At 40.0% G+C, this 144179-nt stretch overlaps 2 protein-coding genes across 3 annotated transcripts; one reads left to right on the top strand and one right to left on the bottom strand.

Annotated features, from left to right (window-relative positions):
• Positions 1 to 45264: 45264 nt before the first annotated feature.
• On the bottom strand, positions 45265 to 111882 carry exoc5 (exocyst complex component 5). The gene is made up of 18 exons (XM_067991564.1): positions 111669 to 111882; positions 106897 to 106991; positions 92006 to 92153; positions 78904 to 79098; positions 75689 to 75753; positions 75121 to 75149; positions 74569 to 74678; positions 67540 to 67584; positions 67221 to 67361; positions 66311 to 66393; positions 62268 to 62477; positions 58166 to 58313; positions 57812 to 57920; positions 55449 to 55569; positions 54632 to 54718; positions 51962 to 52070; positions 49649 to 49864; positions 45265 to 46699 (listed from the first exon to the last, which is right to left on the bottom strand). Exons 1-18 carry the CDS (start codon positions 111693 to 111695, stop codon positions 46511 to 46513), a joined length of 2127 nt encoding a protein of 708 aa, XP_067847665.1. The 5' UTR covers positions 111696 to 111882; the 3' UTR covers positions 45265 to 46510.
• Positions 111883 to 112011: 129 nt separating this feature from the next.
• On the top strand, positions 112012 to 142403 carry ap5m1 (adaptor related protein complex 5 subunit mu 1). Of its 2 annotated transcripts, XM_067991566.1 has the most exons (9): positions 112012 to 112174; positions 123171 to 123834; positions 124737 to 124964; positions 128280 to 128419; positions 130407 to 130492; positions 131952 to 132079; positions 137254 to 137350; positions 138058 to 138185; positions 142280 to 142403. In XM_067991566.1, exons 1-8 carry the CDS (start codon positions 112107 to 112109, stop codon positions 138153 to 138155), a joined length of 1509 nt encoding a protein of 502 aa, XP_067847667.1. In that variant the 5' UTR covers positions 112012 to 112106; the 3' UTR covers positions 138156 to 138185; positions 142280 to 142403. The 2 variants fall into 2 exon arrangements, with proteins under 2 accessions (XP_067847667.1, XP_067847666.1); XM_067991565.1 differs by lacking the exon at positions 142280 to 142403 and having other exon boundaries at positions 138058 to 138351.
• The last annotated feature ends 1776 nt before the right edge of the window (positions 142404 to 144179 follow it).

The raw sequence follows: 144179 nt of genomic DNA, 5'->3' as shown, positions 1-144179 counted from the left end.
ACGAATCTGATGCAACAAGAAACTAGTTGCACCTCTCATTTCATATTCTTAGATATACGTTCAGTGACCTTTGCAATTAGAATACCAGAAAGGTAATCCAGTAGCATCATGGCTGACTGCTTAATACCAATCAACGCGCAAGAGATTCAAGTCTCAGGAGTGCCTGTCGACTGAATTTGTTTGTTTAATGCAGCTGGAACAAGTTTGATCAGGACTCAACCAGGCTGCTGAGAGTCCCCCTGACAATGCAGCACCTTGACTGTGGGGTGGGGGAGGGATTTTTAAAAAAAAACTCCCTCTATTTACTAGTCACAGAATTTCACTGATACTGATTTATCATCCTTGATTTCAAATCCCTTCAAATTTTGAACTGTCCAATTCCACCAATTGTAGAAGACAGTCTGAGAGGAGCAAAGGAAACAAAATATAGGGATGAAAATTAAGTTCCTATTTGAATTGGTGAGATGGTAAAAGCTCCAGTCCAAACAGACTGTTCTATAAAGTTGAAATAAGAACGCTTGAATAGCATTACTGTAGCACGAACAAGGTCTGATTAAAATGCAAAATGTTCACCCTGTGATTCCATGCAAATGCAGTAACGTGGTCTTTGAGCACTTACTGCAAATACCTGCAAAAGGGCTGTTTCCATTGTATTAATTTAACATTGCACAGAATGCACATGGTATGCTGAGAATGTTAATTTGTGAAATTTTGAAAATACCAAACTAATGAGAAGATTACAGCGGGATTCTTTGTTACATTAAAAAGACATTTAGCATTCCAGAAAACTCCATATGAATAAATGAATGCTGACCCATACAGCAGGTTTTCAATGCACACAGCTTAAAATTCAATAGCCACTTTGTCGAGGCATCCAAAATTTAAAGTTAATTAATAAGCTTGCTTCTGGTTTCCATAGATCCCTTTCAAATGCAAGTACCATAATAGACGAACAGTAACTTATGCAAAGTTCTTATTAAGCAGCCCCTTCAGTGGTCACAGGGATTGAAAGGGGAGATTAAAAGCATATGCTGTGTCTGCCATTTATATTATCCTTTTGCCAATTTTATTATAAACTTTCATTTCTATATCTGTAAAAACTCTGTTTAACTGCTTTAAGAAACCCAAATGTAAAATCAAAGGGCATTAAATAGATGAGTATTTTTTCATTTTTTTTGAACACTTGTTGGTTATAAAAATATTAGAGATGGGAAAAGTGACCGTTTGAATGGACGGGGCAGTTGGAGGCAGGAGGTCATGTGATGAAACCTCCAGGAATTTGTCCATCAAGAGTTGGCAACCCTATCTCTGTTCCAGTTCATTAATTTCTACCGTCTTCCAATTAATTCTAGCAACAGTATCATTAATACCATCCATGCCACCAATAGGAAGATCAGGGAAAATTGTTTCCAGACCACAACGGATCAGAAAAGACAACTATACTTGAAGAGCTGGAAGAGCAGCAACTACCAAAAATAACATTTAAGTGATACTTAAGTGGGGCCAATGTGGACGTGCACAATCCTGACATAAATTAACATAATATACAGCAATGGACAATCAGCAGTGCACTAACGTTACCTGGAGGCAAAACACCAATAACAGTGACAATAAGAGAATTGTAGAAAGATGGCAGTAATGATAGAGTGCTCATTGTCAAGGAGATTTTTGGATTAATCAAAGAATAACATGGCTTTTGGAGATTATTATGGTAATTACTAACCCAAAGGTTAGTTAAACCAATAATAAGCAACTCTGAGCTAGTAATGACGATAACGCAGAAACAAAATTGTGCTACTCCTATAATCAGGGTGAGGTTTTAGGTGGTGCACTCTTTTGTAGTACTTAACTTGTTAATGGTTCTGTTTCTTGAACTTATCATTGTTCCTTTCAAACCCCCAGAGGCCAAATGATGAAGAAACACCATCTTCATGAAAAAGGTGCATGTATATTAGTAAACAAACAAAAAATTACCAATGTAATGAACATTGGAATACATCATCACATCACATTCACATAATGTTACTGAGATAAAGATTATCCATTGTTTTCTGCTCCTTCTCCCTTTCCAAACAAGAAGAGTTTGCCAAACACTTTTACATGAAAACAGTGCCCCTTTAAATCATGAAGAACTATAACACATGCACTGATGTGTAGCTTTCTGACTGGTTAGCAATCAAAATCAAATTTCAATTGTTAAATGCATTATAGCAATGGATTTTTTTTTTGGATTAACTAGACAAATCATCAGTTAGCCACACAGACAAGTGTGGTTTTATCCCTGGTTAAAAAAAAAAACACTATTTTTGACAACATCTTTTTTAAACAAACAACAACTTGCATTTGTATAGCACCTTTAAGGTAGGAAAACGTTCCAAGGCGCTTCACAGGAGTGCAAGAATACAAAAACTGACACTGACCCAAAGAAGGAAATATTAGGACAGGTGACTAAAAGCTTGGTCAAAGAAGTGAATTTTAGGGATGGTCTGAAAGGAGGAGAGAGAGGTGGAGAGACAGAGGGGTTCAGGGAGGGAATTCCAGAGCTTAGGGCCTAGACAGCTGAAGGCACAGCCGCCAATGTTGGGACGAAGGAAATCAGGGATGTGCAGAGTCCAGGGTTGATGGAACATAGAGTTCTTGGTGGATTGTAGGGCTGGAGGAGGTTACAGAGATCGGGAGGAGCGAGGCCATGGAGGGATTTGAACACAAGGATGAGAATTTTAAAATTGTTGCGTTGGAGGACTGGGAGGCAATGTAGGTCAGCGACTACAGGGGTGATGGGTGAACGGGACTTGGTGCGAGTTAGGATATGGGCAGTGTCGAAAACTTAATTACCTATTATATACAATGCATTAACTCCAAACACTTATTTTCAGACAAGTAAGAATTTATTAAAAGAAACTTGTATACAAGGGAAGCTGTGCTCTGAACAATGGTCAGAACAACCTCTTCACTGAACAAAGGAAACAGTTCACATTTATACAGTTTAATTAGTAATGTCTACCTGTCATAGAATATGAGCGTACATGTACATTCTTTATTGGTTCAAGTGGTTAGTCAATCAAAATAGGGAACCCACCCTCTGGTTCCTCATGACTGCCTCGTGATTTTTTTAAACACTGTCTGGGAAAGTATTTTTCCTTAATAAACAGTTTTTCTTATCAGTGGGTCTGTAACTAGTCTCAAGGCTATATGGTCATTCATTTCTGTTAGTCAGACAGTTATCAATATAAGCGAACAATAGCTCTTCTGTATGTCTTTGGTGAGAACTAAAACATAAGCTTTCTATTATATTCAGCTGGTCAGTTAACATGGTCAGCTTATCCATCATGCATTTCTTCTTTTTTTTGGTTTTAAGGGTATTAGGTACCATATTAGAAGGTTAATATGGTCAGGCCTCTCTTTATAATTTACGTGTATTAGAAAGTTAATATGATCAGGCATCTCTTTATGGTTTTCCACAGCAGCAGAGTTGGATGAGCTCAAGTTTCTGGAGGGTGGAAGATGGGAGACCAGGCAGGACAGCATTGGAATAGTCAAGCCTAGAGGTAACAAAGGCATGGATGAGGGTTTCAGCAACAGACAAGCTGAGGCAGAAGCAGAGACGGGTGATGTTACGGAGGTGGAAGTAGGCAGTCTTTGTGATGGAGAGGATATGGGGTCAGAAGCTCAGCTCAGGATCAAAAAGGGTGCGGAGGTTGTGAGCATTCTAGTTCAGCCTGAGACAGTGGCCGGGGAGGGGGTGGCATTGGTGGCGAGGAAACGGAGTTTGTGGTGAGGGCTGAAGTCAATGGCTTTGGTCTTCCCATTGTTTAATTGGAGGAAATTACAGCTCATCTAGGACTGGTTACAGTCTGACATCACAAAGGCAGTGGAGGGGTCGAGAGAGGAGGTGGTGAGGTAGAGCTGGATGTCTTAAGCATACCTGTGGAACCTGACATTATTAGTTTGAATAATATTACCGAAGGGCAGCACGTAGATGAAAAATAGTAGAGGGTCAAGGATAGGCCCTTGAGGGACCTCAGAGGTAATGGTGCGGGAAGAGGAGCTATAGTAGGAGATTCTCTAACTACGACTGGATAGGTAAGATTGTTATTGCTTTTTTAAAAATTTTACCCTATTGGCAAATAGTTTTTAATTTTAAGCTCAAAATTTGAAAAGAAAACATCAAAGAGTAATTATTGTAGGAGGGAAAGGAGCACCTTCAGAGGAATATTCAAATCTTCAAGATCCCAGAATAAACATTAGAAATGCTAATATGGGACAGCTCCAGTGGTGAAGATATTTCAAGACATTAGTGACTTATCTTTCCATGCAATCAGTGAATATTTCTTACTCCTCTAGGCAGGACACTGTGTTCACTTACTTAGGTCATCTATACTGTCATGACAACTTTCTTCTAAAATAATGAACAGAAGGCAGTAGAAATTGGTTATCGTCCTTTATCAGACATCCTTGGGGTGCAGGGTGTTTGTCCCCCCCCTCCCCATCACAGATGCCAGTTCACTCCACAGGACATTAAAATGCAGCCAAGTGCACTGGACACAGCAAAGGATATGAACCCAATGACAAATCAGTCATGGATCAATATCCCTGCTATAGTGCTGAAGACCCATGCACCAGAACTAGCTGCTCCTCTAGCTAAACTATTCCAGTACAGGGATGACACTAATATCTAACCAACAGTGTGGAAAATTGTCCAGGTATGTCCTGTTCACAAAAAACAGGATAAATCTAACTCAGTCAATTATCATCTTACCAGCTTCCTCCCAATCAGTAAAGTAATTGAAGGAATCATCAAAATTGCCATCAAGTGACATCTACTCACTGATGCTCAGTTCAGGTTCTTCCAGAATCACTTGGTTCCAGAGCTCATCACAGCCTTGATTCAGACATTGGCACAAGATTTGAACCCTAGAAAATAGGTGACAGTAGCCGCCCTCAGCATCAGGAAAGCATTTGACTAAACATAGCACCAAGGCACATGAGCAAAACTGAAGTCATTGGGGGTCAAAGGGAAACCTCTTCATTGGCTGGAGTTGTAGGTGGAGTCATAGCTGACACAAAGGAAGAAGGTTGTGATTGTTGGAGACCAATCATCACAAACCCAGGACATCACTGCAGGAGTTCTCATCATTTGCCTGGATGAGTGCAGCTCCAACAAGAAGCTTGACACCATCCAGGACAGTACAAGGACTGGTGCCCCCATCACTGAACTCAATATCCACCCCCTCCATTACCAGTGCACAATGATTGCAGTATGTACTACAGCAACCAACCAAGATTACTTCAACAGTACCTCCCTCCCCTGCGACTGATACTACTGAGAAGGACAAGAGCAGCAGTGTTGTGGGAACACCATCACCTCCAAGTTCGCCTCCAAGTCACACACCATCCTAACTTGGACATATATTGTTGTTCCTTCATCATAGCTGAGTCAATATCTTGGAATTTGCCACCTAACACCATTTCAGGAGCATCACCACCACAAGCACTGCAACTATTCAAGGAGAAAGCCCACTACAACCATCTCAAGGCACACAGGGCTGGGTAATAAATGTGGCCTTGCCAGTGTTACCCAAAACCCAAGAATAAATTTTACAAAGTCTCCATGTGATAATTCTGATTTAAACCAGACCATATGTTAGTAATTAATAAATTCAGTTAACTTGTGTTGTAGAACTTATCATCCAGCAATATCAATAGTAATCCCGGTCAGTCAGATTGCAGATATTTAGTGGTTATTCCATGTGTGGTATTTTTTTATCTGGTAATATCTAGCCATATTCAGATATAGTGGCTAGGCACAAAGCTGATATTGATGTCCTAATGGACAATCTAATTACTCTACATCATTAAAATGTAATGAATGTGTTATTCCAAAAATAAAGTGGGATAGTTATAAACCAAGAAGACAGAGAGAGAACATTCTAAAGGGTTGTGGTATATAATTTTGTGAGTATGAGATCAAAGAATAATATCTATTTGATAGAACATATCAAACTGTTCAATAGGTGTGAAGAATTTATATGTGGGAATGAAAACTTTTGAACCCTTTTAAAACGAGCATAACCGAATTAATACTATATCCAAAAAGTACCTACCTCCAAACTTCCTTCTGTTAGGAAGAACTTGCATTTATAGAACATCTGTTGCATCTTCAGGGTGTCCCAAAGGGCTTCACAACCAAAGAATTACTTTTAAAGTGCAATCTTTGTTATGTAGGTAACTTGCACATAGCAAGGTCCCGCAGAAAGCAGTGAGAGAAATGACCAGTTAATCTGTTTTAGTGGAGGGCTAAATGTTGGCCAAAACACCAGGAGAACACCCTGCCCCCCTATTAATAATGGCATGGGATCTTTTGCATCCACCAGAACAGGCAAATGGGACCTCATTTTAACATCTCATCCAAAAGATGGCAACTTCAACAATACAGCACTCCATCAATGCTGCACTGAAATGTCAGCCAAAATTGTGTGTTCAAATCCTGATGTGGGGCTTAAACCTACATCCTTTAGACTTGGAGGTGAGCGTTCTACCACTGACCCAAACTGACACATTGGATTTGAATGCCAGCCTTTTTAAACTGTTAACATCAAGATGCAATGGCATTATTTCCTTTAAGAACAATATACAATGGGGTATAAAATCCAATCACAGGGTAAATTTTTTAAGTTAGTAGACTGACCAACTACTGCTATCATACAACATAGATTCCTGCATATTCCTGCTTTTTTTTAAAAAAGCATTGACAAAAAATCCCGAGTTAGACCAGTTACCAGCCACTGTTACATTAAAACAACCATTTTCATCACTATTTTATCACAAGTTAATATTTTGCTTCAGCGGACCCAAAATAAAATCCCTACCTCCAACAAAAAGTGAGAAGTCAGTGAAATCAATAAAAATCAGCAACAGATACATGCCTTGTTTACCCAAGCACATTGTAATTCCACATTTGTAATTCCACACACAAGTTGCCACAATAGTGGTTTCTTTACACAAAAACAGATTTCATTTTATGTACTTTACTGGCAGGACTATCTGAGCAATATCCACCAACAAACTAAAAGCAAACCAACATAATTATGAAATGACACACAATCAATAAAAGGATCCAGCCCGTCAACTACATAACGCTAAAGCTTGAAAATTGCTGTTTTCTGTTGTAAGGAATATGTCAACATTCAGACAAAGACAAATAAGACAATTCTCTGCAATTTTCCATGAAGGGCATACTGTACAGATGAAGTAAAGTGAAAAGTAAGCACGAGATATATTATGTTTACATATAGTACACACAGATAGGATTGTTTATTTCAAAATCAAAAGCACAATAATTTCTTCCCTAGTATTCACTGAGATGTGTAGCCGTGTTATCTACAATTACAGATGCCTTGTCAGAAAGCCCTGAGGAATCAGAGTAATTATCTCGTTATTTATAGAAATTACATTGGATATTGATATTTGTCATCCAGATTCTGAATTTTTTTATGATGATTTTCCTGACAAATGTTGCCAAGTGTTCATGTATGCTGATTAAGGAGGTAAACTAGGATTTTTCTTCATGCCTCCAAAGGACATAACATTTTATAAATCCAAATACTGATCCCAATAATGCAATCCAATGAACAAGCCCCATTAGACTGCTGGGAACACAGATGCATTTCCCACCACAGTGCTAGGGAATACTGACATATACTTACCAACACCTTTTTTCCTGCCCAAACAGGCTGCCTGTACCACCAAACTAACAGATAGCATTGACCTATTTGTACCACTAGAATTATATTCTATCAGTAGAGCACCAGTAGTTAGAAAGATTATTTTTAAAGGGATTGGATGCACACTCCACCCCTCGCTCAAAAAAGGCTCACTTACCAGAAAATAGCTTCCTCCTGTTTTTGCTTCTAGATAATTCATAGGGCAACTGAGGGAACAGCATGTTTATGCAAAATAGCTGAGAGACAGCTATTCCCCAGAAAGTTGCTCGAGAGGAATAGGAAATACTACAATTACCCAGAGGGCAGCAAATTACAACCATGAACAGGGGCAAGGCACAGGTCCAGTATACTGTTAAATCGGCTTCAAATCTGCTAGACCTTCATGCATAATTTTATAGCCTCCGATTTCAGCAGCACAGCTTAGACACGAGTGTACCCTTTAGTTGTGTTTATTGAAAATGACAACCACAAAATAAAAGTGAAGCTTATGGATTGATGCAATCTATACACAAAAATTTCATGCTAGATATCATCTAAAGAAGCAGATGGTAGCTAACTGGAGAAGCTTGGAGTAGATATGAGGATAACAATTGTAAAAGAGGCATTTAAGAACATGAAGAACTTTCTGTGCAGCCATGAAACAAGCTGGTGCTAAGAATGTGGTGCCGGTGCGATGGAACTTGCTAGCAATCTAAGAGGGCACTACAACATATATGTACAAAGCATATTAAAATATTGACTCCTTCAAATTAAATCTTGGACTCCTTAAAATTGTACAAAGGAGTCCGAATAGATTTCCAAGTCAAGAAATGACTGACACAATCTGATTTTTTTCTCACTTCCAGGAGCTGATTGGTTGCCTCTCTCAGATCTTTATACTGATCCCCCTGATTCAGGCAGAATCTATCTTTTACATCCCAGAAGTGCTGCCAGGACTTTCAGAATTTTGAATATCCCTCAAATTTAAAAAGGAGCCATCATTCACATACAACCTAAACCGGTCAGATGTTTATTTTCTTTGCTTTGTATATCTTTAGTGGTCAGATTTATTTCTGTGACAAATACAAGTCATTGATATATGATTTTAAAAGCATACAGTTTATCAAAATGCCCCACTGAGAATAACATTGCTGCCTACATCGACTGTTTTTCTTATGTAAATATTGGGAATGTACATCTCCCCATTTACTCAAGACTCTTTGCTACTTTTTCTAGCAAGAAATCTGTAGGGATTTTACAGCCTGTCTTCAGCAATGATACAAATTCAGAATGAAATTGCACTGGCACATGCACGTTGGACCCGAATGGCCCCCTCCTGCGTTGTACCTGTACCCACTACAAATGTTGTCCTATAAGTATCAGATAAGTTCAGGAAATCACATTGAGCCTGATTTCCAAGATCAGCTTGGCTGCAGCCTGAACAGTATTTCCTTTCTGGGTCAGGCTGGGGGCAAGTTCTTGCATTAAATTATATTATCCCTCATTCTTGATATTTTGAATTAAGGATAGCATAATCTTGCTAGCAGGTATCAGGCACACACTTGCATTTTTCTGGAATTAGTGTGAAGACAGTGAAAATAACAACTCTACAGCAGACCACACTGAAGTCTTGACTTAATAGATCATGGAGCTTCTGCTTTTGATAGCACTTCTGTTGAAAGCTGTCCGAGTGGAAGAGCTACCTTTTAGAGATGATAGAAATCTGATGAAAAGTGATGGGTCCCAGGAGCATTTTCCTATTTCCATTAAATTAATTACATTCTCTTCATTTCTTTCAGTATGAGGCACTTCAGCTTATAACACTCCTGCTCTTCAATTGAGGGGAAAGCAATCTTACAAATCACCTTAAGTCATTCTACATCTAAAGTGAGTAAAACCGTTTCTCCACAATGCAGCTTCACACAGTTCCAAAAAACTGGAAAGAGGATTCAGTTTGTAACTAAATTATCTTTTGTTAAGTGCACCTGAATTTTCCTTTAATAGAATTGATAGAGACAATGCAAGTGTTCAGGTGCGACAGTTTTCCTATAACATTACTGTACTTACTCCATTTTCTGTCTTCTTTCAAGGGTTAAGAAGGACAGGAGTGAGCCAGAAAATGGGAAGGGGGAAGGGACGCTCCACTCTGCTGCCTTGGCTACAGCACTGCTTAAGAATATTCAATTTTCCTAAAAGCTTAGAATGTGGAATGTATTTCAGATGTGTGGCAGTCACATTCGTTCTTTGCCCAGACAAGTTATTGAGTATTTAAACACAATGGTCTTTTGTTTGGTCACACTGCCCATAGTGCTCACCAATCAATGTTTCTATATATTCAGCACCTAGCCTAGCTTGTCTTAAACCAACAGATTAGCTTTTATTACAAAATAACAGCAGCATTGAACCACATAATTAAACAGCAGCACTGTAGATGTATCATCATAAATTGCACAGGACTTATTAGCTTTTATGTTAAGCTGTGTTTATAGGACATCTTCAAACTGGAACCTGTAGCAAAAAAACTTTTCCAGCTTGTGCCTGGTGCATGCCTGACATGACCATAAGCATGGGAATGTGTCCAATATGTCCATAAGACAAATTGTCTCATGTCCATGGGGCACAAAGCATTTGCCCCCTAATTAGGTTGTCTTCTTCACCACCCCCACCCCCCCTGTATTTTAGTGAGTCCTCTCATGGTGAAATTTACTCTGATATCTCACTCTCCTCATCCATCATTTTACTTACAAACTGCCTTTATACCACATGTCCCCATCACAGGCCTGCCTTTCTCTCTCAAGTGTCTTGGGCTTGCCTTCTCCTCTGTTACTGGAGTTTGGATATTTCAGCTGTGCCCATCTTCTCTAGTGTTCTTTACTGGTCCAAGCATTTGTAACCTCAATGATTTTTTGGGCCCACATGTGCACATGACCTCAGAGACGGTCAATATCAATGCACATTAATATCAGGTGACATCTGGCCCAAGTAAATGACATGCAATAAGAACGAAGAGAGAGAGAAAAAAAGCTGTCAAAGATGGGAAAGGTACAAATAATAGCAAGACAAACAATAACAGCGATATCAGAGACTGTAAAGGAAGCATGGTATGAACGAGATGTGAGAGATAAAGAAAGTGAAGTGTAGTCACTGTTGCTATACTGGCAAACATGGCAGCCAATTTGCACATAGTAAGGTCCCACAAAAGGCAATGCTACTGGTTTGTATTGAAGTCAATGGAAATAAAAATCAGGAGAGATGTAAAACAGACTGCCAATTCGCTATCACCCATCTTACACTTTCGCACAACGTCAAAATCTATCCCAATATATCTATTCCCTTGGAGATCTTAGATATTTCATTAAGGTCACCTATAACCTACCTTTTTAAAAATATGTACACCAATGATATGTTACTTCATCTTTCCATCACCAGTATTGACTCCAAAGCTTTTTGCTTTTTCCCGTCTGCCTGCCTGTCTGTCATCAACTCCTTTATGAGTCAAATTCTGTTCAGTTCAGAGTCAACAAAATTGAAGCCATATTTTGTTGCCAATGCTTACATACTACTGGGTCCAACTCCATCAATCTTCAGGGTTGTCCTCCAAGGCTGAATCCAGAAGTGAAGGATCTTAGCGTACTGTTTGACCCCGAGTTAAGCTTCGAACCCCACATCCAGTCTATTGTCAAGACTGTTATATTCGATCTCTAAACATTGCTGTTTATGGTGCTATTGAAATCCTAATTTATACGTTCATTATCTCAAGATTCAGCTTTTCCAACACTGTTCTCACTGGCCTCCCAGCCTTCATGAATTTCAGCTAATTCACTACTTCACAGCTCGCATCCTCTCGCACAAAATCCCACATATTTTAAACACCCATCCTTGCCAAGCTCCCCTGGCTGGCTGCATCCAAGTGAATCAACTTCAGCATCCTTACCCTTGCCTTCAAATTTCTCCCCGTCCCCACTCCGTTCTGCCTGAGGGATCTGCTCTAGCCACATATCTATATTGAAATTCAGTAGGGACAAGTGTGAGATGGTGCATTTTGATAGGAAGAATAAGGAGGCCACATACTGCTTGAATAATAAGAGCTGGAATAGGATAGAGGAGCAAAGGGATCTAGGGATACAGGTACACAAATCACGAAAAGTAGTGACACAGGTTAATAAGGCCATTAAAAAGGCAAATCAAGCACTCGGGTTCATTTCTAGAGGGATAGAATTGAAACGCAAAGAAGTTATGTTAACTTGTACAGAACCTTGGTTAGACCACACTTAGAGTATTGTGCACAGTTCTGGTCTCCATATTATAGAAAGGATGTAGAAGCACTGGAGAAGGTGCAAAAAAGATTCACAAGGCTGATACCAGAACTAAGAGGATATACTTATCAGGAAAGGTTGAACAGGCTAGGGCTCTTTTCTCTAGAAAAGAGCAGGCTGAGGGGTGACCTGATAGAGGTCTTTAAGATAATGAAAGGGTTTGATAGAGTAGACATAGAGAAAATGTTTCCACTTGTGGGGGAGTCCAAAACTAGAGGTCATAAATATAAGATAGTCACTAATAAATCCAATAGGGAATTCACGAGAAACTTCTTTACCCAGAGTGGTAAGAATGTAGAACGTGCTACCACAAGGAGTAGTTGAGGCAAATAGCATAGATAAGCACAAGGGAGAAAGGAATAGAAGGGTAAGCTGATAGGGGTAGATGAAGTAGGGAGGGAGGAGGCTTGTGCGGTGCATAAACATCGGCATAGACCAGTTGGGCCGAATGTAACTCAATGTAACACCTTCTGTTCTTCTAACACCAGATTACAGCTTTCTCACTGCTCCACCGTCAGAGCTGACCTTTCAAACGCCTTGCCACACCCTCTGGAATTCTCTCCCAATAACACTTCACCTTGCTATCTCCCTCCCTGCCTTCAAAAATCTCCTGAAAACCCTTCTCTTCGATCATGTCTTCACTTTCCCCATATTTATCCCTCCTTTTTCTCCTCTGTTTCCACCTGATTGCATTAAGTGTCCGAAAGCATTTTCTTTTACATGGAGTAGCATGCTTTACAATTAAAGTAATGGCCATTATTACATGTGCAATGAAACAAATTGTAACTTTTTAAATCATATCATGGGGATGAATTTGCTACATTTTCATCTACCTCATCTTCCCGTTTTCCTCTTCAATTTTCTCCCATCCTCTTCTGAGTCCTACAGGTACCAGTCATTTTGCTAGTAACTTGTGAGAAGCCGTTCTTGATGCAATTGTCTGGACAGTGAGTACTGGCAGGCTATTTAACCACTGAGGACGTGACTGCTGATCCTGTCATCTCCTAACAACCAGATATGTGTACTGTACAGCTGCTCGTCTGCCTCTTAAATGGACTTTTGGTACATTTTATCAGCTGATGTAAAATTATATATTTCTTTGTCTTGGACAAAATATGGAAGGAAGGAACAAAATTACAGTTAACTATGGGGTAGTATCCTTCGTATGTCAGTAAGTATGTCACATTATTCTTTAGGTTACATATACTGTTAGTCCCGTGTTATGTTAACCTTTACTTTTTCATTATTACTGCTGGTGTGTGCAAGAACAGTGGTGAATCTATAATAATCTGTTCAGTTTATCGGACTTTCTTGTTTACACAGAAAAAATATCTGTAGAGTAGGGAAAACAAACATTTTTTTTTAATCTTTGCTGAAAATGAACCGTTGACAACACTGATATCTGTCACAGTAATGCAGAAGTGAATATTATCAACAATTTTGTGTTTACAGTAATGCTAATCCTAACCACCTGCTCAAATATTACCAGTAACAATTTTATCATATTTATAATGCATCAGTGCTTTCAATCCAGAATCTTTGCCTTTCATATGCACAGCTGCTTCAGTGAGTGCTTTTATCGTCTGCATATAAAAGACAAGCCTGTTTCTATATATGTTGCACTACTTTATATTTATTAATAGTTACAACTGAATTGATACTTTGAAAAGCAAGTAAAAGAAACAATTCCAGTTAGATGCACCTTATCAGGTCGTCAAAATGTCTCAAAGCATTTCATACCATTAATTACTTCTGAGCTGCAGTAACTGTTATGTAGCCAGTCATTCTCTATGAGCAATACCCCATGGATGGTAATGACTTTAATGGTTAATCTATGTTTTTTTTTCCCCATAGCTTTGGTTAAGGGAAGAATTTTAGGTCAGTTGGTAGGAACAGTGTTTAGGACCATTACACTTATAAATTATTTGGATTTGGGTGTAGCAGGGACAATATAAATATTTGCAGATGACACACAAATATGGAGCATGAAGAGGACTGTAAGTGACTTCAGGAGGACATAGACAGGTTAGTAAATTGAACAGAAGATAGCAGTTGAAATTTAATGCAGAAAAACATGAAGTGATATATTTTGGAAAGAAGAACAAGGAGGTTGTCAACATTGAATAATAAAACTTTGAAAGGAGTAGAGCAGCAGAGACACTTAAGGGTTCAGATACACAAATTGTTAAAAGTAGGACAAGTTAACAAAGCTCCTATAAAAAATATAGAATCCTAGGTTTTATATATAGGGTTATCCAGCACAAAAGCAAAGAGGCAATGCTAAATCTATTCAAATCATTGGTTAGAATTCAGTTACAATATCGTGTACAACTTTGGGCATCTTACTTTAAGAAGGATGTCAACACCATAGAGAGGGCACAGAAGAGATTCACTGTGATATCAGATACGAGAGGCTTTTGTTATGATGAGAGACTAGAGAAACTGGGGATTTTTTCAGTAAAAGATTAAGAGGAGATCTGATAGATGTGTTCAAAATTATGAGGGGTTTGATAAAGTAAATCAGGAAAAATTATTTCCATTTATCAGTGAGCTGGTAATCAAAGAACATAAATTTAAGATAATCACCAAAAGAACTGTGAGGTTAGGGGCATTTTTTTTATATGCACAGAATTGTTAGGACAAGGAATGCCTTATTAGAAACAGTGGTGGGAATAGAATTCATAATAGTCTTTTAAAAGCAAGTGGATAAATATTTGAAAAAATAATTTAAAAGGTGTGAGGAAAGGGGAGAGGAATAGGATAAACTTTCACAGCGCTGATGCAGGCACAATGGGCTGAATGGCCTCCTTCTGTGATTCACTCTCACCTGAGTCCAATGTTTCTTTGTAGTTCAACTGAGCTGTTGTATGCTGAGGTTACTAAAGATGTAACTACAGTACCTCCTCAAACCTACCAGTCAATGGTAATAGTTGGACGTGAGCATTCTTGTCATTTGTGAATAGATTTGGATTAGATGGATGTGTCTAAATTTGGATCTAAATGAACCATTAATCTTCTCCCTGCCATAGGTTAATTGAATACTGTCTAAATAAATGATAAACTGCAAACAGATTTAAGTGTAAAGTAATCTGACTAATGGGAACCAAGATACAAAACTGTACAAGGCAATTACACTTTTTGAGTTTCACATAGGGTTAGAATGAGAGACACATGCATTTTGAAGAGTTTAACAGTTAGTTAATTCTAATTGCACTTCAGTGAAAACATGATTTGAAGAGTTGTGATTTCCGCAGTAAAGATAGCATCAATATTGCTCATTGCTTACAGTTGTCTTCCTCAGCACTCTTCAGAACTGGATTATCCAATATTTTATTCAGGCCTCTTATTGATGTTCTTACTGTTAATAAATGTATTCTTCTGTACATCATGGCTTTTAGAGAATGTCAAAATATCAGGATGTGAAAGATCTTTAGTGTGATCATTATCACCATATTAATATTGCAGTTAATATGTGCATGCTTATTACAAGTAATGTGATTAATTTAATATCTGGCACCACACAAAAGAACATTAGATTGGACACACTGGGAAGATTAACACCCAAAGTCATGCTCATGACTATTAGCACTAAAAATTATAGCTTACTGTAGTCCTGTTTATGTTCGTAGACTAACAAAATACATCAAAAACAGAATGTTACACAGGTACATCAAATACAGCTCAAAACATGGAGAAAGTGTTATTTTCTGTACCCATAATGTTTGATTTATTTTTAAAAGATCACAGGGATATTTTTTGCCTTGATAAACGTCTGGAGGTAGCCCAGTGTATATGGGTGATGAAGATGCAGTCTGATTTGACTGTACATGTGGATCAGATTGTAAAGAGATGCAAACATCTCTTTCATTGCTCTGTATAGCCTCCTCAGACTTGAAAATACACATATTGCTGAATATAATGCTGCATCTGGAGCACGTATGGGGGGGGAACAGTTTGTGCAAGCAGTAGATATGCATGGTTGGAGCAGCTTGTGCTGTCTTTATCCTGTCTTCACAGGACCAGGTCTGGAGTGCTGCTTTCTGTCTGATAGGCTGATGCAGCGAACATATGAGCATGTTTGGCAATGCTCCCAGATCTTGATTCAGTGTTTCCTGCTAGCTTACTGTTTATCCCGTTATGCCCTTGATCATTTTCCTTTATATATCCATTAACAAAAATGCACTGAGAAATATGAAAACAATTACATTGCTTGGGCATTTTGCTGGATAGTAAAACATAACAGTCTCTTAAATTATGTTTATTTGAGTGGCACATGTTACCTGTGGTGGCAAAGTAAATTCTGAAAATACAGCCAGCCATTTTGAAATTAGACAGAGAGCAAGAGCCCCAGATGTTGTTGATGCAGCAGCTTTGCTGTTTTCTTCCCCATGAACAACTCATATTATCCTGTAAAATATAGAAATCCCTGTGTATATGGGAGCACTGGGCTACATCTGCACGCAGCATTATCAACAACTACTTAATAACTGGTGGATGCACACATACAAAATGGAGAGTTGACGACTGCAACTATTGCTTCCTTTATTATCCTCCTCAATCTCTCTGCAGCTTTCAACACAGTTCATCACTCTATCCTCCTCCACTGCCTTGCCTGTGTGCTCCATCTGCAAGGCAGTGCTCCTTCACGGTTCCATTCCTACCTGTCGCAACATAGTCAGTACGCCACCTCTAATAGCTTCTCCTTCTGCAGTCAGCTCTGTCACATTCCAAGGCTCCAACCTTGGCTCCCCTCCTACCCTTCATTTACATGCTGCCCCTCAGTGATGTTATCGAAAATACATGGGCAGCTTTCATATGTACATTGATAAGACAATTTTACTTTTGTGTCACCACCCTTGACTCAGTGTCTGCTACAGTGCTGTCCAACTGCTCTATCTGATATTAAGTCATGAATGGGAGAAAGTTCTGGCTCATCCAACATTAGCAAGCCACCCTGTGTGGCTCCTACCAGAAATTGCGCTCCTTAGATGCCACTTCTATCCCCTTTTTGGCTACTTGTTCAGGTTGAACATAATAGTGCACAAACTTGGTGTCCTGTTCCTTGGTGATATCTAATCCAACATCAAGATTGGGTGATGTTGCAAATACACATTTGCAACATCACCCAATTAGTATATTCATCCAAACACTAGAGGGGGAACTGGAAGTTTTCTGTTGGAACAAGGGCCATTCAATGATTGGTTGTTTATTTGCAGTGAAATCCTTGTTTTACTTGTAACAACCAGTGTTTATAAAGCCAAATGGCTTTTTGGCAATAAAGGTGATACAAGAATATTAATGAGAGGTTCGTGGATAATTGAGAGAATTAAGGATCAGTTCATAAGTAATAAATAAGATAAAATAACTCCTATATGTAATGCCTCTAGTAATCATAGTCAAGCCAAAAAATCCTACATATACATGCTAACAGCATTGCTGGATTCTGTTTTTATAAAGACAAACTTATATCTTACCTCCCACATCCTCACCATTCCCTAACTCCTCCCCACACCCCCCCTCCCCCTGTCCATCCCCTCGCTATTGAAACCCTGCAGCATGCCTTCATCACTGCTAGGCTTGCTTACTTCCATATCCTCCTGCCAGCCTCGAGTCCTACTTTATTAGAACTCTAACTTGTCCAAAACTCTGCCACTCCGATACTAAGCCTTGTATTTCGAACACCCTTGTTCTCGTCAATCTCCATTGGTTCTCTTTTCCCCAGCACATCGACTTTAAAATCCTCATTTTTAAATCTCTCAGTGGCTTTGCTTCTCCCTGCATTAGCAATTTTCTCCAACCCTATATCTGAACACACACCCTCTGCTCTTCCAACTCTGACCCACTATGCGTTCCACTACTTGATTCTAAGTGGTTGTCACACCACTATGAAATTCTCTTTCCAAACACCTCCACTTTGCTACCTCTATTCCTACCATCAAAAAACTCCTCAAAACCCACTTGTTGATTGTGCCTTCCCTCTTTCCCCGGTGTAGGGCCTTAGTACATTTTGTTAGGTGAAAGGTACCACAAAAATGCAAGTTGTCACTGTTAGTTCAGTAAAAATACTGGGAATTCTGCTAAATGTGTTAAAATGTTAATTTTAATACAACATAACTAACATAAATTAACAAGTACTATGACACCATCTTTCAGAACTAGTGTATGAAGAAACCAGATTATAGATAGGGACAGTGTTTTCTGTAATTTCTCTATCAGAGAGGAAACCATAAACAGTACGTAATGTGCAGGTCCAGTGTGCTTACTCTAAATTAATTTTTAAACCATCATGCAACATGATGTAATTGTAAGCCAATCAAAACAAAGACTCCACCATGGGCACCATATACAGTATTGATTATGTTAATGATTTTATGGCTTTTTCCTTCAACTAATTAAATTCTTCCAACTGACAAACATACAGTCTAGATTTGAGTCAAATGATCATCCTGCAATAAACAAATTATTCTATTCTCAGTTAAGTGCCCTTACATGTCCTCAGAAGCCAGGAATTTAAGAGGAAATTGGAAATGCTCTCATAAGGATTGGCAAGATTGCTCTGTGCACGGTCACCCTAAGGAAACAGGAAGCTGAATTTTCTGGAACTTGTCGGCTGTCACAATAAGCAAAATGAAAACAGTAATACATTGGGATTGGAGTCAGGATGAATTTGGATGAACATTCAATGTATGAACCTTTAAAAGCTACTTGAAATCAGCAGTGTACATGAAATCATCAGTCAAAAATTACCAAGTTAACTCTTCTAATGTAAAATTCAATGCAATATGTTGTCAGACTATCTTCATTATACACTTGGCAACACACACTTTGGTATGCTAATAATCAGCAAGGCCTGCAGTCTTAGTATTTAATCAGGACCTGAAATGCATCGAGAGCTCAGTCATGTATTCCTAATTTTATCACTCGAGCCTCTCGCAGATGCAAAATCTTTTATGAAAATACATATGTATTCAGAGGGATTTGGGTGTCCTTGTACACGAATCACAGAAAGTTAACATGCAGGTACGGCAAGCAATCAGGAAGGCCAATGGTATGTTCGCCTTTATTGCAAGGGGGTTGGAGTATAAGAGTAAGGAGGTCTTGCTGGAATTATACAGGGCTCTGATAAGACCACACCTGGAGTACTCTACCTGAAGAAGGATATACTTGCCTTAGAGGGGGTGCAACGAAGGTTCACTAGATTGATTCCTGGGATGAAAGAGTTATCCAATGAGGAGAGATTGAGCCTATATTCTCCGGAGTTTAGAAGAATGAGAGGTGATCTCATTGAAAAGCATAAAATTCTTAGAGGGCTTGACAGGGTAGATGCTGAGAGGCTGTTTCCCCTGGCTGGAGAGTCTAGAACTAGGGGTCATAGCCTCAAGGTAAGGAGTCGGCCACTTCGGACCAAGATGAGGAAATATTTCTTCACTCAGGGATATGAATCTTTGGAATTCTCAGTGGTTGAGTATCTCCAGTGGTTGAATATACTCAACCACTGAGCTGTGGCTGCTCAGTCACCGAGTACATTCAAGGCTGAGATCGATAGATTTTTGGACACTAAGGGAATCAAGCGATATGGGGATATGGGATAGGGCGGGAAAGTGGAGCTGAGGTAGAAAATCAGCCATGATCTTATGGAATGGCGGAGCAGGCTCCAGGGGCCGTATTGCCTACTCCTGCTCATTTTTCTTATGTTTTTAAACAGCTGCCCTTTAAGGAATAAATCTACAGAGAGGTTATGTGACTATCATAGCTAGCCCACAGACAAATGCTAGCGAAGTCACTGCATTCCTGTAGGTACTTAAAGGTAACCAGTGTTCTCTTGCACTGATGTTAAGCTTTCATCCCAAAGACCATGTACACCTTTGGAGGGTTAACATGAAGTCCCAGACCAGCAATTAGTGTTAATGTGACCTGTGCAAATTTTAAATGCATGGGGCAGCCTTGACCAGTACTTTTTTTTAAAAAAGATAATAATGTGTTACTCTTTGTAAAATTACACTAACCAATGAACTAATTGTACCCACCTTAATTATCTGAAACTATCTTTTAAGCTATTACAATTGTTCACTGTTCAACTGTCAAACTCCTGTGAAATGCAAGGGGAATGGAAATTTACAATCTGTCTACACAAACTCTACAGGAAACTTCAGGAATAATCTGTGAGTTTTATATGTCTCTTTAATTTCCTGTAGACAACACATTTGCGATCTGAAGACTTGTTGCATAGAATTGGGTGATTTGCATTCAGCGTAGCTAGTAGAAGCTAATACATGTCTAAAATATAGATTAAATGTGGGAATCAGACTGGAAACCTCACTATTTAACGGGGTAAATACATGCATCAAGATCAGCATTATAAAGGAACATGCACTTCATGAAAATGAAATGAACATTTTTGTCACAAAACTTCTATGCTCTCACTGTAAGAGGTAATAAAATAAATAAACTTGCATTTATTTGCTCCTTTCACAACCTCAGGATACCCCAGAGCACTTTACAGCCAATGAAGTACTTTTGAAGTGTGGTGACTGTTTTAATGCAGGAAATGCAGAAGCCAATTTGCACACAGCAAGGTCCCACAAACAGCAATGAGATATTCTGTTTTAGTGATGTTGGTTGAGGGATAAATATTTGGTATACCTCTGAACGCCATTGTCCAGTGATTCACCGGTACTGAGTTGCTTCAGCTATTTGTCTTTAATTGCTTAATATTCCCATTAATCTTGTTAAGAGTTTTCACTGCAGTTATGATAGCCTTGGCTCTGGAGAGTTGTTTCCTTTTGTGTATCCGAATACGGACATATAATAAAATCTATATACCTTTATCAGTTCTTTACGTACTGATATTGCTCCTAAAATCTTGAACTCCACTCCAGTATTCACTTGGTCCTGAATGGAAGCTCAATTATGCCAACACACTATTATTAATTTATTATGCAGCTCCATTGAGTTAAGTTGACATAACTCAAAACACCTCCTGTTAGAGAAATCTTTAATACCATAATAACCATTTTCTACAAAGACATGATTGTTCAACTGTTTTTAACAAGAAATTTAGAGCATACCAGAACATCATTGGGTAGAAACTGGTATGCATTGCAACCATTTTTCAGGCATAAAATGGGCGCAAAGCATAGCAACTTAGCAGTGGGATGGCCTGCATTCTGGGCGGACAACTAAAACAGGCATTATGCTCCTAGAATATGTAAATTAGAGACCTAATACCTGTTAAAGGACCAATTTGACAAATTAGTCACCACATGAGCAGGGCAGATGTTAGATTTGCCCTGTTCAGGATTCTTCAGCAGCCAAAGATAACGGAGAATGCTGTTGAGCTCTCCGTTATTTCGGGTGCGATTTCGGCCCCATTGTTGTTAAAGACATATGCATAAAACACACTGCTCCCAGAGAAATGTTTGAGTATACAGCGAGTAAAGGCAGAAGAAGTGAAAATAGCATGGTCATGCAACTCACATGATAGCAGAGAGAATGTACTGCAGGAAGAAATTTCCACACACCAAATCACCCTGTCGCAATCCATACTGCTTATATTTAAAGGCAAAACTTAGTGCAACAGGTGGCCGAAACCTCTCACGGGATATGAGGAACAAGACAACAGAACAGTAGGTGCTGGGAATCCTGTGGAAGCCCTAGATTGTAGATTTTGGAAAGCTGCTCAGGCCATTTGATATATATCATGTTTACCATATCTTCTATGATTTCCATGTTATATTGGAGTACTGTGCACAGTTCGGGTCTCCATATTATAAAAGGGATATAGAGGCATTGGAGATGGTGCAAAAAAGATTCACAAAGATGATACCAGAACTGAAGACATAATCAGGAAAGGCTGAACAGGCTGGGGCCCTTTTCTCTAGAAAAAACACTGGGGTTGACCTGACAGACGTGTTTAAGATAATGAAAGGGTTTGATAGTGTAGATGTAAAGAAATTGTTTCCACTTGTGCGGAGTCCAAAACTAGAGGTCATAAATAAAACACAGTCACCAATGGGCCAACTGTAGCACCAAGGAGCCCTAGTAAAATTGAAGTCAATGGGAATCAGGGGGAAAACGCTCCAGTGGCTGGAGTCATACCTAGCGCAAAGGAAGATGGTAGTGGTTGTTGGAGGCCAATTATCTCAGCCCCAGGACATTGCTTCAGGAGTTCCTCAGGGCAGTGTCCTAGGCCCAATCATCTTCAGCTGCTTCATCAATGACCTTCCCTCCATCATAAGGTCAGAAATGGGGATGTTCGCTGACGATTGCACAGTGTTCAGTTCCATTCACAACTCAGATAATGAAGCAGTCCATGCCCGCATGCAGCAAAACCTGGACAACATCCAGGCTTGGGCTCATAAGTGGCAAGTAACATTCGCGCCAGACAAGTGCCAGGCAATGACCATCTCCAAGAGAGAGTCTAACCTCCTCCCCTTGACATTCAACGGCATTACCATCGCCGAATCCCCCACCATCACCATCCAGGGGGTCACCATTGGCCAGAAACTTAACTGGACCAGCCACATAAATACTATGGCTACAAGAGCAGGTCAGAGGCTGGGTATTCTGTGATGAGTGACTCACCTCCTGACTCCCCAAAGCCTTTCCACCATCTACAAGGCACAAGTCAGGAGTGTGATGGAATACTCTCCACTTGCCTAGATGAGTGCAGCTCCAACAACACTCAAGAAGCTCGACACCATCCAGGACAAAGCAGCCCGCCTGATTGACACCCCATCCACCACCGGCGCACCGTGGCTGCAGTACTATCCACAGGATGCACTGCAGTAACTCGCCAAGGCTTCTTCGACAGCACCTCCCAAACCAGTGAACTCTACCACCTAGAAGGACAAGGGCAGCAGGCACATGGGAACACCACCATCTGCACATTCCCCTTCAAGTCACACACCATCCCGACTTGGAAATATATCACCGTTCCTTCATCGTTGCTGGGTCAAAATCCTGGAACTCCCTTCCTAACAGCACTGTGGGAGAACCTTCACCACACCGACTGCAGCGGATCAAGGCGGTGGCTCGCCAGCACCTTCTCAAGGGCAATTAGGGATGGGCAACAAATGCTGGCCTTGCTAGCGATGCCCACATCCCATAAACAAATTTTAAAAAATGAATAAATCCAATAGGGAATTCAGGAGAAACTTCTTTACCCAGAGTGGTAAGAACGTGGAATATACTACCACAAGGAGTAGTCGAGGCAAATAACAGATGCATTTAAAAGGAAGCTAGATAAGGACATGAGGGAGAAAGGAATAGAGGGGTATGCTGATAGGGTTAGATGAAGAGGGGTAGGAGGACGCTTGTGTGGAGCATAAACACCGGCATCGACCTGTTGGGCTGAATGGCCTATTTCTGTGCTGTAGACTCAATGTTTCCATACACACAGATTCTGCATAAGTGCACTATAGTGTGCGGAAAAAGTATTGTGCAGAATCTTATCAAATGTCTACAGGAAGTCCATAGACAACATCCAGATACCCCCCCCATCTACCATGCTAGTGACCGCCACAAAAAATTTAACTAGATTATTAAGACATCTAGATTATTAAGCCTCTTCACAAATTCATGCCGACTCTCTTTGATCAACTCATACTTGTCCAAGTACTCAGTCACTCTCTGATAAGATTCCAGTAACTTTCCCACAATTGATGTTAAACTTGCTGATCTGTTGTTACCTGGTTTTTCCCTCCCTGCCTTCTAAAATAATGGAGTGACATTTGCAATTTTCCAATCCATAGGCACAATTCCTAAATCTAGAGAGCTTTGGAAAATTATGACTAACACATCTGCAATTTCCTAACCTATTTACTTTAATACCCTAGGGTGGAAACCATCAGTTCCTGGAAATTTGTCTATCTTAAGTCCCATTATTTTCTCCATTACCATTTATATTAAATGTAATAAGTTCCTCCCCTTGTCCTCTTCCTCCACTGTGAAAGCGGTACAAAGTACTCATTTAACAAATCTCCTATTTTCTTATTCTCGCTTGCATCTGTCTTTAGTAGGCCCATATTCCCCTTTAGCACACTCAATATATTTATAAAAAAACTTTTGCTGTTAGCTTTAATATCCCTTGTACATTTTTTTCACATTCCTTTTTTGCACCTCATTATTTTCTTTTTATCCCTTTGTTGCTTTCTATAGCTCTTTGCCCACTCAGGGACAGGGACTCGATAAAATTAATAAGTAAAGCAACAGTAATGAAGAAAATAATAGCACTAAAGAGTGACAAATCCCCAGGACCAGATGGTTTCCATCCCAAGGTTTTAAAGGAAGTAGGTGAGCACATTGCAGATGCCCTAACTATAATCTTTCAAAGTTCTCTAGATTCAGGAACTGTCACTCTAGATTGGAAAATTGCACGTCACTCTGCTTTTTAAGAAAGGAGAGGGAAACCAGGGAATTATAGACCAGTTAGCCTAACATCTGTTGTGGGGAAAATGCTGGCGTCTATAATTAAGGATAGGGTGACTGAACACTGAGAATTTTCAGGGAATCAGAGAGCCAGCATGGATTTGTGAAAGGTAGGTCATGCCTGACAAACCTGACTGAATTTTTTGAAGAGGTGACTAAAGTAATGGACAAGGGAATGTCAATGGATGTTATTTATTTGGACTTCCAGAAGGCATTTGATAAGGTCCCACATAAAAGACTGTTAGCTAAGATAGAAGCCCATGGAATCGAGGGAAAAGTACAGACTTGGTTAGGAATTTGACTGAGTGAAAGGCGACACAGAGTAGGGATAATGGGAAGATACTCACATTGGCAGGGTGACTAGTGGAGTCCCGCAGGGATCTGTCTTGGGGCCTCAATTATTCACAATATTTATTAACGACTTAGATGAAGGCATAGAAAGTCTCATATCTAAGTTTGCCGATGACACAAAGATTGGTGGCATTACAAGCAGTGTAGATGAAAGCATAAAATTACAAAGCGATATTGATAGGTGAATGGGCAAAACTGTGGCAAATGGAATTCAATGTAGACAAATGTGAGGTCATCCACTTTGGATCAAAAAAGGATAGAGCAGGGTACTTTCTAAATGGTAAAAAGTTAAAAACAGTGGATGTCCAAAGAGACCTAGGGATTTAGGTACATAGATCATTGAAGTGTCATGAACAGGTGCACAAAATAATCAATAAGGCTAATGGAATGCTGGCCTTTATATCTAGAGGACTAGAGTACAAAGGGGCAGAAGTTATGCTGCAGCTATACAAAACCCTGGTTAGACTGCACCTGGAGTACTGTGAGCAGTTCTGGGCACCGCACCTTCGGAAGGACATATTGGCCTTGGAGGGAGTGCAGCGTAGGTTTACTAGAATGATACCCGGACTTCGAGGGTTAAGTTACAAGGAGAGATTACACAAATTGGGGTTGTATTCTCTGGAGTTTCGAAGGTTAAGGGGTGATCTGATCGAAGTTTATTAGATATTAAGGGGAACAGATAGGGTGGATAGAGAGAAGCTATTTCCGCTGGTTGGGGATTTTAGGAGTAGGGGGCACAGTCTAAAAATTAGAGCCAGACCTTTCAGGAGCGAGATTAGAAAACATTTCTACACACAAAAGGATGGTAGAAGTTTGGATCTCTCTTCCGCAAACGGCAATTGATACTAGCTCAATTGCTAAATTTAAATCTGAGATAGATAGCTTTTTGGCAAAGGTATTAACGGATAGGGGCCAAAGGCAGGTATATGGAGTTAGATCACAGATCAGCCATGATCTTATCAAATGTTGGAGCAGGCACGAGGGGCTGAATGGCCTACTCCTGTTCCTATGTTCCTAGATTTCCACTTTCCCTCGCATTTCTATAAGCCTTACTGCCTCTTACCACATTTGTTGACCATGGTTGCTTTACTGCATTAACATTCTGCACCATGGAGAGGTGGACTGGGGGTTCACACCAACAATTACCCAGATGCCAAGTTCTTGCTCTCAGCTATGTGCCAGCATTGGAAGGGTCCAAGTGGAGTCCAAATACTTATCCAGTGGGAGTGTGCGAGTCATCCCAGAGCCACAACTAGTTTCAATGTGGCAGATTATTTGCTGTTCAGCCTTGGATGGTGTATACACAGAGATCAAGAGCAGGGAAAGGGAGAAAAATACATTTTTTGTAATAAGTCTCAATGACAGTATAAAATAACAAACAGAATCAAATTATCTAACTCTATTATCTAAATTGTAAGTATATGGAGACAATGAAAAGTAATTTTTCAATTAATTTTTGATCAGAGGAAACCTACTATAAGCAAAAAACTGAAGTGATTTAAGATCAGAAATATTTCCATGTAATGCCAAAAGATCTCAGGTGGGTCAGAAACAGCAAGTGTTTTCTCTTCTTACCATGTTTCCTCGTAATCTGTAATTACTTCATTATAATTATTTTCACGTAAACTAAAGATCAACAAAAGTGCAGTTTGGCAATGTAGATGTAAATTGAGGTGTTACAGTAATACAGCAGAATAAGCCTTCACTATGGCCTTATGTTCAATAACTTTTTTTAAGCAAGTACTCCCTTTTATATATATATTTTAAAAATGGGGTTCCAATATTTTTTTAAAAACTCCCTGTAGTTGGTGGCCTTCCGATCTGGGCTAAGATCTTCTTAGCATTTATAAGATTGGATGAAGAAAACTTAAATTTCTTCATTCAGCCCCAGCTCCCTGCCTCTTTGCTCCCTTATTGTTTTTAGTGGAGCAGTGCTAGGGCTGAGCTTAAGCAAAGAAACACCAAGTGCTTGCCCCTATCAAGAGACTAGTTACCTTGTGGCAATTTTTAATGAGTGCCAGCTTGACTTGGATGGCAGCACTCACTTCTAAGTCAGGCGACTGTGGGTTCAAAGCCCACTCCAGGATTTGAGCATGTAATCTAGCCTCACACTTCAGTGCAGTATCAAGGGAATGCTTCATTGTTGAAGGTACCATCCTTCAGATGAAAGTTTGAACCAAAGTCCCTGGTACTATGCGAAAAAAAAGCAGGTCTCTTCTTTTGCCATCATTCCTCCCTCACCAATAACATTAACTAGTCATTCATCTCATTGCTGCTTGTGGGATCTTCGCATCCACAAATTGTTGTTTGTACCCACAAAACAACAGTACTGCACACTTCAAAGTAACTCCTAGTTGAAGCATTTTGCGGACATGACTGAAGACATGATAAGCAGCTATGTAAATGCAAGTCTTTTTCAAAACATGGTGTGCAGTGTAATGCTGCAATATGGATCATGCCTACAATTTCCCCTCCGTGTACTGTTCTCAGGCTTAACTGTGTTGTAATGGGTATGGCCAGATTCCAGAGGCCAGACACTTTCCCTACATGTAGAGACAGCAAATCAGATGGGGAAGACACCCATGAATGACCTTCATGTAAATCTTTATGTTCACAGCAGCGTGGTGGAGGCAGGGAGCAGTCCACTTTCCCACTTTCTCAGCTTTGCATGGTGCAAATACTTGTTCTTTTATTAATTGGACACTATGGAGGGAGCTTCAAATTCATAGCAAAGCAATTCTAAGGATTTATCCCAGCTTATTGCGTTAAAGACAATATGCAGTCATTGAGGTGTACAATCATAAAGAACTGGAGAGAAACATTCAAGTGTTTTTACTGTCAGGTAAGGTGTCCAAGTGTTGCAACAGGCAGTTTGAGGATGACTTAGTGGGGAGAAAGAAAAGAAAATAGCAGTGGTTGTGTGCAGGATGTCAGTTTTACTTGTAGAAAGCATGGTAGGCTTAATCACAACAACTTGCATTTACGTAACATCTTTAACATAGTGAGCATCCCTAGACACTCCACAGAAAAACAAACAAGTAGCAGAACAAACAGCATTAGGAGACATGACTGAAGGCATTGTTGAGGACCTGGGTTTTCTAGAGGTTTCTGAAGTTGGGCAGAGAGGTAGCAAAGTTGAAGGGTACTTAGCAATGTAGCATTGCATTTACAAAACAAAGCTAAAAACTTCTAATGTTAGAATATCAGCACTGGTTGAAATGCACTGATAAAGATAAATTTAAAATAATTTTTTTTATTTTGAGATTTTGCATTATTTCTGATTTCTTCTAGGTACCTGGTAAATAAAAAGTTATGCAATGCATTTCACAAACTGCAGCGTTTTATGTGTACATAGTTATAACATAAGTGACAACAGAACCAATGATTCTCATTAACATGCACAGTGATGAGTTGCAAATGAATGAACAGCTGAAATACCATCTGAAACAGTAAGGCAAGGGAACAGAGGTTCATATTTTCCTGTTGGTAAAAAAAAGAGGGAAATGTCCATTTTTGACCAACTAATGAAAAAAACACATCCAATCAAAACCAGCTCTAACAGCGATTCTTTAACACTTCTCAAGCAGTTGACGAACAAATTAACAGTTATAAAATGTCATAAACTTTGTTAATACATCAGTGGATACGTAATAGTTGCACTAAATCGCTCAACAAAAATTGAGAAAAATCATAATTTACCCTCATGTCCCTACATGTCATAAACAATGAGAAAGAAACATGAATTTCACTACCTCAGTTAACTGCATGTTCTCTGTAAGGTGATGGTAAATCTCCCCTCAATTTTATACAGACAATAATAATCCCCTCCAGCCAAGAAAATTATTTTTTCCTATTGAGACAACCTGAAAAGTTTTGACTGATCACCCTTTTACTTACAGAAGCCTTTACCCTGTGTGAATAATTTTGCTATTCTTTGAATTTACCTTTTCCTGTGTTTCGTTAGTACAGTCAAAGGAAGGAACAAACAACAAACTTGCATTTATATAGTGCCTTTCATGATCTCAGGACGTCCCAAAGTGCAATGAAGTACTTTTGAAGTGTTGTCACTGTTATAATGTAGGAAATGCGGCAACCAATTTGTGCACAGCAAAGTCCCACAGGTACCAATGAGATAATGACCAGATAATCGGTTTTAAATATTGGCCAGGCACAGGGGAGAACTCCCCTGCACTTCTGCGCAACAGTGCCACCCGAGGAGGCAAATGGGGCCTCAGTTTAATGTCCCATCTGAAAGACAGCACCTCCGACAGTGCAGCGCCCCCTTACTACTCCACTGAATTGCCAGCCTAAATTATGTGCTTAAGTCTCTGGAGTAGGACTTGAACCCACAACCATGTGACTCAGAGGCGAGAATGCTACCACTGAGCCAAGGCCAACACCCTAATACTGATAGGATTGTCACTGCTGAGGTGTTACTTTTGAATTTCACTCGTTATTAACCTCACCGACATCAATTCTGACCTAGTGTAAGATTTTCACTTTTCATGTCAAACAGCTGGGGAATATTGCACAAGTTCCTCTTAGTAGTCTTAACAAGCAAGATTTTGCTTTTATCCAAAATTTTCATTAACATTCATTAATCTCGGGAGGCACATGAATCCTCAGATCATCACTAAACATGGATGAAGAGCCCATTGGTGTCTTCTACAGATTTTACATCTCTACCTTTTACTCACATCTAATTTTTTCTTAAAATTGTCAAGACAAAAAAATGGCCCTGAAAGATATCAAGTCACTTGTGTAACAATGTGACAAATTTCCAAAGTAATGTTAATCCAAACATTTGTCCAGCTATAGAATCCAAAAAATTTTCTGCGGCCTGTGAGTAAAACAGCATTGCTTCTGTATGATGTTACCAAATAATTTCCTGAAGGCAGGCATCAGAAAACTAGTGTGAAGCTGCTAGGTCAGAAAAACTGATCAGCAAAGGTGTCGTGAGCACTAATATCCATAAAAGTCAAATAGATTTTCAGAATGTAAATATTTGCAGTTTTCCAAAAAGCAGTCTCATCAGGCTGCCTCTCACCATTCATTTCATTTCTATTTATCTTTTTCCATTTTAATCCACCTCTGTTCAGGTTCCCAAATCTCTCCAGTGAATCTGTGATCAGCTTTTATGAAGCAGCGAGTCAAATTCCTGTAAAAAAATGAAAGAAAACACCTTTGCCTACAAATAACATTACGATGACAGACTTCAAATTGGTATGGATTTTGGAAAGAAAACTTGAACTGAATAAACTAAATTGTGAGGAAAAATAGGGTTATTCAATTTACATAATCAATCACTCCATCCCCTCAATCTTTCTGGTTTCTCTCTTCTGTATCCTCTCAATAGCTGCAATATCCTTTTTTGTACTGTGGCAACCAGAACTGTACACAGCATTCTAAGTGCAGTTGCATCAACGATTTATAAAGTGGCAGGATTACCTCACTATTTTGGTTCAATGTTGACCATTTAATACATCCCAACCTCTGATTTGCTTTACCACCAGGCATAGTTGCGATAGCTTCAATTTATTGTCAATCAAGACCCCCTGATCTCTTTCATTTTCCATACACGTTATTTTCTTTCTATTTAAGTAATAGTCCCTTCCTGGATCTTTGGTCCCCATGTGAACAGGTCAAAACTCCTTTCAGCAGAAAAGGCTTTAAGTGCTGTTGTAACATTCTCAGAAGATTAAGCAAATTGTTTCCTCTGCAAAATATATTTTTATTCCCTACTAATGCATTCAGATTTTCTATGTGAATTACAGGAAACAAATAACATTTATTCTATTCCTCGACCAGTTTTCCTCTCTGAATTATACAGACCTTTAAAGAAATTTATTAACTGTGATTAATACAAGTCAAACTCAACTACATTAATTAGTGAGTTAATCCTTGAAGGGCTGCAGTAACTTTTCTGAACAATTTACAAAATAATGCAGATTACAATTTTCCATTTCCTGTAGAGTATGCTATAAATAGACTGGCTTCTTTGTTCTTAATACGTTCTATAACTTTCAGTATTATATTATTGGAGACACTATACCTGTCTCTTTTCCCCTTGTATACATCAGTCACATCTGTCAGGTGACCTTTTTAGTGTTTTCAGAGCAAACCATTGAGCAAAAGGAAGACACAGGCCTAGAAATTCTGTTGCCGCAATCGTTTTTCAGACATTAAATGTGCGCCTAAGGTCCAACATGGCAGGTGATGCTCATGTGCCAGAAGTGCGCAACCCACAATATTGGATCGGGCTGCTCCCTGGACAAAAAACTGAAACTTTACTTCAACAACTCACTTCAGTTATGAACAATTAACTGGAATAATTAAGACTCACTCTTGTGCGACCTCCTAATGGCGGTCTTGTGTGCTCAATTACCTATCCTAGTGCTCACGAGGTGTTTCCTCTGTGGCAACAGTTTGAGGGGTGCAGGATCCAGCTACAGGATTTTGGTGTGGGCCAAGGGAGTCTGGCCCAGCTGGCTGTGTGGCACTGACAGGGCAGTGGCAGTGTGTGGTGGGGGAGCAGGCATATCCTGAGAGAGGACAGCAGGTGCCTCTCCCACGGAGCCAATGCCACTCGCCTAGGGCCGTGCCTCAGCATTGTGACGGCTCTGCTCCAGAGCAGAATGCAGAAGTGATGTAACTTTCTGGAGGCCCCAGTCAATGTTGACCTCCAGAACCACGATGGCAGCAGTATGAGCTGTCACCATAGGCTCCATCATAGTGGGCCCCACTGTCATGTTCAGTCACTTGTGAGCTGCAGGTATGGTGTGCAAGATGTGAGAAGTGAAGGTTGCAATGATGCTGAGAGCAAGTTGCAGAGTGCGTGAGTAGGAGGAGAAGCAGGTGGAGTGAAGTGTGGTGCAGTGATTGTAGGAGTGAAGGGAAGTGAGGGAGGGGAGTATTGAGAGTAGTGGGACTGCAGGTGTTCCAGGTGTGAGGAAAGACTAGTTGAGCTGAGAGTTGTGATTCTTACCTTGACAATTCTACTGAGGTCATTGAACTTCTTTCAGCATTGCAGCCATGTCCAGGGAGCTCATCTCCTCGCATTGACCTCCTCAGCCACCTCTTCCTACTGGCGACGGAGGTGTTGGTGGTGGGCTTTCTGCTTCGGGGGCGGGGGGAAAAGAAAAGAGAAACAGGATCTTCCTCCTGGACCAGCGTCTCCATAGAACCACAGAATCCAAAGCAGCATCAGCGAACCTTGGGGCCAAATCTACAGGTCTTGCAGCCATTTTTCTGTTTGGAAGCAGTCCCCCTACCCGTCTACAGCCACAGTGCACTCACCTTTAAAGGGTGCTGGCTGCCTTTAGGTGGCATCAAAGACTCCTGGCTGCCTTTAGGTGGCATCAAAGACTCCTGATTTCCCGCCCACCCCCATACAGGCACACACCCAATAAGCAGCTGGCTGCACACCTAACCCATAATAATGAGATTCGCACATGAACAGGCATGTGCAATGCCTGCTCTGCTCCGTGTCCTCATTTTCAGGCCACGGGATCTGGAGAGGTAAGACTGAACTTATGAAAGTTAAGTTCAATATTCACTGTAGGAGATTAATCCAGTTACCAAGGAGATGATTAGAATTTTATGGAACCAGAGATTAGCAAAGAAATGGTTAATAAGACGCTTGGGCAAGTGGAGATTTTTATTTTTGGTGATTTATTTGCACATCAAGGTGAAGAATGAAACCATATTTCTCTGGCAACCAGCGTCATCAGGCATCTCAGGTCAGTTACACCAGAATTCCCTCTGCTCTGTTCCAACAATGTAGTTAATTATCAACCTTAAAGCAAAGCTCCTTAATGTACCAATGTGATTTTTTCCACTTCCAATGCCAGCCTCTGGCAGCTACTCTTCATCAGAACCTAGATAGTAATGATGGGCATAACAGCTAAATCTATCCTTGCCTGATACCTACACACATGCAATTCCAACATGGATGGTGATCAAAAGTGGGAACAATGGACATTTTTTTTTTAAAACCTTTCCTAGGCCAAGGACACTGGGGCCAATTGTACCAGCAGCAGGGCTGCACACTTGAGATCAATCAGATTAAACCAAGGAGTTATCAAAAGTGTATTACAGAGAGGAAGGTCAGTCATTCAGAATAAGGAACAGTATACTTCTTGAAGGAAACATTCTGGTTTAGAAATCAATGACTTAAGGGAATGACCACATAGGAAGTAACAGTTAGAAATATTTTAATTTTTTTTCAGGTTCAGCATTATAAGGTGAAGCATGTCTGAACTTCAATGCAATTGTAAGGCTATAACTTTTAAGTGAAAACACACAGCTACTCGCATAAATCCAGTATTAATCCATTTGGAAAATATATTCTGTATTATGAATTTTGGCAGCAATGCTTGATGACATGCACTATGGCTAAAACTGATTTGTTGCTGGAGCTACGTTAACATGATCGTTAAAACTGAACTTCAGTTTTCAGAGATCCTTCACGGATTCTGATTAAGGTATAAAGCCCATTATTGTCAACTAATATTTGAGGCAGTACAATCCATGCTTTTATACCAATGCAGACTTAGTCAGCAACCCTATTAAAATCAATATTGCTGTTTACACTGTCCATACTGAAACCAGGATGATGTAACTAGTAGCACTGGTAAAATGTAGAGTTGATTTTTTAAATTGACTATTCTAAAATTTTTGCAGCAGCCTTCAATCATGAAGCTAAATTTTCTTTTAAATATAGCTTTGTGACCCATTTGAAAACAACGAAATTACAGACCAAAATGTTATGTCTAAATCAGTTAAATGGATTTCCAAGCTGGTGTTCACTGAGTTCCAGGGATGCGAATTAAACCAGATCCTGTCTACGTTGGAAATGATCAAGAAATTAATTTTTAATCATTTTTGTTTACATTTTGTTGTATTATTTTTGTGCTCATCACAGGAGGCCCGAGGAGCGGCTACATAAGGAGCACGAGAGAACCGGCAGAGCATTGTGGGAGGCCTGAAGAGCGGCTACATAAGGAGCGCGAGAGAACTAGCAGAGCATCGTGGGGGAGGCCTGAAGAGCAGCTACATAAGGAGCACAAGAGAACCAGCAGCAACAGAGCATCGAGAGGCGATGAGTCTGAAAAAAGACAGAAAATCAAAAAGTGTCGTCACAACACAAGGAGGAGCAGCAGGGGTAAGTTAGTGTAAGTATTTAGTTTATTGGTTAGTGTTTTTCGTGGTTAATGTTTTTTTTTTAAAGTGGTTAGTGTTTTAGTGTTAGCTAAACAGTTAAATAGCTTTAAAGTTAAACCAACAGTTTTAAATTCCTGTAGCTAACATGGCAGGACAGCTGGGGCCTGTCGCATACACATCCTGTGCCATGAGGGAACTCCCAGAACACTGTCCTGGCAGTTACCACATATGCAGGAAGTGCCACCAACTGCTCAAGCTCAGAGTTTTTGAGCTGAAGGGACGGCTGGCGTCACTACAGTGAATACGGGAAGCTGAGAGTTTTGTGGATGGCATGTTTTAGGAGGTGGTCATTCCGCAGCTACAGAGAGTTCAGGAGGAGAGGCAGCGGGTGACCACCAGGCAGACTAAAAGACAAAGGGAGGCAAGTACAGGAATCCCCTGGGAGTGTGGCACTCACAAACCGGTATTCAGTGTTGAATACCAGTAAGGGCAATGACACTTCGGGGGAGAGCAGTCAGATGCAAATCCATGGCACTGTGGGAAACTTGGCTGCACGAGGTGGGCACAAACAAAAAAAGAGTAGAAATGCAGTTATTGTAGGGGATTCGATTGTCAGGGGGATAGACAGGCATTTCTGTAACCACAGACTTGAGTCCCGAGTGGTGGGTTACCTCCCTGATGCCATGGCAAAGGATATCACTGAACGAGTGCAGGACATTCTGAAGGGGAAGGCGAACAGCCAGAGGTCGTGGTCCATATTGGAACCAATGACATAGGTAGGAAAAGGGTTCAGGTCCTACAGGCAGAGTTTTAGGAGCTAGAAAAAAAAATTAAAGAGCAGGACCCCGAAGGTAGTAATCTCTGGATTATTCCCAGTGCTACGTGCTAGTGAGTACAGAAACAGGAAGATAGTGCAGGCTGGAGAAGTAGTGCAGGGGGAAGGGCTTCAGATTCCTGAGGCATTGGGACCAGTTCCCGGGCAGGAGGAGACCTGTACAAGCTGGACAGGTTGCACCTGAACAGGCCTGGGACCAATATCCTCACGGGGAGGTTAACTAGTGCTGTGGGAGAGAGTTTAAACAAATTTAGCAGGGGGAGGGGAACCAGGACGTAGCAGAGAGGAGAGATAAGGTGCATAGAAAACTAGGAGGGACAAAAGCAACAGAATAGTTCAGAAAGAGCAAGAATTAGATGGAGGAAAAAAAGCAAAGCAGACTAGCATGGTGTTGGAATGCATGTGTGTTAACGCGAGGAGTGTTACAAATAAGGTCGTTGAGCTGCAGGCACAAGTTGCCACATGATGATATAGTGGCTGTAACGGAGAAATGGGCAGGAATGGAAACTAAACATTCCTGGCTATAATGTATTCAGGAGGGACAGGTAAGGAAAAAAGATTGGGGTTGGGGGTGGGGGTGGGGGGGGGGCGGTGCAGTGTGGTGGCAGTATTGATCAATATTACAGTTCTACAGAGGGATAATATGCTAGAGGGTTCAGAGACTGAATCTATTTGGTTAGAGTTAAGGAACAGGAAAGGAGCTGGGTGTTTACCATAGATGCCCAAATATGAGAAGATGGAGGAGCAAATTTGTAGGAAAATTTCAGATAAATGTAGGGGACTTCCAATTACCCTAATATAGACTTGGAAAAAAAGTGTAAAGGGCAAGGAGAATGAAGAATTCCTAAAATGTATACAAGAGAACTTTCTTAATCAGTATGTTTCTAGCCCGAGGAAGCAAACAGTGCTGCATTTAGTTCTAGGAAATTAAGTAGGGCAAGTGGGGTGTGTTTCAGTGGGAAAACATCTGGGTAATAATGATTATAATATAATTAGGTTTAGTTATGGAAAGGGACAAAGAAAAATCAAAGGTGAAAATACCCAACTGAAATAAAGTGACTTGAGAAGGGATCTAGCACAGGTTGGAAACAAAGATTGGCCAAGGAAACAGTAAATGAGCAATGGCAGGCCTTCAAGGCACAGATAGTTAGAGTATAAACCAAGCATATTCCCATAACAAAAGATAGGGCATCCAAAGCCAGAGCTCCCTGGATGACAAAGGAAAGAGAGGTTAAAATAAAACAGAAAAAGGAGGTTTATGACAAATGTCAGGTACAGAAAACAGTAGAAAACAAGGTTGAATAGAGTGTGCAGGGGGAAATTGAAAAACGATGTAAGGGCAGAGAGAGACAAAGAGACAAGATTAGCGGGTAACATAAAAGGGAACCCAATAATCTTTTTATAAACATATAAAAAGTAAAAGGATAGCTAAAGGAATGGTGGGACTGATTAGGGACAAAGAAGGAAATTTTCTTGTGGAGGCAGAGGACATGACAGATACTGAATGAGTACTTTGCATCTGTCTTCACAAGAGGATGAAGTTAATAAAGTTAAAAGGAGGGAGTAGAGATATTAGATAGGATAAAAATAGATAGAAGGGAAGTGCTAAATAGGTTGGCAACATTCAACAAGTCACCTGGTCCAGATGAGATGTATCCTAGGTTGCTGGGGGAAGCAAGGCTGGAGATAGCAGAAGCTCTGACCACAATCTTTCAATTCTACTTGGATATGGGAGTGGTGTTAGAGGACTGGTGGGTTGCAAATGTTACACCCCTATTCAAAAAAGGAGAGAGGGATAAACCCGGTAAGTACAGGACAGCCAGTCTAACGTCAGTGGTGGGAAAACTACTAGAGACCGTTGTCAAGTACAAAATTAATTCTCACGTGGAGAAGTATGGGTTAATAAGGACAGCCAGCATGATTTTTTTAAAGGCAAATCATGTCTGACTAACCTGATTGAGTTCTTTGATGAAGTATCAGAGAGGGCTGATGAAGGTAGTACGGTAGATGTTGTATGTATGGACTTTCAAGAAGCATTTGATAAAGTACCACATAACAGACTTGTTTGGAAAACAGAAGCACATGGTATTAAAGAAATGGTGGTAACTTGGGTACATAATTGGCTAAGAGATAGGAGGCAGAGAGTAGTGGTGAACAGATGTTTCTCTGACTGGAGAGAAGTATGCAGTGGGGTTCCCCATGGGTCAGTATTAAGAGTATTGCTTTTCTTGTTATATATAAATGACCTGGACTTGGGTATAGGGAGTACAGTTTCGAAGTTTGCAGATAATACAAAACTTGGCAACATAGTAAATAGTGAGGAGAATTGTTGCAGACTTCAGGAGGACGTAGACAGGCTGGTGAAATGGGCAGACATATGGCAGATGCAAATTAATGCTAAGTGTGAAGTGATGCATTTTGGGAGGAACAACATGGAGAGGCAAAATAATCTAAATGGTACAGTTTTGAGGGGCGTGCAGAGCAGAGGGACAAGGGGCTGCATATTCACAAATCTTTGACGATGGCAGGGCAAGTTGATAAGGCGGTTACGAAAGTGTATTTGGCTTTGTAAATAGGGGCATTGAATACAAAGACAAGGAAGTCATGCTAAACCTTCACAAATCACTGGATAGGCCTCAGCTGAGGTATTCTGTACAACTCAGGACACCACACGTCAGGAAGGATGTCAAGGCCTTGGAGAGGGTACAGAGGAGGTTTACCAGGATGATACTAGGAATGAGGAACTTCAGTTATGTGGAGAGATTGGAGAAGCAGGGATTGTTCTCCTTAGAGCAAAGAAGGGAAACCTAATAGAGGTATTCAAAATTATGAGGGGTTTTGATAGAGCAAGTTGGGAGAAACTGTTTCCTCTGGCAAGTGGGTCGGTAACCAGAGGGCGTAGATTTAAAATAATTGGCAAAAGAACTAGAAGGAGAAATGAGAATTTTTTTTCACACAGAGCATTGTAAAGATCTGGCAGGCTCTACCTGAAAATGTGGTGGAAGCAGATTACATAGGAACTTTCAAAAGGCAATTGGACATGGACTTGGAGGACAAATTTGAAGGGTTATGGGGAAAAAGCTGGGGTGTGAGACTAAATTGGACAGCTCTTAAGAGCCGGCAGAGGTACGACGGGCCGAATGGCCTCTTTCTATGTTGTAAGATTCTATGATTCATGAAGGCGAGGGATGTCAAGGCAATAAACTTAACATTTTTCAACACTTGCAATCTGCATCAATACTCTCGAGGGCAGGAACATAAAGCTCCTTGTGCTCTGCCTCAATATTTCTTAACAACTCACTTCAGAAGAGAACTTCCAACACCAATATCCTCATGGCCTTTCATCCCATCACCCTTTGCTGGATTTGAATCTGGGTCCTAAAGGTAAAAGGACAATGTATTAATTCCACAAGGCCTCCAAGCTCACTTCAAAGTGTATATATTTAACATACCAAAGAAAGAAGTTTAGTAAAGTTTGCTGGCAGTCATATCCCTCCCCTTCCCGTAGAATCATCTAAATTTATAGCACAGGTCATGACCATTTAGTCATCCTGTCTGTGCCAGTTCTTTGCTGAAGAAATCCAAAATGAATCCCATTGCCCTGCTCTCTCCCCATATCCCTGTATCATCATCTGCTTTTCCCAGTCGAGTAGCCTTCTGACGCTCAGTGTGAAAGTTCACGTATCAATAATTAGGTACTAAAAAATGTTCAAGTGACAGTCACTAGACTTTTATTAATTAGATAACATCACATCAGGAACTGACCAAAAAAACATGGAACACCTAATGGCCAAGAAGATGTCAGAAAAGTCTGCTTTAAGATTTAATATTTTGATTGTAGCATGACGAAACCTATTTAGATTTTTTTTTAAAATCAGTTATTAAAATCTAGATAGGACATTAAGATAATAAAGTTGCATAAATTCCAAAAGATGATCCAACTTCCATTTAGAAAGTCAATTTATAATTAAGTATAGCAAATTATTACAAACTAGCTGTTTAAAATTATACTGGAGGGGAAAATCAGGGAATTTGTCAGTATCTTAGATACATTTTAGAATTGCGGAATTTACACCAAGGCCACCAGAAAATATACGTATCCTGTCAGACTGATATTAAATATCTGCTGAGAGAATTAGATAGATCTAAATGATACATTTTTCATAACACTTTTCATGTATTATCTGATAGTCAATGAAATCTAAATGTATTCCTGCAGTCCTTTCGTTAAACAATTTATTTAAACATTAGTTCAGTCCTTTTATGAAACAATTTATTTAAGCATTAATTCAGATACATGCACACAATTTTAGAAAACGCTTACTGGGTCCTTCTTTAACAACTGTGACAACCATTACATTTTACATTTCACTTTGAAGTTCTAATTACAAGGAGGTTAAACATATCTCTTCAGAGAATGTCCTATTTTACTTCAATTTCTTGTTTCCACGTGCTTCAAATAACAAAGATTACAGCCAATTTGAAAATAACTGGTAGCAGATATGGCTACTTAGGGTTTGAGATTAAAAGTTAAAATTTTAAATGGTCAAAAGCCAACCACCAAATGGCAGCATCTATTCAAATGATTGCAATAGAAAGACTTCTTTTTCAGCTAATTTGTTTTCAGGGTACAGTGTTAATTGTACTGTTCATACTACAGCTTTGGTGTAACACCATAGCTGTCATTTGATAAGCTATGAAAGCTGGAATAGCTTTTAATCATGTACATCATACACCTGCTATAGTAGTTACAAACAAGCCACACACGATAACAGCAATTTACCCATTGTGCCAATTTTTGGATTAAATATTAGCAGAGATTTCAAGAAGAGAAATTTCAATGAAGAACTTATTTTTGTTGAAAAATGTGCAGAGAAACTGCCTGTAGTTATCAAAACATGCCATCTATAGGTATGAAGTGAAATTACAGTATTGGCAGTGGAAGATGTTTAGGAAACTGCGTGAGCATAATTTGGTGTTCTTAATTCCTTCGTGATCAACCTTGGGGCTCTGTATACTGATGCATGTATTCATAAACATTATTAATCTATTGATAGTTAATTCTCATCAATAATGTTAACTTTATTCATGCTTTCAATTTTTGGCAGCAGTAAAATATGTAAATATATTTCATAAGTAACCAGCTTGATTTTTATATACATTACAAAATGGATCTTATGCCGGTAAGCCACCTTAATTGGGTAGGAATCATTTGTATACACAAAATGAATGATTCCTTTAAGAACTGAAAATACTGTACAAAATTGATGATCCCCCAATTTTACCCAAAAAGAGACAGAATGAAAGCAAAAGTCTCTCCATTTCTTGGTAGCTCTAATTTCTCTCTAATGCAAAAGATGGGCAATCCAGATATTTTCACTGTTGAGCTGACCCAAGCCAGAGACCCAACAGGCATCTGACATACCTCTGTCCAAAGCCAAACTGAATGAGAATTACTGTACCCCAAAAGAGAAATTTGATAGAACGTCATTATTCTATACATTATGCATTCACCAGATTTACCTAAACATTAGTTAACAGAATATACACTGATCAACTTGCTAAAACTCAGGGCAGTATGTGAAGTTATTAAGATTTCCCTCAGTAATATGGCAAATCTAATGCAATACTTTTATTGCCACTAGAGGTCTATCAAATTTCATAAATGTAAGGGAAAAAAAACTTATTGAAGAATTGAGCACTTAACCAAATGGCTAGCAACAAATTCTAAAGTCTAGAATTGCCCATCATTTTTTTTTTAAGTTGAATGATTTTTGTTAGTGATCTATAAGACTGTCAGATGAAAGGCGCATGGCTAAAACTGGCTTTGTTTGATTTGTGGAAAATAGCCATTGTTTTTTGTTTTGCGCGATATCGATCATACATTTGTCCAGACTCACATGGCATAAAAGGTATACCCTCAGGTGGCCATCCCATTTCTTTGGGATCAAAAGGTAGAGAGGAACCACCTTTCCAACAATATAGCGGTCTAAAGGTACAGATTTGAAATTCAAAAAGTTAAGAGCACAGTAACCAGAGGTGAAGGGAAAAGATGATACATGGACCAGAATGACCAGTAAAATCTGTTACAATCTACATACTTTACTCCTCCAGGACAGGAATGAAAGATAATATCTAAATGCCAAAGCAAAATTAAGTAAAGTTGTGTCAAATCTTCTTTACCAACAATATCAAAGAAGTACTGTTTTATAAAAGTGTGCAATTACTCAGGATAATAATCCATTTAGATATCTGACATACAAACTATTCTCAACTGGCCCAAATAAAATCTAATACTCTAATAAGTGTTCAACAAGGCTGAGCAATGAAAGTTTTATGTCCTGAAAAATTAGTGTACAGATACAGTTGATATGCAAGTGTGCTGGGCATAGTTTGAAGACAGGGTGCCCAAGTCTTTAGTAAAAAGACATAGCATCTTCTCATGTGGGTGAGGGGCTGCATTTAAAGAAGTGACTATAATCCCCAAGTCAAATGAAATTCCAACCCAACTTGGGTAGGAATTTTGGATGAGAGCACAAGTCATTGTTATCTTCATGCCTTAGGAGACAGAGTTGTTCAACCACAAAATCATGGAACACAGATTTACTTGGCTGAGACAAAGGCAGCGCAGAGCAAATCTTTTAGGGTGCCAGTTTTAGATCAAAAGCAACCATGGACTCAAAAAGGATACAAGAGCTTATGGAGTGTCAGTCTTAGGTCTCATGTCAAAAACAGCAGCAGCTCTGATGTGCTATGTAAACTTAAAAGATCAGACAGTAACTGCCCTAGTTATCCTTTATCTGGAGGGAAGTAAAGGGCACGAATAGCTACCACATTGCAATGGAGACCAGCTTCTTTCTCCTATCCTATGTTACAAGGCCTGCTGGATAGGAGCTAATTCTTAAATTTCTAATGGAGGCAACATAGTGCAAATCTCTTCCACTCCATTATAGGAGCCTTTCAGTGATAAAATCCACTCTGTGAATTCTCCAGATTAGGGAGATCCAAATGGACAGAGCTGTGCAAGTTAGGCAACCGTCCTACAATCCAATTCTCTTAAAGCATAGCTGGGTTAGCTAATGAAGGATTGTACACATGTAACCCTTTGAGGTGCTGCCATTCTAGATATTGCTAAAGAATGAGTACAGTGGACAAGTAGAATTGTATCTCCATGTACCTTGAACAGTTGTTTATCACTTAAAACTGTAGACATTTTCTGGTAGCACATTAGTGATTCAAGTATATGTGGAATTTTGCAGCACACAAGAAACTATCCCCTTAGTCCCATTACTCTTCCTTTTCCCCAGATCCTTTTAAATGTTCCAAATTATTTATCCACTTCCCTTACAAAAGCGATTAAGGATTCTGCTTCCATTACTGCTTCTGGCAGGGAATTCCATGTCCTAACAATGCTCTACCTAAAAAATAATTCCATAACCTCTCCCTCCATTTTTAAATTTTGGGCCCTCTTATAACGGACATCTGAGGCTCACAGCCTCAGATCAATTCTTGGAGCTTACTTCTTGTATAGTTGTGAGCCCTGAACATCTCTTCGAGTTGGGCAAGTTTTAGAACAAAAAAAACCCGACCTAATCCCTCTTGCTCTTCTGAATAAAATGAAGCAATAACTTGCATTTATTTAGCAACTTTAACATAGAAAAATATTCCCAAGCGATTCACAAAGGCATAACCAAAAAATTGGAAAATGAGCCAAAGAAGGAGCTTGGTGAAAGAGGTGGGTTTTAAGGATGTTGTTAAAGAAGCATAAGGAGGGGAAGTTTCAGGTGGGAATTCCAGAACACTCAAGGCATGGGTGCCAATGGTGGGGCAAACAGGGAGGTGGGAGGCTGGTGAAGAGATGAACAAGAGACCAGAATTAAAGAAACAGAGCGCTCAGGGGAGAAGGGTTTATAGGGCTGGAGGAAGTTACACCGATAGGGAGGGGTCAGGCCATGAAGGGAGCCAAGCTAAATCAGTGAGGAAAGGAGTGATGGGCGAGCAGGACTTTGTGTGGGATAGGATAAAGGCAGCAGAGTTTTGGAATAGCTAAAGTTTACAGAGGATAAAGGATAGGAGGCTGGCCAGGAGAGCATTAGAATAGTCAAGTCTGGAGGTGAAAAAGGCGTGGATGAGGGTTTCAGTGTCAGATGGGCTGGGATATGGCAAAGATGCGCAACGTTACGGAGATGGAAGTGATGGTCTTCGTGATGGAGGGAATATGAGGTTGGTAGCTCAGCTTGGGGTCAAAGAGGATGCCATGGTTACAGTCTTGTTCAGCTGAGACAGTGGCCAAGACGACAAGGGTAGGGTTGCTGTGGCGGGGTCCAAAGACAATGGCTTTGGTCTTCCCAATGTTTATCCAGAGGAAATTCACAGCTAGTTGTCAGAGAAACAATCTGACAGCAGAGAGCTGGTGGAGGGTCAAGAGAGGAGGAGGAGAGTTCGAGCAGGATGTTGTCAGTGTACATGTGGAAGCTAACCCCATGTCCGAGAAGGATGCTGCCAAAGGACAGCAAGCAGATGAGGAAGAGGAGGAAGCCAAGGACAGATCCTAGTGGGCTCCGGTGGTAAATGGTACGAGGGCCACAAGACAGTGAGAAGGCATAAAATTCTTCTCCAAACCTTCTGGTAATTTCTGGATAGCATGAGCGTGGTGTAAACATCCTACATCCTCTAGTGGCATGCACTGGTGAAAACAATTAATGGTACAATACAAAGTCAGAAGCAACTCCACTAAAGCCAACGTCATTATTTGTCATACTTGCCCTAACGCAGTGATGGAATCTCAGTGACTAGTAAATATAGGTGCAAAAGAAAGACTTGCAATTGTATAGCGCCTTATTGCACCGCTTGAGAAATCCCTAAAACACTCCACATACAATAAATTATTTTAACATAGTTATGTAGGCAGGAATCAAGAGAGGCAAAATTTATTTGTCTCAAAAGCTGAAAACAAGCCATTTGTACAACACAATCTGCCACCAGAATTAATTCACACACTACACCTTTATTTAAAAAGAGAAAATTATGGAGTTATCCTAGGAAATTCAGCCCAAAATTTGATGGGCCATGGAAAATTTACCTTCTACTCGAGGTACAACTTGATTGCAGTCAAGATTTTTGGATTCCCTATCAAAAGATATTAAATTTTTCAACAATTCTGATGCTGAACAAAGCCTAATAAAAAAAATCAGCGCTGATAGTGATCTATGAACTTTATAGCCTGCATAAGAGCAAGGAGGACCCTGATTAAGTGAGCTGAATCTAGACAATAATGCTTTCTTTCTCAAAAGCCCTTTAATTGTTGGATCAGATAATGAAGCCAAGCTTCACAAAATGACTAAGGATGATCCTAGAGGAATCCATCTCTCTGCCTTTCAAAGTTGTACTCATTATTTATCCCCAAGGGCAAAAGGCCTAGGGTGGATTGAACACCAATGTATCAGTTTCCAACAGAAAGACCACATTGACAGTTTACCTTGGTAACAAGCCCAAGGGGCTGGGTTGCGAGAAGATGGAATTGTGGCTCCTACTGCCCCTCAGGAAAGGAGAAGTTAGGTATGCAAGGCAAAACCCAGATGGCTAGGAGAGACAGAGATGCTATTGCAAGTGCTGACTTGTTATTTGTTATTAAATACATATTTATATGCATAATTGTGCTTGGAATTTTGTCTGCACGTTGAAGATCAGGCTATCTAGGTTTATCTGAGATCTTCACACCTCATTGCCTAAAGCTTTCTGACCCCTCGTACCAGCACACAGCTTTAGCTAAGGGTTCTTTGAGATCAACTGAGCTTATCCTAGTTTAGCCTAGATTCAAATCTTGAGTGGAAGTCCAACGTTCTATAGTGTACTTCTGTTAATTCAGTCTTTTTGCTTGAAAAAAATTGAATTATCTAGTAGATCAAATTAAGCAATTTTAATAAAACAGCAGAGGTGATTTCAATTCAGAGTCAACAACTTTGAGTTAAGAGTAGACTGTACTGCTAGAACTACTACATGGCCCATTGAGAGTCAAAGATGGTATTAGGGATAAGTTTCCAGCCTGCATTGCATTACTAACTAGCTCCACGATGCCTACTGCAAAGAGGTTTGCAATGGAAGTCTAATATGGAGGAATACAAATATATTGCATTCAAGTAGTTCAAAAATGCTCATCTGGTATCAGAAAACTCAGACAGTAATGCACCTCTGTGGGTTTACCTTTCCTTCTTCTCGTTTATCAATTTCCTGGCCTTGCACTTAATATTAAACCTTTAACCACAGAAGGAGGCTTACGAGTTATATATGAAAAATAATGACTCTTGACCAAATCATATGGCAACTGGTGTTTCACGTAAAAAAATTGTGCTCACCACTCAAGAGTATTTAAATCTCACAACAGCAACTTCTCTTTCCCCATGTATGCATAACACAGTATCTGGGGTTATTGACAATAGTAAAGAAATAAAGAGAAATGCTTCACTACTTTGTAAATGGGGGTATTTGCAATTTAATGATGAGGAAGCAGTGTTTACAATTTTACCATCAGTGGAAGAATTCTGCAGTTTTCCACCACTTAATGTTTCCAACCTTTTACTCTTTATACTCAAGAAATACTGCACAGCATGCATGCACGCACAGAAAATAATTACAGCTAACACAACCTTTCAGTAATAATGCAAATTCATATTATAGAATGTCAAAAAGGAACAGTACAAAATGTAAAAATTACTGACCAATTCTGTTTGTAGCACTGCCACTCACACTGATGACCAAAACTTGTTCAGAGAACAGTTAAATGATCTACAAAGTAAATTGAGTTTGTTGAAATTACTGATGTTTATTTTTATGGCAAATAAGATTAAAACTCGCTCTAACTTTGAGAAACAGAAAAGCATTCCCCCATAACTTGCAAGAGCAATGACTTTCAGAATGCTCAATTCTTCATTCTCCTTTAGTGGTTTTACGTTATTGCCCATAGTGGAGAACAGTAACCTCAACATCAGAGATGGCAAAGATAGTATGTATTTACTAGAGCACTACCTGCAGTAGCTCATTAATACTAAAGTTGCTAAGTTAACTTACATAGGAATGGCATAACTGTGCTGCATAGCATCCCTCAACACCCTCACCCCATTTCCAGATCAACAAAGTATCCCATGAAGCAATAACTATGCTCCATATGCAGAGGCACCTGCTGTAGCTGTTTAATCAAAGACCTGTATAAACAAATATACTCCTATTAATATAGTGTTACATCTGTGTACAGCAAGAGCAAGTGAATCCATTATACCTGGATAAAACACTGTACATTTTCTTCAAACATGTTTTTATAGAACTGAGCTTTAAACTTAATATTCAGTGCTTCAACAACCTCCCTGATTGTATTTAATTATGAACATGAATTTTGTAACATATGCAAAACTTGAGTAATGTTAGTAGCTTCTGATAAGTTCAGCTCCAGGTAATTTATTGTTAGAGCATAAATTGTGCAAAAATATTACTTGTGTTTAGCTTGGATTAAATCAGCCTCTGTTTTTCAATGAAACAGTTCAATAATGACTGCCTTTTAGTGAAGTCACAAATATCCCATCAATTATATTTTTAAATGGCTATGTAACAGGGGTTGGAATGCCCTATACTTAAAGCTTCCAAAGCTCCAAACAGCCTAAGCCCAAAAAGTCCAGAACTCAAGCACTGACGCTATATTCTGATTTCAAAAATCAAGGATTTCAGCTGAAGTGACGACCAAGACGCGCTGATCTGTAGTCGGACCGTAACTGCACAAAGGCATGAAGGATGTTCTTGTCAAGATTAGTCAGTTGCTCTCCAGAACAGACCTGCTTAAGGTTGTCAGGTGCTACTACCAGAAGATTACAGAGTGCATGTAGCGTGTCAAAAAGTTGCAACACCAAGGGGATCTGTAAGGAAAGGCAGAAAGTTCAAATGAAGCAAGAGTTGCAGTGATTCTACAAAGAACAAATTGCACTGTTAGAAAATAAAACACTTTTGTAACCTGAAGAATGCAGGAGGCTTGTACCAAATAGGAGGAACAGAAGTTTTGGTAGGAAACTTGTTTTTTTTTCTTCAAAAAAGGTACACACTATCTTGAATCATTTGCTGGGAAATATAAATTTGTCTAGATTAGTTGATGATTAAGTGCGACTGAGAAACACGGACAGAGGAGTGTGACAGAAAACATGTGGTGACGTGCGCTATATGCAAGATTTTTTTTATTACAAATTAACACAGCAGTGGATCTGCCATAGTAATTGTTATCATTGGAGGATATGCAGTTTATAATGGCAAAAGCATTATACTATGTAACACAGCGTGTATTATTCTGCTAATGAACTGGTAGGTGTAAGTGCACTGCATTCTTGAGATGAATGCTTGGATAGATTACAGGTCAAACTGGGATTCATTTTTTTTTTAAAGTCTAATTTTTAAGAAGTAGTGTCAAAAGTTACTCACTTTATTTGTTTGATCAGGAAACTAGGTACAGAAATGCCCTGGTCAGTTTCAGTTTTTCATCTATAACAAAGTGTAATGTCTGGAGTGACGATGTACCATTTTTGAAAAACTGGTTCATTAAGAACATGCAAATGAAAAATGTTTACAAAAAAAAAAATCAATTTTAAAGAACTTCAGTAGCCAAGTTGTTAAGATACAATTTTAAGTAGGCTCAAAAAACAAAATAGAAACTGAATTGAAATAAAATGTATTTTTTTGGAGGCAAAAAGAACAGAAAAAAAAATTATAGAAATGCTTATAAGTCAGGTGCGGAGGGATAACAGGATTAACTTAGTGGTCAAAGCTCTTCACATAGTTACATTTTTTACAGGCATTAGGGTACAAAAATGTTGAACCTTTATAAAAATTGGTTCAGCCACAGTTGGAGTATTGTGTCCAATTCTGGGCACCGCAGTTTAGGAAGGATGCGGAGGCCATAGAGAGAGTGCAGAAAAGATTTACTAGAATGGATCCAGGGATGAGGGACTTCAGTTACATGGATAGACTGGAGAAGATGGGGCTGTTCTCCTTGGAGCAGAGAAGGTTAAGAGGAGATTTGATCGAAGTGTTCAAAAGCATGAAGGTTTTACATAAAGTAAAGAGAAACTGTTCCCATTGGCAGAAAGGTCGAGAACCAGAGGACACAGATTTAAGGTGATTGGCAAAAGAGCCAAAGGCAACATGAGGAAAGTCTTTTTTATGTAGAGAGTAGTTATGATCTGGAATGTGCTGCCTGAAAGGGTGGTGGAAGCAGATTCAACCATGGCTTTGAAACAGGAATTGGATAAATACTTGAAGGGAAAAAAATTAGAGCTGCGGAGGAATGGGATTAACTAGATTGCTCTTACAAAGAGCCGGCATGGCCTTGATGGGTCGGATGGCTCCCTTCTTTGCTATAACCATTCTATGAATCTATGATATTCATGAGGCCAATGAGTGCAATTCACATCAAGGTTCAGTGTTAGGCAGAGGCAGTTTTATATATTAAAAGTCAGGTTAGTTATCGCAAGCTTAAGTGTTTATGAAATAAAAACCAAGTTTAAAAAAAAATGGAAAAAAAAGTCAGAAATAGTTTGCTATTTTGGAATTTCACAGCAAGCAGATTAGGATACAAATTAATACAAATGGGTTTACAATAAATAATGTGAACAAATGCTGCTTTATTTGAATAAACAACAAAAAAAACTGCAAATGCTGGAAATCTGAAACAAAAACAGAAAATGGTAGAAGCACTGAGCGGGTCGGTCAGTATCCATTGAGAACACAAGACAAGTTAACATTTCAGCTGTACACCCTTCATCAGAACTGGCAGTTCTGTGAAGAGTTGTTACCATAAATGTTAATTTGTCTATTCTCTCCACAGATGTTGACTGACCTAGTGAGTACATCCAGCATTTTCTGCTGTTTTATTTGACTAAGTTACATGTCAAGCCAAAGCTCGTAAACCTTAGAATAACAGCCATTAGCTTTTCAGCAAATCTATACTTCCATAACTACACAGCATTTTATTTTCCTCAGCTGTACTACAATGGATACAAATGCACCATAATTAGAACAAAATAAAGCATTTAAATTCTTTTGATCCAATAATTCAAATTTCCATATATAATTCTTTCTTGTTCTTAGTAAGTCTCTAGCATTAAACTGAAATGTAAGACCATCTGGTGATACAAGCACAGAGATGCATCAATTAATTTACTGAAAATGGGACAGGCCTGCCTGATCCTCAATTCTGAATGTGGATTTGCTGAATACGTCTGCATGGTTGCATTTAACTACTCTACTTAAATGATTTTCCACTATGATTTCTAACATGCAAGCAAACAGGTGTTTGGATTAAAGGCTTTATGGGTAAACCAAAATTTTAGGTGCTAATTTCTTTACTCTTAACTGCATTACATTACTCCTGACAAAATTAAAATGACCCATACTGAAAATGTTACATTGTAAAAGACAATAGGATGGCACTAACTACAAAATCATACAGTAATGAAAATTCTTATACAATTAATAGAAAATACATCTGCATAAATAAGGGAAAGTTAAGGCTTTTCAAAACAAACACTCAGATGGCTAAAGTGGAGTTTATTATTGGAAGCAGCTTTTCTATTGAATTTGCATTTTTGGGGGGATTATGTCAAAAGTAAATTGGAAAGAACTGGATACGTTTTAAGGAAAATAGTTTTTTAAAAAACCTCTAGTCACGATAGTTATGGTATTGTATGCAACCTAATTATTTTTAATTTGAACTCTTATTCAAAGAAAATATTACATAATCAGCAAAAAGGCAGCACAAAACACTAACAGTACAAAGGCACATTAAGTCAATAGGTTAATATTAGGACTGTATACAACACCTTAAATTCTTTGGCACACTTCCGATATTCAGCTACATCACAGATAGCCAGCATGCCACCCATTGAACTGTACGTATACTGCTGAAGGTGCTCATGAATTAGACGATGGAAGCGGACTCCAAATTCTGTTAGAACAGTATCCACATTCTTCCCATCCATCGAATTTCGATTTTTTTCTACTTGCTTTCTAACATAGCCACAGACTTTGACACAAGCCTGCCCAAAAAGGTCATAGAAAGTGAAATTAATAGTTTGTTAGTGTATTCTATCAAGTACAGTGAAAATGGAATAGTACATTCTATGCTAAGTACAGTTGCTTCAAAACTGTATGCTGACAAAACATTTAATTCTATTTGTAACGGTTTCAAGGTTGGTAAATAATAATGGATGAACTTTTAACTTGTAATGACTTTCTTTTATCTGTAACTCCTAAAAATCATTAATGAGCCAAATCAAGCTTTCATTTTTAAACCAAAATTTATGTACGTCTATATTTAGTTTGCAAACATTCCACCTTGAGTAGGTAAGCACATAACACTCATGTACAAAACATTCATCCCAAATTAACAGACTCAAGGAGCTGGTTTGCAATCAGACTCCTACTGAGATTATAACTTAATGTGTTTCTAAAGCAACTGCTTCTATATAAGCAGCAAATTGAATGCAGGCCCAAGCGAAACATCACCATTTCTGTCTGAGGATCACTGCATAAAATACAGACTGAGGTAATTGCTGTTAACATCATTACTATACTCTAGACCAAAACTTGACATGTCAATCTATTATCCCAGCTAGCTGCATTTGCCAAGATTTTTTTTCTAATATAAATGTATGTGACCCTCAGGGGTCCTAACTGTAAAAAATGCATTTGTGTTATATGTTCAACCAGCCCAGTATGAAATTTGTGCATTTTGCAAATTCCAAATGTCCCACAATTTCCAGATTTGAGTTTAAACTGTGAGCAAGTGATGACTCATAAGATTAGACCAAATGGCTTCCCTCTAGGGGAAAAAGGGAAGTAGTGGCTACTTCAAAACCATGGAAGATAAGATTCTGCAGCATTAATGAAATTGAACATGAGGGGTAAAAATCAGGTTGCTCAAACTAAGCACATTAGGGCTTGACATTCAAAACCCAGAGTTTCCGCAGATGATCTGCCAAAGTTATGCCAGAAGATCAGACAAATCCCCAAAGAAATTAATGGTATAGAAAATGCAGCTCTTCCCATCTCATCATCCAAGAGGTTTCATGCCATCTACCTAGGTTGCATTCGAACCCCAATGCCAGAAATGAAAGCAATGTCCTAACTCTACGAGCCAATTACAGCTTACCACATTAAACTCCTCCAACCATCCCATACTACAGAGGGCAGCAGGCTGTTAAAAGGTATGCAGAGGAAAAAGCTAGCTAGTTCTGCTAAGTCCAGTGTCCCTAGACATGAGCCACAGACACTGGAATTTATAGAAAAGCCCCACTCCTTATTGATAATTTATATCAAAATTTAATCTCTCCAGATATTGTAAGGACTGTACAATTAATAATGTCTCCTTAAACATAAGCTATGCAACAAATTGACATCAACTCAATCTACCAAGTGTAGAGTGCCCTCAACTGAGCATGGATCTTCGGTTTCACTTTTGCCTGAGTCAGAAGATTAGGTTTCAAGCTCCATTCCAGGAATTGAGCATGTAATGTAGACTTACTTCAGTTCAGTACCAAGGGAGAGCTACAATGTTGGAGGTGCCATCTTTTAGATGCGACACTAAACTGAAGCATGTTGAGGTAACTAAGAGGTTCTATGGCAGTCTTCAATAAGCAGGAAGTTCTCCAAGTGGTGCAGCCAACATTTCTCCCCCAACCATTAAAAAGCAGATGAACTGACCATTCATATGTTGTTTGTAGGATCTTCCGGCGTACAAATTGGCTGCCGTGTTTTCTTACATAACAGTGACTGCACTTCAAAAAGTAATTTATTGGATGTGAAGTGCTTTGGAATGTCCAGAGGATGTGACAACACACTATATAAATGCAAATTCTTTTTACCTCACCATAAAATTCAGAAAGTGAAGTTAAAAAAAAGGCTAAAAAAAACAATTTGCAATACAGATTCAGACTGAAAGCAGCAGCCATGGAGGTAACAGATTGTAAATTCCTGATCAGTAATTCCACCCTAAAAACTTTCAGCACAATCATGTGGCACGGTAATTTGGCAGGATTAAATGTAACATACAACATTTTATTTGTACAATAAAATTCTGAGATGGTTTTCTGTGATATGTTCTAAAAACTGTACAGTGGTTTGTGAATACATACATTAGTATATTGAATTAGTACATTGTTTTCATCCTCCGGTTTGAAGTCTGTCTTTTTCTGTTCAACACCCAGGATGTGCTTCATATGTCCAATCATGCAATTCAATGTCCTTCACAGAACAAAATGAGTACTTTTAACGTGAGATAGAGCAGTTACTTTATTCTATGTTGGTACAGGACTAGACAATTTTTAAAAATGCAATGAAGGAATAGAATATCACAATATTATAAATAGAGTGTAATTTTCAATATAAATTGTACAAAAAGGGTAACTTTTGAAATAAATATTTTAAAACCTTAAAATGTTTGTTACTCAAGATTTCTACAGTAACAACTCATAAGATCTTACAGGAATGGTACCAGGGATGAGTAGGGATCAGTGCTAGGAACGTTGCTCTTTACTATTTTTACTAATGATCTAGATCTAGGTGTTGGGGGCACTGTCTGCAAGCTTGCATTCAATACTAATATTTGTGTGAGTGTCAGGACTACATACGATGCTCGACTGCTTCAGGCGGATCTTGATGCATTGGGGGACTGGGCTCCTGAATGGCAAACTATATTTAAATTGGAAAAGGGCAGGGCTATGCACGCGGGCAGGATGAATGCCGCAATCTTCAGGGAAAACCATTAAAGCAGGTAAATGCCGATTCGCTGAATTCTTTCAAGCGAGAGCTGGATCTGCTTCTGGCTGGGGCGGAGGTCACCTCGTGCATAAGGTAGGTACTGAAGAGCATGATCAGCGCTAGAGTGATCTCTTGGACTAGTTTTGATCGCCCAAGGGGGTCGGAGAGGAATTTCCGAAATTTGTTTCTCCAAAATGGGTATTCTGCGGCAAGTGACTCACCTCCTGACACCCCAAAGCCTTTCCACCATCTACAAGGCACAAGTCAGGAGTGTGATGTGATACTCTCCACTTGCCTGGACGAGTGCAGCTCCAACAACACTCAAGAAACTCGACACTATCCAGGACAAAGCAGCCCGCTTGATTGGCACTCCATCCACCACCCTAAACATTCACTCCCTCCACCACCGGCGCACTGTGGCTGCAGTGTGTACCATCCACAGGATGCATTGCAGCAACTTGCCCAGGCTTCTTCGACAGCACCTCCCAAACCCACGACCTCTACCACCTAGAAGGACAAGGGCAGCAGGCACATGGGAACAATACCACCTGCACGTTCTCCTCCAAGTCACACACCATCCCAATATGGAAATATATCACTGTTCCTTCATCATCGCTGGGTCAAAATCCTGGAACTCCCTACCTAACAGCACTGTGGGAGAACCTTCACCACATGGACGACAGCGGTTCAAAGAAAGCGGCTCACCACCATCTTCTCAAGGGCAATTAGGGATGGGCAATAAATGCTGGCCTTGCCAGCGACGCCCACATCCCATGAACGAATAAAAAAAAATTGACCTGGGTTTTTAAATCTGTTTTTTTTGCTACTCCCAGGAGATCACATGGTTTTAGGTGGGGTGGACAGTGTATATATTGTGATGCAAAAAGTATTATAATTGTGTGGGACGGGCTAGATGGACCAAGAGAGTCTTTTCCTATCAGTCAGTGTTCTTATGTTCATATGAGGGGCTTGAGTTATGTGGAGAGACCACAGAAGCAGAGATTGTTGTAGAGCAGAGAAGGTTAAGGGGAGATTTAATGGAGATGTTCAAAATTATGATAGATTTTGATAGTTTCTCCTTATTTATTCTGTTTCCACTAGCAGGTGGGTCAATAACCAGAGGACACAGATTTAAGAAAATTGGAAAAGAACCAGTGGCAAGATGAGGAGAATTTTTTTCCCCCCCACAGGAAGTTATGATCTGGAATGCACTGCCTATAAGGGTGGTGGAAGCAGATTAAATATTAACTTTCTATAGGGAATTGGATATACACTTGAAAAGGAAAACTTGCAGGATTATGAGGAAAGAGCGGGGAGTGCAACTAATTGGATAGCTGTTCCCAAGAGCCGGCACAGGCATGATGGGCCGAATGACCACCTTCTGTGCTGTACAATTCTATGATTAAACAACTCTAAATTTACAAAACTGAACTAAGCCACTGTATCTAATTTGGGAGACAGTGTCATTGTAGTCTCAGAGTCAAAAGGCCTTGACATTAGGCCCTAACTCAAAAATAATTTGCTCATTTAATGACAGACATTTGCAAAAACGAATAAAAAAAAACTGGTGCAAATTAAACAAATGCTAAAAGAAATCTTCAGCTTTCACCTAGTACATTAATTACCATTGTGTTTGCCCATACAAATGTGAAATGCACAGTAGTCAACCCTATTAGTGCCACCAGAGATTTTTCAGATAGAAAGTTAGATATCACAGAACCTTCAAAGTCGTCTTTAAATTAAAACTCATTTACATTATAAATGAAAATGTACTCAAAATTTCCAATTACCAAAACTTTAGAATCTCCCATTCATTTGTTTAAAAGGCTTTCTACAGTACAAAAAAGATTTTATGGGAGAAAAATGTTTATTTTGCTTAAGGATTAAGCAGCTTAAAGATAACACTGTTTAGTTAATGGCTATATCTAACAGATGTACGACGGATGATTGACCAAACGATAATGAGATGCAGTATAGACAAATGAAAAACTGAGGGGTTTAATGACATCCCTGAAATGAGCAAGTTGTGATGAATTTATATTTACCTGTCAATGCCTGTATCCAATTTAACTTCCATCTGTTCAATCACCTCTTTCTTCTTCTGCAGGCACTCAGTCAGTTTAGGAGAAGAGCTGCAGGTACAATTGTTAAACCAAACATTAATTTAATTTGCTGCTCAGATTGTGAATGAGGGTAACCCCTTAGAGATAGAAGTGAGATTCTGAGAGAGAAGCCTTTTACATTTGGACAAGGTGTTTTTTGCAACTTTTTTTTTCAAAAAAAATCTCAGAATTTTTGAAGCCAACAAAAATCAGATTATTTTCACAATGGGCATTAAGGATATTTTGGACAACTGAACTATATGAAGATTTGTTTTGGATCCATATAACAAAAAGTGTTCTCAGCGTAAGGTCACAATCAGAGTTATTGGTTTACAAATAATTAACATTGTAAATGCACTTTAGAATCAGGTCCCAGTTTTCCTGACTGGCACGCAGAATTCAGAATTTGCTGGGAAGATATGCACCATATTGTTTTATTTCATGTTGCAAAATCTTTCTCTTCACTTTAATACTCCGGCCACATTTGGTTTTCACATTATACTCTCCAAATTGTTGGAAAAGCGATCTCCATTAGAAATTGTTCACCATTCCTAGAACTTTGTTGCTTATAAACACTGAAGATGCAGCACGCTCATGATTGTGCAAATACTCCACATTAAGCATACATGGGGGAGGCACCCAGAAAAGTTAAGATGCATTATATTTTCTAATTCTCACTCTAATAAATGAGCTCCATATGATTATTAGCATAATAGTGATCAGTTAAAAATGTTCTAGTCAATTAACAAAATTCTCTCACCTTATCAGTGGCATGAGGTGATCATTAAACTGTTTGTCAAACAAATGAAAAATGGTATTTGCCTGTTGTACAACATCTAAAAAGTAAAGAATTGCATTCCTGGAATCTGTAGATGGAATTGCTGAGGAAAAAAGACAAGTTGTCTCAGATTTCAATCATGATAGAGGACCAATTATTAGTAGAACACGGTTAATTAATAAAGCGGATACGCGATATTTAATCAACTGGTTCACAGAAGCAGACTAATGTGGTACCCAAATTCAAGGAGAGAGTGATAAAAGATACAGGTAACTACAGATTCATTATTTTATGGAGAATTGAAATGAGACCAATGAAATCAATCAGTAAACTGCAGTCAACATGGTTTCTGAAAGGGAAGCTCCTGCCTCAACAATCTCGATTTCGCCGAAGAAGAGACAACTCAAGTGGAATGGGGAAAGCCCTATGACATGGTTCACCACAACTTCCAAAAGGCTTTTGAAAAGTTCCAAATTAAAGGCTATTGGTTACAGTCAAAGTTGTGGGAATTCAGAGTAAATCTTGTGTATGGCTAAGAAATTAGCTGGAGGGTAGAAAACGTGGGTACTTTTTTTTTAAAAAGAGTAGTTATGTCAGAATTAGTGGCGGGGGGGGGGGGGGGTGGCGCGGAGAACTCAATAGGGTACCAAGAAACAAAAGGAGTCGCTCAAGTGGTGGAAGCAGTGGAGGTTAGAGCCACAAAGCTGATCATTAGTATGAAGAACCTTAATTATGGGAAAAGACTGGAGAGAAGAGACTTGGGGTGTGCATCTTGGAAAGGAGGCATTTGAGAGGCGTTTTATAGAGTATGTAAGACAGTCAAGGGAAATGAAAAGGTAAATCCAGAATATTACTTCAAATTAAATTGTAGAGTCCCAGGTTCTAATTATTAAAAAGAAAATTAAACACATCAGGAAATTCTTCTTCATACAAAGTAATCAACATATTGAATGGACCTCCGAATAGAGAGACGGAGGTGCAAACCCGGAAATCATTTTAGAAACTGTGCTGCATTGGGTGGATCGTAGGGATTTTCTCGATAAATGAACTAAGATGGGTGGAATGGCCTTGCTTATCCATAACTCCCTTCTGATCTTGTGTATTCAAACTTGAACTCCATTAAATTAGACTTAATTTACAACAGAGCTACTTGAAAATATATACAATAACTTGGATTTATATAGCACCTTTAACATAGAAAAACCTCCCAAGGCACTTCATACATGTGTAAGGAAAATGGACACTGAGCCAAAGAAGAGATTAAGACGGAATGACCAAAAGCTTGCTCAAAGGGATGGGTTTTAAGAAAGGCCTTAAAAGGAGGTAACAAAGGCATGGACAAGGGTTTCAGCAGCAAATTAGCTGAAGTAGGGACAGAGGTGGGTGATATCACAGAGATGGAATTAGTCAGTCCCTGTGCGTGATTGGATATGGGTTCAAACAGGATGCTGAGGTCGCCAACAGTCTACTTCATTCTGAAAGTGGCCAGGGAAGCAGATGGAGTTGATGGCGAATGTACAGAGTTTGTGGCAGGAGCTAAAGACAATGGCTTCAGTCCTCAGTATTTAATGGGAGGAAGTTATGGTTCATCTGATACTGCATCTCAGACAAGCAGTCTGACAACACAGAGGCAGTTAAAGGGGTTGAGAGATGGTGGAGAGTTAGAGCAGGGTGTTATCAATGTACATGTGGAAGCTGACCCCGTGGCTTCAGATGGTGTCGCCAAGGGGCGGCATATAGATGAGAGGAACGGGACCATGGATAGTTCCTTGAAGAGTCCCGGGAGAAGCCATTGTTAGAAATGCTCTAGCTAAGATCAGATAAGCAAGGCCAAGTTAAGAGGAGTCCCACCAAGATCAACAATAGGGGAAGGGTGTTGGAGGAAGATCATGTGATCAAGGGCTGAAGGCTGCAGAGAGGTCAAGGAGGATGAGGAGGGACAATGGCACCACCATTACAATGAACCTCATTTGCAACTTTGGTTAGGGCCATTTCAGTGTTGTCAGAGGGACAGAAACTTGATTGGAGGGATTCAAACAGGGAAGTACAGGAGAGGTGGAAGATGGCAAGATGTTCAAGGACTGGGAGAGAAAAGGGAAGTTGGAGATTGAATGGTAGTTAATGAGGGCAGAGGGGTGAATGGTGGGCTTTTTGATGAGGCGGCAACGATGTTGGTTTTGAAAGGGAGGTGGACAGCACCTGAGGAGCACGAACCACTTACAAGATCAGCTAAAATGGGGGCTAAGAAGGGAAGTTGGGTGATCAGTAGTTTAATGAAAATACAAAATTTAAACTCATTCACAGAGAAACTACCATACAATGAACATTCCAATAATGGGAATTACCTGCAAGTCCAATCTCTAGGGCATAGTCAATATGCTCAACGCACAAATACTCCACAAGAATAGTAAATATTCGAAAAGCATTCTTTGGTAAATCAGAAGGGTCAGACAGCTATAAATAAAAAGAAAGATTAAGTAAAAGTGGGCACTGCTTAATGATCATATTGAGCTGGCACAAAGAAAAACTTCTCCAAAATAACTGGATACTCTACCAAAAGCAAAATACTGCAGATGCTGGAAATCTGAAATAACTACAATTTGTGGTCTACTTGAGGAAAACCACTGCACAATTCCAATCTCAAAAATACAGTACAATGATACGAAATGAACTTCAGGCATGTTTTATAACATTCTTACCCTATGACACCTCTCAAAGGCCTGTCTGGTCTCCTGCAAAAGATTGACAACGACCTCCTGTGACAGGAAGGTCTCACCATGTGTGTCAATACTTGGCCCCAGTGGTAAGTTGGTACGTTGGCGAATTCGCTCTTTTAGATCCTGAATCCTACAAAATGCACATTCATTATTTCACAAAATAGTTCACAATTTAGGAGTACAAAGATTTACAACTACTTATTTATATAAAACCACAAGCATTTATAAAAGTATACTATTAGCAAAACCAAATTAGCCGAGATCACATAATATTAAGTCGCCTATTGTTATAGCCCACATATTATACTGGCGCCAGACCCGACTGTGCTTGGTATGTTTTGTACACATTTGAATTTGCGTATTATTATAGCCATAACCGAAGTTGTTCTTTTTTTAGTAAGTCTCCCTCTGTGGGTTCACTGCTTCAGTTCCAATTCCCTGAAGGTATACTGGGTAAAGGCAAATTGTTGTTTAGCCCTCTGTTGGCATGTATATATAACTCTCTCTCTCTCTCTCTCTCTCTGTCGGTGTGTAGCCCGCCGATGTTTTCACTGCTTGTACAAATTTTAACAACCGCAGAATGACCTGTCTGAATAGTTTGTGCATAATTACTCCATCTTCTTACAAGGGCGGGGCTTCCTATCAGGGGAGGTTATGACAGTACAACATTTTGGCACCCATAGCGGCGGTTATTTTTGTGAAAATGGAATCAAGTAAAAATAAAACACAGATCAAAGAGTCAAAGTCACAGAAATAGCAAAAAAAAAGTGTCACTCAGGCAGCCATTAGAAAATCTACAAAGAACAATGAGATTCTGCCTTGAAATGGGTCAGAAGCGGAGATTTCAGAAGTGTCATGAAACAGTTACGCACTTCTAAACTCGAGGACATTGGTGCAGAACTTCTTGAATGGTTTACGGCAGCGTGCGATAAAAATCACCCCAGAATTTCAGAATATGAAATTCAGAGTATGGGAAAAACCTGTCAAAATTGCAAAAAACAAAAATCAGGTTTAGCGATCTCTCTAGTCAACTTTGGATGGATCAAGGGATGAAAATGATCAGAGAAGCCAAGTACCCCTGAACTGACAAACAAATTGTTTTCATCAACTCTGCCTGCATTACTTCAAATCCACCAGTTTTGATGAAGCGGGACTTTTCTGGCAGCTTCTGCCAGGGGGACTCTTGCCTTTCGCGACAGAAAATGCGTTGGTAGGAAATGGAACAAGGAGCACGTGACTTCTTCTGGGCGCTAATATGGGCGGCTCGGAGAAACATGCTCTTCTGTTCAGCCAAGATATTTCAACAATGTTCGACACTTCCATTTCAATCAGCAATCGTGGGTAACACATGGTTTTTGAGGAGTACATTTAATCTCTGGACAGAAAATTTCAAGCTCAGGTTGGAGGCATTTTAATCACTATGGATAACTACTCTGCACATCCTGAAATTTCTGGCCCAATGATTATGGAACTTGTCAGTCTTGCAAAGAATAGCACTTCTAAACTTCAGCCAATGGACGCTGGAGTTACCTAGCTTTTCAAGGGTCACTATTGGATGTTTCTGGCTAGATAAAGGACTAGCTGCTTACGAGGCCAAGACTGAATTCTTAGTCCGTTTGCTGGATGCCATGAATTTCATTGGTGGATGTTGGGAACTTGTGACTCAGAGCAACATTGCAAACTGGTTTTGCCATTCAGGTACGGCCAGTAAAGAGGAGAATTTGGTGGAGTTCGAAGAAAATGAAGCCGACCCTGAGCTGCAGAGCATTTGGGAGCGACTTCAGCAAGCAGAACTGATCTCTACTGATGTTCCTCAGTCTAACATTGTCGCAGTTAATGACTTTGATCACCCAAACCTCCATCAAAGCTTTGAGCCAACCTGAGCCGGAATTAAATAATAAAATAATGACATTCAATATTATATGCAGTTTTCATCCAGCGACTTGTTTGCCTCAAAAAGGCTGGCAAAAATTCAAGAATTAATCACTCATGTTTACATTTCAAAGATAATATAGTCCAAAATAATTGATGTTAAAAAAGTGAAATTAAAATAAAATATTGGATTTTTAACATTTTTTTCTTATCCGTGAAATTATAAATGCTTTGAATGCAGCACGGAAGTGCTTGCAAGTGCTTATAAGGAAAGTTATAACAGGTATGTTTTAATTTTGTCCGGTCCGACAGAGTATAACAATACACAACCAAGTCTGCCTAATCTCAAAAAATTCCATCCCACAATAATGCCTTGCTTGGAGGAATGTGAAAACAAAATTCAGCAAACAGTTCACAGGTCATTGAAATACAGATGTGTAAACAATAAAGTAAAAACTAGAGTTTTCAAAAATGTACTAATACTTTAATAATGCCAAATAAGTTTGCATGCTGTCTTAATTGTGGTTCTGCCACAAGTGTTTCAAAAGACAAAGTATAACATTATAAACAGTTGTTTATAATGGTGCAGCCAATTCTGAAGTCTAGTTAAAATTTAGTGAAGCATTTTGAAACAAGGTGACAAGTTAGTGTTAGTGTTCATGGATGAATCATTCATAGCATAAATGCAGTGGTTTTACCAAAGGGCACTTGTGCCCCCAAATGCCAAGCCATTTTTCAGTGCGGCTTTGCAGCATTGCATTTGTTAGGCAATTGCAAAAATGAGAAATGCCATTTTCCATCTCCTGCATTACACACATTGACTTAAAAGGAAATGACTCTTCCATTCAACACAATGCACAAAAATTAAGATGGGGAAATAAGCTAAGGTATTTGTACAGCTGATATGCACACACAGCAAACTAGACTTTTAAAAAAATCAGCTGCATAGAAATTACAAATTAATTTCTTCACAATTCATAGTACTGCATTTGCAAATGCTTTTTCAAAGTACTGTCCCTTAAATTTAATTATGTAATTGTACAGAAATACCAAGCATTACAAAAGGGAACATACTGATGCTGGAGTCACCTGCTGTGTGTTCAGATCATGATATTTAATTAGATAAATTCATCAACCCTCTATGTATAGACAAGCTAAGCTGGTTTCTAGACTATTCTGTGAAATCTAAATTGGATGTGAGGCCTGAAGTAAACTCAGTCACCAAAATAATCATTAAATTGGCACTGTAAATGGCTGCCCATCCAAGATGGGAAACCTTTATTGTATGAATCGTTTTATTGTATGAATTGTTTGATTGCCATATGAATGACTTGATCTCCATAGATTTGCTCTATAAAGTGTAATATGTAAAGCTGTGTAATTTCTAAGGAAATATTTTACTTTGTTGCAATAACAGTTGATAACTGAAACTACAAAGACTTGTTCTCTTTTTTTAAAAAAGGAGAACGGTCAATGATGTGATAATAAACAATTTTTACAATGAGTCATTTGCAGGAAAAAAATGGCATTGGGGCAAGGAATGGAAATCACCAACCCATCCTTTTGGGTTGACCCATTGCCATTTGTTTTCAGTAGATGAGTATGACTCAGTTTAATCTTCTGAAATTGTGTTTCAAAAATCACTGTTTCTGCTGCAGGCTTCATAAACTGATACACTATTATTGAAGCAGCTTTGATGAGATCATGCACTACCTCTGGCTTCAAAAAACTAGATTACTTTGAATTCAATTATGTTGATAAGGTTAGAAAGATTGGCAAACTATAACCTTTAGAATAAAACAATTTAAGAAATTTAGTCCTGAAGTCCCAAGCATCAAAATTCTTTTCAGGTGTGAAACCGAAAGTATTTTGAGCAAACTATTCTACGTTTCCAGAATCAGTGATTTTGAATACTGTCAGTAAAGATTAGTAAATCAAGCCTTTAATGAGTATTGTCTGTTTTACTTCACCTTTAAAATGCAAGACAAACCATCACCTCATACTCCCAACACCTAATTTATGGTAGTGATTTAATTAGAGCTGAAGTCTAGAGGCCATCTCAAAAATTTTAATCTGTACCCAATATAAAAGTTAGGGTACCAATCAGCAAGAGTACTGATGTTAAATATAAAAAGGATGAGAATGTCATAAAATAGCAACAACCATGATTATTTTCTTAAAAATTTGCTTAATTTTCAAGTAATCCACTTACCCTCCAGAGCCATAAGACCGCTTTTGATGATTTTTGGAATCGTAGTAACGTTGTAACACCATACTACTCCTATTTTTCAAGTAGCCAGTTTCAATTTCTATGTAATTTTCCAGGTACGAAATGAAAATGCCTTTGATCATCTTCGCCAGAAAGGTCTGTTTATCAGTGCCAAGGTCGAACTCTGCTAACTTGCTTGCTAAATTTGTGGTCCTGTAGGGCAGAGACATCACACAAAAAAGCTTACATTTATTACCTGCTCATAGGCCCCTGCCAATAGTACGCAACTAACTGCTAGATGGCTTTTTGTTATATATCAGACCAAGCTGATTTGACTTTTAAGTTTCCCTCCCATTTGTGAAGTATCTTACCTCAATGTGACATGTTCTCCAGGGAGCCCAGTTGAGGTTTAAATGCATGGTTTTGAATACTGCCATTCTTGTTTTAATTTAAAATCTGCATTCAATCATTCAAGGCACAGCATATTAGTGCACTGACATGCTATGCCACTGGGCTACTCTGAATAATCTGTTAAAAATAAAAGTCTTGCAAGAATCTGGCGTTTGGATTTTGTTCTCTAGTGATACATACTGCATACCAAGAAAAATTGAAGGAAATTCAGGCATAAAGTGCAAATACAAAGGCAATTTGTTGCTATGAAATATTTAATACCAGCTTCAAGTGTGGCCATCTAAATTGAAGGGGATTAGTAAACTACTCACATATTTTGTAACAGCAGTACAAGTGCTGACATTGAAATAATCCCCCAACAAGTTGAGGAGATCATTGCTAGAGGTACGTCACAAGACATTCACAGATGAGGAAGGCTATTCACCTTAGTTCATCCATCCAGAAAGACCCCCATGTCCCTCAATGCAGCATCCAATTGTTTCCTAAATGAGTCCAAGGTTTTTACCTTCACTACTCTATCTGGAAGTCCACTCCATGTAATGATCACTGTGCGTGAAGAAAAACTTTGATATTAATCCTCAATTTGTTTTTTTTCCCCACTAGTTTGAACCACTGTCCCCTTTCCCTACACTTACAACTTAGTTTTGAATTAACTTTCCAGATTTACTTTGTCCATACCATTTATTAGCATATGTAGTATCTATCTATAATCAGTTTCTCTCTCTATTATATAATCACCTCTCAGATGTCTCCTTTCAAAGCTGAAAAGCCCCAGTGCCTGAATGTCTCCTGTGTCTCAATAACATGATATGGGGATCAGGCGGGAAAGTGGAGTTGAGGTCGAAGATCAGCCATGATCTTACTGAATGGCGGAGCAGGCTTGAGGGGCCACATGGCCTTCTCCTGCTCCTATTTCTTATATTCTTATAACCAGAACTGAACACAGTACTGAAGGTGTGGTAACATCAGGGAACAATACAGTTTGAGCAGGAATTTATTTGGGCTATATTCTATCAGCTTTGTTGATGCTCTGCATTGGAGAGACATGTGAGCATCAAGTTTACTATGATTGCCGAGTCTCTTTCCACTTCATCTATGGCTATTTCACCAACATTCACAGAGTGCATGTATTGCCCATTTTTCCTTCCAATATGTAGTATTGTACACACGTCTGCATTGTTTCATCTGCCACTGTTTTGCCCATTTATATATAATATCCAACATTGTAATTTCTGAGCGACCGCCTCTGAAAGCTTTGACCCTCCTAGTTTAGTATAATGTGGAAAATTTACATTCGAGTTCCCGAATCCAAGTCACTGATGTAAATAAGAAACAGCAGTGGTCCCAATACTGATCTTCCCCCCACCCTGATCCTTACATAACTCCCCTAACAATTACCCATTGTTTTCAATCTTTCAACCAATTTTTTATCCATTCTCAAGGTTTTCCCTGAATCCCCACAGCTTTGAATTTAACGAATACCTTTCTTTGTGGAGTTCTATCAAATGCCCTTTGAAAGTCTCAGTACACCATGCTGTAGGACTTTCCACAGTCCACTTGGGGTGTCACTTGCTCAAAAAAAAAATCAATAGTTGGCCAAGCAGGAATCCATGTTGACTGGTATTTAGTAGATTATTATGCAGATAAACCTCAAGTTTACTCCTGATAATCAATTCCATTATTTTACACAGGATTGAATAAGACTGTAATCTGTAGGGTCTGTAGTTGCCAGTGTCATTTTTGTCACCCCTTTTTGAAATTGGGCAGCACATTAGCCAGTTTCCAATCTACTGGTACTTCTCCAGTATCGAAGGACTCCCCCAACTATCGCCAGTGCTTCACAAATTTCTTCCTGACTCTCTCCATACTCTGGGATAAGTACCATCTAAGCTATGTCAGGTCAAGTCCTAGACTAATGCCCAATAATATTGAATTCAGGTTTTCTTTCATTTTCTGGTTCCAAATCTGTAAAATCTGATTCTAAAAACTGGATCTGTAACACTGGGCTGCAAAAAGTTTCATAACATATGTGTGAATCACTACAGTGCTACTATAAGCAGAAGTGTCATTTCTCAATGCATTCTGAGGTGCGTAATTCAGACCCAAAACTGATTTAATATTTACTCTAATCAGACCATACTGACTTTTCTTTGTTTCAGTTTTGCAAATTTTCAGTGGTTTTGATATATTTGAGGAACTGGGTTTCAGAGCTATTTATTTGTTACATACAAGGGACTGAATTTAAGAGCTGAAGCGAAGGCAAGTACAAGGATCGCAATAGAATAGTAAGCCAAGCATACCAGGAAAGAACCAATGTATATTGTCTATTGTGAGTTCCAAGTGGAAATTAAGGTCCCAATCGCAATTCACTGCACTAATTAGAGTTTGGAGTGTAGTTCCTATTTACCATTCCGCCCCCAACTTCCTTATTCTTGAATTTTCTTTTTTTTTTTTTTGAGGATTTAAAATAATTTCCCTTTCTTCTCCCCCCACCCTCTTCCTATCTACATGCCATTGTTCTGTTTTCAACTGGCAGAGCCTTATTTCCACCACAGTTATGTAAGGGTTTTATATTGCTGGAAGTCAGTCATCAGCATATTTCCTTTAATCCTTCAAATAATTGTCCTAGACCTTTTTGAATATCCTTTTAATCCACTTTTTTCTCGTTGTGCACTTCAGATACAGTCAGCACTTTCGACCCCAGTTACAGAGTATATAGGTACTGTAGCTGCATCCTTTGATTCAAACCAATGATATAAAAATACTGATTTTGGCTTTTTTTTTTAATTCAAGGATCTTTCAGCCAGAGCACTAACCAATTTAGGGAGTTCTTCTCAGAAGCAAAATTATCTCTCAATCAGATCACTCTGTCAGGTAGTGACTGAGTGTGAAGAACTGGTTACAGGTTATTTTCTGAAGGGGGTTGGGGGGAGAATTAGGACAAATTTTCTACAACACAGGATAGACAATACGTTATTTACTTGATGGTCCAGAGGAAAACATGGATAGGTCCAACTAAATTTGCACTGGTAAATTACCATTGACAAATTTGGGTCAACTCAATGTTATCCACAGATTTTATCATGCATTCACGACAGTCCTGAAAATATTACAAAAATATTACATTTTGAAAAATATTCAATATCAAACAGATCAATTTAGTTTTCAGAATATACATTTTGAAACTGAGGTACATTCCCACAATATAAGCTTTGAGACATATATGCAAACACTATGGAATACTGTATTATAGAAAATTGCAATATAATAGAAAAAGTATCACTGCATTTAAGAAAAACCTCACTGGTACCAACAGATACATATATATCAATCATGTCATTCTGGCAAAATTGCATTTGAAGCCAAAATGAGGCTAACTGTCAACATATTAATTACTTTCTTATCCCAAAGAAATGCAGATCTTTATGTAATCAAGGATTAGTACCTCTCCCCTCATGAATTGTAACATTTATCATGGGAAGCAATATCTTCATTTTTTTCAAGACAGTGACTGGCACTTATAAAAGCTATTTTTTTTAAAAAATGGGCCATGTGCACTATTTTAGGCACGATACTTGAAACATAATTACAAGTTTCTTAAATTTAAAAAGACTGCACTACTGGTAACATCTTACCTTGTGTATAGATCATACAGGTTATTTAAATATTGTTCTGCATCAGACTTTTTACATTCTTCTAATCGATCTCTGATAAAACTCTAAGATATGAAGAGGACAATTATTTTCAACTCGACAGAATTTCTGAACACTATCCACTACCAGTTAAAGTGACAATAAAGTGACAGCAGCACACAGCTCAATCACATCAGCAGTGAAAGTACACAAGTAATCATCTAAGGGAGAAAAACTGAAGTGCAATTACAAACACTAGCAAATGTTCACAATGTTTGAATTTACATTTGAGAAGCAAATTAGTTAATGCTTTACTAAGTGATGGCCCTGATGTATCAGCACACGGGAACCAGTTAGCATAACTAAAGGCTGGCAATGAATTGCAAAAGAGTTTGAATGTCAACAAGATCCCTGGACCACATTACTGCTGAACTGCCAGATGTTTATTATTCTTAATAAAATATAGCACAGTTGTGTGTGTTTTTTTTTTAAGGTAGATAGGAGATTAAAATATTTGTTACAGGCATAGAGTACAGCAGAGTCAAGACATTGCCATGACAGATTATAAAGTTTAATGCGACGTGGAAGCTGAGGGTATATGGAGTAACAAAAATGGGACTATAGTTCTTTGACAGTAGACTATCAAGAAATAAACATCATAATTGAGTATTTTTCCAAACTAAGCTATGTGATAAACATCCTTATAGAAGGTAGGTTCCATACCAGGTTAATTCAATGGGCTAATGCCATCACTGAATTATTTTCCCTGGTACAACAGCATTTAGTTCAAAGACAGGTTCATTCATATCAAAAAAGAACAAAAGAACAGTTGTAGCATGAATAGATATTCACACAGCTAGGAATTTGTCTTTTTAAATTATTTTAAATTTAATATGAAATAGTAAAACACTACCTGGAGTTTAATCTCAAAAATGTTTTGTATAAGTTTGGCCATCACATTTTCTGGGCTGCTGAAGATTTCCCGAACTTCTTTGTTTACTCGTTGGCATAACGTGGCTGTATCTTCAAATAAATCATTTCTGAAATATGAACCCTACAAATAAAACATTTTAACTATATCATAAATTATGGAATCCAATGGGTTAAGACATTACAGAAAATATAGTCAGAGTTGAAATAATACATTTTGTACATCAAAAACTCATTAGTGTTGAACAGTTTAACAGAAGGAAATGAAACAACTACACAAAAGATGGATTACAGCAGATTACCTCCTGGCACTGTTTTATGTACACATCCACACAGTGAGAATATCCCTGGAAAAGAGAAAATATGTTCCATATTTCAAAAAGTCTAAACTAAAACATCTAGACTAAATTGGAACAACTCAAATATCCTATAACAAATACACAATTCTTAGTTACTTGATTGCAATGGTGTCCCCCAAAGAACAATGTCCCTTTCTTACGCATTTTTTTTAAAAATCAATTGTAAGCAATATATACACATTTTTGCGCTAGCAGGACAACTTATATATGCATACATGCTAGAGGCGGACATAACTAGGAAGTAGATGCGTAAGTCTGACTCATAAGGGGTAAATACAAGAGGCTGACAAGTATGAGATGGAAGTATGAGACTAAAGCAGATATGAAATATAAGCAATTGAAATAGTTGAAATTAAGATCAGAATCTGAAATCAGTGAGAGGAAGGCAAAAGAAATTGAGAGACAAGAGATTAAAATAAATAAGAGATATGAAATAGTTGAGATTGAAATTGATGATTGATACAAATAAATATGAAACAAACCCTGAAAGAGACAGCACAGACTGAAACACATTTATAGAGAAATAAAAACAGAAAATGCTGGAAACGCTCCACAAAAAGCAGGACAAATCCAATCCGGCCAATTACCGCCCCATCAGTCTACTCTCAATCATCAGCAAAGTGATGGAAGTTGTCGTCGACAGTGCTATCAAGCGGCACTTACTCACCAGTAACCTGCTCACCGATGCTCAGTTTGGGTTCTGCCAGGACCACTCTGCTACAGACCTCATTACAGCCTTGGTCCAAACATGGACAAAAGAGCTGAATTCCAGAGGTGAAGTGAGAGTGACTGCCCTTGACATCAAGGCAGCATTTGACCGAGTGTGGCATCAAGGAGCCCTAGCAAAATTGAAGTCAATGGGAATCAGGGGGAAAACTCTCCAGTGGCTGGAGTCATACCTAGCACAAAGGAAGATGGTAGTGGTTGTTGGAGGCCAATCATCTCAGCCCCAGGGCATTGCTGCAGGAGTTCCTCAAGGCAGTGTCCTTGGCCCAACCATCTTCAGCTACTTCATCAATGACCTTCCCTCCGTCATAAGGTCAGAAATGGGGATGTTCGCTGATGATTGCAGTGTTCAGTTCCATTCGCTACCCCTCAAATAATGAGGCAGTCCGAGCCCGCACGCAGCAAGACCTGGACAACATCCAGGCTTGGGCTCATAAGTGGCAAGTAACACTTGCGCCAGACAAGTGCCAGGCAAAGACCATCTCCAACAAGAGAGAGTCTAACCACCTCCTCTTGACATTCAACGGCATTACCATCGCCGAATCCCCCACCATCAACATCCCGGGGGTCACCATTGACCAGAAACTTAACTGGACCAGCCATATAAATACTGTGGCTACAAGAGCAGGTCAGAGGCTGAGTATTCTGCGGCGAGTGACTCACCTCCTGACTCCCCAAAGCACAAGTCAGAAGGCACAAGTCAGAAGTGTGATGGAATACTCTCCACTTGCTTGGATGAGTGCAGCTCCAACAACACTCAAGAAGCTTGACACCATCCAGGACAAAGCAGCCCGTTTGATTGGCACCCCATCCACCACCCTAAACATTCACTCCCTTCACCACCGGCGCACTGTGGCTGCAGTATGTACCATCCACAGGATGCGCTGCAGCAACTCGCCAAAGCTTCGCCAACAGCACCTCCCAAACCCGCGACCTCTACCACCTAGAAGGACAAAGCAGCAGGTACAAGAGAACAACACCACCTGCACGTTCCCCTCCAAGTCACACACCATCCTAACTTGGAAATATATCGCCGTTCCTTCATCGTCGCTGGATCAAAATCCTGGAACTCCCTTCCTAACAGAACTGTGGGAAAACCTTCACCACCGGACACGACAACGGCAAACCAAGCCCAGTCGACCCTGCAAGGTCCTCCTTACTAACATCTGGGGACTTGTGCCAAAATTGGGAGAGCTGTCCCACAGACTAGTCAAGCAACAGCCTGACATAGCCATACTCACAGATTCATACCTTACAGCCAACGTCCCAGACTCTTTCATCACCATCCCTGGGTATGTCCTGTCCCACCGGCAGGACAGACCCACCAGAGGTGGCGGTACAGTGATATACAGTCAGGAGGGAGTGGCCCTGGGAGTCCTCAACATTGACTCCGGACCCCATAAAATCTCATGGCATCAGGTCAAACGTGGGCAAGGAAACCTCCTGCTGATTACCACCTACCGTCCTACTTCAGCTGATTAATCAGTCCTCCTCAATGTTGAGCACCACTTGGAGGAAGCACTGAGGGTAGCAAGAGCACAAAACGTACTCTGGGTGGGGGACTTCAATGTCCATCACCAAGAGTGGCTCGGTAGCACCACTACTGACCAAGCTGGCAGAGTCCTGAAGGACACAGCTGCCAGACTGGGCCTGCGGCAGGTGGTGAGCGAACCAACACGAGGGAAAAACCTACTTGACCTCGTCCTCACCAAACTACCTGTCGCAAATGCATCTGTCCATGACAGTATTGGTAGGAGTGACCACCGCACAGTCCTCGTGGAGACAAAGTCCCATCTTCGCACTGAGGACACCATCCAACGTGTTGTGTGGCACTACCACCGTGCTAAATGGGCTAGATTCAGAACAGATCCAGCAGCTCAAAACTGGGCATCCATGAGGTGCTGTGGGCCATCAGCAACAGCAGATTTGTATTCCAGCACAATCTGTAACCTCATGGCCCAGCATATTTCTCACTCTACCATTACCAACAAGCCAGGAGATCAACCCTGGTTCAATGAGGAGTGTAGAAGAGCATGCCAGGAGCAGCACCAGGCGTACCTAAAAATGAGGTGCCAACCTGGTGAAGCCACAACTCAGGACTACATACATGCTAAACAGCGGAAGCAACATGCTATAGACAGAGCTAAGCGATTCCACAACCAATGGATCAGATCAAAGCTCTGCAGTCCTGCCACATCCAGTCGTGAATGGTGGTGGAAAATTAAACAACTAACGGGAGGAGGAGGCTCTGCAAACATCCCCATCCTCAATGATGGCGGAGTCCAGCACGTGAGTGCAAAAGATAAGGCTGAAGTGTTTGCAACCATCTTCAGCCAGAAGTGCCGAGTGGATGATCCATCTCGGCCTCCTCCCGATATCCTCACCATCACAGAAGCCAGTCTTCAGCCAATTCGATTCACTCCACGTGATATCAAGAAACGGCTGAGTGCACTGGATACAGCAAAGGCTATGGGCCCCGACAACATCCCAGCTGTAGTGCTGAAGACTTGTACTCCAGAACTAGCTGCGCCTCTAGCCAAGCTGTTCCAGTATAGCTACAACACTGGCATCTACCCGACAATGTGGAAAATTGCCCAGGTATGTCCTGTCCACAAAAAGCAGGACAAATCCAATCCGGCCAATTACCGCCCCATCAGTCTACTCTCAATCATCAGCAAAGTGATGGAAGGTGTGGTCGACAGTGCTATCAAGCGGCACTCAATCAATAACCTGCTCACCGATGCTCAGTTTGGGTTCTGCCAGGACCACTCGGCTACAGACCTCATTACAGCCTTGGTCCAAACATGGACATAAGAGCTGAATTCCAGAGGTGAGGCGAGAGTGACTGCCCTTGACATCAAGGCAGCATTTGACCGAGTGTGGCACCAAGGAGCCCTAGTAAAATTGAAGTCAATGGGAATCAGGGGGAAAACTCTCCAGTGGCTGGAGTCATACCTAGCGCAAAGGAAGATGGTAGTGGTTGTTGGAGGCCAATCATCTCAGCCCCAGGACATTGCTGCAGGAGTTCCTCAAGGCAGTGTCCTAGGCCCAACCATCTTCAGCTGCTTCATCAATGACCTTCCCTCCGTCATAAGGTCAGAAATGGGGATGTTCGCTGATGATTGCAGTGTTCAGTTCCATTCGCAACCCCTCAAATAATGAAGCAGTCCGAGCCCGCATGCAGCAAGACCTGGACAACACCCAGGCTTGGGCTGATAAGTGGCAAGTAACATTTGCGCCAGATAAGTGCCAGGCAATGACCATCTCCAACAAGAGAGAGTCTAACCACCTCCTCTTGACATTCAACGGCATTACCATCGCCGAATCCCCCACTATCAACATCCTGGGGGTCACCATTGACCAGAAACTTAACTGGACCAGCCATATAAATACTGTGGCTACGAGAGCAGGTCAGAGGCTGGGTATTCTACGGCGAGTGACTCACCTCCTAACTCCCCAAAGCCTTTCTACCATCTACAAGGCACAAGTCAGGAGTGTGATGGAATACTCTCCACTTGCTTGGATGAGTGCAGCTCCAACAACACTCAAGAAGCTTGACACCATCCAGGACAAAGCAGCCCGCTTGATTGGCACCCCATCCACCACCCTAAACATTCACTCCCTTCACCACCGGCGCACTGTGGCTGCAGTGTGTACCATCCACAGGATGCACTGCAGCAACTCACCACGGCTTCTTCGACAGCACCTCCCAAACCCGCGACCTCTACCACCGAGAAGGACAAGAGCAGCAGGCACATGGGAACACCACCACCTGCATGTTCCCCTCCAAGTCACACACCATCCCGACTTGGAAATATATTGCCGTTCCTTCATCGTCGCTGGGTCAAAATCCTGGAACTCCCTTCCTAACAGCACTTGGGAGAACCCTCACCACACGGACTGCAGCGGTTCAAGGCAGCGGCTCACAACCACCTTCTCAAGGGCAATTAGGGATGGGCAATAAATGCCAGCCTCACCAGCGACGCCCACATCCCATGAACGAATAAAAAAAAAACATGGACTGCAGCGGTTCAAGAAGGCGGCTCACCACCACCTTCTCAAGGGCAATTAGGGATGGGCAATAAATGCCGGCCTCGCCAGCGACGCCCACATCCCATGAACGAATTTTTTAAAAAGTGAGGCAGCATCTGTGGAGAAAGAAACCAAATTAACGTTTCCCTTACTTGCTGAGCTTTTCCAGCATTTTCTGTTTTTATTTCAGATTTCCAGCATCAGCAGTATTTTGCTTTTGACACATTATTAGGGGGTGATCAGAGGGGCTGAGAGACCTTGGGAAAAAAACCTAACTGCAGAGGCAAAACATAACAGTAAGAAATTCTTTCAATTCTTCACCGGTAAGAAATTGGATCAGATCACAAGCATAAAAGATACAAAAAAGCTGGAAACAGAAGGATGAGCATGAGATAGTAAACATTTTGAATGATTACTTCGTCCAAGTATTCACAAAGGAAGTTAAAACAACATGCCCTCCCCAAACAGAGATAACCTTTACAAAATGAATGACCTTATAAATGAGATGGAAGTCCTCAAAGATAAAAAGGTTCAAAACCAATAAATCTCCAGGGATATATGGTATTTATCCCTGAGTGCTAAGGGAAACTAGGAAGGAAATTTGTGAGGTATTGATAATCAAAATGAGTGAATTACTGAACAATGGCAAGGTGCCAGTACACTGGAAACAGACCAACACATTTCTCTTCCACAAAGGGTGACAAAACAGACAAGCAACTACAGACCCATTAGTCTTACTTCACTCCCTGTAAAATAATAGAATCAGGAGTAAACACAAGGACTATCTTTACAATATATTAATGAACAGCAGTCAATCTGGGAGATCCGGCCTGATCAACCTCCTTGACTTCTTTGAGTGACATCCCAAGGAGATCTTACAAATTCTGGGAATTCAGTGAAAAACTTAGGAATGGATAAGAAATTAGTTCAAGGATAGATAACCATGGGTGCTTCTTAGTGGAGAAGAGACATGAGGCTGATCTCCATGGTTAGAAGTCCGAGTTATGAGGAAGACCAGAGGTAGTTGGGTTTTTCAGCCTTGAAAGATGATGCTTAAGAGGTGATCTTAGAAGTATACAAGCTAGCTAATGGTATGCAAAAAGTAAATATGAAAATTACTTTGAAGTAAATTGTGAGGACAGGGATTAAGGATCAAACTAGTAATAGTAAATTTAAGGCATCAGGAAAAATGTTCAATACATGGAATGATGTTCCAGAAAGCAAGCAATGGAGGCAAAAAACAATTGAATACAGCAGTGACTTAAAAATGCTTCCTGAATTTTTTTTCATCCACCTTTTTTGCCTCAGTAACTGAAATGTCCAAAATAAGGATAAAGGAAAAACAAAATCAAAAAATTACATACATCAAAATATTATGATTAATTTACCCACTAAATTGTCTCGTGTGTCTTTTAATGCCTTCATTAAAGTTTTTACATGAAGGCCTCAACTTCCCCCAGGTTCGATCTGATATTTTTTGCCTGCTGTGACATTCAGAGCAGAATTTGGATTGTGCAGTCTGAGCGTGTGCAGTGTACCTAATTCGTCAGACTGCATCAGTACTCATCAGTCAGCTCTACTGATGGGACATTTTTCTTGAGCTTCTAGTACTTTCTGCCTAGTGGCCTTTCTTTAAATAATTTTGAAAATCAAGACAACGCTCAAATTTTACTGAGTCAAAATTTAAGTTTTTTAAAAAAAAAGACAGGAGCATGTGCGAGAACACTAGCTGAAGACGTTTATTTTGCGATGTTTTTATTTTGTATTCTATCACATTAAACAGAGTAAGCGATCTTAGAATTCCAAAGGCACTGCACCTGTAGGTGCCATGACCATACATTAGGTGACTATTTGCTGACAATGGGGCAGCAGCTGTCATGTGACAGTCCTAAACTGCACCAACAGTAACCCACAAGCAGTCATTCAATTCAAAATTCGTGGCTGCGCGCTCCCAGCAACTGGCCAAGTGTACAGAACACAGTGCAAACACTAGGTAGATCGATAGAGTGTATTAATTGCAGACCCAAACAGCATTACAGGTTTGAAGTAAGTTATTTTAACAGCTGTGAAGCAGACTTGTGTTGGCCAAATAAAAGGGATCGTTCAGATTCATTTTATGTCCAACATTGTGCAGATTTTTAATCATTTCAACTTTCTGTTCCACAGGTTGAGTAGTACATAAATAGTTAGAAAAACTCTTCTTAAAATGAATACCTTAAAGTGGAGTAAAACTGCTGCAACCTCACGCATCCTGGAAATTTCACCCCTCTTCTGCGCATTTGTAAATTCCTGAATCAACTGGCATTCCAAGTCATGATATTTACCTAGAAAGACCATAAATTATCTTCTACCTTGCATGACACTTGGGGAGCAGTGAGTCTGAAAATCATGTTATTAAAGCAATAAGGGATTCCAAATTCTCAGATTTTAGATAGTATCCACAAGATCCAACATGTAACATTTTATGTATTATTTTGTTTAAGATGGCAATTTTACTGCACTTGCCAAAATATGAAACTTAAATTAATTATAATGAGGCACAAAGAGTATTTGGAAATTAATCTGTTTTATGGCAATTGTACATTCTCCAACTTCTCGCCAACCTGCTATTTATTGTACTTTTTAACCATCAAAATTTAGCTTTTAGTCTCTACAATGTTTAAGAGCACACTGCTAGATATTAGTGTCCAAACTGTGTTTTAGGATATGCCAGTTTGGGGGTTTGCTTGCCATAGTGAGAATATAAATATAGTTACAAGAACTCACTTGCAATTTTTGATTTCACTTCTGCAAACCTACAAGGAATAAAAAAAGCCATTAATTTGAAAAGAAATACCCCATAAGAGATCATCTACTTTAATGTTTAATGAATTTCAAACAAATGACAAGCTTCAACAGATGCCAGATGAACACCGAAGAGCTAGTTATGACATATATATTCACACACAAATACATTTTTTATTTAAGGTTTAAGGGCTATGCAGTGAGAGAAGATAAATGAACTTAAAGATCCATAATAGATCTCCTTATCCTTAGTCAACACATTTGGAATCAAACAGTCATGGTCTCAGTGGTTCAGCATCGGAGGAGATTGATTCTCAATATATCACTGCAATGAGCCCTGAAAGCTGTTTACATGAAACAGGGAAGAAAAAACTAGAAAACAGCAATTAATTGCTGTGTGGGGTAATTTTGCTAATATGACTTTTTTTTTAAAATCCTGCTTTAATAAGAGTTAAAATATTTTAATAAGCAAGTAATCATGTCAATTTTATTAAATTTGAAATTGGCAGATATTTTTACAATGAAGTGCTAATTTGAATGGTTGCCTCACCTGTCAAAGGGCAGTTCTTGAGCAATGAGGTGCAACTTCTGAATGATATCAGCTGCCTCCTTAATCTGAAGATAAAAGGATATGAATATAATATTTAAGACATTACCTATGAAGGTGAAGATGCTCCTGTTCTTTTCTCCACTTCAAAAAAAAATCAAGAATTCTGTACATACAGCATAGCAAATGTAAAAGTGGCATGTCAAATTTAAGGATCGCACTCAGAAGCATCATTAATTTGTATTTCAAAAAGAAACCTGCAAATGTGGTTATTGAAGAATATAATCTTTAAATTATACATTAGACAAAATAACCAAAGATTTAAAATAAAACAAAAAGCTTATAAACAGAGCTAAAAAAAATCTGCAGAGGTAACACAGAAGGGCATTAATACTCTTCCATTGCAACCCCATTAGGTCCAACTGGCCATTAGGAGGGGCTCACAAGCAATTAATGGTCTTCAACTTGGCGCAACTCTCATTAGCTGTTTGCCCAGGCGGATGTGTGAAATTAGAAAGTAACTGCATGGGAAATTAAGTAGAACCCTCACATCCTACATTGTTTCATTGTGTTAGCATGCCATCATACTGCCCAGGTCCTTTTTAAATACTTAAAATAGGAAAAGAGAAAGAAACTTGAAAACTTTGAAGCCAGAAAATAAATTGAAATACTGCAATACGCTTTTCTGTTTGAGAATTAAGAGTAACATACAGCACTGATGACCAATATAACCTCAGGGTCATTAGTTGCCTGTATCTCAGATATGCATGGTGCCACATCTTCATGATGCTCAGCTTCCTGCTAACCATAAGCTTTGAGAGTAAACAGAAGCAATGAATATTCCAGAGAAGGATTAAAAAAAACATAATCCAACAAAGTGTAGCAAAACTCCTGATAAGATCACATGGTTGGGACAAGATTTACATTAAGCAGATGGGAATAAATATGAAACTGCTTAAATTGTGATAACTGATGTGATCTCATTAAGTTTTTTAATGATCCATTTCCTGTATTAAAGGATACTGTATGGACTTTAGGATGCAAAGGTCACTGAAAAATGTGTTACCACATGCTAGCTCATACCACCATTACAGGATACTGGAATTATATTAAAATATTAGTTGATCTCCCGTGAAGACAACCACGGTAGATGGTCACTGGGCCAGGGCCCTTTTCTTCAGTTCGGGGGGGGGGGGGGGGGGGGAAAGAAGAGAGAAATGAGGGAGATATGAGGGCAAGAGTAAAGGATGGAGTCAGCAGGAGGGGGGGGGGGGGAAGGGGGTAATCGTGGATAAGGAAGGGTGAGGTAGTATTGAGTCAGATCCTATTTTTCTCTCAATGGGAGGGGAGAGGTGCACCTGATTTCTCCACCCTGTCCGTTAGGGGTGTTGACAGGTGGTGGTAGTATTGATTGGGGAGTGGTGGCATGATGTCTGCTCAGGGTGGGTTGGGTTTGGGGCTGGCCATAATTCATGCACAGTGTTTGGGGGGGGGGGGGGGGGGGGGGGGGGGGGGAAGAGAGTATAGTTCCTCAGTTGTGGGTGGAGCATCTTCGTTGAAAGAGGGTCCAGGTTTATTTCTGTTTTATGTGGTTTGGGGGACGCAGGAACCCTGGGATCTCTGCAGTGAGGACGGTTGTGACTCCGGCTCAGTTTTTGGGAGGGGGGGGGGGGGGGTGGGAGGTGGGAGTGGATTTTCTGCTCTGTGGTGGACATAGGCAGGTATGGTCTAGGTGCAATCTATTCTCACTGAGGTGTGCTTCGTTCTGGCAGCCATGTGTGCTCAGTGGGGGTGCACCTAACTCTGCTTAGGCAAGCGAATGCAGTTCCAGCTGTGTGTTTTGGGGGGGGGGGTGAACCTTTCTCATTCAAAGCAGCGGAGGTGATTAACTGCTCAATTTGGGTGGAGGGGAGTTGCGAGGATTTCTGTTGGGGGGGGGGGGGGGGGTGGTGAGTGAGGTGAATCTCAAACAGTGATTGTTTATTTAGTTGGGTTATTGTTTCAATGCTGTTTGTTGGACTGTGGGTGGGTGCAATTCTGGTTTCGGTTTCCCCTGAATTTTCCGTCACGTTCTTCTTTGCGATGGATGGTCAGTCAGTGGCTCAGTGATTTTCCAAGCAAATTTAGTACTCTTCTGACTGTTACTTCTGTTCCATCTGCCGCCAGTGCTTCCTTTTCCGTCAGCCTTCCTTATTCAATGAATGCCGTGGCAAATAGTCCTTGTGGTTTCAGTTGGCTATTTCTACTGATACAATAAGTTGCCGGCAGCTGTTTTACTTTGACTTTCATGACTCCTATGAAAATAGATTCTGCTTGATTGGGGGAGGGGCAGGGCAGAAAAATGACTTCAAACTTATGAGATTTGCTCTCCTAATCTTTGTTTTAATAATTGTAAACAATTTTACAACACCAAGTTATAGTCCAGCAATTTGTTTTAATAGCATCAGTAAGCACTTCATGACTGTTTTGCTATTTTTAAACTTTGTTCTTTTCACTCACACATTCCTTGGGCACCTGGAACCAAAATTCCACCCCCCACCCCCATACATAGAATGAAATTTCTAGGAGATGAGCAAGGGGTGGTCATATTAGGCACTTCCCTATTATACTCAAATAGTCACGTAACGTACAGAAATATACACAAACACACACATTGCTAGATCCTCATTTGATGGTGGTTTTGGATTCAAGAGGGTTAAAATATATTAAAAATTTAACTATTGTGGAAGTGGTATATTATAGCTTTTGCCATCCAAAAGAAGTATTAAACTTTTCTTTATAATAAATACCAATTCACATTAACTCTTCATTTATGCTGCCGATACATTTTTATTAAAATTCTTCAACCACACAATAGAACTCAATTAAAAATAACTAAAGTTGGGGGGGGGGGGGTGGAGAAATCTCACTTCTTTATCCATGTGAATATGATTAAGCCAAGAGCCAAAATTCTTAGCTTCATTAGCAAAATTGGAAAATAAAATGTTAAAAAAAACAACCTCATCACTTTCTGAATTTTTGTACACAAATGCTTTATCAGCACTCTGCAGGTTACCACTTTTAATTTACATTTCTGAACAATGAAATTGTTAGACTCTTTGAAAAGTTTAGACTTCAGTGGATTGAAGTCTGACCGTGGTAAGTCATGGTAGCAGCTTGTAATTAGAGCAGCACTGCTTACTGCTTTGAACCACTTTTATCCTGCTGACAGCACTTACCTTTTCTGGATTTGTAAAAACGTCAGACTTCAGCTCTCCATCCAGAAACTCATTAAAGTATTTCATCAGTTTCTGTGCCTCAACAGCCCGTTGCCTTGGTGTATTTACTCCCTCCAGTTGGTCTCCAAGGTGACAAACCTTTGTTGCTACATAGCTGATATGTTCGTCCAGCTCCTGGAAATGCTGGAAAGCAATCTACAGGCATAGAAGTGAAGCACTAAAATTAAGGTCACTACTGCAGTAGTACATTACCCAAATATATCACTTCAATTAAAGAACCGACTAATTTACATGTGATATTTAGGGTTCAATGGTGATTGAGAATAAAATGTCTTTTTTGTTTACAAAAGTACAAACCGTACTCAGATTTATCTTTTTTTCAAAAAAAGTTTCCACCACACTATTTTCTCATCTGGGCATTTTGGGCTGCAGACTTCACTACAGCTTCAGTTAGTGCTTGTATTGGACGATAGTTTGACGTTTCAAAGGATGGCACGAGTCTTCACCCCAATTTTAACCACCTCACTTATCCCCAAAATGTTACATAAGTTGATTTCAAAATGCTCATCCTTGCCTACAAATTCAGGCCTGGTCACACTCATCTCTACCTCTGCAACATTCACAGCCTGCACCATGCACTCTTCCAACTCTGGTCCAATATGTGCCTCCCCCCACCCTATCACTGGCATAGCCTTCAGCTGTTACACCTCTCAAATCTAGAATTCCAAGTATCAACTCTCATCTGACTTAGAAGACCAAGAATCCACACTCCACTTCAGGACTTTATAGTACATAACCTGGACTGCTGTTTCCATACAGGGAATGCAGCATTCTTAGAAGTGCCATCTTTGAATATCGGTAAATCAAGGTCCCATTTTCCTGTTCAGGTAGATTCTGTCCCACTATTCAAATAGTAGTGAGTTCCCCCTAAACCAGCACCACCAAAAACAGATTAAGTGATCATTTATTTCAGTTGTTGGAGACATTTGTGCACAAATTGGCTGCTACACTTGTCTATGCAATAACAGTGATTGCACTTCAATGTAATTCACTGAATGTGAAGCACCTTGGGACATCCTGAAGACATGGTAAGGTGATATATAAATGCAAGTTCCCACACTTTGCTCCATTTCTCTCCACCTATAAAAACCTCAAAACTTTGCTCTTCGACTACACTGTCACATTCTTTAACTGTTCTGACTCTTGCTCAGTGCCTGTTGTCTCCACCTTCAAAACACTCTGCTACATTAAAAGAGACTATATGAATGCAAGTAGCTGTACAATTGCTTTTTTCAAAAATTGTTTATCTCAATTCTAAAACAAGATCAGAGAAGGAAAAAAACAGACCAGTAGCTCCTGAACAAAATAAAAGCACTGTTTAATTTTCAAACCATACCTTTGTGCACCAAAACATTTCTACTTCTAAACATCCTTGCATAACATCCTATGTGATTGATTTCTTGGTGCATTAAACTTGGAGTATGAAGGAGATAGTCAAAGGTATTGCCAGTTTCAATAAATGGTTTCCTAACTGCCTTTTATTATCGCTCAACGACCCTCAAATATTTTAGATCACCAATATACTCAATATCAGTCAATATCTGACAACGAACACTGATGAAGGAACAGCAGGAAAAACAGTTAGAAATAATATTGTTCAGGACTACAAGTGATTTAAATGATATATGTAACTGAACATCACAGTAAAAGAAAAGGTAGTTGAGATGCTGGATGGGCTAAAAATTGATGGAGGTATTAGAAAAGCTAGCTGTACATAAAGTAGATAAGTCACCCGGTCCGGATGGGATACATCCTAGGTTGCTGAGGGAAATAAGGGTGGAAATTGCAGAGGAACTGGCCATAATCTTCCAATCATCCTTAGATATGGGGGTGGTGCTAGAGGACTGTTATGTTACACCCTTGTTCAAAAATGGGTGCAAGGATAAATCCAGCAACTACAGGCCAGTCAGTTTAACCTCTGTGGTGGGGAAACTTTTAGAAACGATAATCCGGGACAAGTTAGTCACTTGGACAAGTGTGGATTAATTAAGGAAATCCTGCACAGATTTGTTAATGGCAAATCATGTTTAACTAACTTTTCTGATGAGTTAACAGAGAGGTCGAAGAGGGGAGGAGCTGAGAGGAGCCGAGCCGAGCGGAGGGAGGGTCCGATAAAAGGCGGGATTTCAGAGCGCTGAGAACAGCTGAGAGGAGCCGAGCGGAGGGAGCGTCCGATAAAAGGCGGGATTTCAGAGCGCTGAGAACAGCTGAGAGGAGCCGAGCCGAGCGGAGGGAGCGTCCGATAAAAGGCGGGATTTCAGAGCGCTGAGAACAGCTGAGAGGAGCCGAGCCGAGCGGAGCTGCGACCGAGTTCGAAGTGACGTCAGGAATCAGATCGGGACGCGACACAGGGGAGGCACCTGATTGGTGAGTAGGTTCAGGTGAGTATTTCTCCTTATCTACAGTAACTGAAGTAAAAGGAAAGGGAGGGTCTGCAGGTCTTATAGGAAGTAGCGTTTATTTTTTAGTGAATCAAGGTCCCCAGTGTAGTTAACATTCTCTAAATTGAGAACAATTTAAAGGAGTAAACTCCTTAAAGGGAGTGGTAAGTAGTTTTTCTTTCCTTTTTTTTTCTCTTGACATTGTAGTTGTTCTTAAGCTAATTTAAGGGTTAAGTCATGGCAGGAGATCCCAGCGCCGTGTCATGTTCCTCTTGTGGGATGTGGGAATTCAGGGCTCCTTCCTGTATCCCTGATTCCTTCACCTGCGGGAAGTGTGTCCAGCTGCAGCTATTGTTTGACCGCTTGACGGCTCTGGAGCTGCGGATGGACTCACTTTGGAGCATCCGCGATGCTGAGAAAGTCGTGGATAGCACGTTCAGTGAGTTGGTCACACCGCAGATAAAAATTACTGAGGGAGATAGTGAATGGGTGACCAACAGACAGAGGAAGAGTAGGAAGGCAGTGCAGGGGTCCCCTGCGGTCATCTCCCTCCAAAACAGGTATACCGTTTTGGATACTGTTGGCGGAGATGGCTCACCAGGGGAAGGTGGCAGTGGCCAGGTTCATGGCACCGTGGCTGGCTCTGCTGCACAGGAGGGCAGGAAAAAGAGTGGCAGAGCTATAGTGATAGGGGACTCGATTGTAAGGGGAATAGACAGGCGTTTCTGCGGACGCAACCGAGACTCCAGGATGGTATGTTGCCTCCCTGGTGCAAGGGTCAAGGATGTCTCGGAGCGGCTGCAGGACATTCTGGAGGGGGAGGGTGAACAGCCAGTTGTCGTGGTGCATATAGGCACCAACGATATAGGTAAAAAACAGGATGAGGTCCTACAAGCTGAATTTAGGGAGTTAGGAGTTAAACTAAAGAGTAGGACCTCAAAGGTAGTAATCTCAGGATTGCTACCAGTGCCACGGGTTAGTCAGAGTAGGAATGACAGGATAGCTAAGATGAATACGTGGCTTGAGAGATGGTGCAAGCTGGAGGGATTCAAATTCCTGGGCCATTGGAACCGGTTCTGGGGGAGGTGGGACCAGTACAAATTGGACGGTCTGCATCTGGGCAGGACTGGAACCAATGTCCTAGGGGGAGTGTTTGCCAGTGCTGTTGGGGAGGGTTTAAACTAATGTGGCAGGGGGATGGGAACCGATGCACGAAGTCAGTGGGAAATAAAGTGGTGACAGAAACAAAAGGCAGTAAGGGAGAGTGTACAGAACATGACCGGACAGATGGTCTGAGAAAGCAGGGCAAAGACCAAGGGAAGTCTAGATTAAACTGCATTTATTTCAATGCAAGAAGTCTGATGGGCAAGGCAGATGAACTCAGGGCATGGATGGGTACATGGGACTGGGATGTTATAGCTATTACTGAAACATGGCTAAGGGAGGGGCAGGACTGGCAGCTCAATGTTCCAGGGTACAGATGCTATAGGAAAGATAGAGCAGGAGGTAAGAGAGGAGGGGGAGTTGCGTTCTTGATTAGGGAGAACATCACGGCAGTAGTGAGAGGGGATATATCCGAGGGTTCGCCCACTGAGTCCATATGGGTAGAACTGAAAAATAAGAAGGGAGAGATCACTTTGATAGGATTGTACTACAGACCCCCAAATAGTCAACGGGAAATTGAGGAGCAAATATGTAAGGAGATTACAGACAGCTGCAAGAAAAATAGGGTGGTAATAGTAGGGGACTTTAACTTTCCCAACATTGACTGGGACAGCCATAGCATTAGGGGCTTGGATGGAGAGAAATTTGTTGAGTGTATTCAGGAGGAATTTCTCATTCAGTATGTGGATGGCCCGACTAGAGAGGGGGCAAAACTTGACCTCCTCTTGGGAAATAAGGAAGGGCAGGTGACAGAAGTGTTAGTGAGGGATCACTTTGGGACCAGTGATCATAATTCCATTAGTTTTAAGATAGCTATGGAGAAGGATAGGTCTGGCCCAAAAGTTAAAATTCTAAATTGGGGAAAGGCCAATTTTGATGGTATTAGACAGGAACTTTCAGAAGTTGATTGGGAGAGTCTGTTGGCAGGCAAAGGGACGTCTGGTAAGTGGGAGGCTTTCAAAAGTGTGTTAACCAGGGTTCAGGGTAAGCACATTCCTTATAAAGTGAAGGGCAAGGCTGGTAGAAGTAGGGAACCTTGGATGACTCGGGAGATTGAGGCACTAGTCAAAAATAAGAAGGAGGCATATGACAAGCATAGGCAGCTGGGATCAAGTGGATCCCTTGAAGAGTATAGAGATTGCCGGAGTAGAGTTAAGAGAGAAATCAGGAGGGCAAAAAGGGGATATGAGATTGCTTTGGCAGATCAGGCAAAGGTGAATCCAAAGAGCTTCTACAAATACATAAAGGGCAAAAGGGTAACTAGGGAGAGAGTAGGGCCTCTTAAGGATCAACAAGGTCATCTATGTGCGGAACCACAAGAGATGGGTGAGATCCTGAATGAATATTTCACATCGGTATTTACGGTTGAGAAAGGCATGGATGTTAGGGAACTTGGGGAAATAAATAGTGATGTCTTGAGGAGTGTACATATTACAGAGAGGGAGGTGCTGGAAGTCTTAACGCGCATCAAGGTAGATAAATCTCCGGGACCTGATGAAATGTATCCCAGGACGTTATGGGAGGTTAGGGAGGAAATTGCGGGTCCCCTAGCAGAGATATTTGAATCATCCACCGCTACAGGTGAGGTGCCTGAAGATTGGAGGGTAGCAAATGTTGTGCCTTTGTTTAAGAAGGGCGGCAGGGAAAAGCCTGGGAACTACAGACCAGTGAGCCTGACATCTGTAGTGGGTAAGTTGTTAGAGGGTATTCTGAGGGACAGAATCTACAGGCATTTGGAGAGGCAGGGACTAATTAGGAACAGTCAGCATGGTTTTGTGAGAGGAAAATCATGTCTCACGAATTTGATTGAGTTTTTTGAAGGGGTAACCAAGAAGATAGATGAGGGCTGTGCAGTAGACGTGGTCTACATGGACTTCAGCAAAGCATTTGACAAGGTACCGCATGGTAGGTTGTTACATAAGGTTAAATCTCATGGGATCCAAGGTGAGGTAGCCAATTGGATACAAAATTGGCTTGACGACAGAAGACAGAGGGTGGTTGTCGAGGGTTGTTTTTCAAACTGGATGCCTGTGTCCAGCGGTGTGCCTCAGGGATCGGTGCTGGGTCCGCTGTTATTTGTTATTTATATTAATGATTTGGATGAGAATTTAGGAGGCATGGTTAGTAAGTTTGCAGATGACACCAAGATTGGTGGCATTGTGGACAGTGAAGAAGGTTATCTAGGATTGCAACGGGATCTTGATAAATTGGGCCAGTGGGCCGATGAATGGCAGATGGAGTTTAATTTAGATAAATGTGAGGTGATGCATTTTGGTAGATCAAATCGGGCCAGGACCTATTCCGTTAATGGTAGGGCGTTGGGGAGAGTTATAGAACAAAGAGATCTGGGAGTACAGATTCATAGCTCCTTGAAAGTGGAGTCACAGGTGGATAGGGTGGTGAAGAAGGCATTCAGCATGCTTGGTTTCATTGGTCAGAACATTGAATGCAGGAGTTGGGATGTCTTGTTGAAGTTGTACAGGGCATTGGTGAGGCCACACTTGGAGTACTGTGTACAGTTCTGGTCACCCTATTATAGAAAGGATATTATTAAACTAGAAAGAGTGCAGAAAAGATTTACTAGGATGCTACCGGGACTTGATGGTTTGACTTACAGGGAGAGGTTAGACAGACTGGGACTTTATTCCCTGGAGAGTAGGAGGTTAAGGGGTGATCTTATAGAAGTCTATAAAATAATGAGGGGCATAGATAAGGTCGATAGTCAAAATCTTTTCCCAAAGGTAGGGGAGTCTATAACGAGGGGGCACAGATTTAAGGTGAGAGGGGAGAGATACAAAAGGATCCAGAGGGGCAATTTTTTCACTCAAAGGGTGGTGAGTGTCTGGAACGAGCTGCCAGAGGCAGTAGTAGAGGCGGGTACAATTTTGTCTTTTAAAAAGCATTTGGACAGTTACATGGGGAAGATGGGTATCGAGGGATATGGGCCAAGTGCAGGCAATTGGGACTAGCTTAGTGGTATAAACTGGGCGACATGGACATGTTGGGCCGAAGGGCCTGTTTCCATGTTGTAACTTCTATGATTCTATGATAATGTGATTGATGTGGGGCGTATGGATTTCCAAAAGGCGATTGATAAAGTGCCGCAGAATAGGCTTGTCATCAAAGTTGAAGCCCACGGAATAAAAGGGGCAGAGGCAGCGTGGATACGAAATTGGCTAAGCGACAGGAAACAGAGTAGAGGTGCATGGTTGTTTTTCGGACTGGAGGGTGGTATACAGTGGTGTTCCCCAGGGGTCAGTACAAGGACCACTGCTTTTCTTGATCTATATTAATGACTTGGACTTAGGTGTATAGGACAATTTCAAAATTTGCAGATGACACAAAAGTGTAGTGAACAGTGAGGAGGATAGTGAGACTTCAAGAGGACATAGGCAGGCTGGTAGAACAAGCAGACACGTGACAGATGAAATTTAATGCAGAAAAGTGCGAAGTGACACATTTTGGTAGGAAGAACGAGGAGAGGCAATATAAAGTAAAGGGTATAATTCTAAAAGGGGTGCAGGAACAGAGAGATTGGGGGGCATATGTGCACAAATCTTTGAAGGTGACAGGACAGGTTGAGAAAACAGTTAAAAAAGCACACGGGATCTTGGGCTTTATAAATAGAGGCATCGAGTACAAAAGCAAGGAAGTTATGATGAACCTTTATAAAACACTAGTTTGGCCGCAACTGGAGTATTGTGTCCAATTCTGGGCACCGCACTTTAGGAAGGATGTGAAGGCCTTAGAGAGGCTGCAGATAAGATTTACTAGAATGGTTCCAGGGATGAAGGACTTCAGTTACATGGATAGACTGGAGAAGCTGGGGTTGTTCAACTTTGAGCAAAGTAAGTTGAGGAGATTTGACAGAGGTATTCAAAATCATGACGGGTCTCGACAATGTAGAGAGAAACTGTTCCCGTTGGCGGAAGGGTTAAGAACCAGAGGACATAGATTTATGGTGATTGGCAAAAGAACCAAAGGAGACATGAGGAAAAACTTTTTTTACACAGCGAGTGGTTATGATCTGGAATGCACTGCCGGGGGGGGGGGGGGGGGGGAGGGAGAGTGAGAGTGAGAGTGAGAGTGAGGGCGAGGGCGAGGGCGAGGGCGAGGGCGAGGGCGAGGGCGAGGGCGAGGGCGAGGGCGAGGGCGAGGGCGAGGGCGAGGGCGAGGGCGAGGGCGAGGGCGAGGGCGAGGGCGAGGGCGAGGGCGAGGGCGAGGGCGAGGTGGGGTGGGGTGGGGGTGGGGGTGGGAGGCAGATATAATCACTGCTTTCAAAAGGGAATTGGATAAGTACCTGAGGGGAAAAAATTTGCAGGGCTACGGGGAAAGGGCAGGAGAGTGGGACTGCTCTTGCAGAGAGCCGGAATAGACTCGACAGGCCGAACGGCCCCCTTCCGTGCTGTAACCATTCGATGATATACCAATATTTAAATATTTCAAAGTCTGCTGCAAATTATATATCATTCAATTTAGTTCAATTTCTTCAAATAGTGTGTTTTTAATTCAAGTTTGTATGAAAAGATACCTAAGTTTTAATTTTGCACTGCAGATCAGATGTAAAGTTGTAGAGGAGATAGAGGTAAACAACAGTCTATGGAGTAACGAGTGCCTTGTAAAAAATGGTAATAAAAGATTTTATATATTTTTTTAAATCTATCAAAAAAATCAACCGTAAAGTATGCTTAAATGAAGTAAAAAAAACTAGAGAGGCTGGAAATCTGAAACAAAAACAGAAAATGTTTTGAAACACTCACCATCTGCAGAGAACACAAGTGAGTTAATGTTTCACGTGTGGACCCGACATCAGAACTGCAAAATGTTACAGGTGAACAGCACAAAGGGGAGATGGAGGTACACACCACACACACCACACACACAAAAGAGAATAAAGATAATGATCTGTAAAGTGTTTAGGTAGAAAACAGGAGATGGTTCAACAGCTGAACTGATGCTAACAAGACAATGGAAGGCATAAGGAGAGAAATTAAAGACACTTTGAGGCACAGAATGTGTGAGGCAGTGGAGATAATCCAAACACACCTTTCCCTTCTCTCCCCTCTCCAAGAGGCCATTCCCTCAGTGACACCCTTGTTCATTCTTCCACCACATCTACCAGCCACTCTCCTCCTCCTGGCTCCTTCCCAAGTGCAGGAGATGCAACACCTGCCCATTTACCTCATCCCACACGACTGTCCAGAGTCCCAAACACTCCTTCTGGGCGAGACAGCAATTTACGTGTACTTCCTCCAACATAGTATACTGTATTTGCTGCTCACTTTGCGGTCCCCACTACATTGGAGATGCCATCCGCAGAGTAGGCAAGTGCTTCACCAAACATTTCTGTTCTGTCTGCAAGTATGACCCTGAGCTTGAGGAATCAACACGTCATCTTTTAGACACTTTAGTCCTCTGGCCTGAATGCTGACTTTAGTAACTTCAGAACTGAACTATAGCACCAGCTTTCTTGTCAGCAGGAAGTGCTGGCACTGTGGGATGGGCATGCCAGCATTTGGGGTGGGGGGTGGGGGAAGAAAGGGAGGGAGGAACAGGATAGTGTTTGGGGTGGGGACCCTCCCTGGGAACACTGTGCATTGTGGGACAGTCTGCATCCTTCATATTGGCCTGCTCTTTTCTTCTAGAGCCTGCTCTGATTTGCCAATTTTTGTTGTGCTTTTATTTCTACCTACCTTACACCTGACCACCTCAGCTATTCACATATTCTAGTTATCTCAAATGTCTTTAATTTCTTCCATCATACCTCTCAATGTCTTGGGTCAGTATGACTTCAGTCATTTAACCATCTCCTGTTTTTTCATTAAGCACTCTACAGGTGTCCATATGTGCAAGCATGATTCCCCTCCCCTTTCTTGTGTTCAGTTTCTCTTAAAATGATGTTTATCCTTTTTAATTGCTGTTTATCTGTAATATGCTCCAATTGCGACAAAAGGCCCACATCTAAAACATTAACTTATCTGTTCTTTCCATCTATACTGACTGACCTGCTGAATTTTTCTAGCATTTTGTTTTTAATTGAAGAATTATTTTTCTTGAGAATGTAAAATGAAGGCCATCTGCAATTAAAGTTTTGACACAGCACAATCCATAAGTAATATACATTTACACTGTCATTTACACAGTTCCATTCATTTCAATACTAAATATAGCCAATTTTCCACAAACTGAGAGCTGGTATGGAATAAAGTAATTGGAAATAAAACTTGCTATTATTTTAATACATGAAGTTTAAACAACACAAATTCTCCAACATTGTCAGCTTACGAAAAACAAAACTGATCTTCCAAGAGAGAGTGATCCCAGTCCCCAATCTTTCAATGGTGCATGGTCATGTGACCTTCGAATGACTTCAAGCTGTGTCTAAACACCTTATGGTGCCAAACTTCTTTCTACTGATAGATGAATTGGCTTGAAATTCACTTGGCAAGACAGCCATCCATCATTGAACATCTCTCTGGCTCACCCACAGCTCAATAGGAACCAACATTGCCTTCATCTCCCCAAGAAATGTTCACTTGCTTTCCAGTTTAAACTTCCAATGTTCTAGTTACATTTTGCAGCACTGAATATTAATTCAAAAGCCCCAGTTCAAAGTATCTCCATTATCACAAACATTCCCCTTCCCAACCATCTTCTACACCTGCACTGTGTTTCCTATCTGCATTCGTGTGAATGTTCACCATTCAAAATCAAAACCAGAAAATGTTGGAAACACTCAGCAGGTCAGGCAGCATTAAGAACAGATGAATTAACATTTCAAGTGTGGACTCAATCAAAACTGGCAACATTCACCTTGCTCCACACTGACCACACAAAACCATCTTTTCATATCTGCTGAGCACTTCTTCCCTTTCTAAAAAATATACTTATTTCAGTTATAAAACAGCTTCAATTGAACAGTGTATTGAAATGTAAGAAAGCACAATACCTCATACAAATTTTTTGTCTTTTTACTTCTACCTGCCTTACATCTGACTGCCTCAGCTACTCACATATTTACAGTTAAATGATAAAAGACTTCTCAAATCCACAAAAAGTGTCACAACACATGTGGAGTGGATCTCAACTTTGCTGCAACAATACATTCCAAAACCTCACAGTAAGCAAGATTTTACAACTTCATTTTGAAATAGTTTTGATTACTATCCATGAATGAACCAATGAGGAGGAAATAGCTTAAATCAAAACATTTTGTAATCAAAACCTATTTTGTGAGATTGAGATTTCTTAATCAGTTACTCCACCTGCTTTGCAATTCTAAGTCATTTAATAAATCTATATAATGTGCACATCTGATAAATTATGATGCTAATGAAATTCTGCCACTTAGCACTTAATGGCAGAGCAACTTTTATTGTTTACATGTGATTTTTTTTTAAGGAGACAACTCGCCATCTGCTCTAAAACGACTATCACTTTTGCTCCAGATGTAGCCAAATCAGGGCTCTTTTATTCTCAAGATGGCTACACTGCTCTGATACTGCACTGCTGCTAATGTCAAGATGAACCCAAATTTAGCATCAACACAGAATACATTCAGCTTAGGTAGGATACTAGAAGCCCTATGACACCCATGGATCAATAACAGAGCAAAAGTCATCACCTTCAAGTAAGGAGCAGAGAAAATGGAAGAAATGTAAGATTGCTAATCCTGAATAGCAAAATAAAGAAACCCATTTTACCCTCTCTCTTGTCTAGCAGCATAGTATAATCCACCCTTTCTAAAACTGTTGAGGGTCTATCTTTTGTTAATAATACTAGCACATGAATACAAGGCTGATTGTATTACGGAATTTTTACTAATAAAACTCTCAAACAAACTATCAAAAAAAATTACACCAGGCAGACCAATTCTGCACAAGTGAATGCAGATTTAAAACTCAAGAATAAGGAAATCAGCATATATTTTATTTTGAGTTATTATTAATTTTAAGGGTTTAACACTCAATTAATTACAAGTTCACTCTTGCAGTTTATCACTGAATCATTCAATTAAATTACATCCCGTAACATTCTCTATTTATTATTCTCTATATGGCAATGAGAGATCAAATCTTTGTCTGTTTTAACCACAATCAATAATGTGATGCATAAGCAAAGAAAAAAGATAGATCAGCAAGTTAAGAAATTATCTTTTCTTGCAACTGCACACTATGACTACCAAAAAGCAGTCAAAAATGAGAGAATGAAATGAAACAAATTGAATTATTTTTATTTCCTAATTTTCTTTAAAAAAAAGCTATCTTCTTACTTTTCTCAGTATTTCCCCATTGCAGTACTGTACCCCCCCCCCCACCTCCTCCACTCACTCCCTTCTCCTCCCTCCTCAAATCAGGTAGAATTCAGGTATTAGTCATAAAGCAGTATTTGCAGGGGGGGGGAGAAAAGGGAGGATGGTCTAATGTATTCCTATGCTGTTCTACAACCCCAATAAAGCCACTGTTTGAACATCACCTTTTAAATGTTGGGACTGAATGGAGAATATGAATCATTGAAGTGTCAATGTTTATAACGCTCCACTTCCCGAACACCATTCACAAAAACATAGCACAACTCAATCTATCGGTCACAGTATGAAAGGAACAATTGAAGGCTGAATCAGCAATATCATAACATTAATCTACAGAATATCTGTGACTTGCCCACTGATACCCCAAGTAGGATTCCCAGTAACATCAGCATCAAATTCTTAATATATCTGTTCTGGTCATCTTAGCTGCATCCCGTTATGCCAACTGATGTATATATTTTTTAAAAACGATGGTAATGTACAGTCAGATTGGAGTCAATTACCTTCTTCTGTCAAGATTTCAACTTTTTTTCAGATTAGCTATGATCATGAAAATATAAAATTCTCTTCCACTTCTGGCAAATTACTACTGGTTGCATCTTATCGGCTTTTTTCTGATATTTAATGTATACGCCATACATTGGAACCATTTACAAGAATTTTTTCAAGCTATCAGAAATATTTCACGATTATTGCTTCCTGCTGTGCTTTTGTTACCATGATGTGCATTGATATCGCTGGTAGCGGAAACTAGGTATCCCGTATGAACTGAAGGTGTGGGGTTTGAAACTGTAGGCGGAAATGATTTATTGCAAACACTTATGGTATCTGGGAAGCAGCCCACCAGAACTAGACTAAGTGACTACAACTGGTAAAGCAGTTACAATAAAAACAATCCTGCTTACAACTCCTTTACTACACCTAAGTTTAATAAGTAAGATGAATTTTAAAAAAGGGAATTGGTCTATACCAACTTCAGTAGTTTGGTGGCTAAGCTTGCTACATTCAACAAATAATTACAATATTTTAACGGTAATAAATATCCCTAGTCTGTATCAGGTACACGTACACCACTTTTTTTTTACAAAGAACAGGTTTTGAAATCTAAATTGTAAACAATTTGGTTGGTTTAAATACAGCGCACTTCCAAATACCGCATTTTTAAAATCGGAGACACTCGACTGACCTGGTTGCTCTTCTGTAATTCTTGAACCTTCTTAGCAAACTCCTTGGCTTCCTTCTGACACTGCTGTTCCAGTTTCTCCACTCTCCTTTGGATGCGTTCATCCAGCATCTTCAGCTCCACAATGTGGCCCACAAATTCTTCCAAAAGCCTGTTGCATAAGAGTATGTTCATCCAATATGTTCAAGTATTAGGTGTACACAAAACATGCCTATACAAATTTATGACTTTTTAAAAAACAAGCAATTTATGGCTTCTGGTAATTACTGGCAAAGTATAGCATCATTGAGCTTCCAATATGGCCAACTACATTATTCCTGACAAATTGCTAGGATAATGTATTTCACATACCCACACCTTTGTCCCCTTGTGTTGGAATAAATTATCAATGTTTTTCATTGAGTGCATTGAATTGATGTCACAGAAGTTCAGATGATGGTTGGATTACTGCCCTGAAATTCTGGCACTGCTGTTCCAGTTTACAAATGCAAATTCTTTCTCTCCCTTTTGTCCTTGCTATTTTATATTCGAAGCATCAAAAGTTATATATTTTGATTTTCTCAGACACAGTCATCACTAAACTTGATCTCTGCAACATTGCTCACAGACAAAATAAAAAGTGAGCATATCTCTCCCACTTTCTAGTTATTTGCATCCTTGTGCATTTACTTCTGTCTCCATCTCTTTTCCTCCTACTTTATGGCTCTCATAAACCTTCTTTTATGGTCATCTCTGTACTTCTTTTTGACTTTTCTCTTTCTATAAGTCTATCCTCCCTGTTTCACCTCTTCTGCATGCCCCTCATCTTATGTATCGTAGTAGGATACAGCACAGAAGGAGGCCATACAGTCCATCGTGCCTGTGCCAGCTCTTTTGCAGAGCATGCCAATTAGTCCCATTCCCCTGCTTTTTCCCCCATAGTCCTGTGCATTTTTTCCCTTCAAGTATTTATCCAATTCCCTTTTGAATCTGCTTCTACCACCCTTTCAGGCAGTGTATTCCAGATCATAACAACTCACTACGTAAAAAAAAAAATTCTTCCTCATGTCGACACTGGTTCTTTTGCCAATCACCTTAAATCTGTGTCCTCTGGTTACAGACCCTCTTGCCACTGGAAACAGTTTCTCATTATTTATCCTACCAAAACCGTTCATGATTTTGAACACCTCTATCAAATCTCCCCTTAACCTTTTCTGTTCTAAGGAGAGCAACCCCAGCTTCTCCAATATCTCCACATAACTGAAGTCCCTCATACCATTCTAGTAAATCTCTTCTGTGCCCTTTCGAAAAGCCTTGACACCCTTCCTAAAATGTGGTGCCCAAAATTGAACACAATACTCCAAATGAGGCCTAACCAGTGTTTTTTTTTTAAAAACAAGGTTTAGCATAACTTTCCTGCTTTTGTATTCTATGCCTCTATTAATAAAGCCCATGATCCCATATGCTTTCTTTTAACAGCAGTCTCAACTTGTCCCTGCCACCTTCAAAGATGTGTGTACATACACCCCAGGTCTCTCTGTTCCTGCATCCCCTTTAAAACTGTACCACTTAATTTATATTGCCTCTCCTCATTCTTCCAACCAAAATGAATCACTTCACACTTCTCTGCATTAAATTTCATCTGCCATGTGTCTGCCCATTTCACTAGTCTGTCTATGCCCGCCTGAAGTCTGTTACTATCCTCCACGTTGTTTACCACATTTCCGAGTTTTGAGTCAACTGCAAACTTTGAAATTGTACCATCTGCACCCAAGTCCAGGTCATTAATATAAATCAAAAAGATCAGTGGTCCGAATGCTGACCCCTGAGGAACACTACTGTATACTTCCTTCCAGTCTGAAAAACAACCGTTCACCACTACTCTCTGCTTTCTGTCCCTTAGCCAATTATGTATCCACGCTACCACTGTCCCTTTAATCCTATGAGCTTTAATTTTGCTAACAACCCATTATGTGCTACTTTATCAATGCCTTTTGAAAATCCATATACACATCAACCGCGCTACCCTGATCAACCCTCTCCGTTACTTCATCAAAGAACTCAATCAAGTTTGTCAAACACAATTTTCCTTTAACAAATCCATGCTGACTTTCATTTATTAGCCCACACTTTTCCAAGTGCCAATTAATTTTGTCCTGGATTATGGTCTCAAAGTTTCCCAACCACCGACGTTAGGCTGACTGGCCTGTAATTGCCGGATTTATCCTTCCCCCCCCCCCCTTTTTTGAACAGGGGTGTAACATTTGCAATCCTCCAGTCCTCTGGCACCGCCACCATATCTAAGGAGGATTAAAAGATTGTGGCCAGAGCCTCCACAATTTCTACCCTTACACCCTCAGTCGCCTAGGATGCATCCTATCTGGACTGGGTGATTTTTCTAGTTTGAGTACTGCCAACCTTTTAAGTACCTCTTCATCTATTTTTATCCTATCCATTATCATACTACCTCCTCCTTCACTGCTATGTTGGTAGCATCCTCTTCTCTAGTGAAGGCCGATGAGAAGTATTCATTTAGTACCCCAGCAAATCACTGTGAGGAAAAAAGACCCCACAAAAAGGGTGAACCAACCATGGCTAACTAAGGAAGTCAAGGATGGTATCAGGTTAAAAGAAAAAGCATACAACATGGCAAAGATTGCTGGTTTTTAAAGTTTTCCCAAAGGATGACTAAAAGAATAAAGAGGGAGAAAATAAATTATGAGAGTAAACTAGCAAGAAATATAAAAACTGACAATAAAAGCTTCTACAAGTATATAAAAAGGAAGAGGGTAGCTAAAGTAAACATTGGTCCCTTAGAGGATGAGACGGAAATAATAATGGAAAACAAGGAAATGGCAGAGGAATTGAACAGATATTTTGTATCTGTCTTCACAGTAGAAGACACTAATAACATACCAATAATAGTAGAAAATCAAGGGGCAAAGGGGAGGGAGGAACTAAAAACAATCACTATCACTAGAGAAAAAGTACTAGGTAAACTAACAGGTCTAAAGGCTGACAAGTCCCCTGGACCTGATAGCTTGCATCCAAGGGTCTTAAAGGAAGTGGCTACAGAGATAGTGGATGCAATGGTTGTAATCTTCCAGAATTCACTAGATTCTGGAAAGGTCCCAGCGGATTGGAAAACCCCAAACGTAACACCCCTACTCAAGAAGGGAGCGAGACAGACAGCAGGTAACTATAGTCCAGTTAGCCTAACATCTGGCATTGGGAAAATGCTAGAATCCATTATTAAGGAAGTAGGAGCAGGACATTTGGAGACTCAGAATACAATCAAGGAGAGTCAACATGGTTTTATGAAGGGGAAATCATGTCTGACAAATTTATTAGAGTTCTTTGAGGAAGTAACGGGCAGGGTGGATAAAGGGGAACCAATGGATGCAGTATATTTGGATTTCCAAAAGGCATTCGATAAGGTGCCACATAAAAGATTACTACACAAGAGCTCATGGTGTTGGGGGTAATATACTGACATGGATAGAGGATTGGCTAACAGAAAACAAAGTCAGGATAAAAGGGTCATTTTCAAAATGGCAATCTGTAACTAGTGGGGTGCCGCAGGGATCAGTGCTGGGGCCACAACTATTTACAATATATATCAATGACTTGGATGAAGGAACAGAGTGTCTTGTGGCCACATTTGCTGATGATACAAAGACAGGTGGAAAAGCAAGATGCGATGAGGGCACAGAGTGGCTGCAAGGAGATATTGATAGGTTAAGCAAATGGGCAAAATATAATGTGGGACAATGTGAAGTCATCCACTTAGGGAGGAAAAATAAAAAAGCAAAATATTATTTGAATGGAGAAATACTACAAAATGCTGCGGTACTGAGGGATCTGGGTGTCCTCGTACATGAAACATAAAAAGCGAACATACAAGTGCAGCAGGTAATCCGGAAGGCAAACAGAATATTGGCCTTTATGTCTAGGGGGGAGGAGTATAAAAGCAGGGAAGTCATGCTACAACTGTACAGGGTGCTGGTGAGACCACACCTGGAGTACTGCGTACAGTTCTGGTGCCCTTATTTAAAGAAGGACATACTTGCATTGGAGGCAATTCGGAGAAGGTTGATTCCGGGTATGGAAGGGTTGTCTTATGAGGAAATATTGAACAGGTTGGGTCTATACTCATTGGAGTTTAGAAGAATGAGAGGAGATCTTATTGAAACATACAAGATTCTGAGGGGACTCGATAGGATAGATGCTGAGAGGATGTTACCCCTCATGGGGGAAATCAGTCTCAGAATAAGGGGTCGCCCATTTAAGACGGAAATGAGGAGGAATTTCTTCTCCCAGAGGGTTGTGAATCTTTGGAATTCTTTACCCCAAAAAGCTGTGGAGGCTGAGGCATTGAATACATTCAAGGCTGAGTTAGACAAATTTTTGATCAGCAAGGGAGTCAAAGGATATGGGGAAAGGGCAGGAAAGTGGAGTTGAGGTTAAAAAAAAAAATCAGATCAGCCATGATCTCATTAAATGGCTGAGCAGGCTCAAGGGGCCGAATGGCCTACTCCTGCTCCTGCTCCTCTCTCATCGTCTCAATTCCCTCGCCTCCACAAGATGATCTCCTTTTTGGTCCCCAATCAGCCCCACCCTTCCTTTGACTACCTTTTTACTATTTATATGTTTATAAGAGACTTTCGGGTTCACTTTTACATTAGCCGCTAATCTATTCTCATATTCTCTCTTTGCCCCTCTTATTCCCATTTTAGATCTCCTCTGATCTATAAGATGGAAATGAATCTTGTACATGTTCCTTTACTGATATGCTGAATTTATCAACCTTCGAAGGGCCCATATGTCGCTGCCTCATTACGAGCAGCATCCCCAACTGCCCCATCCTCTGCTCTTGATCAGCGTGCCCACAGGGGCTAATCTCATTCTTTACTGCTCTCCAAACCCAATTCCGAGCACCACACACCACCCCCAAGAGATATCCTCCCTTCTTTTCTCCTTCAACTTCTGCACTGAGTGATTCCTCCATCTGAACTCACTTTGTCCCATTTCCTCTGATTTCACTGTCCTCCCATCCAACCTAAACCTCCACCGCCATATACACGCTCCCATCCATATTCACGGCACCTCATTTAACCTTGCCATTTCACGTGGCCTCTCTACTCCCATGGTCTCAATCATAGACAAGGCCATCTCCAATCACTTCTCTGTATCTCTGACCACTCACCATCCCACCCCCCCTACCAACCTCACTTCCTTCTGCATCCACATAAGTTAATTACAACTGCACTTTCAAACTCCTAACTGCCTAGCTCATCGCCTTCTATTTACCACAATACTTCAGCAGCTATCAATCTGCTCAAGCATTCCCTCACCTCCACCTTTGATGCTTTTGTTCCAAGTAAAACCTTTATTCTCTCCCATCTTGGTCTTTCTCCATCTAAGCTCTAGCAAGTCCAAGGGGTGTAGACTTGAGTGTACCTGTGCGCAACTAGTTTAATTATCCATCACCAGATCTGGCTGGACAAAATCGTGCTATTGGGCCTCAATTTCTTCTACCAAGACCACCCATTACTCCAGGATCTTCCTTTTGAGTAAAGGTAACCTCCAGCTTATTTTCTCCACTACCATCCGTCTCCTTAAACACCTCTCCCCATCAATGAGAACTCATGGCTTCTTTGACACTAAGATTGAGACCATAAATTCAGCCGTCACCTCACCCTTCCCCTTGCCCTTGCCGACCAAGCCAAACCTCCTCAGAGGCCCAGTAGTCCTGAACTCGCATCTTTCTCTAGTTTCTCTCATATCTCATCCACCTCCTGCTCCCTTGACAACCATTCCCACCTAGCTAACCACCCAACCACCCTTCTTGGCCCTATGTCAGTTGACACTGTAAATGGTTCCCATTCCTCAGGTACTATCCCCATCCATTTCAAATCAGCCATCATCATTCCTCTTAAAAAACCCTCCCTTGACCCCTCTGTCCCTGCAAACTACTGCCCTGTCTCCAAACTCCCCAAAGGCATTGAATGTGTTGACTTCTCCCAAATCCACACCCATTTTTCTGCAACTTCATGTTTGAATCTCTCCAATTAGGTTTTCACTGCTGCCACAAAACTGCAACGACCTAACCAAGTCATAAGTGGCATTCTCTGTAATGGTGCATTTTCCCTCCTTGCCCTCTCTGCAGCATTTGACATGGTCGACCACACTGTCATCCTCCCCCAACGTCGCCCCTCTGCTGTTTGGCTCAGTGGGACTGTTCCCTCTTGGTTCCACCTTTACCTATCCAATCGTACCAAGTGCATCTCTGGCATCAGCCTTTTTTCCCATCCCTGAACCGTCACCTCTGGCGTCCCTCAAGGATCTATCCTTAGCCCCCTCCTCTTCCTCATTTACATGCTGCCTCTTATCATCCAAGGGGGTCAGCTTGCACATGTATGCTGATGACACTCAGCTTTACCTCTCAGGCCCTCTACTGCCTCAGTGCTGTCAGATTGCTTATCCAAAATCCAGTCTTAACTAGAGCAAACTGCAGCTCATCTAAGCATGGGGAAGACCAAAGCGATCGTCACCGGCCCCCGCCAAACTCCGTACCCTTGCCACTGATTCCACCCTCCTCCCCAGCCACTGTCTCCGGTTGAACGACAGTTTACAACTTCAGCATCAATTCAATTCCAAGCTGAGCTTCTGACCCCAAATCCTCATCACAACACCGCCAACTTCGCTCGACCCCACCCCACCTCATTCCATCTGCTGCAGAAACTGATCCATGCCCTTGTCACCTCCAGAATGAACTATGGTAATGCTCTTATGGCCAGCCTCCCATCCTCCATGCTCTGTAAACTTCAGTTCATCTAAAACTCTTTTGCCCACATCCTATCCCTCACCAAATCCTGCTCACCCATCACTCCTATCCTTGCTGACCTACACTGGCTCCCAGTCCCCCAACTTCTCCAATTTAAAATTCTCATGTGTTTGTCCCTTCATGGCCTTGCTCCTCCCTATCTCTAACATCCTTCAGCCCTACAATCTCCACAGAAATCTCTGTTCCTCCGACAATGGCCTACTGTGCATCTTCCCTTCCCTTCGCCTTTGTATTGGTGGCTGTGTTTTCATCCTTCTAGGCCCTATGCTCTGAAACCCCCTCCCAAAACCCCTCAGTCCCTCCACCACCCTCTCCATTAAGCCAGGAAGAACTGACCTCGCCCCAAGTACAGAACACTCCGGTTGGGACACGGCTCCATAACAGACACCCCCAGCTTCAATACAGGTGTCTCTTAACATCCTCATCCCCAAGTGATAATGCCAAGTTGCAGAACCAGCAAGAAGCACCCCTCCACAGTTCCTAAACGCCACAAAAGGCGTTGCGTTGGCTGCACAAATTCCCCTCTAAGAGATGCAGCCATCAATATATCTCTGTCCGCTTTCCCACAACTCCTCTCGGGACACAGAAGACACGAGTCCCAGCAGACGCACCATTACCAAAAGCATCCCAAAGCTTCTCCTCTTGTCAACTGCCAAAGCATGGCTCATCACTGATACAGTTCTCCCCCGGAAAGCAGTGAGCAGCACTCAAAATCCTGACCCCCGCCCCCCCCACAACACAGATTCCCTGGGACCCTAACACTGTCCACCATATAAACCAGTGCAATGTGATTCTAAGGTCAAACAGATTAAATCTGACTAACCTCACTTTGGGGAGGTGGGGAAAGAGTAGAAAGCTCAATGGAAGAGTTGTGGTAGCCATCTAGAATATGAATGCAGCGATCAGTGAGCTCCACAGTCGGAACACCTGAGCGGAAAACTAAATAAAAAAATTGGAATCCTGAGTTTGCAGAAGCAAGGCCGCGATAAAGACCCTGTAGGCCCAGATACCCTCCTGCAAAAAAAAGTCTAGAAAAGACCTAGGCAATCATGGGTGTTGCAGTAACATACATATGCCTGAAGGCCTGGGGGTGAATAGGCCTATAACCTTAATACACAGCACCTTCAGATCCCTCCTTGCCATAGAAGAGTGTGAGAATCTAGCATTGGACATAGCCCACAGAAAGCTGACCACCATGCTCACTGATTCACAGCAGCCCAAAGCCTTTGTGGACACAAGGGGAGGGATGGACAATGAGTCAACTCTACCCCACTGACCAGCACCCAATAAGGGATCTACCCTAGAGGCACAAACAAGAGGAATAGGGAAAGAATGGTAGAGGAAGTAGAATCTATAGCAGTGCTCATGATACAGACCCATATCCCTCTTCAATACAGACTCGAAAATACTGGCCAAGATATTCCTGTTTGCTGAGGACATGCTGCTATGTGTAACCAACCCAACCTCGCCACTCCCTAGCATCTTCCAAAGCATCAAGAAATTTGGACAACTCTCGGTTACACTCAACTACACTAAAATGGAGGGCATGCCCTCAAAACAGGATGTTCCGCACAAATAAGGGAATCCTACCCCTTTGAAAGGTCAGGGACTGGCTTCAGATACCTCAATGTAGACGTCACACTGAAACTTGCCACCCTGTACAAAAGGAACTCCTCTTCTTCTTCATCATCTCCGCCGCCACGCCCGCGCCCCCCCCCCCCACAACTCCCACCCCTGCCCTCTCCCCCCACCTCTTTACCAGCATATACTTTGCCCTAACTAGACGGAATCTGCCCTGATCACTCTTTGGCAGGGTGAACACAAATACGAGCATACAGCCCCACCTCCTCTACCGAGTTCAGATGCTGCATGTCAAGGTATCAGCCTAACTATTCAGTGAACTCTGGGAGAGCAAAAGGCTGCAAATAAGCCTCAAACAGATTTGTTTAAATGTGTTTGATTGGCAGTTCAATTCAAATCAGCGAACCCACCTGTAGCCTCCACAGTGAATCTACCTGAAGCCTCCCAGAGAATTAGATCAGCCAGATAATTTCCATAATTGGGGAGAAAAGAAAGGGAACCACTATGTATGAAAATGAATTAAAATTTAGTTCAGCATAGAAATTATGAGCTATTTTGTTATTTTTTATTGCAACAAAGGGTTTGTTACACTTAACAGGTACTGTAGAAAATGTCAGGTTACTAATAATATTCACATAATTCTATTCTATTAATGCTTAAACTTGTTTGGCAGTTAAAGCTTAAGGCAAGATCTACTATCATATTATCTTGCTGACTTATAAAGACAGCAATGAAGCCATGCAGACACAGGATAGAATCAGTAGCTGAAGTAATCTTAAAAAAAGGTTCTCTGTTCATTACCCAGGCACACCATGAATTTGATTTAGATACTGGGACAAGTAGTGCTCCTGGGGATGTTGGGAACAAGAGTCCACCTATGAAAATAGTCTGAAACACAGAAGCCAAAAATATCTGGAGTACAATAGGTAAAAGAAACCCAAAAATGTAACAAGACACAGAAGGACACAACAGGATACTAAAAGTACAATAAGCAGACTTACAAAAGATATGAACTGTTTCAACACAAGAAAACAGAAAGTCCAAAGTCCTTGTAGTTCTTTTCAGTAGTCTTGGTCTTAAACATCTTGGACAAAAGTCACATTGCAGAGATTTGCTTAGCGAACCCCTCACACATAAAGCAAAGAACTGGAGACACTGAGAAAATCTATGCATTTTAAAACCATTTTTTCCTCTGATGAAGAAGTGGGTCCTTTTAAGGTCGTCCTTTGCAAACACAGATCACAACAAACCATATCTTAAATGCTCCAGGAAACAAGCATCATCCTGGGATGTTCACATCTTCCCAGGAGAATGGTCCAGTAAATAAGGATTATCTCTGTGATTTGCAAACGTTCCCAGTATAATTGTTCTCGCTACTCAATAAGAGATTACATTTTATGAAAGCCATCATCAAGAGGAATTTATAATAGCAATATATGGAGGACTCACAAGGACACAAAAAATACAGCGTACTTTGTGTAGCCAAATATGCATTGAAACAATGACAAAGCTCACTTAAGACAAATGACTTCCATTAAATATGAAACCTGGGTCTGATGGCATGAAGTCAGAAATGTTCCTAGGAAATACAGGCGTCTCTTTTAGACGGGCAACACTAGAAATCATTACATGCGCACATTCTTGTCTCATGAGACAAAAACCCTTTTGGCAACAGTCATCTGCCATTAAAGAGTGGGGGAAAAAACATTTTTGCCACTTACATTTTATAGATTGCTCCAGATATACAGTACTGCTGCACCTTAACATGCAAAAATTGTGCACTTAAAACATGCATGAAATGGAGGTGTTAACATGCGTTTTCTTATAGACCACACAACAAATATGGGAAGTAGTCAGTTTATCTGAGCGTCTCTACAAAATGTTTATACTGTACTAACTCTTCGCTAGAATCATAGAAAGGTTACAGCATGGAAGGAGGCCATTTGGCCCATCGAGTCCATGCCGGCTCTATACTAGAGCAATCCAGCTAGGCCCTTTCCCCGTAGCCCTACAATTTTTTTCCTTTCAAGTACTTATCTCCAGTTCCCTTTTGAAGGCCATGATTGAATCTGCCTCCACCATCCCCTCGGGCAGTGCATTCCAGATCCTAACCACTCGCTGTGTAAAAATGTTTTCCCTCATATGACCTTGGGTACTTTTGCCAATCACCTTAAATCCATATCCTCTGGTTCTTGACCCTTCCGCCAATGGGAACAGTTTCTCTCTATCCACTTTGTCTGGACCCTTCATGATTTTGAATACCTCTATCAAATCTTCACGCAACCTTCTCTGTTCCAAGGAGAACAATCCCAGCTTCTCCAGTCTATCCACATAACTAAAGTCTCTCATCCCTGGAATCATTCTATTAAACCTCTTCTGCACCCTCTCCAAGGCATTCACATCTTTCCTGAAGTGCGGCGCCCAGAACTGGAGACAATAATCCAATTGTGGCCGAACCAGTGCTTTATAAAAGTTAACAATTTTACAACACCAAGTTATAGTCCAGCAATTTTATTTTAAATTCACAAGCTTTCGGAGGCTTCCCCCTTCGTCAGGTGAACGATGTGAAATGAAATCCTCGAGGATTTCATTTCACATCGTTCACCTGACGAAGGGGGAAGCCTCCGAAAGCTTGTGAATTTAAAATAAAATTGCTGGACTATAACTTGGTGTTGTAAAATTGTTTACAATTGTCAACCCCAGTCCATCACCTGCATCTCCACATTATAAAAGTTACATAGAAACACAAAAAATAGGAGTAGGCCATTCGGCCCCTCGAGCATGCTCCACCATTCAATATGATCATGGCTGATCCTCTATCTCAATACCCTATACCCCTTGATGCCTTGTGTCTAGAAATCTACCTAGCTCCTTCTTAAATATATTCAGTGACTTGGCCTCCACAGCCTTCTGTGGTAGAGAATTCCACAGGTTCACCACCCTCAGTGAAGAAATTTCTCCTCATCTCAGTCCGAAATGTCCCACCCCATATCCTGAGACTGTGACCCCTCATTTTGGACCCCCCCAGCCAGGGGAAAAATCCTCCCTGCATCCAGTCTGTCTAGCCCTGTCAGAATTTTATATGTTTCAATGAGATCCCCTCTCAGTCTTCTAAACTCAAGTGAATACAGGCCGAGTCGACCCAATCTCTCCTCCTATGACAACCCTGCCCTCCCAGGAATCAGTTTGGTGAACCTTCTCTGCACTCCCTCTATGGCAAGTATATCCTTTCTTCGGTAAGGAGACCAAAACTGCACACAATGCTCTTGGTGTGGTCTCACCAAGGCTCAGTATAACTGCAGTAAGACATCCTTGCTCCTGTAGTCAAATCCTCTTGCAATGAAGGCCAACATACCATTAGCCTTTCTAATTGCTTGCTGCACCTGCATGTTTGCTTTCAGTGACTGATGTACAAGGACACCCAGGTCCCTTTGTACATCAACATTCCCCAATCTATCACCATTTAAATAATACTCTACTTTCTGTTTTTCCTTCTGAAGTGGATAACTTCACATTTATCCACATTATACTGCATCTGTCATGTATTTGCCCACTCACTCAACTTGTCTAAGTTGCCTTGAAGCCTCTTTGCATCCTCCTCACAACTTACAAACCCACCTAGTTTTGACATCATTAGCAAACTTGGAAATATTACATTTGGTTCCCTCATCCAAATCATTGATATATATTGTGAATAGCTGGGCCCCAAGCACTGATCCCTGCGGTACCTCACTAGTCACTGCCTGCCACCCTGAAAAAGACCCATTCATTCCTACTCTCTGATTCCTGTCTGTTAACCAATTTTCAATCCATGCCAGTATATTACCACCAATCCCATGTGCTTTAATTTTGCACACTAACCTCTTATGTGGGACTTTATCAAAGGCCTTCTGAAAATCCAAATAAACCACATCCACTGGTTCTCCCTTATCTATTCTACAAGTTACACCCTCAAAAAACTCCAGTCGGTTTGTCAAACACGATTTCCCTTTCATAAATGCATGCTGACATTGTCTAATCCCGTTGATATTTTCTAAGTGTCCTGTTATCACATCCTTTATAATAGACTTTAGCATTTTCCCTACTACTGATGTTAGGCTAACCGGTCTGTAGTTCCCTGTTTTTTCTCTCGCTCCTTTTTTAAATAGTGGGGCTACATTTGCCACCCTCCAATCTGCAGGAACTGTTCAATAATCTATAGAATTTTAGAAGATGACAACTAATGCATCCACTATTTCCATGGCTACCTCTCTTAGTACTCTGGGATGCAGATTATCAGGCCCTGGGGATTCATCATGACATCCTTGTTTTTGTACTCTATTTATAAAACTCAAGCAAGTTAGTGAAACACGATTTGCCTTTAACAATTCCGTGCTGGCTTTCCCTAATCAATCCACACTTGTCCAAATGACTGCTAATTCTATCCCGGATTATCGTTTCTAAAAGCTTCCCCACCACCAAGGTTAAACTGACTGGCCTGTAGTGGCTGGGTTTATCCTTACACTTTTTGAAAAAGGGTGTAACATTCGCAATTCTCCAGTTCTCTGGCACCATCCCCGTATCTACGGATGTTTGGAAGATGACGACCAGTACCTCTGCAATTTCCACCCTTACTTCCCTCAGCAACCTAGACTGGATCCCATCCGGACTAGGTGAATTATCTACTTTTAGTACAGCTAGCCTTTCCAGTACCTCCTCTATCAATTTTTAGCTCATCTAGTATCTCAACTACATCTCCCTTTACTGAGACTCCGGCAGCAGCTTCTTCCTTGGTAAAGACAGATGCAAAGTACTCATTTAGTACCTCGGCCATGCCTTCTGCCTCCATTAGTAGATCTCCTTTTTGGTCCCTAATCGACCCATCCCTCCTCTTACTACCCATTTATATGCCTATAGAAGACTTTTGGATTCCCTTTTATGTTGGCTGCCAGTCTATTTTCATACTCTCTCTCTTTACCCATCTTATTTCCTTTTTCACTTCCCCTCTGAACTTTCTATGTTCAGCCTGGTTCTCACTTGTGTTATCAATCTGACATCTGTCATATGCCCCTTTTTTTCTGCTTCATCTTACTCTATCTTTTTTGTCATCCAGGGAACTCTGGCTTTAGTTGCTCTACCTTTCTCCCTTGTGGGAATGTACCTAGGCTCCTCCTTAAAGACCGCCCATTGTTCAATTACAGTCTTGCCTGCCAATCTTTGATTCCAATTTACCTGGGCCAGATCTGTTCTCATCCCACTGAAATTGGCCCTCCTCCTATTGAGTACTTTTACTTTAGAGTGGTCCATGTCCTTTTCCATAGCTATCCTAAATCTTATGATACAATAATCACTGTTCCCTAAATGTTCCCCCACTGACACTTGCTCCACTTGGCCTGCATCATTCCCCAAAACGTAATCCAGCAATGCTTCCTTCATCGTTGGGCTGGGAACGTACTGGTTAAGAAAGTTCTCCTGAATACACTTCAAAAATTCCTCCCTCTCTTTGCCCCTTATATTACTATCCCAATCTATATTAGGATAGTTGAAGTCCCCTGTTATCACTACTCTGTGGCTTTTGCACCACTCTGTAATTTCGCTCCTCTGTATCCTTCCCACTAGTTGGTGACCTATAGAATATACCCAGTAGTGTAATGTCACCTCTTTTGTTTCTTAACTCTAACCAAATAGATTCCGTCAATGACCCCTCCAAGACGTCTTTTCTCTCCAGCACTGCAATATTCTCCTTAATCAATACTGCCAACCCCCCCTCCTTTCTTTCCTTCCCTGCTGTAAGGAATCTTATAATACTTCCTGCCCCAGCCACCCAAAGAATGTAATACATCAGTCAGACAGGACAGTCTCGATGTTTTATTAGACACAAGTGGATAGGTTTTTAATTTTTTAATAAAATCTAGGACTATTTGTGGTATTGCTGCCTCTCACACTTAATTTTTGATTATAGGGTTTCTTCAATGTATGCGGCCCAGAACAACATGCGGACATAACAGTTACTCACACATGTAGAAAGCAGAACATATTTTACATGTTAACACCCAACCGGTGGGCTTTCCTTTGAGCCAACAGCAGTTTAAAAATTATTTTAAGTTATGCACACACACTATCAGCAACCATTAAGTGACAAGCCCCTATGATAGCTGTCAAACAAACTGGTGCACCAACTGTACAAAAATAATCACAATAATAATTAAAAAGTCAAACTATCTACCAAGGCTAGATATTGCTAACAATACACACCTCTCACTACCAGATGGCAATCAATAATATTAGGAGTGCATGGGTGTCAACTGCTCCAATGTATTCCAGAGTGTCACTACATGTGCTAAGCTAGCTACTTTGTGCACCAGGAACTAAAAAAATTAGACTAGAATGTTACTCATAACATACAAACTTTTCTTTAATTTTTAAAAAAATATACCATGCAAAAGATGTACACCGTTCCTGCAACAGTTTAAAATATGGAGTAAAAGCTTTAATTGAAATACAGCACCTTTTTGGATCAAAGGCTTCTGCTCCACCTTTGGAACCTCCTCCTGGTGTCCTCCATGCCAGACGTTCAATGTACTCATCAACGTCGAAAGGTTCCTGACAACAAAATAAAAATCCATGTAACACCAGCCACCTGAAATGTAAATTTGAAGTGCCAAGTACATTTAATGTACCCTAATAAAATTATTAGGTAAATTTTTTAAAATTCTCTCTCTCTGCCATTTTGAGTTTCTTTCTGCCTGCCTGTGTAATAGACACAATGTATATCTAGTGTACTGGGACGTGCTGTTCTCCGTGACTGGCCTGTTTGAATAACAACGACACCTTTTGATTGGTGTGATGCTGTCCCAACATAGTATAAGATATGCGATTTGAGAACCTTTTCATTCATTCATCTGACGAAGGAGATAATCTCCGAAAGCTTGTGATTTTAAAATAAATTTGTTGGACTATAACCTGGTGTTGTAAGATTCCTTACATTTGTCCACCCCAGTCCATCACCGGCATCTCCACATCATAATAAAATTATAGCATAGCTATTTAAGATAAATTGAGAGTATACCCAATAAACCCATGAGGCAAAGCATTCGGGAATTTTCCAACACATAGTGGGCAGATATTGATATTTCAGTTATCAATATTTAATGTATTTACTTTCTATTAATGCAATAGTATCAACTCAAAGAAAAGAGGAAACCTCCATAAGAGATCACTGAATACAAGTCTAAGTGTGTCCAGGCTAACTCAATTTTTCTAGGCAAAAGATATTTTATATTCCATAGGTCTTTTGTGCAAGTAAAAATGCCTGCTCTAATGATCTTGGATGAATTCTTTGGACTGTTTTCAAATAGGCATTGCATTAATTCAGCATGACAATAGATGTTGCACATGTAAAAATATACATATACTCAGGTAAAATAATATATTATTTTGCATGTACAGGTTATTTGAGTTTGGACCACAAAATCACTCACCCCCAAAAAATAAGAAAGGATTAGCTGAACACTTAACAGCAACATTAAATGTGATTTCACAACAAAATCTCTATGCTATTTCTGCTGCATCTGCACGAAGTACATAAAATAAACACACAATTTTATTCACAGTTCACAATTTAAAACTCTGGCCCACATTTCCTGGATTGCACGTACGTTCTGTGCCAATCTGGCCGACTTGAACTTACGCCAAAATTTCCTATTTACCTATACTGGAACTTAAAAACCGACGTAAAACATGTGCCAATGCAGCGTCACCAATAGGGGTAATAGCAAATGGGCTGTTGTCTTCTGCCATGGCCCCTCAATCTCAGAGCCTCTTAGATGGCGTTACATTGTTAGAGTGGCATCTTTTGGGTAAGACAATAAAGTGAGGTCTAATCTTTCTATTAAAGATGATATTAAAGATCCCATTGCACAATTTGAAGAGCAGGACATTCTCCTGTCAATTTTTTGAGATGTAACTGGTGTAGAACAGTTGCCTCATTTACCTACACAAGTCATTATGCTCTTTAAAAAAAATTAAAATGTTCTCAGGATGTAATACAGCTGCAAAAAAATCCATTCTTAAAGAAATAAAAATTAGTCTTTTCATGAATCTAAATGGACTCATTCCTGATCTGTCCATCCATCTGTATCACTATAATTGTATTGGGCAACTTGGAGAAAGATTGATTTTTAAAAAAAATACTTGAGTAGATAGTCTAGTTTGTATTTTGTCAGCTCAGTAGTTATGCATATTTTAAATAGAAAAGTTTCAATTTTTGTCAATTAATATTGAAGTCATGATGAAGCAGCAGCTGTTAAGGCATTACAACAGCAACAAAATGCAGCTCTGTAAGACAGTTACGGTACCCAGGAAAATGGACCACGGTGACACAACTACTTGCATTTACACAGCGCCTTTAACACAGTAAAATGTCCCAAAGCACTTCAAAGGAGCATTATCAAACAAAATTTGACACCGAGCCACATAAGGAGATATTAGGGCAGGTAGTCCCAGAGGTAGGTTTTAAGGAGCTTCTTAAAGGAGAGCGCGGTAGAGAGGCAGAGAAGTTAAGGGAGGGAATTCCAGAGCTTAGAGCCACAGTGGTGGAACAATTAAAATATAGGATGCGCAAAAGGTAATAATTGGAGGCACACAGAAATACAGCATAACTGAAGTTGTATGCCGAAAGTGGCAAGACCAGGCAACTGGAATCCTACAGATTTACAGCAGGCAATTCAAAGATGGGCCTAAACTACGAGCTGGGCCTAGTACAGCTGGTGTGGGCAGTCAAGGTGCAATTTCAGTATACAGTTTGAACCCAATACTTAATAGTGATTTTAGCTAAAAGGAATGTTGGAAGTCATTTATCTTTACTGAAAGCTGAACAAATTTGACCACAAAGTTTTATCTTATCCCAGTCTACCTGGGGATAGTTAAAGGCCATTATTACAACTGTTTCCATTGCATCCCTCCATAAATCTTGTTCTCAATTTCTTTCCTACTATTTTGTGGTCTATATTGTACTGTAAAGAAGTTGAATACATCGAACTGACCCATTTTTAACATGATTGCAACAAAAAGTATATTAAGAGTCTTTGTTTCAACTCAAAGTCGCAGTTCACAGTGAAGTCAATAATGCAGGAAAAGCAGAATCAAGGTCTTGAGTTAGAGGAGGCAGGAGCTAAATTAAAAATCAGGTACTCAAGGGTAATAACCTCAGGATTACCCGTGGTGTCATGCACTAGGTCAGTTAGGGAGAAGCAAATTAGACAAATCAACGTGTGACTTATCAGATGAGACAGTTCCATATTTCTTGGGCGATGGGAAGTTCTACAGATACTGCACTGGTAGTAATATCCCAAGAGGCGAGAAGGCTGAGGGGTGACCTGATAAAGGTCTAAAATAATGAAAGGGTTTAATAGGGCAGCCCGTAGAGAAAAAGCTTCCTTTTGTGGCGGAGCCCAAGACTAGAAATAATCAATATAAGACAGTCACTAATAAATCCAATAGGAAGTTCAGGAGAAACTTCTTTACCCAAAGAGTGGTAAGAATGTGGAACTTGCTACCACAAAGAGTAGTTGAGGCGAATAGCATAGAGGTATTTAAGGGGAAGCTAGATAAGCACACTAAGGAGAAAGGAAAAGGGCATGCTGATAGGGGTAAACGAAGTAGGGAAGGAGGAGGCTCATGTGGAGCATAAATGACGGCACACACCGATTGGGCTGAATGGCCTGTTTCTGTGCTGTAGATTCAATGTAACCTTCACCAAGCTTTTGGTCACCTCTAATATCTCCTCCTTTGATGTAGCATCCATTTTTCTTTACACCGCCTTGAGACATTTGTCTACATTAAAAAGGTGCTATATAAATGCAGGCTGATGTTGTGGTAATTGGGTTCACATTTTAAGAGTCCAAGTTAAAAGTGTTGCATTGGAAATTAGCTAATTTCAGTGGGCTGATTAATTGGTTGGAAAAAAAAAATCACAAGAAATCAATGGGCAATAGATGAATACGGTACAGATTAAATACATTCCTACTATGTTAAAGACTGAGGTTCTAGGGATAAACAGAGGCAAGAGCAAAATGAAGTCCAGTAAGGAAGCATACAGCAAATATAGGAGGGATAATTCAGAGACAAACTGTGAGAAAATAAAAACAGTTAAGGAGTATAAAATATTGGTGGTCCACATCAGGGGGGGGGGGGGGAATACAAATGGCCGTTATAAGAACATAAAAAGTAAATGGATAGTTAAAAAAGGGGTGTGACCAATTGTAAACAAAGGGGGCCATTTTGTCCTCGAGGGTGAGGAAATGATGGTGATAGTTAAGTATTTTACCTATTTTTTTTCCACAATGAAGATGGAGGTGGGACTGCACTGGTTAAAAGTATTGCACCCTATTATTGGGAGGATATTACAACCATGGAATAGGTTTGGCCAAGAGTCACTACAATTATACTGGAGGAGAAGTTATAGTTATGAAGAAAGCTGTAATTTTTCAAACTTTTTTTCCACTGGAACAGAAGGGACTGTATGGAGGTTTTCAAAATTATTATAAGTTTTGAGGATAAATAACATAACATCATTTTCATAATCTGGTAAATCACTAAACAGGGGCATAGATTCAGGATTATCAATAAAAACAAGGAGTTAGAAGAACTTATTTTCACACAGACCATTACTAGAAGTGCTCGAATTATAAGTGGCTTTCACGCAGAGATTATAAACAACGTTTAAAGTAAATTGGTTAAGAGCAGGGAAACAGGATTTCAATAGATATTCTCAGTTGAGTTAGCATGGGCATGATGGATCAAATGGTTTCCTGTGCTCTCAATTCTCTCATTAATCACCAATAAATCTGTGTATGTCCAAAGTACATTAGACTACAAATACTGAATGTGCTATAAAAATAGCTTTGAAAAATGACTAACGCTGTGTATCAGCGAGTGATCCAGAAAACACCCTTGCACCACCCTTGCATATGCGACTCAATTGTGGCAACTGATTTTGTTACATTAACAACAGTGCAACGTGAGTCATGGCTAATAATCACAACATTTAATATACTGCATCAACCTACAACTCAAACATTAAATCCTTACAATGATAATTAACAATTGAAGCCTATTTCCCTGCCCAACATATCTGAATAGTCAGCCATTTTCCAAATCTACCCAATGCAAGGCCCGAGCTGAATCAGACTCGGTACGAGCATTTACAAAAGAGCTGGAACTGGGGCTGGGACAAAAAACACATCCGAATCGCGACAGCAGCCGGACCCGGGGACCCACCTCGAACAGTTCCGCTGTAGTGGCCATTCCGCCCGATCACATGAGCTGCTCGTTAACCGTCAGCCCAGACGCCTACATAATGAGGAGCAGTCGCAACGTGACCCAGAAGATACTACTATGTCTGCCGAGTCCCGATGGGGATCCAGGAGCTTGTGGTTGCTGCCTGGCGCTGTTTCATCTGCCCTTCTGCATCTCCTCCATGTTTCCTCTTCGCCGGAAGTCAGCGAGTTGCGCAATGAAACCAAAAACGGACTAACTGCGCAGCCAGGCGCTGCCCTCTGACCCGCGGAATGGGAGTGCGCAGGCGTCGTTGTGTTTTCAGTGTTGTGGACCCGGAGTCGGCTGAATTGGGGCACTGGGCCCCGTGGAGTGATTGGTTGCGGCCTCCACAGAATAATATTTTATTCTTTAATAGTAATCTACCTGAGCTCGGCAGAAATGAGCGTTCGGGCAGTTTGGCTTGTGGGGCTCGAGAGGGGAGAAGAGGCGTCAGTGAAGTTTTCGAGGTAATGGGTGTGGAAACGGCAAATAATCATCAGGTGCAGAGCCTGTAAACTCACATTTGTCCCCAGTCTAATATCCTCTCCTTACCAGCAAAGAAGACCTTAATACAGTAATATGCTTTCATGGAAGTATGTTGTACAAATAAGCACAGGCATCTTGTACTACGTACATGTAAAATGGTAACAAGTACTGGAAACGTGGTAATTGCCCCAGACAGATTCTGTCTTTGAATCTACTTCCAGTGCCAGAATCTACTCTTAGTGCCACGAGCTAGTGAATATAGGAATAGTAGGATAAGGTAGGTTAATGCATGGCTGGTGCAATGGTCAGGACGGAGGGCTTCAGATTCCTGGTGCATTGCGACCAGTTCTGGGGCAGGATGGATCTGTTCAAGATGGATGGGTTGCACCTCAACAGAGCTGGGACCAATGTCTTCACGGGGAGGTTAACTAGTGCTGTGGGGGAGGGTTTCAACTAATTAGGCAGGGAATTAGGCACCAAGGGGAAACATTAGCGAGGAGAAACAAGGTGCACAGAGAACTGGAAGAGAAATGTAGCTCTAGCATAAAGAATAGTTCAAAAATAGGAGGGATCAGAGAGGAGGCAAATGCGAGGCAGTCTAACGTGAGATTGGAGTGCATGTGCGCAAATGCACTTGGCGTGGTAAATAAGGTTGGTGAGCTGCAGGCTCAAGTCACCACGTGGGATTATGATATAGTGGCAATAACAGAAACCTGGCACAAAGAAGGGGAGGATTGAGTACTTAATATTCCTGGCTACAAGATATTTAGGAAAGAAAGGGGGGTTGGGGTGGCAGTATTGATCAAAGAAACTATTGTAGCACTGGAAAAGGATGATGTAGTTTTAGGGTCAAAGACACAATCTATTTGTTTAGAAGTAAGGAACAATAGAGGAGCTATTATGCTACTGGGTGTATACTGTGAGCAACCAAATAGTGGAAAGGAGGCAGAGAACATTTGCAGGTAAATCACAGAAAGATGCAAGAACTATAACGTAGTGATAATGGGGGACTTCAATTATCCTAATATAGACTGGGACAGTAACAGTGTAAAAGGCAAAGAGGGGGAGGAATTCCTGAAATGTGTCCAAGAACTTTCTAGAACAATGTGTTTCCAGCCCAACCAGGAAGGAAACAGTGGTGGATCTAGTTCAGGGGAATGAAGTGGGGCAGGTGGAGCATGTTTCAGTGAGGGAGCATTTGGGGAACAGTGATCATAATATCATTAGGTTTAGAATAGTTATGGAAAAGGACAAGGAACAATCAAATGTGAAAAAGCTTAACTGGAGGAGGACAAATTTCAGTGAGTTAAAAAGAGATTTTGCCCAGGTGAATTGGAATCAAAAATTGGTAGGCAGAACAGTAATTGAACAATGGGTGGCCAAAAAGGAGGGCTGTGGATGCTCAGTCGTTGAGTATATTCAAGTCTGAAATCGATAGATTTTTGGACTCTAAAGGAATCTGGGGATCAGGCGGGAAAGTGGAGTTGAAGTAGAAGTTCAGCCTTGATCTTATTGAATGGCGGAGCAGGCTCAAGGGGCTCTATGGCCTACTCCTGCTCCTATTTCCTATGTTCTTATCTCTTTAGATTGGTGGCTAACATAAAAGGGAACCCAAAAGTCTTTTATAAACATATATTTGGTGAAAGGGTAATCAAAGGAAGCGTGGGACCGATTAGGGACAAAAAAGGAGACTTTTCTTGTGGAGGCAGAGGGCATGGCTGAGGCATTAAATGAATACTTTGCAAAAGTCTTCACTAGAGAAGAGGATGCTGCCATTGTAGCAGTAAAGGAGGATATAGTAGCGATATTGGATAGGAGAAAGAGGGGGTATTTAAAAGATTGGCAGTACTCAAAGTAGAAAAGGCACCCAGTCCAGTTGGGATGCATCCCAGGTTACTGAGGGAAGTAAGGGTAGAAATTGCGGAGGCTCTGGCCACAATCTTCCAATCCTCCGTAGATGTGGGAATGGTGCTGGACGATTGCAAGTGTTACACCCCTGTTCAAAAAAGGGGAGAGTGATAAACTTGGCAGTTACAGGCCAGTCTGTTTAATGTCGGTGCTGGGGAAACTGAGACCAAAATTAATTGGCACTTGGAAAAGTGTGGGCTAATAAATGCAAGTCAGCACTGATTTGTTAAAGGAAAATTATGTTTGATGAACTTGATTGAGTTCTTTGATAAAACATAGAAATATAGAAAATAGGAGCAAGAGTAGGCCATTCGGCCCTTCGGGCCTGCTCCACCATTCAAAATGATCATGGCTGATCGTCTAACTCAGTACCCTGTTCCCGCTTTTTCCCCATATCCCTTGATCCCTTTAGCATTAAGAAATATATCTATCTCCTTCTTGAATATATTTAATGACTTGGCCTCCACTGCCTTCTGTGGTAGAGAATTACACAGGTTCATCACCTTCTGAGTGAAGAAATTTCTCCTCATCTCGGTTCTAAATGGCATACCCTGTATCCTGAGACTGTGACCCCCTGGTTCTGGACTCCCCAGCCATCGGGAACATCCTCCCTGCATCTAGTCTGTCTAGTCCTTAGAATTTTATATGTTTCGATGAGATCACCTCTCATTCTTCTAAACTCTAGTGAATATAGGCCTAGTCGACCCAATCCCTCCTCCTATGTCAATCCTGCCATCCCAGGAATCAGTCTGGTAAACCTTCATTGCACTCCCTCCATGGCAAGGACATCCTTCCTCACATAAGGGGACCAAAACTGCACACAATACTCCAGATCTGGTCTCACCAAGGCCCTGTATAACTGCAGTAACACATCCCTGCTCCTGTACTCAAATCCTCTTGCAATGAAGGCCAACATACCATTTGCCTTCCTAACTGCTTGCTGCATCTGAATGCTCGCTTTCAGCGACTGGTGTACAAGGACACCCAGGTCTCGTTGCACCTTCCCTTTTCCCAATCTATCACCATTCAGATAATAATCTGCCTTTCTGTTTTTACAACCAAAGTGGATAACCTCATATTTATCCACGTTATACTGCATCTGCCATGTTCTTGCCCACTCACCCAACTTGTCTAAATCACATTGGAGCCTCTTTGCATCCTCCTCACCGCTCTCATTCCACCCCAGCATTGTGTTGTCTGCAAACTTGGAAATGTTACATTTAGTTCCCTCATCCAAATCATTGATATATCTTGTGAATAGCTGGGGCCCAAGCACTGATCCCTGCGGTACCCCACTAGTCACTGCCTGCCACCCGGAAAAAGACCCGTTTGTTCCTACTTTCTGTTTCCTGTCTGTCATCTAATTCTCAATCCATGCCAGTATATTCCCCCCAATCCCATGTGCTTTAATTTTGCATGCTAATCTCTTGTGTGGGACCTTATCAAAAGCCTGAAAATCCAAATGCACCAAATCCACTGGTTCTCCCCTATCTATTCTACTAGTTACATCCTCAAAAAACTCCATTAGATTTGTTAAGCCTGATTTCCCTTTCATAAACCCATGCTGACTTTGTCCAATCCCAATGAAGTAATGGAGAGGGTTGATGAGGGCTTGTAAAAAAGGTAATGCAGTAATCATGGGCGATTTTAACTTTCACATAGATTGGACAAATCAAATTGGCAGAAATAGCCCTGAGGAGGAGTTTATTGAGTGTATTAGGGACTGATTCTTGGACCAATACATCGGGGAACCAACCAGGGAACAGGCCATTTTGGATCTGGTAATGGGTAACGAAACAGCTTTAATTAATGATCTCAAAGTAAAGGATCCCTTGGGAAGCAGTGATCATAACATGATAGAATTTCACATCCAGTTTGAGAGCGAGGATCTTGGGTCTGAAACTACTGTATTAAACTTAAATAAGGGCAATTATAAAGGAATGAGGGCGGAATTGGCTACAGTGGACTGAGTTATCAGATTAGATGGTATGATGGTGGATAAGCAGTGGCAAACATTTAAAAAGATATTTTATGACTCACAACAAAAATATATCCCTGTGAGGAGGAAAGACGCCACAAAAAGGGTGAACCAACCATGGCTAACTAAGGAAGTCAAGGATGGTATCAGGTTAAAAGAAAAAGCATATAACATGGCAAAGATTACTGGTAAGCCCGAAGATTGGGAAAACTTTAAAAACCAGCAAAGGATGACTAAAAGAATAATAAAGAGGGAGAAAATAAATTGAGAGCAAACTAGCAAGAAATATAAAAACTGACAGTAAAAGCTACAAGTATATAAAAAGGAAGAGGGTAGCTAAAGTAAACGTTGGTCCCTTAGAAGATGAGACTGGGGAAATAATAATGGAAAACAAGGCAATGACAGAGGAATTGAACAGATATTTTGTATCTGTCTTCACAGTAGAAGACACTAATAACATACCAATAATAGTAGAAAATCAAGGGGCAAAGGGGAGGCAGGAACTCAAAACAATCACTATCATTAGAGAAAAAGTACGAGGTAAACTAATGGGTCTAAAGGCTGACAAGTCCCCTGGACCTGATTGCTTGTATCTGTGGGTCTTAAAGGAAATGGCTACAGAGAAAGCGGATGCATTGGTTGTAATCTTCCAGAATTCACTAGATTCTGGAAAGGTCCCAGCGGATTGGAAAACCGCAAACGTAACACCCCAATTCAAGAAGGGAGTGAGACAGAAAGCAGGTAACCATAGTCCAGTTAGCCTACCATCTGTCATTGAGAAAATGCTAGAATCCATTATTAAGGAAGTAGTAGCAGGACATTTGGAGACTCAGAATACAATCAAGGAGAGTCAACATGGTTTTATGAAGGGGAAATCATGTCTGACAAATTTATTAGAGTTCTTTGAGGAAGTAACGGGCAGGGTGGATAAAGGGGAACCGATGGATGCATTATTTTTGGATTTCCAAAAGGCATTCGATAAGGTGCCACATAAAAGATTACTACACAAGATAAGAACTCATGGTGTTGAGGGTAATATACTGGCATGAATAGAGGATTGGCTAACTAACAGAAAACAAAGAGTCCGGATAAAAGGGTAATTTTCAAAATGGTAATCTGTAACTAGTGGGGTGCCGCAGGGATCAGTGCTGGGGCCTCAACTATTTACAATATATATCAATGACTTGGATGAAGGAACAGTGTGTCTTGTGGCCACATTTGCTGATGATACAAAGATAGTTGGAAAAGCAAGTTGCGATGAGGACACAAAGTGTCTGCAAAGGGACATTGACAGGTTAAACGAATGGGCAAAAATTTGGAAGATTGAATATAATGTGGGAAAATGTGAAGTCATCCATTTTGGGGGGAAAAATAAAAATATTATTTGAATGGAGAAATACTACAAAATGCTGCGGTGCAGAGGGATCTGGGTGTCCTCGTACATGAAACACAAAAAGTCAACATACAGGTACAGCAGGTAATCCAGAAGGCAAATGGAATATTGGCCTTTATTTCTAGGAGGATGGAGTATAAAAGCAGGGAAGTCATGCTACAACTGTACAGGGTGCTGGTGAGACCACACCTGGAGTACCGCGTACAGTTCTGGTGTCCTTGCATTGGAGGCAGTTCAGAGAAGGTTCACTAGGTTGATTCCGGGTATGGAAGGGTTGTCTTATAAGGAAAGATTGAACAGGTTGGGTCTATACTCATTGGAGTTTAGAAGAATGAGAGATCTTATTGAAACATACAAGATTCTGAGTGGACTCGATAGGGTAGACGCTGAGAGGATGTTACCCCTCATGGGGGAATCTAAAACTAGGGGACATAGTCTCAGAATAAGGGGTCGCCCGTTTAAGACAGAAATGAGGAGGAATTTCTTCTCCCAGAGGGTCGTGAATCTTTGGAATTCTTTACCCCAAAAAGCTGTGGAGACTGAGTCATTGAATACATTCAAGGCTAAGTTGGACAAAGTTTTGATCAGCAAGGGAGTCAAAGGATATGGGGAAAGGGCGGGAAAGTGGAGTTGAGGTAAAAATCAAATCAGCCATGATCTCATTAAATAGCGGAACAGGCTCGAGGGGCTGAATGGCCTACTCTTGCTCCTGTCTCTTATGGTCTTATAGGGTGGTGCAGTTCATGTTGTTTATATGGACTTTCAAAATGCATTTGATAAAGTACCACATAGAATGGTTCCAGCGCAGAAGAAGGCCGTTCGGTCCATCGAGCCCGTGCCGGATCTCTTCAAGAGCAATCCAGCTAGTCCCACTCCCCCACCATTTCCCCGTAGCCCCGCAAATTTTTTTCATTCAAGTACTTATCCATTTCCCTTTTGAAAGCCACAATTGAATCTGCCTCTACCATCCTTTCAGGCACGCATTCCAGATAATAACCACTCGCTGTGTAAAAAAGCTTTTCCTCATGTCGCCTTTGCTTCTTTCAGTTACCTTAAATCTGTGTCATCTGATTCTCAACCCTTCTGCCAGTGGGAACAGTTTCTCTATCTACTCTGTCTAGACCCCTCATGATTTTGAATACCTCTATCAAATCGCCTCTCAAACTTCTCTGCTCTAAGGAGAACAACCCCAGCTTCTCCAGCCTATCCACATAACTGAAGTCCCTCATCTCTGGATGCATTCTAGTAAATCCCCTGGGGAACACCACCGTATACCTTCCTCCAGTCCGAAAAGCAACGGTTCACCACCACACTCTGTTTCCTGTCATTTATCCAATTTCATATCCATGTTGCCACTGCCCCTTTTATTCTGTGTGCTTCAACTTTGCTGATAAGCCTATTATGTGGCACTTTATCAAACGTCAATATACACAACATCATCCGCATTGCCCTCATAACCCTCCCTGTTACCTCATCAAAAAACTCAATCAAGTTCGTTAAACACGATTTGCCTTTAACAAATCCGTGCTGGCTTTCCTTAATTAATCCACACTTGTCCAAATAACTGTTAATTTTGTCTCGGATTATCGTTTCTAAAAGTTTCCCCACCACCGAGGTTAAACTGAGTGGCCTGTAGTGGCTGGGTTTATCCTTGCACCCTTTTTTGAACAAAGGTATAACATTTGCAACTTTCCAGTCCTCTGGCACCACCCTCATATCTAAGGATGATTGGAAGATTTTGGCCAGTACCTCCGCATTTTCGACCCTTACTTCCCTCAGCAACCTAGGATGCATCCCATCCGGATCTGGTGACTTATCTATTTTAAGTACAGCCAGCCTTTCTAGTACCTCCTCATTATCAATTTTTAGCCCATTCAGTATCTCAACTACCTCCTCTTTTACTGTGGCTTTGGCCATATCTTCTTCCTTGGTAAAGACAGATGCAAAGTACTCATTTAGTACCTCTGTCATGCCCTCTGCCTCCATGAGCAGATCTCTTTTTTGGTCACTAATTGGCCCCACCTCTCTTCTTACTACCCGCTTACTATTTGTGTGCCTACAGAAGACTTTTTTGTTAGTTGCCAGTCTATTCCCTTTTATGTTAGTTGCCAGTCTATTCTCATACTTTCTCTTTGCCCCTCTTATTACCCTCTGAACTTTCTATATTCAGCCTTGTTCTCACTTGTATTATCAACCTGACATCTGTCATATACCCCTTTTTTCTGCTTCATCTTACTCTCTGTCTCTTTCATCATCCAGGGAGCCCTGGCTTCATTTGCCCTACCTTTCCCCCTCATGGGAATGTACCTAGACTGTACCCGAACCATCTCCTCTTTAAAGGCCGCCCATTGTTCGATTAATAGACCAGTTAACAAAATTAAAGCCCATGGATTAAAGGGACAGTGGCAGCGTGGATACAAAATTGGCTAGGGGACAGAAAGTGGTAGTAGTGGTGAAAGTAGTGAAAGGGACAGTAGTGGTGAACGCTTGTTTTTCAGACTCGGGGGAAGTATATAGTGGTTTTCCCCAGGGGTCAGTATTAGGACCACTGCTGTTTTTGATATATATTAATGACCCGGACTTGGGTATAGAGGGTATAATTTCAAAGTTTGCAGATGACACGAAACTCGGAAATGTAGTAAACAATGTGAAGGATAGTAAGAGACTTCAGAAGGGCATAGACAGACTGGTGAAATGGGCAGACACATATCGATTAAATTTAATGCAGAGTAGTGTGAAGTGATGCATTTTGTAGGAAGAATGAGGAGAAGCAATATAAACTAAATGGTGCAATTTTAAAGGGGGTGCTGGAACACAGAGACCTGGGGGTGCACATACACAAATCTTTGAAGGTGGCAGGACAAGTTGAGATGGCTGTTAAAAAAGCATATGGGATCCTGGGCTTTATTATTAGAGGCATGAAGTGCAAAAGCAAGGAAGTTATGCTAAACCTTTATAAAATACTGATTGGGCCTCAGCTGGAGTATTGTGTTCAATTCTCTTTAGAAGAGAGGCTGCAGAAGAGATTTACTATATTGGTACCAGGGATGAGGGACATCAGTTATGTGGAGAGACTGGAGAAGCTGAGGTTGTTCTCCTTAGGACAGAGAAGATTAACGGTAGATGTGATAGAGGTTTTCAAAATAATGAACGGTTTTGATAGAGTCAACAAGGAGAAACTGTTTCCAGTGGCAGAAGGGTCGGTAACCAGAGGACACAGATTTAAGGTGATTGTCAAAATAACCAGAGGCGACATGAGGAAACATTTTTTTTTACGCAGCGAGTTGAAATGATCTGGAATGCAGTGCCTGAAAGGGTGGTGGAAGCAGATTCAATGGTAACTTTCAAAAAGGAATTGGATAAATACTTGAAGGGAAAAAATTTACAGGGCAATGGGGAAAGAGCAGGGAAATGCGACTAAATGGATAGCTCTTTCAAAGAGCTGGCACAAGCACGATGGGACGTATGGCCTTCTCCTATGCTGTACCTATTATAATCCTATGAACTAAAAATGTTACATTTTTGCACATTGATCAGGGTTAGGTTCGATTGAAAGAACATTTGGGGGTCACTTAATTTTTAGACTTTTGTTTACATATTCGATACTCCAAAGCTCTGCTTCTCTGAAAGAAGAAATCTTCATTTTAATTACATTTTGCAGCAGCCTGGTGACTGACATTTCATGTCAAGCAATGACCAGAGAGCTGATGTAAGCTGAGTGGCTCTCTGGCAACTTCCTGATCAAAAATGTTGAGTCTCATCAAAACCGGGAGGAGAGTATTAAAGAAAGGTTTCTGCCAGCAAGTAGAAAGAAAAACAACAACAACTTGTATTTATATAACTCCTTTAACGTAGGGAAACGTCCCAATGTGGTTCACCGGAGCGCAATCAGACAAAAATTGACATCAAGCCAAAGAAGGAGATATTAGGACAGGTGACTAAAAGCTTGGTCAAAGAGGGAGGTTTTAAGCAGCGTATTAAAGGAGGACGGAGAGGCGGAGATGAACTCCATAGCTTAGGGCCGAGACAGCTGACAGCGAAGGAAGTGGGGGCTGCACGAGAAGCCAGAATTGGACGAACGCAGAATTCTTGGAGGAAAGTGCAACTGTAATTCAAATATAAATGGGATTAGAGAAGACACCATTAGCACCAAATTACAAATGTACTAGATTAGACTTAGACCCGACTGGTAACTCTTAGTATTGAACTATTCCTGATATAAGTGTATTTTCTTCAATTGGCTAAAAAGAAAAGAACTTGCATTGATACAGCATCTTCCAGGAGCTCAGGATATCCCAAAGCACTTTACAGCCAACAAAATACTTTTGAAGTGTAGTTACTGTTGTAATGTAGGGAGATACAGAAGCCAATTTATACACAACAAGGTCCCACAAACAGCAGGAGGAATTTCCCTGATCTTCTTTGAATAGTGCCAGGGGATCTTTTATGCCCACCTGAGAGGGAAGATGGGGACCACGGTTTAACATCTCATCCAAAAGACGGCACCTCCAACACTGCAGCACTCCCTCAGTACTGCACTGAAGTGTCAACACAGATTACGTGCGGATTCAAGTGGGACTTGAATCCACAACCTTCTGATTCAGAGATGAGAGCTACTACTGAGCCAAGGCTGACGGCCAAAGACTACCAAGACTAATACTTGATGATTTATCTATATAAGCTTATCGCGTACCATTTTGCCCATCTTGATGTTATGGTTACCTGCTCTTATAAATTGTGCAATATTTTATGGTGAAGGGCAATATGTTAAGATACTTGGCTCAGTTGTTATCCCTGTCACCTCCGAGTCAGAAGGTTGTAGGTTCAAGCTTCACTCCTATACCTGAGCACTTCAGTACAGTGGTGAGGGAGTGCTGCATTGGTCGAAGTACTTCCTTTGGATGATGCCTTAATCTAAGGCCATACCAGCATGCTCATGTGAATGTAATTCAAGAAGAGCAGGATGTCCTGTCCAAAATTCTTTCTCTACCAACGCCACCAAAAATAGATTGACTGGTCATTCATCTCGTTGATATTTTGGGGGTCTTGCTGTGTGCAAAATGGCTGCTACATTGAATTAACACCACCACTACATTTCAAAATTATTGTATGTGACCTGTTTTGGTACATTTGTAGGAGACATGATAAGGTAGTATATAAATGCAAGTATTTTTGTATTACCTACTGTGTAGTTTTTCATAAAGTAAATTCAAACACTGTTTCTATTTTCAATATAAAAGCAACATGAAAATTTAAAGTATACAGTGTTCACTACCTTCTCAAATATTCTACATTATTGCATCTGTGAAATCTGGAAGTTTTTGTAAGCTTAACACTTACATTCTGGCAATACTGTTAGTTTTAAGCCAGTAGAAGACCTGTGCAATGGAGTATTGATATTAAACCCAGCATGGGTCACTGCCTTCAGGATAGGAGGGGGAAAAAACATAGAAGAATTTAAAATCTAATTCCATTTGAGAGCTTTGTTTGCTAAATAGGTTATATTGCACGTATAAAATAGTGAAATGCCTGTTTTGTATTAATATTACATCTATTATTTGCATTTTGTATAATTTCATAAGGTATATAAAGTATCTGCTTTATCTGCAAACTGATTTTAACAAACTACCCAAATATTGTAAATAAATCATTCTATGCTATTTGTTATTAAAAGAAAAACATGCCTTTTTTTTTATAGAAGATACCCAACAGTTGAAAAAAGAGCAAGAATTTTCAATAGCAAAAGCTATACAGAGGTGCCAGAAGACAGGATCTTCCTAAACGCGCTGTTAGTTGAACTCGGTATGACTGATCTGGACAAGAACTTTGTGGAGCACAGAGATAGCTGTTGCAGAATAAACAGGACATCCGTTTATGAAGTTGCTGTTGGCGATGGCGTTCTTTGGCCTGTCCTTGTAATGACACAAAATGCAATCTTCTATGCTTGTCTTCCTTTAGTTGAACAGTCTCTGACTCCCCACCCACCTCTAATAAATCTACGTGGAATTTCTGCTGCATTTGCACTACTAACAGGGTTAATGGCCTTTTTAAATATGGCACAAAGAAATGAATCAGAAATTGCTACCAAAGTGGCTCAGCTCCCTGCTATGTTGATGCATGCTTGTCCGTTGGGGACTCCAACAGATACTGACTTTGGATTGATGCAGACCCTCTCTGGCAGCCTTGTTCCTCAGAGTGTAATCTCTTCAGCACAGGCGCAAAAGCAGCCAGCTTGGAAGCCTGGTATTTACAAAGGGAAACCACAGGTTAATGTCTGTGTCACTGAACAGATTAGATCCATGCAGTATGACAAGAAAGATGTCATTGATGTATGGCAGGAGTATGGAACTGTAAAATGTAAGGTGAGGTCTGTTTGTGTACAGTAAGCTGTTTTCAGAAGTCACATTCCCAACTAAAATGATGGAAGCTTTGTTGCTGTTTTTCAAAAGAACTTTACATTTTTAATACAGAAACTCCATAGATATAGATGATTACATCTTTTTCATTTATGTTCTTGATTTACTTCGATAAATCACTCTTGATATAACTGTAAACTTCAATATGTTGCTCTCTCTTTGCTGAATCCTAACTAAATAAATGAAAGAGGATATGTAATTGATTTACAGCTTCATGCTTAGTTTCTTTTCATAATGAACCAGGACGCTCAAAAATGGGCTAATTCTGACAGAAGGCATCATACTCACTCAGCACATGCACCTTTAACATGAGAGATTGCTCTTCAGTGATAGCACTATTGCCTGAGTCAGAACGTTATTGGTACAAGCCCCACTCCAGGATTTGAGCCCATAATCCAAGATGACAATGAGGGAGTGCTGCACTGCCGGAGATGCTGTCTTTCAAAAGAGATGTTAAACCAAGGCTTAGTCTGCCTGCTCAAGTGGATGTAAAAGATCCCATGACTCTGTATGAAAATGATCAGGGGGCTTATCCTGGTGTCCTAGCCAACCAAATCCAACACATCAACCAAATATTTATGTCATTGCTGTTTACAGGACCATGCTGTGTGCAAATTAACTGCAGTGTTTATAACAACTGTAACTACACTTGAAAAGTAATTCATTGACTGTAAGCACTATATAAATGCTCTTTATTTTCTTTCTATCTGTATATTGCCTATATTAAGTCTTGGTAGTATTTACTGCAAGTACTCTGCTATTTTTACTTTTGTAAAAAAAAACAAAGCTTGATTCTGATTTCCTTCGTATGGATTTGTTTCTAACTTGCTCTATTTGTTCCAATTTAGTGTGACCTAGAAGGAATAATGCCAAATGTCACAGTAAGCCTGAATCTACCCATCAATGGGTCTCCTCTCCAGGATATCCTTGTGCATCCCTGCGTCAGTGCAGTTGACTCCAGTATCCTTACTTTTAACAGTGTTGATGATGTGGATGATTCACTGTTCAATGGACCTTACAAGTTTCCCTTCACACCACCACTAGATGTTTTTAAACTCTGCTACTACACCTCCCAGGTCAGAATATATTATATTTAAATTTAAAACAAAAGGCCTAAAGTCAATTTTGATACATCAGGTGCCACATCTTTATAAAAGATGTGTAAATATGTAATAAGAGACATTTTCATTAAAATGGAGTTGTATTTAGTTTGCTTTGGATTGTCAATTTCTAGCCTTGATTCATGTTCTCAGATGCCAGCCTTGGCTCAGTGGTAGCATTCTCACCGCTAAGTCAGAATGTCGTGGGTTCAAGGCCATGGGTCATGAGCACATAATCTAGGCTGACACTTTGGAGCAGTGCATAATTGGAGGTGTCATCTTTTGGATGAGATGTTAACCTAATGTCTGCCTGTTCAGATGGATGTAAAATTGCTCAAGGCACTTTTAGAAAAAGTGGAGAGGCATTTTCCTGGCTAATATTTGTCTCTCAACCAACACCACTAGTGGTCATTTATCTCATTGCTGTTTGTGGGTCTTGCTGTGTGTAAATTGGCTACTGTGTTTGGCTACATTATAACAGTGACGACACTTCAAAAGTACTTCATTGGCTGTGAAGCACTTTGGGACATCCTGAGGACAGGAAGGTGCTATATAAATGCAAGTCCTTTCCTTTCCTTATTCACTTTAACCTTCTCCCTCAACTAATTATTGTGAATATGCAGAAGCCCATGGTACAAGACTATATTTTGGTGTCAGCTATTTATCTTTGAATTGTTTTTTGTGTATTTGATTGTGATGACTTTTCTATTTTTATGAGGCCCTTGTTACAGAATACTGTGCAGGCATGTGTAGGTCTGTTGATTTGAACCAATATGTAGAAGCTGTTAGCTGTCATGTGCAAACCTTAATGCAGCTCAAGACTGGATGTCAAATCTGGATCCTCTCCATGGTCAATTCCCTTCCACCTCACCCCCCTGCCCCCCCAAAATTCTAAACTATCAATCTGTCTGGAGGAACGGATGGTGTTATGTACCTGTTTTTTTTTTGGTTACCAGTTTCTTAATTGTCTCTTGCAAAAATGGGAACTATGGTGTTGCTCCACACCGAAGAAGAAAAATAATATTTTTTTTTGCTACTGTTATATTCAAATGTGCCATATCCCACACAGTTTAGATATTTCCAGATGTTTAAGTTTGATCCTTCAATTTTATTGGAATCAAGTTGTGGATTGAAATACAATTCTCTTCTAGTCCTGTGTATGCCGGTTTCTTTAAATGCATTCTGAGAGTTGGAGCTCTTACAGTCTACACAGAAGTTGTAGCTGCCATGAAAACAATCTATAAGTTGCAGCTTTGTGCAGTTTTTTTTAAATGACTTGCAGACCATGTGATGTGACTCTTGCTCCAGTGGTATGCAGTGTGCTGCATTTTATGGCATATAAATCTCCCAGAATGTTTGGATGATGTCAATGAAATATTCTTGGTCATAGAAAGTAATTCCCCATATCAATATTTGTAAAAATAACAGTTTTTTCAAAGATTAATGGTTATACAACTTCTATAGCAATTGGTCACAATTAACATTGTGAGTTGTACAATTTGTCGACATTCGGCTTTATTGACCCCACCTCTGCAGATGGTAGAAAGATTCTGAAATAAACCAAAAGTGCTTTTAGTATTAAAATTTTAAAAACATTACAATTTGCTTGTGACAGTTTTGAAGATATTGAGATTATCACTATATATTCCACAAGAAATTGATTCAGAATTACTAAAATATTTTAAAAGATTGTTTCCAGTAATATTTTTAGTTCAGGTTTACTGTATTTAAATTGAATTGTTTGAGTTTTCAGAATCTTTCAATATGACACAAAACATTACGGAGTAGAGTTTCCGCTTTGGGCTCAATCGGCAAATTGGCCGCAAATTGCACTTGAAATTGCACTGGTTCGGTTACAGTTCAACTTTCTGCTAAAATGCATTTGCATAATCACAAACATAAAATCTTCCGTGAACCAGCGCAATCGGTCAGCATAATAGAACGTAATCGTTTCTTTTTTCTTTGCATTAAAAAATATTCATTGATGTATTTAAGAGTGGTGACCTGGTGCAGTAACCTGAGATGAGCTCCGACCACATATCCGTTCCATCACCAAGAACGCCTACTTCCATCTCCATAACATCGCCCATCTCCGCCCCTGCCTCAGTTCATCTGCTTCTGAAACCCTCATCCATGCCTTTGTTACCTCTAGACTTGACTATTCCAATGCTCTCCTGGCTGGCCTCCCATCTTTCACCCTCCATAAATTTGAGCTCTGCTGCCCGTATCCTAACTCGCACCAAGTCCTATTCACCCATCGCCCCTGTGCTCACTGACCTACCTTGGCTCCCGGTCCTTATCCTTGTTTTCAAATCCCTCCATGGCCTTGCCCCTCCCTATCTCTGTAACCTCCTCCAGTCCTACAACCCTCCGAGATTTCTGCACTCCTCCAATTCTCTCCTCTTGCTCATCCCCGATTTTAATCTCTCCACCATTGGCGGCCGTGCCTTCAGCTGCCTAAGCCCTGAGCTCTGCAATTCCCTCCCTAAACCTCTCCGCCTGTCTACCTCGCTCTCCTTTAAGACACTCCTTAAAACCCACCTCTTTCACCAAGGCTTTTGGTCACCTGTCTTAATATCCCCTTATGTGGCTCGTTGTCAAATTTTGCTTGCTAATCACTCCTGTGAAATGCCTTGAGATGTTTTACTACATTAAAGGCTCTATATAAATGCAAGTTGTTGTTGTTGTTTTATTAATACAGCTGAAAATAGATTTATCGCAAAAAGTGAGCTTTTAATAAGTGTATAGTCCTGCACCTGTGAGTAACCTAATTTTAAATCACTGAAAATGACTTTAAAAAACTATACATTACATTTACTACTGTCATTGGTGTACTCCAGTCAGTTTCTTAGTAAATTAAATATTTTTTAATATGTAAAAATGTTTAAAATGTGCCTACTGGTGCCTCCATGTCTAAGAAAACAAGCTTAACATGAAGACCCTCCTCAAACAGGAGCAATCGGCGGAAACTCGCCATCCTCGTAATTGGGGGCGTAGCCAATTTTATGGGCAGGGCTGGCTTCGGGCATAATGATCTTTGAATCAGCATTAAAGATCACGGAAACTTGCTTTACACTTGATGTAACTTACGCTTGATTTTTCACAATCTTTTACGCTGGTTCAGGCGCGTTGCATTGATAAAACCAGCGCAATCTAGCGGAAACTTGACTTAAGCAGGAACGACAAATTATCGGTCCTTGTCAAACGAAATAGTCATCTGAATGAATGTAATTAATTTCAATTTAGAGGTTAAATTGTTAAGTATTATTGACCCTGCCACCTTCTTTGCAGGTACCAATCCCTCCCATTCTTGGTTTCTATCAGATGAAGGAAGAAGAGCAACAGTTGAAGATTGCAGTTAATTTGAAACTACATGAAAGTGTCAAAAATGGGTTTGAATATTGTGAAGCTCACATTCCCTTCTTCAACAGGTAAAGCAGGTTTATAGCTTGAGAAAATTTATGCTGTTTCATGTTGAAAATGATTACACAGTAACCAGCAAACTTGTGGAGTGGGGACAAATTGTAAGTAATATGATAAACAGTGCCCAGAAAAATGTGGTGTCTCCTAGTTCAATAGTTTGTCTTTGTGGCACTTTGGTATGATTTCTGGCAAAGGATGGCAAACTGGTGAAGGTGATAGGTGAGTTGGCCTTTGTATGGGATAAGATGTGGACAGTGGAATTCTGATTTTGTGTAAAGTGGGAGGCTAGATAGGGAAGATCTTGTAACAGTTGAGCCTCTTCTCAAATAGGACTAGTGTAGATATAAAAAATAAACTACCAATGATAAATTTGCACTGAAATATCCTAAAGAAAATGGAATTTAATTGCAATTGAATACATCTTAGTTGTTCTGTAGTCTCATTCTGAAATTACAACTGTGGTGTAAATCTCATTGTAATAGAATTTCATCTAATGCGTAATACATGGTTGTCTGAATCTGTTTCCTTGGTAAATTGACTATCAACATTGTGAATTTTCCTTTCTGTATATAAAAGGACAGGCTATCCAGACTGTTCCTGTGGACTGTTTGTTCAAGGGATTTTCTTTGGTAATTTAAATAGGTGGTTTGAACCATTGCAAACAAGCCTGAAATTTAGAGATACCAGTTACATTAGCAATATTTATTTACATCCAAACTGTTAAATAGTTTTAATAACTAATTTTACATTTTAAATAAATGTTAATTCTATTAGAACAAAATTATTTGATGAAGTTTTTCAACCATGATCATTTTTGGATTCTTTTATTGTCCTATCTATTGTCCTTTGCGCAGAGAGTGGTATGTTTTCATTTTGCAAAGCATGATTTAAAAAAAAACACTCTCCTTGATAATGTTATTCCACACTTATTACTCTGAATTTAAGTAGTAAAATTCCAAACGGTTGCAGATCCCAATAATGCATTTTAGTATAGTCTAGATGTAAAGTGAATGTTCACAAAAATACAACCGCAACAACTTTTGGACGTTTTTTTCTCATTAACTGCTGCATAATTTTTAATAGTGATTACATTTTCTTTCCTAGTCTTTTCAGTAGTTAAGTTTATCTTCGTAATGTTTTCGGCCACTTATAACCCTTCTTCAAGTTGCGTGTATTGATCCTGTGCTTAGAATTAAACTGTCCTTGTATCTATGATTGCAGACAGCATGCAGAATGTTTAACATCTTTCATATAAGCTTCATTGTGAGTTTCATTAAAGACAAAATTAAGTCAGTAAACATTTGTCCACATGAAAAATAACACAATGTTTCTGTTTAAAAGCTTAGAATTCTAGTGTGTGCTATAGAATAGTTGCAAAAGTGAAAGGGTCAGAAAATGCAGTTCTACTTGAACATGAGTTGAAAGCAAAATAGGATCTCAGTATGCCAAAAATCTTCCCAAGTTGACTGCTGTTATTTATGTCTATCAGTGCTCTTTTTAGGCAGAAATGCAACATTCTCTCCTTTGAAAAAGGAAATCGAGATTTTGAGGTTTTCTAATTCAAACAGTTACTGCCTGCTGTATCATTCTGATTTTTTAATAAGCAATATATTGTAAATATTAGCAACAGATGTGATGTTTTTTAAATTTTGTGGATTGCAGAAAGCAGTCTAATAATGTGCCACTGCACCTAATTGTCTCCAATGTACGATCATCGGAAGGTCAACAGGGATCAAGTAAATTCAGAGTGGTCTGTTATTGAGGATAAACATACTTAGCTTTATTTTGCTTAATTATTTCAATTTTGGTGGATTAGCTTAATTCTTCCTGGTTTACTTAGTAAGTGTCATATTTGTTACTAATTTTAAACATATTACTCCTGAAGGAAGACAAAAGAATACCTAAATGTTTTGAAATAAAGAAAAATATATGAATTCCAAATGTTTTGAAATGTATCTGGTTCCTCTAATCTCTTGTCACATTTATTTTTAATAGGGGTCCAATAGTACACACTGAATGCAAGGTGAGCCACGGGCAGCTGGAGGTGTCACGGGAAAAAAGCTTGCTGGTTTGGGTCATCGGTTAGTTCACTGGCTGTTCTATTCCACTTAAATTTTACTCTAAACTTTCCTGAAACTTCAATAAATTAGTCTTCATTATAAATAAATTAAACTTGCATTTAATCAGTGAACATATTTTCAAAATGTACTGCATTAAAACTGCTATCTCTTTTTAAGCTAAAGTGGCGTCAATGACGCTATACTTTTATTAGAAATGTGACACAGGGAAACTTAACTCGATCTGTTAAAGAGCTTTTCAGTCTGTGCCAGAAATCTACATAATTGATTTTCCCACTATGATTGCAGCAATTTCAGCTTTATTAGTAAAGAAAATGTCCTTTGTATAATCCTGTAATTTATATACCACAAGTTTATGCCTGAAGGAGCTTCATCTACAGTGAATTTAATTGAGTGCCATTCACTTAACATGGCCCCCTGTTTTATTGGTCCTGAAGTGAAGGGAAAATTGTTAAAATGTAGGGGGGGGGCGCTTACTGTTTATTCCTGGCATGTTTAGCCTGTTGATGATTTCAAATTGGCCTGGATTCTATAATATGTGGAGCTGTTTGGCTTTGCTCAGCAATGTCATCGATGTGCAATTTAATTAGTGGCATTCATTATTCACAAGGCTGCTTGTTGACATGGAGAGAGAGATTATTTGTGAGGATGGAATGAGATAAATGGTCCAAACATAAATGGAGTTGTATACTCAGGATGGCTGAGCATTTCATGTCATCTTAGCAATATTTTATTTTTCTGGTGGGGGGAGGAAAATTGTATTTTTGGAGCTGCCCTTTAAATGACATGTGCAGCATATTTATTCACAAAAACATCAAAAAATTTCTTTAATTCCCAGTGTGTTTGCTTGCTTCAACAAATTGAATAATTATATTAATTATATTGTACTTATTGGTGGTGGATGTTCAATTTCCAAGTAATTGAATATTAATGCTAAATCATTCTTAATAAAGCCAATTTATTTTGCTTTGTATTGAAGAGTTCATCAGAAATTTTTATCTGACTTCAGAGGTTTATAAATAATTTTACTGATTTCTTATATATTTCCAATGTTTCAATAATAAAGATTACTATGATAATATAGAAAACCTACAGGTTTTATAATCTTTTATTCTGTTTATTGCCCAGTATTTCTTCTAACCACTCAACTTCTTATTTTACATTGCTGATTTTTTTCTTATTGAGCCAATCTCCTACTTGTGGAACAGTAAACCTTCCGGGAAATTCAAGCTTCTGTGCTATTTATTGACCTGTAAAATATTGCGGAGCCTTAAAATGTAATTTTTTAGTACTTTATATGGAAATTTTCAAGCCAATTAGATCATGTTAAAATGGAAATTAATTTGGTGAATCATTAGGAATACTTTTTATAGTGGCAATACACTAAATATTAGGAAATATTTCTAATGCATTTAGTATTATGAATGTATTGAAAGTGCTGTTTGCTTTTTTCCATTTTTAGGTCAGAAATTCCCTAAGTCTTTGGAAGTATTTTTAACTGGTACAGTAATGTTCCCTGGGTTTGGTGTAGCAAACCATTCAGTGCAGCCAACTGATCCATTCTGCACTGGGCTTACTGCATATGTTAAGGTATGTAGATTATTACTTCACTTTTAAAGTTGATCAACTAAACCTGTCATTTGAAGAAATGGAAATTTAAAGTGCATACATTCAAACCAGTGCAGAATGTCAAGTGCAAAAAAATCCTGCAATTGAAAAATGTTTGCAGGATGCCTTTCTTAGTTAAACAAAGCATTTTACTGATAATTGTATAATTGCTGCTGTACTCTTGTGTTGTAGCCGAGTATGGAAAGATCCATAGTCAGGAACATTTTGCGTAACTTTTTTAAAAATTCGTTCATGGGATGTGGGCGTCGCTGGCAAGGCCGGCATTTATTGCCCATTCCTAATTGCCCTTGAGAAGGTGGTGGTGAGTCGCCACCTTGAACCGCTGAAGTCTGTGTGGTGAAGGGTTCTCCCACAGTGCTGTTAGGTAGGGAGTTCCAGGATTTTGACCCAGCGACGATGAAGGAACCAGTAGATACATTGACCCTCCATCACTTATTAATGGTCTGTTTAGTTAGTTCATGTGGTGACTCCAACTACATTTTAAATCACACCATGCCAACTACTACTGCACCTCTTCTTAGATTTTATTTTCAACATAAAGGCTGCAGCGTTAACAATACGTTGTATGATTCAAAACCTCTTGTGTTGATTTTTGTCAATTCAAACTGTACGACTCCCCTCAATCTTTGCTAATGACATGCTGACAATTTCAGACCAGTTTCTTCAATTCAAAATCATCTAAATAATGTTCCGTTTAACTGTGAGTAACGTAGAAACCAAATACTGCCAGTTGGTAGATTATCAAAATAAATTTTTAAAATGGCAATCAAAATTCCAAACTTAACATTGCTTTAATTTCCATATAAATTTTACCTGCTGTAAGTTCTGAACTAGTGTGGCTATTTCTAGAAACAAGTAATTGTTCGCATTTTTGTAGACTGATGTAGATACGTTAATAGTGTTTCAAATATTTAACGGGTGACCTTTTGAATAGGGAAATTTCTGTAACTCAGATGACATATTGAATACTCGGACACAATCATAACCAATGATCTCTGGTTTCAAAATTTTATATTTATAGTGTGAAAATTTAAAGTTATTTTAAACCATTCTTTAATTTTGTAACAGTACTGATTGGTGTGTAATTAGTGAGATAAAATGTTACCATCTACAGAACAAAGGATATCTGCTATTTGCAACATCCATAAAGATCTAAAGAAAATGGTTTCTAGATTACTCTGCTTCCATACTGGAAATTTGACAGTGCCACCTTTGGTTTACACACTGATTTCATACCTATACGAGTTCATCTAAGGTGATGCATGTAATTTACATGATACCGTTACTGACAGGATGAGCTATCTAGGTTTATCTCAAACCCGCTCCAGAGTAAAGAATTGACATTCATAAACTAGAATAGTAAGCACTTGATATGCTGTTCTAGGAATCAGTGGCCAAACAGCATTTTGTCCTGATATTCAGTGGCATTCTGTCCTGGTTATTTTCTCGAGTAGGTTGTTTTTAAAAAAAAAAGCCATGACCAGTACAAATAAAGTTCTTCAAATGTTCAACTTGTTAAGGAGCTATTCGCTTAATTGAACCATAAAATTGGCTCTTTTGTATATATTAAAAAAATTAAATTTGATATAGGTCATCAAAATCCAGCTGCCTTTACCTGCAGCATCTGAAAAATGGAAATTTCATATCATCATTATGCTTGCTATAGTTACACAAATGCTTTGGAAAATCCACTGACACAAATCAACAATAGCTTGCATTTATATAGCGTCTTCTAACATTGAGAAATGTCCGAAGATGCATCACTGAGGCGCAATCAAAAATAATTTGTCCTCCACCAGTAGCATGTTCTTTTTACCAATTTAATTGGACACTTGAGAGATTCTCAATGAGGTTTTAACATACTGATGTTAAGAAAGAAAAAACTTGCATTGTCAGGATGTCCCAAAGCATTTCACATCCATTAATTACTTTCGAAGTGTAGTCCCACAAACAGTGAATGAGTGACAAGGTACATTGTATTTTGTGGTGTTAGTTGAGGGAAGACTGTTGACCAGGACACTTGGAGAGCTCCTTGCTCTTCAAATAGTACAGTGGGATGTATTACGTCCACCTGAGCAGGCAGATAGGGCCTCAGGATAATGTCTTATCCAAAAGACAGCACCTCCAGCAATGCAGTTTTCCTTCAGCATTTCACTAAGTGTCAGCCTAGATTATGTGCTCAATTCCTGGAGTGGGCTTGAACTACAACCTTCTGACTTTGAGGCAAGAGTACTACCACTGATCTAAGATGACAATTCCAGTGTTTTACTCGCACCATACTCGTGGTCTAACGTTAGAGCACCATATAGACATTCTTAAACATCTTGAAAAATCCCTGTTATTGCACCAACCTAATGTGATTGCAAGTACTGCTGCCACAGTGATCTGCTGTAGCCTTTTGTAATACTCAGTCCTCCATGGTATCAAAGAGCTGAAGAATCCAGGGACTATGACTAAATGGAGATGGAAAAAAAACAGCAAGGGTGTGAGCTAATGAGCAGAACTTAACAAGTGAAGAAGTGTTACCAAATTATAATTATCTATTTTAAACCATCTGTAGTGATTATTAGAGGATTTCCTCAATGTTATATTTCTAACGGTGCCCAGTCCAGCTGGGTGGAACTGCGTTCGCCTGGTTCCTTTCTTATCTATCCAGTCGTAGCCAAAGAATCTCCTGCAATGGCTTCTCTTCCCACTCCCGCACTGTTACCTCTGGAGGCCCCAAGGATCTATCCTTGGCCCCTCCCTATTTCTCATCTACATGCTGGCCCTCGGCGACATTATCCAAAAACACAACATCAGATTCCACACGTATGCTGACAACATCCAGCACTACCTCACCACCACCTCCCTCGACTCCTCCACTGTCTCTCAGTTGTCACACTGCTTGGCCGACATCCAGTACTGGATGAGCAAAAATTTCCTCCAACTAATTATAGGGAAGACCGAAGCCATTGTCTTTGGTCCCCGCCGCAAACTCCGTTCCCTAGCCACCAACTCCATCCCTCTCCCTGGCTACTGTCTGAGGCTGAACCAGACCGTTCGCAACCTTGGCGTCCTATTTGACCCAGAGATGAGCTTCTGACCACATATCCGCTCCATCACCAAGACCGCCTACTTCCACCTCCGTAACATCGCCCATCTCTGCCCCTGCCTCAGCTCATCTGCTACTGAACCCCTCATCCATGCCTTTGTTACCTCCAGACTCAACTATTCCAATGCTCTCCTGGCTGGCCTCCCATCTTCAGTGGCTGTGCCTCCAGTTGCCTAAGCCCTAAGCTCTGGAATTCCCTCCCTGAATGTCTCTGCCTTTCTATTGCTCTCTCCTCCTTTAAGACACTCCATAAAACCTACCTATTTGATCAAGCTTTTGGTCACCTGTCCTAATACCTCCTTATGTGGCTCAGTGTGAAATTTTGTTTGATAATGCTCCTGTGAAGCACCTTTGGTCGTTTTGCTATGTTAAAGGCGCTATATAAATGCAACTTGTTGTTAATAGCAGGTATATATTATAGCCATAACACACTAAAACTGCATAAGTACTATAAAATTGGTTTATATTTTGCTCCTTGATACCTTTTTTTGTAGTTAAAACTGACATTGTAAGGTTGGAGGTGAGTTATATTCCAGGGTTATACTTAACTTGTTTAGATAAGGTGGGTGAGGTTGTTTACCTCTTTTTGTTGCAATTTTTCTCATGTCCCTCTCTTTTATGGATTCTGGTGTGGCTCTTCTAAACTTTCTTGTTCTTCCTATGCTGCAAAAATACCATTATATGCTTTTCTTCTTCCCCCCTGAATGCTGTGTTGAGAAAAACTCATCGTACTGTCTTTTACTCTAACTCCTTCTTTCATAGCACCTCAAACTAGAACGCCTTACTGCCCTCATTCTTTCCTTCCTTTTACAATTTTCAAACCTTTAAAACCCAAATTTAACATCAGCTAATTACTGCTTCCTGTTTTACTTCCTCTTTTATTCTTTTCAACTGTAATGGTATCCTGTAATATGGATCTTGGCACTCCATATAAGTTTCTCAATAAAAAGCTTTTCAAATAAAATAAACATAACAAAAGGAAAATAAGTATTGGAGCTGTTAGTAAAATTCGTACACTGTAGATCCTTTTAGGAAAAATGCAAACACTTGCCTATTTTCCTCCCCCTCTTCGCTATCTGCCCCCCTCCCCATATACTGCTTAATTCTGGGCAAGATAACTTAGTTTCTTATGAGATATGATAACAAAGGGCATGTAAGTGAGTTAATTTACAATAGCAATTATATTCCCTATAATGTTGTTTAAAATATTTAGTAATAATAGCTCCTACCTTTCAAAAATCTTAGAAAGGAACTAACTAACTTTAAATGATTTCCATATTGTCAAATTATACAAGGACTTTATATGTTGTAATGAGTTAAAATCAAACCTAATTAAGCAAAGTACAACTATATAGACTTTGATAGAACAAGGACTTTGAACAGAGTAATGAGTTAAAATAGATATTGTTTTATCTAGGAAAATACAGATTTATTATTATAAAGTCCCCTTAATATATTTTTCCACATGTATCTTGTAGGTAAATTATAAACTTGTTCAGTGCAGAACACAAGAACAGATTTATGAAAAAGAACTGGTTAAAAGAATCATTCCATTCAAGTTCCTGAAAACATTGGGGGGTTAACTTTAAAATTGGCTTAGTATTGGCAGACAAGGTATACTCGTATGAGCTGAATCTGATGATTGTTAAGAAAATCTTCTTAGAATAAGATACCAAAATGTAATTCTTGTTTTTCAGCAAGAGGTGATAACTTAAATGCTTCATATCTAGCAACTATAAATAGGACAGACACATTTATAGGCATGGAACTCCTAAAGTTCAGTTGGGTACACTTGATCTGTTGAACAGCTGATGTGTTGATAACCCAGTTACAAAGTCATTTAGAGTTCTGCTCATCTCACTTTCTGGAGTGGTGGGGGTGGGGGGGCGGTTGCTGGGATTCACTGTGGCAATTGAAAGCAAGCTAAATAATTGAAATTTTTCAAAGTAGACATTGTCAGGATAATAAAACCTGTGTAAACGCTTGTTGCCCTGCAGTTATTAATTAATGTCATTTTCTTGCTTCTGTTTTATCAACCTAGCTTTACTTTCGAATACCAGATTATACACTCACTGGTTGTTATGTGGACCAACATTCTGTACAAGTATACTCTTCAGCAAAACCCAGAATCATCACATGTAAGCTTCAATAGTTTTCTTGTATTTGAAGCATAAATATTTTGAATTGTCTGTTCACCAGAATGGATTTCACCTCCAGGGGTCAGTCTTGCCTGCTTTTATGTAGCTGAAAGCAATGTACTCTAGTACAATGAGGAAAAGATTGACTATCCATTCACCTTGTCATGTTGTGTTTATGGCATGTGATTTGAAATTGCCTGATTACTTAAGCTTAGCCTTATTCAACTCAAAAAACGCAACAAAATCTTGATCCAGTGATGGAGAGCTTTTTTCTATTGTGCTCACTATTACGACCTAATTATTATGGTAGTTAGAATTATTGATCCTTACTCTTCCCCCTCATCCCAATTTTTAAACTTTTTAATTTCTTCAGTGTGTCTGCATCACGTACCATTTCTTGGTCAAAAGGACAGTTAGGCAGCTGGCTTCCAGTCATCTGTCAATGCTGCTTTTGAGCTAGTCACTGAGGGAGCATCTGCCTATCCAGTTGGAATTTAGACTGACACATATGTAATCTACCTATTTATTCATTGTAAATTCATACATTCTAAATGTTAAAGTTTTTTATAGTGTTTCATAATTGCCATATTTCTGTAGAGTAACAATTACTTTCATCCAATATTTACAATTCCTTTAGTTAGTGTTTAACCTACACTGAAACATGACCAATGTTTCTTTGTTAACTGAGTAACTTTTTGTTTTTATAGCCAAGGAACTGCTTTCTTCTGAGTACTACATCTGGAACTCCAGAGGTGATGCACCTGTGGCCAGCAGGCCATTAATATCCTCATGCAATTTGGAGTAAACACATGAACTAAAAGGATTCAAAACAAAGGTCATCACTTTGATTATAGATTTCTCTTTAAAAAAAATTACAGACAGTACATTTTAGTTGTGTTCCAGAAGCTAATCTATTTTAAAATGTATAAAATGAGAATTTACCATAGTGTTATGACAAAGTTTGATCATGTGATGTACCAATAATAAATATTGTAAATATTATGATTAATAAAATATATGAAAAACTTGTTTTGAAAGAAATACAGTAATTTATTGCAAACATGATGAGCTATAAATTTTTTAAGCGTTCTCTTCTGCACTCCCCTCTCAAACACATTGACTTCTTGCTGGGATACAGTTCCATGGTGCCATCCAGCACCTTGCTCGAGTGGCCATTATTAATGTCTGAAACTTGATGGTGAGTGTCAGGAGGCTATTCAACCCGGGTCCTCAACGTCTCACACGCATATTGCCAACAAGTTAGTTGTAAGATGGTCAGGACCAGAAACTTTGATCGATTTTATTTTCTTCCTTTCCCCCCTCCGCTCCCTGCCAATTGTAGTGCCACTATTGCCATCTCAGTAGAGATCAGTTAACTCAGACCCTGGAATGAATCTAGGCCTCTCCTGGTCTATAAGGTGCAGCTAATCACTGTATAAACTGGGACTTTCCTAGTCTTAATGGTGCACCTACTCAATGGGTAAACTCACTAAATTTTGGGAGTGTTGGGCATCTGTATGTTTAATTCAAATCACAATTGTTGCTATTCATATTATTTGTTTCAACTGCAAAACACAAAAAGTCCACAAAGGATTTACACATATAGAGTAAGCTTCCAGTACCTGTTTTTAAAAAACAATTTAACAAAACTGAATTGCTATCAGAATGTTACGATGTATGAATTTTTAAGTCAAGTAGTTCATATATAATCCACTGAGTGTAAAACACTAAGAAAAATGTGTAACTTGAATTCACTGTTTAGAAACAGATTTTGCACTGTGTAAAAGTTATGTTGTTTTGACAGCACAGGAACAGGCCATTTAGCCCAACTGATCTATGCTGGTGTTTATGCTCCACACGAGCCTCCTCCCTCCCCTCTTCAGCTAACTATCAGCATACCCTTCTGTTCCTTTCTCCCTCGTGCTTATCTAGCTTCCCCTTAAATGCATCTATGCTATTTGCCTCAACTACTCCTTGTGTTCCATATTCTTACCACTCTTTGAGTAAAGAAGTTTCTCCTGAATTCCCTATTGGATTTATTAATCACAACTTATATTGATGACTTCTAGTTTTGGACTTCCCACAAGTGGAAACATTTTCTCTACATCTACCCTATCAAACCCTTTCATTATCTTAAAGACCTGTATCAGGTCGCCCCTCAGCCTTCTCTTTTCTAGAGAAAAGAGCCCCAGCTTGTTCAACCTTTCCTGATAAGTATATCCTCTCAGTTCTGGTATCATCCTTGTGAATCTTTTTGCACCTTCTCCAATGCCTCTAAAACCTTTTTATAATATGGCGATCAGAACTATGCACAATACTCCAAGTGTGGTCCAATCAAGGATCTGTAAAAGTTTAACATGACTTCCCTGCTTTTCAACTCTGTCCCTCTAGAAATGAATCCCGGTGCTTGCTTTGCTTTTTTTATGGCCTTATTAACCTGCGTTGCTACTTTTAGTGATTTTTGAATGTGTACCCCTTGATCCCTCTGCTCCTATACCCCATTTAGGCTTATTATCCAAGCAGTACGTGGCCTCTTTATTTTTCCTACAAAAATGCACCACCCCACACTTATCTATATTGAAATTCATTTGCCAATTATATGCCCATTCCGCAAGTTTATTAATGTCTTGTATTTTGTCGCATTCTCCTTTGTATTAACTACACTCCCCCACCAATTTGGTGTCGTCTGCAAATTTTGAAATTGTACTTCCGATTCCCGAGTCCAAATAGTTAATGTAAATTGTGAACAGCAGTGGTCCCAGCACCGATCCCTGTGGAACACCACTTCCCACCTTTTGCCAGTCTGAGTAGCTACCTTTAACCCCAACTCTCTTTTCTGTTTTGTAGCCAGCTTGCTATCCATTCTGCCACCTATAAAAGTAGTATGCACCAAGCATTTTCACCAGGAAGCAAAAGATTGCTTATACTACAGCTTCATAAATCATAGAAATATGCGTGAAGGTGTGACTCTTTTACACTGAATTTACGTTTGAACAATCCTGCCACTCCAAACACATCTCCCCCCACCAGAGGTGCAAGTCATTGGAAAAATAGAATAAAAAACTCACTTTGTTTAATTTTTCACCTGTCTTTTTTCAAATCACTGCTCCCCAATACAGTCATTTCACAGACAAACTTATTTCAGAACTCTACCAATGTTATTCTGTAACTCGCTTTCAAGAATTGTGCAAGAACATGTCAGCAATGCTTGCTGCCCACTTTTTCTTCTTCCCCATGGTGAAGCTCCAAGTCTCTGTTCACTAGTTCCTTGATAGCACAGATAAGACTGGAAACTCATTATGTGAAGAATTGTAGGTATGAACCTGTATCTCATCACTGACCTAGCATCAAAGTTATTTCTGCAGCTCTTAAACCCAAATGAACAACATTGAACACATCTTCAGGGATTAATTACACTTTAATGACTTGAAGTTTTCTCTGTGCACATGATAATGAACTACCAAAATATGCAAATAGTGCATGCTTTCTCAATGCCAAAAATGTAGTGACATTAAAAAGCATGCCCAGGCAATAATTGAGGGCCAAGTTTCAACAATGATGATTCTATTCCTTCCTTTCTCCCAAGGTAATTGAGAGAAGAGGGGCCACTTGAAAATAATTGTTTACAATTGAAAATAATTCTTAGAGTTAAGCTCTATCTCGTTAGCGATATATCCACCAACGTTTACGAATTGGCCAGCAAATTTCCCCCTTCCCCCACCATGGCTAAGTGAGCATTGCACCGTTTGATGCTTAGCTGGCATCTGAAGAATAGTTACTTGGACAGTGTACTGTAAAGGCTGCTAGCAGCCTTTGATGAGTCAGGTGATTACTGCCAGTCTAAGCAATATTTCCTCACTACCAGCTGCTGATGACTGTAACCTTGCCATGAAGAACCAAGTATAATCTACTAAGTGTCAATATTTTTTTTCTAACTATTGTACCAATTTCATGAAAATTTTATTCACATTATGTATTTTTCTTCAGAGATGTCCTATCCAGTTTTTAAAAAAGCAATATATGAAATATAAGTGCCCAAAATTCCAAAAAATTAATTCCAAGAAACTTATACTGACAACCTTCACCAAATAGTTCCTGTTGTCTGCAAATTAATATACTTAGCTATCAATGATTTTTATTTTTGCATAAAATGGTAAGAGATGTTACTGTATTACATTAATGCTTAGGCTCGGCACGTCAGTGTTCTAATATTGTTTGAAATTATTCCCGTGTGAACAATAGAGTTTTAAAGCCCTTTGTAATTATACACAAATGCTCTCAATTCTATGCACCATCTGAAAGGGAATTAGTTTTTCTGAATCTGCTTCTGTTAGTGTAATTACATTCTGTAGCGCAGATCTAATGTAAATTAAATAGAATATTCCTTTAAAATGGCAGTGTTTAGCATTTTTGTATGGGTTAGAAACGGCGAACTATGTTGACATCATTGGTAATATAGGTATCTGGTTAACATACTCCAGCCTAATAATTGGGTGGATTAAGGGGTGGAGTTTGAAAGCCAGATGTGTTCCCTGCTAATTTATTTTAGAAAAATTTCCTCCATAATTGTCAATCCTCCAGTTTGGGAAAAAAGTGAACAAACAGGAAGGCCGATGCCATCCGCAGGTTCAGTTTTCCCTCCATCAGGCCTCTAAGGACACAAAGAAAGCAGGAGAGAAAACCATGCTTTTTACCTTTTGTGGTCAGCTGATCCCACTGAGTTGCTTTTGGTCATGTCTGGAAATCTACTACTTCAGAAAGATTTTTTGAAGGCAGAGTCTGTTTCCAGTTTGGTAGGTGACCTGTTTTGTGTTTTCAGTGTGTCTGGGAACTCCTTAGTGTAATTAGTGACCTTTGAACTCTGAAGCTAATCCTGAGCTGTTTTGTATTCCTTACTCATCTTTAAGGCTGGTCTTCTCTCTTTTTCAGTATCCGTTGCCACAATTAAAGAAGAAACAGCTGCATTTCAAAGGGATTCCAATTCTAGAAGCTTAATCATGATTGACAAGCCCTTCTTATTCTGGGCAATAAGAAAACTCTGGGAGTCTTTTCTTCTACTGAAACTTCAATCATTTTCAAAAATTATCTCATTTGGATTTCATTCTATTCCTTTTATAACTATTCTGCTATACAATTTTAAAAAGTTGAAAGATGCTTAGTATTTGCAGTATATATGAAATGCATTCATCCCAAGATTGGTGCCAGACCTATATTGTTGACGGGGAGGAAGCTAAAATCCATTTAGCTGCACAACACGGTTATAAAACATTGTGCAAATCCTGCAGACGGTCTTCTGTCACAACACTTTTATCTGTGTATATGAAAGCAGCTTGCAGCATGCTATTCTATAAGCTAAAATATCCAGGAAGTGTGCACATTAAAGCTACTGTTTTAAATATTTTCACGGCTTTTTGTAAAGGAGACGGCATTTTAAAAGATACTTTGTCATGTTGAGAAGTTGTATGTAGATTAGTAAATGAATTCTAGAACATAACCTTGTTTTTCTCAACTGTACCTATTCAGTAATTATAGTTAAAAGGATCAAGCTTGGGGTGTGCAGTTGCCTTCGATTGTTTTGTTGCAATGTCTGTCCTATGTTGGTATGGTTGGAGTCTGAAGACTATATAAGATCCAACAAACTTAAACTAATTTTTACCATTAATTAAATAGCTTTTATTTTTCTCCCAGTTCCCCTACCCCCGAAAGAAAAGAGCTGAGGTCTTTCTGATGTAGACAGACCTCCGGTACTTAACTAAAGTGGTCATTCTTCATGTGTGAGCCTAGACAGTGAGAATCTGACTGCAGAGGGCATCACAACCGATCCTAATCCTGTCCTTGCTCGACGTTCAGGTGTAGTGTTTAGTAGGGATCACTGGGCAGACTCAGATGCAGAAACCCTGGTAGATTTTTTTCCCTTCTCCAGTCAAAGAGGTGCTGAGGCCAATTGTAGCACCCCTCCACTGCCCCAACTAACTCAATGCTGGGCTAGCTCAGTACCACACCAGGCAGTGTATTTATGTACTGAGCTATCACCACAGCAAATAAAAGTAGTTTTAAAAAGATATATTGTGTCATATTTATCTGTTCAAATTCCAGCTAAATTAACATAATGTTACACAAGGTCAGAGATAATTAATGATGGCTGTAAACTTCAGCAGAGAAATACTTCATTTCCTAATTTGAGTGGAATATATATGACCACCACAAAATCAGAATCTGTCAGAACAATACTTGGCACACTTCTGATTATAATGGCTAACTTCAGTAGGCAAATGAATTAAATGTAAGTGTATTCATTTCCTTTTGTACAATGATATATATTATGTCTTTGGCACTAGCCATTTTTACTGTATTAAAACTTATAACCCTAAATCTTTTATAATAAAAACAGAAAATGCTGGAGAGGCTCAGCAAGTCAGGCAGCATCAGTGGAGAAAGATCCACAGATACTGCCTGACTTGCTGAGCTTCTCCAGCATTTTCTGTTTTTATTTCAGATTTCCAGCATCTGCAGTATTTTGCTTCTAACCTAAATCTTTTATTCATCATTAATGTAGTTCTGAGCTTGAAGTTGCAACTGACATGCATAAAATTGTGGTAATATGTATTCCATATTGAGATAAAACCATGAATCATTCTGAAACGTCTTCAAACTGTTCATGTACTTTTGAAGTTCATTTTAAAATAAAACACCTTTACACTCTTAGTTAAGTGTGACCGAAAAGTGTTGTATTTCTTAAAAGCAGTAACCCCTCCAGTTTAGTTAGGTGAAATCTCACATCACTATTGAGTACTTCAAATCAATCCAAAGTTCAATAATGTAAATTATT

Source organism: Heptranchias perlo, chromosome 10 (genome assembly GCF_035084215.1).
Source record: "Heptranchias perlo isolate sHepPer1 chromosome 10, sHepPer1.hap1, whole genome shotgun sequence".
Lineage (NCBI taxonomy): Eukaryota > Metazoa > Chordata > Chondrichthyes > Hexanchiformes > Hexanchidae > Heptranchias > Heptranchias perlo.
The sequence above is the reverse complement of the archived record's forward strand: the minus strand, read 5'-3'. Positions and strand labels throughout refer to the sequence as shown.

Excerpts from the sequence above, each read along its gene's own strand:
- exoc5 (XM_067991564.1), bottom strand. The coding sequence starts at position 111,695 with ATGGCCACTACAGCGGAACTGTTCGAG. Across the intron at positions 75,754-78,903 it reads TTTTTACAAATCCAGAAAAG|ATTAAGGAGGCAGCTGATAT; the intron begins GTAAGTGCTGTC and ends TTTTATCTTCAG. Across the intron at positions 54,719-55,448 it reads CACCTCATGCCACTGATAAG|CTCTTCTCCTAAACTGACTG; the intron begins GTGAGAGAATTT and ends TTGTACCTGCAG.
- ap5m1 (XM_067991566.1), top strand. The coding sequence starts at position 112,107 with ATGAGCGTTCGGGCAGTTTGGCTTGTGGGGCTCGAGAGGGGAGAAGAG. Across the intron at positions 123,835-124,736 it reads ATGGAACTGTAAAATGTAAG|TGTGACCTAGAAGGAATAAT; the intron begins GTGAGGTCTGTT and ends GTTCCAATTTAG. Across the intron at positions 124,965-128,279 it reads TCTGCTACTACACCTCCCAG|GTACCAATCCCTCCCATTCT; the intron begins GTCAGAATATAT and ends CCTTCTTTGCAG.